The sequence below is a fragment of the Heptranchias perlo genome, chromosome 10, assembly GCF_035084215.1.
Source record: "Heptranchias perlo isolate sHepPer1 chromosome 10, sHepPer1.hap1, whole genome shotgun sequence".
In the NCBI taxonomy this organism is placed as follows: Eukaryota; Metazoa; Chordata; class Chondrichthyes; order Hexanchiformes; family Hexanchidae; genus Heptranchias; species Heptranchias perlo.
In genome coordinates this window covers 18,613,492-18,753,284 of record NC_090334.1, presented here as the reverse complement: position 1 = coordinate 18,753,284, position 139,793 = coordinate 18,613,492, and the positions used below count along the sequence as shown (strand labels likewise).

The window sequence follows — 139,793 nt, the reverse complement described above, 5'->3', positions numbered from 1 at the left end:
TCTGTGGAAATCCTTAGTGAATCAAATACCAGCAACCTTCCTGCAAGCTGATGGTTAGATAGCTTTTCAATAACCACACTACAGTTGGTGTGCAATACACCCTCTCTATTTCCAAGTGTCAGCTTGAAATCTCTCTTCTGTACTAAAGAAGTGTTGTATTGTCTGAGATGCTGTATTTCGGATGAGGCATCAAACCAAGGTCCTGACTGCCTGTTCCAAAATGGATGCCAAAGATTCCATGGCACAATTCAAAGAAAAGCAGGGAGTCATTTTGGTGTCCTGGCCAACATAGCTTCCTCGACCAACATAGTTTCCTCAACACCGCCAAAAACAGATTCGCTGGTCAATTATCTCGTTTGCTGTTTGTGAAATTTTGATGCTTGCAAATTGGTTTCTGCATTTACCCACATGGCAATAGTGCATATTCACCTGTAATCTGTACTGAGCCATGCACTAACAATTACTCGAGCATACCTGGCAAATTTTCCAGCAGGTTATGAATAACTACCCACAGAACTGTGCTCAATAAACTTACCTCAGTGTTATTCTTTAGAAATTGAGTAGAATCAATTTTCGCAGGCTGTAGTCAAGGAAGCAGAGTGATCATTTTTATAAGCTTTCTCACACTATGCTCTGTTTTGGAATGCTTCCATTAAATTAATGTTTCCATTATTATCTTAAGAGGTGTGACCCTTAGATAAATTACCCCTCCCATCAAAGCTTCACACATTACCCCACAATAATATGCTCCATTTAACTGTTCCTATTGTGCCCATCTTCCTCACTTTTGTTTGTGCTCCTGTGTATTTCACCCTTCTGCCCGGATACACTTATATAAAAATAACTATTTTAATACTTACATTTATATAGTGCTTTATCACACTGAAATATCTCAAAGCATTCAGACTATATTACTTTTTAAGTGGAGTGACAATAGTTATGTAAGGAAACATGGAAACCACTCTGAGACAACAACATCATACAAATAAAACAAAGGACCAGTTAATCTTTGTTGATATTGGTTGACGGAGGTATGTTGGTTAGGATGCCAGGAGAACTCCTTGCTCTTTTATGAATAGTGCCATGGGATTCTTAATGTCCACATGAACTACCAAAGAGTTTAAATTCGCCACGGCAGCTGGTGAATTTAAATTCAATTAATTAATTAAAAATTCAATTAATTAAATAAAAATCTGGAATTAAAATACTAGTATCAGTAATGATGGCCATGAAACTACCGGATTGTCGTAAAAACCCATCTGGTTCACTAATGTCCTTTAGGGAAGGAAGCCTGCTGCCCTTACCCGGTCTGGCCGAAATGTGACTCCAGACCCACAGCAATGTGGTTGATTCTTAATTGCCCTCTGAAATGGGCTAGCAAGCCACTCAGTTGTAAAATCTCGCTACGAAAAGTCATAATAAGAATAAAACCGGACGGACCACCCGGCATCGGACCACTAGGCACCGGAGACGACAACGGCAAAACACCAAGCCCAGTCGACCCTGCAAGGTCCTCCTTACTAACATCTGGGGACTTGTGCCAAAATTGGGAGAGCTGTCCCACAGACTAGTCAAGCAACAGCCTGACATAGCCATACTCACAGAATCATATCTTTCAGCCAACGTCCCAGACTCTTCCATCACCATCCCTGGGTATGTCCTGTCCCACCGGCAGGACAGACCCACCAGAGGTGGCGGTACAGTGATATACAGTCAGGAGGGAGTGGCCCTGGGAGTCCTCAACATTGACTCTGGACCCCATGAAATCTCATGGCATCAGGTCAAACATGGGCAAGGAAACCTCCTGCTGATTACCACCTACCGTCCTCCCTCAGCTGATGAATCAGTCCTCCTCCATGTTGAACACCACTTGGAGGAAGCACTGAGGGTAGCAAGGGCACAAAATGTACTCTGGGTGGGGGATTTCAATGTCCATCACCAAGAGTGGCTCGGTAGCACCACTACTGACCGAGCTGGCCGAGTCCTGAAGGGCATAGCTGCGAGACTGGGCCTGCGGCAGGTGGTGAGCGAACCAACACGAGGGAAAAACTTACTTGACCTTGTCCTCACCAATCTACCTGTCGCAAATGCATCTGTCCATGACAGTATTGGTAGGAGTGACCACCGCACAGTCCTCGTGGAGATGAAATCCCGTCTTCGCACTGAGGACACCATCCAACGTGTTGTGTGGCACTACCACCGTGCTAAATGGGATAGATTCAGAACAGATCTAGCAGCTCAAAACTGGGCATCCATGAGGCGCTGTGGGCCATCAGCAGCAGCAGAATTGTATTCCAGCACAATCTGTAACCTCATGGCCCGGCATATTCCTCACTCTACCATTACCAACAAGCCAGGGGATCAACCCTGGTACAATAAGGAGTGCAGAAGAGCATGCCATGAGCAGCACCAGGCGTACCTAAAAATGAGGTGCCAACCTGGTGAAGCTACAACTCAGGACTACATGCATGCTAAACAGCGGAAGCAACATGCTATAGACAGAGCTAAGCGATTCCACAACCAATGGATCAGATCAAAGCTCTGCAGTCCTGCCACATCCAGTCGTGAATGGTGGTGGACAATTAAACAACTAATGGGAGGAGGAGGCTCTGCAAACATCCCCATTCTCAATGATGGCGGAGTCCAGCACGTGAGTGCAAAAGACAAGGCTGAAGCGTTTGCAACCATCTTCAGCCAGAAGTGCCGAGTGGATAATCCATCTCAGCCTCCTCCCGATATCCCCACCATCACGGAAGCCAGTCTTCGGCCAATTCGATTCACTCCACGTGATATCAAGAAACGGCTGAGTGCACTGGATACAGCAAAGGCTATGGGCCCTGACAACATCCCAGCTGTAGTGCTGAAGACTTGTGCTCCAGAACTAGCTGCGCCTCTCGCCAAGCTGTTCCAGTACAGCTACAACACTGGCATCCACCCGACAATGTGGAAAATTGCCCAGGTATGTCCTGTCCACAAAAAGCAGGACAAATCCAATCCGGCCAATTACCGCCCCATCAGTCTACTCTCAATCATCAGCAAAGTGATGGAAGGTGTCGTTGACAGTGCTATCAAGCGGCACTTACTCACCAATAACCTGCTCACCGATGCTCAGTTTGGGTTCCGCCAGGACCACTCGGCTCCAGACCTCATTACAGCCTTGGTCCAAACATGGACAAAAGAGCTGAATTCCAGAGGTGAGGTGAGAGTGACTGCCCTTGACATCAAGGCAGCATTTGACCGAGTGTGGCACCAAGGAGCCCTAGTAAAATTGAAGTCAATGGGAATCAGGAGGAAAACTCTCCAGTGGCTGGAGTCATACCTAGCACAAAGGAAGATGGTAATGGTTGTTGGAGGCCAATCATCTCAGCCCCAGGGCATTGCTGCAGGAGTTCCTCAGGGCAGTGTCCTAGGCCCAACCATCTTCAGCTGCTTCATCAATGACCTTCCCTCCATCATAAGGTCAGAAATGGGGATGTTCGCTGATGACTGCACAGTGTTCAGTTCCATTCGCAACCCCTCAGATAATGAAGCAGTCCGAGCCTGTTTAGCATGCATGTAGTCCTGAGTTGTAGCTTCACCAGGTTGGCACCTCATTTTTCGGTACGCCTGGTGCTGCTCCTGGCATGCTCTTCTACACTCCTCATTGAACCAGGGTTGATCCCCTGGCTTGTTGGTAATGGTAGAGTGAGGAATATGCCGGGCCATGAGGTTACAGATTGTGCTGGAATACAATTCGTGCTGCTGATGGCCCACAGCGCCTCATGGATGCCCAGTTTTGAGCTGCTAGATCTGTTCTGAATCTATCCCATTTAGCACGGTGGTAGTGCCACACAACACGTTGGATGGTGTCCTCAGTGCGAAGACGGGATTTCATCTCCACGAGGACTGTGCGGTGGTCACTCCTACCAATACTGTCATGGACAGATGCATTTGCGACAGGTAGATTGGTGAGGACGAGGTCAAGTAAGTTTTTCCCTCGTGTTGGTTCGCTCACCACCTGCCGCAGGCCCAGTCTGGCAGCTATGTCCTTCAGGACTCGGCCAGCTCGGTCAGTAGTGGTGCTACCGAGCCACTCTTGGTGATGGACATTGAAGTCCCCAACCCAGAGTACATTTTGTGCCCTTGCTGCCCTCAGTGCTTCCTCCAAGTGGTGTTCAACATGGAGGAGGACTGATTCATCAGCTGAGGGAGGACGGTAGGTGGTAATCAGCAGGAGGTTTCCTTGCCCATGTTTGACCTGATGCCATGAGATTTCATGGGGTCCAGAGTCAATGTTGAGGACTCCCAGGGCCACTCCCTCCTGACTGTATATCACTGTACCGCCACCTCTGGTGGGTCTGTCCTGCCGGTGGGACAGGACATACCCAGGGATGGTGATGGAAGAGTCTGGGACGTTGGCTGAAAGATATGATTCTGTGAGTATGGCTATGTCAGGCTGTTGCTTGACTAGTCTGTGGGACAGCTCTCCCAATTTTGGCACAAGTCCCCAGATGTTAGTAAGGAGGACCTTGCAGGGTCGACTGGGCTTGGTGTTTTGCCGTTGTCGTCTCCGGTGCCTAGTGGTCCGATGCCGGGTGGTCCGTCCGGTTTTATTCTTATTATGACTTTTCGTAGCGAGATTTTACAACTCCTGCATGATCCCTTTAAAAAGCGCTGGTCGGGGGTCCTCCATGACATTTATGACCTGTTCAGCTGTGCGAGGTTAAGACAGTGCATTGGCTGGAGCATGGAGTTCCAAAATTACATCTGTCCCTTTAAATCTATGTTGAACACTGATCTACCGCATATTCTCCCTACTTTACATGCTGCTGGCGTTCATTAAGTGCGCATGCGCAAATGCCTTTACCAATATAGCGTCCTGCGCACGTCACACCAGAAGTGTGCGTGTTCAACACTGATTTCAAGGGACAGATGCAATTTTGGAACTCCACGCTCCAGCCAATGCACGGTCTTAACCTCACACAGCTGAACAGGTCATATAAACGTCATGGAGGACCCCACCCCCCCACCGGTGCTATTTAAAGGGATCATGCAGGAGTTGCAGGTTCGTTGCTGGATTATTATTGGGTCCTTGGGAGTCCACATAGCGCCTACACAATGGGTGCTATGCAGCCCAATTTAGACCCCTACAAGTTTAATGTTGACATGAAACTTATCTCACTAAAACTGTGTCAATCCAGACTGATTCTGAAGTGAAATGGAGCGAGATTTCCTCCTCCAGGGAATCATACTAAGCATCGTTCAGATGTCATATTGGGCCCAGACTCAGCATGAGTTGGAATTGGCCTATGTCATTACAGCAACAATTCTGTGGCCTGCATTTCCATCTAGTGTGACTCTTGGCAGTGCACGGGGCACTGCAAACATACCTCATTTAACTGTACAATCAGTGTGAAGTGAACTATTTTGCACCAACACTAGAGTTGTAGTGTATGTATCATAAGAGGACCAATGTGGCTGGTCAAGCATGAAAGACGTCCCAATAGAAAGTCCTGAAGGAATATAGTGACTTTCTTCCAAGAAAACATTATATGAGATAGATCGAAACACTTGTCTGGAATAAAGTTTGGCAGCACATGTACCTCCTAGCATTTCTAAAATGTAAATGGTCATTCAAACCAGTAAAGTTTCTGAGATGTTAGGTGAAATTCAAAGCCAACTCTTGAATTCTGCTTCTCTTCCTAATACAAAGACCACAGGGATATTCCTATACCTATGAGAGAAAATATCAAAGCATCAGTTAATGTCCATAACTGCCAAAAATAGGTTCTTGTGCTAAGCACATCTTTCTTACTTATTCATTGCCAGCTGGCAACAATAAACAACAATCCATCACCAGTCATGCACTGCACAGTTGGGGCCTTTGATGAGGTGCGTCTCCCTCAACAGACTAGAGAGGCAATGGCAGCATAAGCTTTCTGGTCAAGAAATCACCCCGAAAATGGGCACAGTCATCACAATTTAAAGAAGTGGTAGACCCATCCAAAGAATGACAGCCTGGTACAGTAGCATTGATAGGCTACTTGCAATTAATTCAATAAGAAATTTCTTCTAAATTACATATTTTGTTGGCAGTGGAATTGCAATATTCATGATTCTGCATCAAGCACGCCTGATAAAGCATACTGTCCTTTTAAACAAAACAATCACTTGTTATTTTTTTTTAAATGAGGACAAAGCCAATAATTTAGAAATAGAATGGTTTTAGATATGAATAATGAAACCCCACCACATGTTGTAATTTCATTTAATTGTATTCTGACTATTGATGGGTATAATACAATACAAGCCATCCTTAATGGCCTTTGTGTAAAATTCCCAAATATTGTTAATTAGCAGTCACTTGGACAAGTGTGGATTGATTAGGGAAAGCCGGCATGGATTTGTTAAAGGCAAATCGTGTTCAACTAACTTGATAGAGTTTTTTGATGAAGTAACTGAGAGGGTAGATGAGGGCAATGCAGTTGATGTGGTGTATATGGACTTTCAAAAGGCATTTGATAAAGTGCCGATAATAGGCTTGTCATCAAGATTGAAACCCATAGAATAAAGGGGGCAGTAGCAGCATGGATACAAGATTGGCTAAGTTAAAGGAAGCAGAGAGTAGTGGTGAACGGTTGTTTTTCGGACTGGAGGGAGGTGTACAGTGGTGTTCCCCAGGGGTCAGTACTAGGACCACTGCTTTTCTTGATATATATTAATGACTTGGACTTGGGTGTACAGGGCTCAATTTCCAACTTTGCAGATGACACAAAACTTGGAAGTGTAGTAAACAGTGAGGAGGATAGTAATAGACTTCAAGAGGATGTAGACAGGCTGATGAAATGGGCGGACATGTGGCAGATGAAATTTAACACAGAAAAATGCGAAGTGATACATTTCAATAGAAAGAATGAGGAGGGGCAATATAAACTAGAGGGCACAATTCTAAAAGGGGGACAGGAACAGAGAGATCTGGGGGATTTGTTCACAAGTCATTGAAGGTGGCAGGGCAGGTTGAGAAAGTGGTTAAGAAAGCATACGGGAACCTGGGCTTTATAAATAGAGGCATAGAGTACAAAAGCAAGGAAGTCATGATGAACTTTTATAAAACACTGCTTCGACCACAACTGAAGTATTGTGTCCAGTTCTGGGCACCGCACTTTAGGAAAGATGTGAAGGCCTTAGGGAGGGTGCAGAAAAGATTTACTAGAATGATTCCAAGAATGAGGGACTTTAGCTATGTGGATAGACTGGAGAAGCTGGGGTTGTTCTCCTTGGAACAGAGACAGTTGTGAGGAGATTTGATAGAGGTATTCAAAAATCATGAAGGGTCTAGACAGAGTGGATAGAGAGAAACTGTTCCCATTGGCAGAAGGGTCAAGAGCCAGAGGACATAGATTTAAGGCAAATCCCACAAGAAACCATGATTTATCCAAACTAAACTATTTTTCTTTTTGAATCATGAGTATAATTGCTCTCCTTCTACCTCACTGCTAATCCTCCCCCTTCAATAATGCTCTCTGTCGTCACCCCTCCCCCCGATCAGCCCAGCCCTCCCCTTTAGTTCCTTGCTGCGGGCCTGTGCTCTGTGAATGGCCTGTTGGATTTCCCAGCCCCACCTCCAAAACATCATAGCTGCCTATCAGTGCTTGGAACACACTGGCAGCGCGCCTGCTGAATGAGAATGAGGCTGCACCGTCAAAATGGTCCAGGGTCTCTATTAGTATGTAAAAAACCCTGCAATTTGTGGCAAGCAAGAAATACGCCATGAGTTGCGAGTCGCTGCAAATTGCTGGACGATTTGCTCTGCTCTGCCGTTAGCCTTGCAAAAACAAGAGCTCGTTGTCAACCTTCCCGTGAGTTTCAAGAAATTGCTGCATTTGCACTGTTGAAATGAATTAAACTCGCTGCAGAAAGTTAGGGCTGGTACTTAATGATGTAAGGACACTTTTAATAACGAGATTTATGTTCTTGCAATGCCACTCATCCTCTCCAACCCAGAAAGGGAATAATTGAAACCGTGGAGTCTCATTTCTGCAGGTAGTAAATTGTTCCTAGAAGTTTTTTCACAAAAATCAGTTTTAATGACAACAGGATAGATTTTCTAAAACTATGAAAAAAAGTGTAAAACTGGAGTTGTGGTTTGGCCGCCCGGTTTTCATTTCCATTGATTCCACCATGCTCAGGCAGCAAGGTCAAAATCTATCCCATAATAGTCCAAAAATGTAAGTCCACAGCACTGACCAGTTGATGAGTGTGGGCAGACTGTCTTGTAGGGTGATTTCCAAAGGAAATACTGTCCATATAACAGAGATTTAATACTGTTCATATGATGTGGCCACCCTTCCAGTGGTTTATATCTGATGGTGAAGACAGACTGTCCATCTTTCATAACAAAACAGCAAGATCTTTCATCTATATTGCACTTTTAATGTACAAAAACATCCCTCGGCGCTTCAGAGAAGAGTAATCAGAAACATTTAAAACCAAGCTATAGGGGAGATTTTAGGAGAGGGTAAGCAAAAGCTTGGTCAAAGAGGTGGGTTTTAAGGAGGGTCTTAAAGGAGGAGAGGGAGGTGGAGAGGTTTAGGGAGGGACTTCCAGATGGCATAACCACCAATGGTAGGGTAAAGGGAGAGGGTGATGCACAAGAGGCCAGTGTCAGAAGAATGGAGAGTGTGCTGGAGGGGTTTGTAGAGCTGGAGGAGGTTACAGAGATTAGGAGGGGTGAAGCCATTAAAGGGATTTAAACCGAAGGAGGAAGACCAGGAATCAGAAACAGATGCAGTCATTGAAAATCAGAAAATATGAAAAATGATTAAGAAAATATCTGTTCTGCTGCCACCCTGGTATCCACACTTTCCCCAATTGTGACCCTCTCCCCCCCCCTCCACCTTACCTTCCTGGCACCTGCCCAGGCACGATCTTGAGGCCTCAATTCAATGAGCTGCAATGAGACACCAGTTTGGCACACCGTAGCTGAGGCCAGAGCCTCAAAATTGCAGGGACCTCTTCACCACCAGAGTGGGTGGCCGACCAGTACGCTCCGCCACTCAGTCACCCAAAAGTCAAAATTGACGCCCATGTGTATGTTTATTCTGCAGGGAGTGTAGATTACATCAATGGAATGCCAATTCTAAAACTGAGGGGAAAAGTTTGCTCAAATATGGGTATGATCTAATTGCCATTACAGAAATGTGGCTGCAGGGTGACCAAGGCTGGGAACTGAATATTCAAGGATGTTTGACATTTAGGAAGGACAGGCAAAAAGAAAAAGGATGTGGGGTAGCGCTGTCAATAAAGGATGAGATCAGTACAATATGAGAAAGGCAGTTTGGGTGGAGCTAAGAAACAGCAAGGGGCAGAAAACATTGGTGGGAGTTGTTTATAGGCCACCAAACAGTAGTGGTAATGTAGGGCACAGTATAAAGCAGGAAATTAGAAGTGCATGTAACAAGAGTAATACAGTAATCATGGGGGACTTTAATCTTCATACAGATTGGGCAAACCAAATTAGCACGAATACTGTGGAGGACGAATTCCTGGAATGTATACAAGATGGTTTTCAAGATCAGTGTGTTGAGGAACCAACTAGGGAACAGGCCATTTTAGATCTAGTATTGTGCAATAAGAAAGTGTTAATTAATAATCTTGTTGTAAAGGAGCCCTCAGGGAAGAGTAACCATAATATGATAGAATTCTTCATTAAGTTTGAAAGTGATGTAGTTCAACCCGAAACTAGGGTCTTAAATCTAAACAAAGAAAACTATGAAAGTATGAGGTGCAAGTTGGCTGTGGTTGACTGCGGAACTACATTAAAAGGTATGACGGTAGACAGGCAATGGCTAGCATTTAAAGAATTAATACATAATTTGCAACAAATATATTCATTTAAGGCACAAAAACCCAACAGGAAAAGTGGTCCAACCGTGGCTAACAAGAGAAATTAAAGATAGTATTAAATCAAAGAAATAGGCATATAAAGTTGCCAGAAAAAGCAGTAAGCCTGAGGATTGGGAACATTTTAGAATTCAGCAAAAGAGGACCAAGAAATTGATAAAGAAAGGAAAAATAGAATATGAGAGTAAACTGGCGAGAAACATAGAAAATAGGAGCAGGAGTAGGCCATTCAGCCCTTCGAGCCTGCTCCGCCATTCAATATGATCATGGCTGATCCTTTATCTCAATACCATATTCCAGCTTTTCCCCCATACCTCTTGATGCCTTCTCTGTCTAGAAATCTATCGAGCTCCTTCTTAAATATATTCAATGACTTGGCCTCCACAGCCTTCTGTGGTAGAGAATTCCACAGGTTCACCACCCTCTGAGTGAAGAAATTTCACCTCACCTCAGTCCTAAATGTCCTACCCCGTATTCTGAGACTGTGACCCCTCGTTCTGGACTCCCCCAGCCAGGGGAAACATCCTCCCTGCATCCAGTCTGTCTAGCCCTGTCAGAATTTTATACGTTTCATTGAGATCCCGTCTCATTCTTCTAAACTCTAGTGAATACAGGCCTAATTGACCCAATCCCTCCTCATACGACAGTCCTGCCATCCCAGGATTCAGTCTGGTGAACCTTCGCTGCACTCCCTCTATGGCAAATATATCCTTTCGTAGGTGAGGAGACCAATATCCTTTCTCACTATTGCTCTGATTTCATCCTTTACTAACAGCACTACCCCACCTCCTTTTCCTTTTTGCCTGTCCTTCCTAAATATCGAATACCCTTGGATATTCAGCTCCCAACCTTGGTCACCCTGCAGCCATGTCTCCGTAATTGCAATTATATCGTATCCGTTTACATCTATTTGCGCTGTTAATTTGTCTACCTTATTGCGAATGCTTTGTGCATTCAGATACAGTCCCTTTGGATTTGTCTTTAACATTTTTAGACATCTTAACATTTTTTTGTACTATGGCCCTATTTGTCTTATTACCATTTTTTTTTTTACCCGGACCCTATTTGTTAGTGCACTCTTGTTTGTACGCTCTGTTCCTTCCTGACACAATCTGGTTATCCTTACCCCAATCACTTTCCTGCACTACTTCCTTGTCTTTTCTCTTTAGCATTCTGGATTTCTCTCTACCGGGACCCTCCCCCTCCCTTATTTAGTTTAAAGCCCCATCTACCTCCCTAGTTATTCGATTCGTTAGAAGTCTGGTCCCAGCATGGTTCAGGTGTAGTCCGTCCCAACAGAACAGCTCTCTCTTTCCCCAGTACTGGTACCAGTGCCCCACAAATGGAAACCCACTTCTCCCACACCAATCTTTGAGCCACACATTCATCTCCCTGATCCTATTGACCCTATGCCAATTTGCTTGTGGCTTAGGTAATAATCCAGAGATTATTACCTTTGTGGTTCTGCTTTTTAATTTAGATCCAAGCTGCTCAAACTCTCAGCAGAACCTTTTTCTTAGTCCTACCTATGTCGTTGGTACCTACATGGACCACAACAACTGGGTCCTCCCGCTCCCACTCCAAGTTCTTCTCCAGCCCAGAGGAGATGTCCTTAACCCTGGCACCGGGTAGGCAACATAGCCTTCAGGACTCATGCTCCTGGCTGCAGAGAACAGTGTCTATCCCCCTAACTATACTGTCACCTACTACAACCACCTTCCTTTTTACTCGCCCCACTTGAACGGCTTCCTGTACCACAGTGGTCAGTTTGCTCGTCCTTCCCGCAGACCCTGCACTTGTCCACAAGGGTTGCAAGAACCTCAAATTTATTGGACAAGCGCAGGGACTGAGGCTACTGCAATACTACCTCCTAGGTCCCTGTGCCTGCCTCACTCTTTCTCCCTCCCTGATGTCTCGCAACGTCCGCAGCTCGGACTCCAGCTCCTCAACTCGGAGCCGTAGACACTTACCGCAGATATAGTCACCCTGAACAAAAATGTCCATAAGCTCCCACATATTGCATCAGCAACACATCTCCTGTTCTCCCATTATTTTATTTATTTAATTAAGTATCAATCAAATTATTTACCTCGTTTAATTTTTTTTTCGTTCGTTCATGGGATATGGGCATCTCTGGCAAGGCCGGCATTTATTGCCCATCCCTAATTGCCCGTCAGAAGGTGGTGGTGAGCCGCCTTCTTGAACCGCTGCAGTCCATGTGGTGAAGGTTCTCCCACAGTGCTGCTAGGAAGGGAGTTGCAGGATTTTGACCCAGCGACGATGAAGGAACGGCGATATATTTCCAAGTCGAGATGGTGTGTGGCTTGGAGGGGAACGTGCAGGTGGTGTTGTTCCCATGTACCTGCTGCTCTTGTCCTTCTAGGTGGTAGAGGTTGCGGGTTTGGGAGGTGCTGTTGAAGAAGCCTTGGCGAGTTGCTGCAGTGCATCCTGTGGATGGTACACACTGCAGCCACCGTGCGCCGGTGGCGAAGGGAGTGAATGTTTAGGGTGGTGGATGGGGTGCCAATCAAGCAGGCTGCTTTATCTTGGATGGTGTCAAGCTTCTTGAGTGTTGTTGGAGCTGCACTCATCCAGGCAAGTGGAGATTATTCCATCTCACTCCTGACTTGTGCCTTGTAGATGGTGGAAAGTCTTTGGGGAGTCAGGAGGTGAGTCACTCGCTGCAGAATACCCAGCCTCTGACCTGCTCTTGTAGCCACAGTATTTATATGGCTGTTCCAGTTAAGTTTCTGGTCAATGGTGACCCCCAGGATGTTGATGGTGGGGGATTCGGCGATGGTAATGCTGTTGAATGTCAGGGGTGGGGGGGTTAGACTCTCTCTTGGATTAATTAAATTAAGTTTAGTTTTTAAAATGTAGTTACATGCTATATGTTAACTTAAAACTTAGCCCACAGTCACTATCAATCACTTACCTGCCTCACCTGTGACATCACACTGCAGTTTTCTCTTGTTGCAGGTCTACTGCTGCTTTTATCCCCACTCTCAGGCCTCGTTCTGCTGCTACTCAGATCCGCCGCTGCTCTGTGGAAAAAGTTAGGAAAAGCAAGGCAAAGGAAAGGAGCACCTCCTTCCCCCACTTCACCAAACTCCCACACTTACTAAACTCTCAAGTTGCTCACTCTGTGCTCACTGCACTCACAGGCCCCTGTATTTATACTGTTTGTGACTCAGATGAGTCAACCCTGCTCTGCTGCTGTTACAGGAACCAGTTTCATCTAGCTAACTAATTAACTAACTACAGCAGCTCTCCAGTAGGAGAGCTTGCTTGTTTATCTCTGCTTAAGCCTGAAAGAAACTTAAAATTTTAAAGTTTACAATTTAACTTAAACGGTTGATCTTACTTAAAAGCTAATAGCAATTACGACTAGATTTTAAAAGAGTTTAACCCTTACAAAAGAGATTAACCCTTAAAACTCCCACACTTACCAAACTCTCAAGTTGCTCATTCTGTGCCGCTGCACATAAATATAAAAACATACTGTAAAAGCTTCTATATGTATGTAAAAAGGAAAAGACTGGCGAAGACAAATGTGGGTCCTTTACAGACAGAGATGGGAGAATTTATAATGGGGAATAAGGAAATGGCAGAGAAATTAAACAAATACTTTATGTCTGTCTTCACGGAAGAAAACACAAAAAACTCCCAGAAATATTAGAGAATCAAGGGTCTGGTGAGAATGAGGAACTGAAGGAAATTAATATTAGTAAAAAAAAGTACTAGAGAAATTAATGGGACTGAAAGCCAATCCCCAGGACCTGATAATCTGCATCCCAGGGTTTTGAAAGAGGTGGCTATAGTGGATCCATTGGTTGTCATCTTCCAAAATTCTATAGATTCTGGGATAGTTCCTGCAGATTGGAGGGTAGCAAATGTAACCCCACTATTTAAGAAAGGAGGGAGAGAGAAAACAAGGAGCTACAGAGCTGTTAGCCTGACATCAGTAGTAGGGAAAATGCTAGAATCTATTGTAAAGGATGTGATAACAGAACACTTAGAAAATAATAATAGGATTTGGCAGAGTCAACATGGATTTATGAAAGGGAAATCATGTTTGACAAACCTAATGGAGTTCTTTGAGGATGTAACTAGTTGAATAGATAAGGGGGAACCAGTGGATGTGGTGTATTTGGATTTTCAGAAGGCTTTTGATAAGGTCCCACACTGGAGGTTGGTGAACAAAGTTAGAGCACATGGAATTGTGGATAAGATTCTGGCATGGATTGAAAATTGGTTAACAGACAGAAAACAGAGAGTAGGAATAAACGGGTCTTTTTCGGGGTGGCAGGCAGTGACTAGTGGGGTACCGCAGCGATTGGAGCTTGGGCCCCAGCTATTCACAATATATATCAATGATTTGGATGAGGGGACCAAATGTAATATTTCCAAGTTTGCTGATGACACAAAACTAGGTGGGAATGTCAATTGTGAGGAGGATGCAAAGAGGCTTCAAGGGAATACAGACAGGCAAAATGAGTGGGCAAGAACATGGCAGATGGAATATAATGTGGAAAAATGTGAAGTTATGCACTTTGGTAGGAAAAACAGAAATGCAGAGTATTTTTTAAATGGTAAGAGATTGGGAAATGTTGATGTTCAAAGGGACCTGGGTGTCCTTGTACATGAGTCACTGAAAGTTAACATGCAGGTGCAGCAAGCAATTAGGAAGGCAAATGGTATGTTGGCCTTTATTACAAGAGGATTTGAGTACAGGAATAAAGATGTCTTACTGCAATTATATAGGGCCTTGATGAGACCACACCTGGAGTATTGTGTACAATTCTGGTTTCCTTATCTAAGAAAGGATATACTTGCCATAGAGGGAGTGCAATGAAGGTTCACCAGACTGATTCTTGGGATGGCGGGATTGTCGTATGAGGAGACATTGAGTAGACTAGGCCTGTATTCTCTAGAGTTTAGAAGAATGAGAGGTGATCTCATTGAAACATGCAAAATTCTTACAGGGCTCGACAGGGTGGATGCAGGGAGGATGTTTCCCCTGGCTGGGGAGTCTAGAACCAGGGGTCACAGTCTCAGGATAAGGGGTAGGCCATTTAAGACTGAGATGAGGAGAAATTTCTTCACTCAGAGGGTGGTGAATCTTTGGAATTCTCTACCCCAGAGGGCAAATGGTGCTTTTTATTCATTTTCTTTGAACACTTTTATCAAATTATTGGAGATGGGGAAAATATGGCTGTTTGACTGACAGTCAAGAATCATCCAATCGGGCAACAAAGAGTCTGTTCTCTTTCAAGTTGGTGTGAGATGCACATGTTGGGAGGCTCAGTCATTGAGTACATTCAAAACAGAGATCGATAGATTTCTAGATATTAAAGGCATCAAGGTATATGGGGATGGTGCAGGAAAATGGTGTTGAGGTAGAAGATCAGCCATGATCTTGTTGAATGACAGAGCAGGCTCGAGGGGCCAGATGGCCTACTCCTGCTCCTATTTCTTATGTTCTTATGTTCTTAAAGAAGTACATATGCACTAGTGTGAATGTGTGTCATAACGTCACTGCATAGCAATCTAGGGTCCCATCCTCAAGTGATGCAGAGGGACACCATATGCAATTTCAACACCAACTTGCATTTATATAGTACATTTAAGGTAGTAAACATCCCAAGGTACTTCACAGAACGTAATCAGACAAAAAATGACACTGAGCCAAAGGAGGAGCTATTAGGACGAGTGAATAAAAGTGGGTTTTAAGGAGGGTCTTAACGGAGAAGAGAGGTCGAGAGGCAGAGAGGTTTAGGGAGGGAATTTCAGAGCTTAGGGCCTAGACAGCGGAAGGCACGGTGGCCATTGGTGGAGCGAAGGGACTGGGGGATGCGTAAGAGGCCAGTTGGAGGAATGCAGAGTTCTTGGAGAGTTGTAAGGTTGGAGGAGGTTACAAGGAGAGGGAGGGGCGAGGCCATGGAGGGATTTGAACCCATGATGTGAATTTTAAATTTGAGGCATTGGGAGCCAATGTAGATCAGCAAGAACAAGGATGATAGGTTAACGGCAGAGTTTTGGATGAGCTCAAGTTTATGGAGAGTGGAAGCTGGGAGGCCAGCCAGGAGTGCAATAGAATAGTCGAGTCTGAAGGTAACAATGGCATACTAGAGGGTTTCAGCAGCAGATGGGCTGAGGCAGAGGCAGAGATAGGTGATGTGACTTTCATTAGGGCCGTTTCAATGCTGTAGCATGGGCGGAAACTTGATTGGAGAGGTACAAACATGGAGTTGGGGGAAAGAATGGAATTGGGAGGGGTTAACACATTCAAAGATTTTGGAGAGGAAAGTGGGTTTGGAGATGGGTGGTAGTTTACAAGGACAGATGGGTCAAGGGTGGTTTTTTTAAGGAAGGGAGTGATGATGACAGATTTGAAAGAGAGGTGAACAGTCCCTGAGGAGAGGGAACCATTTACAATGGCAGCTAGCATGGTGGCCAAGAAGGGACGTTGGGTGGTCAGCAGTTTGGTGGGACTAGGATCGAGAGAGCAGGAGGTAGGTATAGACCAGATGAGCTTGGAGACGATGTGAGGGAAGATAGAAGAGAAACTAGAGAAAGATGCAGGTTCAGGGTTAGGGCGGGGGAACCCTGCGGAAGCTTGGTTTGGTGGGACAGGGGAAAGGAGGGATGCGGCAGGGGCTGCTGAATGGATGGTCTCAATCTTAGTGACAAAGAGGTCCATTAGCTCCTAGCACTTGTTGTTAGAGGTGAGGGTGGAGGGGAGAGGGGTTTAAGGAGATGGTTGGAAGTGGAGAAAAGAAGCCGGAGGTTATCTTTGCATTCCAGGATGATGCTGGAGTAGTGAGCAGTTTTGGCAGAGGAGAGCAGTCCCAATAGTGCTTGATGTAGTCCAGCCAGATGTGGTGATGGATGTTCAAATCAGTTGTGCACCATAGACACTCAAGTCTGCACCCTTTGGATTTAAGGGAGCCCTACCAGGAGGAATGACCTGGGTGGGAGAGAGTAAGGCTTTTACTGGGGACAAGGGCATCAAAGGCAGAGGTGATGGATTGATTGAGCAGGTAGACAGCCGCAGAATTATCGTGGCGAACAGAGGGCCAATGGCTAAACAGTTGAGAGTTTTAAATCACTCTCATGCTTCTTTACTATTTCCTTATGTTTTACTGGAGCAAGAATCTGTACTTGGGGGAGACTCTGTACTGGGATGGATTTACTGGGGGACACTGTACTGGGATGGATTTACTGGGGGAGACTCTGTACTGGGATGGATTTACTGGGGGAGACTCTGTACTGGGATGGATTTACTGGGGGAGACTCTGTACCGGGATGGATTTACTGAGGGAGACTCTGTACTGGGATGGATTTACTGGGGGAGACTCTGTACTGGGATGGATTTACTGGGGGAGACTCTGTACTGGGATGGATTTACTGGGGGAGACTCTGTACTGGGATGGATTTACTGAGGGAGACTCTGTACTGGGATGGATTTACTGGGGGAGACTCTGTACTGGGATGGATTTACTGGGGGAGACTCTGTACCGGGATGGATTTACTGGGGGAGACTCTGTACTGGGATGGATTTACTGGGGGAGACTCTGTACTGGGATGGATTTACTGGGGGAGACTCTGTACTGGGATGGATTTACTGGGGGAGACTTTGTACTGGGATGGATTTACTGGGGGAGACTCTGTACTGGGATGGATTTACTGGGGGAGACTCTGTACTGGGATGGATTTACTGGTGGTTCGCCTGTTAAAAAGGGTAATTGCGTTGAATGACACCAGCTGTCAACGCATGCAGCTGTCATGACTCAGATTTGCACTCATGCACTGCACAGTTTTCGGTGCAAGGACATTTTAAAGGAGTGGGGAGCAGCTTCTAGAAGAGGAAAGAATTTACATTAATTTGCTGACTTTACTTGTTTCAAATTATAAGGAGTGAATTTTTATGTGTTGGGGGATGTAACAAATGCACCACACAAGTATGAATATTGAGGATTTCACGGTCAAATATTGATGGAACTGTTACAAATTATTCTAAAAATGGATGGAATTCAAAAGTGATGAACTCACACGGTAAAAAGTGATAACCGCTGTCCTTATAACGCTGCATGTTGGATTGACTGAAGTGACGAATCTCATGGAACCTGACAGAAAAGCTGCACTCCCCACACTGAAAATTTATCACATATGAAGTTTTAAAAAAGGTGTTCTACAATTAACCGGAATAAACCATTATAATAAAATATAAAACTCAAAATATATTCTGGGGAGCACGTCCCAGACTTATTCTCACACCTCCCTGGTAGTGGGGGAGGATGTGGGCAGGAGGGAGTGCTCTTTGAAAGGAATGCATACAGATTTATGTTTATCTTTTTATGCCTCTGGCTCATGTGAATAAAACCTATTGCTAAAGCAGGCAAATATTTTGAAGTTCAGTACATGCCTCAGTATTTACGTAAAGGTTATTGAATAACAGAAGAGTTCAGCCAAAGAGGGAGATGTTTGCAGAAGATTACCTCTACAGAAACTCTCCTCACTCTCACCTTCAGACAAAGAAAACTCGAGATACATCTGGGCAGCCTCCTAAAGTATCTTCAGCACCCGTTGCTTTTTTCACATTAACACTGAGCAATGGGGAGTGTAATCATCGTCAGTTTTTGCAGTGCCTTAGTGCTGACAGTGCTGATCCTGGGAGAGTATTCTATAGCAGTGCCGTAAGTGTGTCTTTCTTGTGGATTGACATCCTTAAATTTATTTTTTCCTTCCTTGTTTACTTTTGGAAAGTCAAATATGTGTACTATCTGTGTTAAGTGTGTAAGCAAAGCAAAAGCGTCTGTGTGAAAACCATTACGCTGCGAATTTCCTTGAGGGTTCTCCCGACCAGGCACCGAAACTTCGGTGGAAACTCCTTTTACGTGGTTTATGCGAGGTTTACGCCGAAGCCAGGGCAGCCGAACGGGAGACCCCCGCCTTCCCCTGGAATTCCCAGTGTTAGTGTCTGGTGCAGGTTACAAAGGTACATGCAAGGGAATAAATTCAGGAACAGATTCAGCTCTTTTCTCTGAAGCTCTAGATCTCCATTCACTATTTAACTGGAATCGATTCTGTCCATTGCGGATGATGCCTATTGTCACTTTATTTTGTACAAGCTTTTCAGTCACACATTCAATTTTATCAGTTTCTTGATATGTGTTAATACACTCCCTTCTGAACAATGCAAACGAATGCTTCCAGAGAACAACAGAAATGTTAACTGTGTATTTGAAAACGATTTTAATTAGGTTGGCAACAGCGGGTATGTGAACTATTTGATAGTTTTGTCCAAAAGAAAACACCGAAATATTTGAAATTGTATTCTTATGGAGCTGCTTAGACCTGTGGTAAATCCTTACTATTGCCAATCTTTGATCATCGATAAATCTATACAGAGAGATGCACAGTCCGAGAGACCAATTACTATGAACTTCTCCTAAGAGTGGAAGTAAAAAATTAAGGCTTTTCATTAGAACAGTGCAGATTGTGGGTTGATATGGAAGAAGTTTTTTTTTACTCAGCGAGTTATGATCTGGAATGCACTGCCTGAAAGGGTGGTGGAAGCAGATTCAATCGTAACTTTCAAAAAAGAATTGGATAAATACTTAAAAAGGAAAAATTTGCAAGGGCTATGGGGAAAGAGCAGGGGAGTAGGACTAATTAGCAGCTCTTTCAGAGTGCCAGCACAGGCACTATGGGCCGAATGCCCTCATTCTCTACTGTATGATTCAATGAGTCTTAAGTGTTTAAAAATATGAAAGGATTGGACAGGGTAGATAGATGCAGACTGTTCCCAGTAGTTATGGGGTCCAGAATGAGGGGCCATTGATACAAGATCAAATGTAAAAGATTTGATCTTGTATCAATGGCCCCTCATTCTGGACCCCATAACTACTGGGAACAGTCTGAGAAGCTTCTTCATAGAGTTGTGAGGCTGTGGAATTCACTTCCAGGGTTAATGGTGGAGGCAGAAAGTATATCAACATTCAAGATTAAATTGAAGAGGTGGAGGAAGGAAAGGGGGATAAAGGGATATGGGAATAGGATGGGTAAATGTGATTAGGACTATTTGCTCGCATGGAGAGTAAATGAGGACACAGACTGGTTGAGATGAATGTCCTGTTTTTGTGATGTAACTTCTAATGATACCTATGACAGGGCTGAGAAACTTTTACCAAAAGGATAATGAAGGTAATTTGGAAAAGGAGAAAAAGGTGACGAGATGGTACGATTTTTTTCAAAAATGGCTGTAAGCATCTATTCATTCCACCTATTTACAGAAAAACAAAGGGAGGAACCTGTGCTGTGGGATGATACATTGGCACAAGGCCTTGGTGCAGATTCAGTTTCGAATTCAGTGCCACTGAGACGTATCCCAGTACATGATCAGCTTTGTTAATTAAGTGGCTGGATATTTATGGGTTGCTTTGGTATTGCACACATTTCAATGTAACTTCCATGCACACTTCAGATCAGTTAGGTCAGGGATTTGGGTCAATAGATGTTACATATTTTGCTGGACCACCCACCACCACATCAAAGAGGTAGGTTTTAAGGAGCCTCTTAAAGGAGAAGAGAGAGGTGGAGGGGCAGAGAGGTTTGGGGAGATTATTTCAGAGCATGGGGCCTAGGCAGCTGAAGGCACGGCCGCCAATGGCCAAACAAAATCCACTCAGAATAATGCACACTGCACAGAATCCTTTAAGTTATGTTGGGGATTCAGGTCAAACTGTGTCATGTCTTTTGTTGGGCTTTTATTGAAATTTCTGGGCTTGTTTAAACTGTTCGGTAGCCACTTCAGATCAAGTCAGGGATTCGGGTCAGTACTTTTATCAGTGCTGCGATATAACTTGTTATTCCACTAATTACAATTATGCACCAGTGGCTCCTTTCATTATGGCAGAATATCAAGGTTCTGTTATGCCTTTATTAACATCTGCCCATCATTTCTTAGCCCATTCACTTAAACAGATCTTTTTGAATGCTGCCAATCTCTCTCTTATACATGTACTTCTCACCAAGAACATTCTATATTGGTGACTAACGAGCATTTCACAGCGACTTGTTCTGGGACACTATCCGTAAATGATTGGAAGAGGGAGCTTCTTGTAATAATACTATAACATTTGCTGTTGATACCAAACTACTTGGCCAGGTAGCTGGTGTAAAGGAGAATGACTGCACTCAAAAAAAAAATCTGGTCAAATGATGTGAATCGGTCCAGGAATGGAAGATACCGTGTATTTTAGTGTGAATAAAATAGAGGTAATGTGTATAGGAACAGGAAGAATGAAACATACAGACATGGACAAGAAATCTGTTAGTAAAGGTGGAAAAAGGAAAAAGATTTGTTGCGACTGACTCCTCAACAGTCAACAATGTACTAGGATGTATCTAAAGGCCATTTCATTATATGTCTAAACACTAACATTTATGAGAATTGGAATGTAGCTATCACGGTGAAGAGACCTTGGAAACTATATAGAATCATAGCATGGTTATGGCACAGAAGGAGGCCATTCGGCCCATCGAGCCTGTGCCTGCTCTCTGTAAGAGCAATCCAGCTAGTCTCATTCCCCCGCCCTTTCATCGTAGCCCTGCAAATTTTTCTCCTACAGGTACCTATCTAATTCCTTTTTGAAAGCCATGATTGACTCGGCTTCCACCACCCTTTCAGGCAGTGCATTCCAGATCCTAACCACTCGCTGCATAAAACAGTGTTTCCTCATGTCACCTTTGGTTCTTTTGCCAATCACCTTAAACCTATGTCCCCTAGTTCGCTACCCGTCTGCCAGTGGGAACAGTTTCTCTTTACTTACTTTGTCTAGACCCTTCATGATTTTGAATACCTCTATCAAATCTCCTCTCAACCTTCGCTGCTCTAAGGAGAACAATCCCAGCTTTTTCACTCTATCCACGGAACTGAGGTCCTGCATCCCTGGAACCATTCTAGTAAATCTTTTCTGCACCCTCTCCAAGGCCTTCACATTTTTCCTAATGATGTTAAGTTTAATATCTTTTGTAGGGAAAGTCTTTGAAGTGATCTTGCAATATCTAAGAGAGGGAGGTTCTTGACAAGCTAACCTGATAAAGTGTTTCAAAGACATTACTAACCAGGTGAACAGTTAATATTCTATTATGGACTTTCAGAAAGCATTTGATAAGGTTCCACATCAGTAAGTAATGACTTAGTCGTGGAATAGGGATAAAGTGTAACACTGGATTAAAAACAAGGAAAAGGAGGAACTTTTAAGACTTGGATACCCCAGGAATCAGTCTCTGGAAAATGTACTGTTGGTCACAAAAATACACCGATGTGCTGGAAAAAGTGCAGCAGTGTGGGCACCAGTGACCTCTAGCTCTAACTCTGCTGGAGCATACAGCAGCCATGGTGGATTCACTTGATTTCAATACTGCCACCAGGCACTCCACACCACTATGGATGCATCTTGGGCAGGAAATAAGTCAACAGATGGTGTTCCCTGGTCCCACCAGAATTCCCACTCCTGTTGGACCTCCTGCACCTGATTCCCAGCCCAGGACCACTGCTGAGGCTGTTGATTTTTGGTCCCATTGACTGCATGTTATGTTATTCTTTTCATCTGAAAGTGTCTGACTTCGCCACATACAATTGTTAATTCCTCATCTGTTTGAAATTAACATCAAAAATGATCTTTCTGACGTGTTTTCTGATCACTAACCACTGCTCTGTGACTGATAGCCACTCATAAGCCAGATTGTAACGGAAAGTGTTACTCACCATGTGATCTACTTGTTCCAAAGTTTGGATTTTAACCAATCCACGAATAAAACTCCAAAGATTGTCATTGTCGGAGCTGGGATAGCTGGAGTGGGAGCTGCTGTCAAACTGCTGAAGTACGGATTCACTGACATACAGATTATTGAGGCATCAAGTCAGCCTGGAGGACGCATCAGAGGTTCTCCGTTTGGTAAGTACATTGTGATGGAAAAGCTTTGGAAACGTAGAAAGCAACTTGCATCTACCTCAGAGACCTTGTAAGATGAATAGTATTTTGCAAGAAAGGTGATTAATGTGTGTGATTTAATTTGAATCTCTCAACAAAGATTAAAAAACCCCAAATATTTCTTAATCCTGGTTGTCTGATATTTAAGCCACTGTTCGTTGCCTGCAACACACTCTCTCCATTGGTAATGGAAGGGTACTTCAAGAATTTCATTGCCAGTCAAGTAGAGTAGAGATGCCAAAGATATTTAGTGCAATCTCAATTCAGGTTGGGCTGGAATGCTGCTGGTAAGAGAACACACTACATAAAGAGGCACACTCCTACATAAAGACAGCTCGGTAAATCACTGATATACGATGAGGTAATCAGCAATGACAAATGTCCTGTTCAGCCAGCAAAAAAATGAAAGTGAATAAAATATGTGTTTATGCAATACTAAGCATATTTCTGTTTTGACTCAATGTGTAAGAAGCCTGTGCAGTAAGGTGCGAGTAAGTAAATTAACTTAATTATCAGCTGAAATTAAACTAAAGTAGAATTAGATCGCTATGTACACACTCCACATTCCACTTGTGATTTGCCACCTCCTAATAGAGAAAATTATTAATTGCTCAAATGGCAGTGGATCCAATTCCCTCCAGTTTCAGATGAATACAATACCAGGGCCAGAGAATGATTTGCTAGGCTAGGATCAGTAAAGTCAAGACAAAGGTATGTTTGCAGAGAAACATCAGACCGGCGATATGGGCGTCACTTGCAAGCTAACATTTATTGCCCATCCCTAATTGCTCTTGTGAAGGTGGTGGTGAGCCGCCTTCTTGAACTGCTGCAGTCTGTGTGCTAAAGGTGCTCCCACAGTGCTGTTAGGTAGGGAATTCCAGGATTTTGACCAAGCGACATTGAAGCAACAGTGATATAAGTCCAAGTCAGAATGCGTGACTTGAAGGGAAACTTGAAGGTGATGGTGTTCCCATGCACCCGCTGCCCTTGTCCTTCTAGGTGGTGGAGTTCGTGGGTTTGGGGAGTTCTGGCGAAGAATCTTTCTTGAGTTGCTGCAATGCATCCTGTAGATCTTTCCAATATGTCTATTTTTAATATTACAAAATAAGCCTTGGGAAATCCACTTTGATATTTCCTTCTGTGATTTTTTTGAAAGGTATCACTTGATGCAGTATGTCAATTGAAGTTTTTCTCTCAATACATTCAGGCAAATCAGTCGTTGATGATGGGGTCCAGTATATACATGTGGCGAGCATGGAACCCAACAGCAGTTGGCGATAGGCGAAAAATCCAGAAAAAACTTAGCCCCTGGTCACACTGAATATCCCATTAGGAAAAGAATATCACTAGTGATTGGCAGTTACCTATAAAGTAGGTATTTTCTTTTTTGTTTTTAGGCAAATCAGTCATTGATGAAGGAGCCCAGTACATTCACGGGGCGAGCATGAAGAACCCCATTTTTCAACTGGCCAAAGAACATGGCCTTCTGCAGCAAGCACACAATAGCTCAGACCCTGAATGGTCAGTGTTCACCAACACACAGAAACAGCTAGATCCTGACTTTGCAATCCAAACGTGGAATCTAGGTAGAAGCATATTGAGGCGTACTTATCTTCGTTCTCAAGAAAAGGGATACACACAAGCTAAAAGCCTTGTTGATGTCTTCTTGGAGGAAATAAAGAAGCTCGCCACAAACTGGAGTGGTGACTCTACTAACCTCAGGAGCCAAAAGCTCGGAATGCTTAATATGATGATGAAGTCACAGTGTGTAGATAATGCAGCACATGACCTCAGTGATGTGTCACTGCAGGAATACAATGAATATGAAGATATTGAAGGTGGTGATCGCAATTCTCCACGGTTAGTAATAAATCTGTAAACTGTCTGTGGTTTGTTATGCATCTGTGTACTTGTACAAGATTGAATTGAGCTATTCCACAGGCTATTCATAGATGATAACTTTGAGCAAGAAGTAAATTTTACATTAAAAGTACAAATTTGGCAAAAACAACTGTAGTTGTATACTATAGCATCAGGTTAAAAAATCAATTACAACAAAGAATGCATAGACTTGTTTACTCCTCAGGACCTTCAAAACAAAAACTGTAACTGTACAGTATGAAACCATCTTTTAACAAGCTCATGAATATTGTGAGGGCTATTGGGATATTAAAGGGATACAACCACTTAAAGATAAGTGGCTGCAAATGTTGTTACCTTTATAAAGGCTTAAAACGTAGTTAAAACATAAAGCGGCCTTGGCCAAAGCTGTATGGGGAGGAGAGAGAGAGAGAGAGTAGCGATAATGGTAATGTACTCAAAATGGCAGGATGTGACTAGTGGTGTCCCCCAGGGATCCCTACTGGGATATCCAAGTTTGCTGATTACACCAAGTTAGGTGGCACAGTGAATAATGTAGAGGGGAGCAGAAAGTTGCAAAGGGACATTGATAGATTAAGGGAATGGGCAAAACTGTGGCAGATGGAGTCAATGTGAGGTCACCCACTTTGGACCTAAGAAAGATAGATCAGAGTATTTTCTAAATGATGTGAAGCTAGGAACTGTGGATGAGCAGAGAGATTTAGAGAACCAAGTGCAGAAATTGCTAAAAGCTACTGGACAGATACAAAAAATAATTTAAAAAGCTAATGGAATGTTGGCCTTTATGTCACGAGGGCTAGAACAAAAAGGGGTGAAAGTTATATGTTATATAAAGCTCTGGTTAGAACCCATCTGGGGTATTGCATTCAGTTCTGGGCACGCACCTCAGGAAGGATATATTGGCCTTGAAGAGAGTGCAGCCCATATTCACCAGGATGATACTGGGGCTAAAAGGGTTAAATTATGAGGACACATTGCATAGACTAGGCTTGTAATCCCTTAAAAATAGAAGATTAAGCTGTGATCTAATTGAGGTATTTAAGATGATTAAAGGGCTTCATAGAGAGAAACTATTTCCTCTGATGGGGGAGTCCAGAACAAGGGGGTATAATCTTAAAATTAGAGCTAGGCCATTTGGGGGTGATGTCAGAAAGCACTTCTTCACACAAAGGGTTGTGGAAATCTGGAACGCTCTCCCCCAAAAAGCTGTTGAGGCTGGGGGTCAATTGAAAATTCCAAAACTAAGACTGATAGATTTTTGTTAGGCAATGGTATTAAGGGTTACAGAACCAAAGCGGGTAGATGGTGTTAAGGTACAGATCATCCATGATCTAATTGAATGGTACAGCAACCAAAGAAGAAAGAGTCAAACTGGACTCCTCCGGAGGGTCGCTGCCCTAAGCTTGACATGTATGCTCAAGCTGTCAGGAGATACGTCAATGCCAGATTCATCAGCCGCACTCACAAGACAGTCCAGAATGTCACCCGAGCACAACGCAACGCCATCAACGCTCTCAAGACCAACCGCAACATCGTCATCAAACCAGCGGACAAAGGAGGAGCCATTGTCATACAGAACAGAACGGACTATTGCAAAGAAGCATACCGACAACTGGACAACCAGGAACACTACAGACGGTTACCCGCAGATCCGACCAAAGAACACACCCACCAGCTCAACAAACTGATCGAGACCTTCGATCCAGACCTTCAAAGCATCCTACGTGCTCTCATCCCACGTACTCCCCGCGTGGGAGATGTCTACTGCCTCCCAAAGATACACAAAGCCAACACACCCGGACATCCTATCGTATCAGGCAACGGAACCCTGTGTGAGAACCTCTCTGGATACGTCGAGGGCATCCTGAAACCCATCGTACAGGGAACCCCCAGCTTCTGTCGTGACACTACAGACTTCCTACAAAAACTCAGTACCCACGGACCAGTTGAACCAGGAACACTTCTCACCACGATGGACGTCTCGGCACTCTACACCAGTATCCCCCACGACGACGGCATCGCTGCAACAGCCTCAGTACTCAACACCAACAACAGCCAATCTCCAGACGCCATCCTACAACTCATCCGCTTCATCCTGGATCACAATGTCTTCACCTTCGATAACCAGTTCTTTACCCAAACACACGGAACAGCCATGGGCACCAAATTCGCACCCCAATACGCCAACATTTTCATGCACAAGTTCGAGCACGACTTCTTCACTGCACAGGACCTCCAACCAACACTATACACCAGATACATCGACAACATTTTCTTCCTATGGACCCACGGTGAAGAATCACTGAAGAGACTACACGATAACATCAACAAGTTCCATCCCACCATCAAACTCACCATGGACTACTCCTCAGAATCGGTTTCTTTCTTGGACACACAAATCTCCATCAAAGACGGGCACCTCAGCACCTCGCTCTACCGCAAGCCCACGGACAACCTTACGATGCTCCACTTTTCCAGCTTCCACCCTAACCACGTCAAAGAGGCCATCCCCTATGGACAGGCCCTACGAATACACAGGATCTGCTCAGACGAGGAGGAAGGCGATGGACACCTACAGACGCTGAAAGACGCCCTCGTAAGAACGGGATATGATGCTCGACTTGACGATCGACAGTTCCGACGGGCCACAGCGAAGAATCGCATAGACCTCCTCAGAAGACAAACACGGGACGCAACCAACAGAGTACCCTTCGTCGTCCAGTACTTCCCCGGAGCGGAGAAACTACGCCATGTTCTCCGCAGCCTTCAACATGTCATCGATGACGACGAACACCTCGCTAAGGCCATCCCCACACCTCCACTACTTGCCTTCAAACAGCCACCAACCTCAAACAGACCATCGTTCGCAGCAAATTACCCAGCTTTCAGGAGAACAGCGTCCACGACACCACACAACCCTGCCAGGGCAACCTCTGCAAGACATGCCAGATCATCGACACAAATACCACCATCACACGAGAGGACACCACCCACCAGGTACATGGTTCATACTCCTGTGACTCAGCCAACGTTGTCTACCTGATACGTTGCAGGAAAGGATGCCCCGGAGCATGGTACATTGGCGAGACCATGCAGACACTGCGACAACGGATGAACGGACACCGCACAACAATCGCCAGACAGGAGGGTTCCCTCCCAGTCGGGGAACACTTTAGCAGTCAAGGACATTCAGCCACCGATCTTCGGGTAAGCGTTCTCCAAGGCGGCCTTCGAGACACACGACAACGCAAAATCGTCGAGCAGAAATTGATAGCCAAGTTCCGCACCCATGAGGACGGCCTCATCCGGGATCTTGGGTTCATGTCACGCTACACGTAACCCCACCAGCAGGGAAAAAAAAGTTATCTGTTTTTAATACAACTGGAAATTCTCTCTCTCTCTCTCTCTCTGCCTTTCGGGTCTCTTTCTCTCTGTCTATGTAATTTGACACATTGTGTATTCAGTATACTGGGACCTACTGTTTTCCGTGGCTAACCTGTCTGAACACCAACGACACCTTTGATTGGTGTGATGTTGTCCCAGCCTAATATAAGATATGCGATTTGAGAACCTTTCATTCACTACTCACCTGACGAAGGAGATAATCTCCGAAAGCTTGTGATTTTAAAATAAAATTGTTGGACTATAACCTGGTGTTGTAAGATTCCTTACATTTGTCCACCCCAGTCCATCACCGGCATCTCCACATCATAATTGAATGATGGAACAGGCTTGAGTAACTGATCAGAACCCAGATGTTTGATGTAGAAGGATAACAAAGTGCAGTCAGATATTTTATTATTGTATTAAATATATAATGTTCATCATATACCATTATATTCAATTGGTACCACAATGTGGAGTCGATGATGTTTAATGGGTTCTTCCATAGTCAATACGTTCCATCATATTTACTGGTTCCTATCAACGATCACCTATTGCGATAATATTTCAATGGGTGATACATGCAACTGGAACCATTACAAGCAAGGTCATAATTGTGTGTTTTTTAATATATGTGTCAGTTGTTTGGTTGTGAAATGTGTACCACTTGGGTACAGATTGATTATACTAATTATACAAGAAAATGATTCAAAATGTCTTGGGTAATGGACATATATGTGATAGAGCTGAGTTTTCAATAATAAATGAATGCCATGAGAAATGGCAGCACCTTAGATATGTAATTATTTTTTAAATAATGCTCATCGGGAGGTACTCATTCTTATGGTACATTCCCAGTGGAGATCTTGGGGCGAGAAATTGGGCCGTCTTGCGCCAGTTGTTTCAGTGGTATGCGGCCTTCCGAACATCCAAGATGTTGTCTCGGATGCGCACGGACGCTTCTAGCGTGACATGCGCCTGACGCCATCTTGGTAAAGGGTTTAGCGCACGCACAAATAACGAACGCCGGCAGCATTAAAGTAGGGAGAATATGCGTTTGATCAGTGTGCAACCCTGATTTAAAGTGATAGACACCATTTTGGGAATTAACGCTCCATTCAACGCACAGTCTTAACCGCGACTATCTGAACATGTCTTAGAGTGCCTGGAGGAACCCCTCACCAGTGCTGTTTAAAGGGACCATGCAGGATTTACAGGCTAGTTGCTGGATTATTGCTTCTGGCTGCTGATGCATTTGTACCTGTTTTTGGAGGTCTCCTATACTTGAAGACTAGGACGATGGGACATAGCCTAATATTTACAGCCAGGACGTGCAGGAATGAAGTTAGGAAGTGCTTCTACACGCAAAGGGTGGGAGTGGTTTGGAAATGCTCTTCTGCAGTCGGCAGTTGATGCTAGCTCAATTGTGAATTTTAAATCTGAGATTGATAGATTTCTATGAACTAAGGGTATTAAGGGATATGGGGCTAAGGCAGATATATCGAGTTAGGTTACAGATCAGCCATGGTCTTATTGAATGGCTGAACAGACTTGAGGGGCTAAATGCCACTGCCGCTTGCTGCCTCTTGATATGTGCCACCTTCTCCTGCAAGAAAGCGGGACATGTGTCGGGGTGATATGCCTGTCATGGTTGAATAGCTGCCAGTGTGCGTAGCCTGTGAATTGTGGGTGTGCGGCATGCAATAGTGGTAATGTGTAAGGGCGAGAGAAAGCATCTGATTGGAAGAGTAGAGCACTGATTGAAAGAGTTTGTTGGTATGTGGGTGACGGGGGTGTAGTGCATAGAGCAGTGGATGTGGTTAGCCGTGTAGTTGGTAGGAGATGCCACTTGGCAGTTGATCTCACTCACCTTGACCACTCGTGTCAAAGCATTGAACTTCTTCCTGCGCTGCATCCATGTTCGTGGTGCTATGCGCCTGGCATTCATTGCGTCTCCTACTGCCTCCCACTGCCTTTTGAGCATAAGTCTGGAGGGCCTCCAGATACCAGTACCCGGTTTCCGGCCCTATTCAATTTACCCCCCCCATTGTATCACACTGGTGACAAATCCACTCTCATCGGATAATCTAGGTGCTATCACAGTTGGTATGTCCCATTGTAATCAGTAGATAATATTCTATTAATTAGATAGCATTCAGTTTTTTCCAGGTTAGGTAATGCATAGTGTCGAATGGATTTTATGATATTCAAGAAGTTGTCTTCAATGGATAACATCATAGTCATTGGGTGATATTTAAATAGACCTATCATACTTGATGGATTGCATGCAATGAGTTGAGTCACATTCAACTGATTTAGAATCTTCTGCATGGCCTGATTTTTGTTAACAAGAAAACCTTGTGCTATTCCAGATTATTCCTCAAATTAATCTCAAACCTGGTGGAGATTATCCCGAGGGAGAAGCTGCTCCTGGAGAAGCCTGTTAAACAGATCCTGTGGAATGGCAGTTTTGAATCGGAGGACGGCTCACTGTATCCAGTCAGAGTGGTGTGTGAAGATGGAGATCACATTCTCGCTGATCACGTCATTGTGACAGTTTCACTCGGTAAAAGCAGTAACACCTCATTTAAATGCCTGCTTTAAATGAGCACTCAGTGATCAAAGTATTCTAAATGTTGAAAAGGTTATACAATAACAATGTCATAACATTATTCAAATTAATCAGATGCATGGAAAGAATCATAGAATCATAGAAAGGTTACAGCGCATAAGCAGGCCATTCGGCCCATCGAGTCCGGGCCGGCTCTATGCAAGAGCAATCCAGCTAGTCCCACTCCCCCACCCTATCCCCATAGCCCTGCAAATTTTTTCCTTTCAAGTATTTATCCAGTTCCCTTTTGTAGGCCATGATTGAATCTGCCTTCACCACCCCCTCAGGCAGTGCATTCCAGATCATAACCACTCGCTGTGAAAAAAATTTTTTCCTCATGTCACTTTTGTTTCTTTTGCCAATCACCTTAAATCTATGTCCTCTGGTTCTTGACCCTTCTGCCAATGGGAACAGTTTTTCTCTATCTGCTCTGACTAGACCCTTCATGATTTTGAATACTTCTATCAAATCTCCTCGCAACCATCTCTGTGCCAAGGAGAGCAACCCCAGCTTCTCCAGACTATCCACATAACTGACGTCCCTCATCCCTAGAATCAGTCTAGTAAATCTCTTCTGCACCCTCTCTAAGGCCTTCACATCTTTCCTAAAGTGCAGTGCCCAGAACTGGATATGATACTCCAGTCGTGGCTGAACCAGTGTTTTATAAAGGTTCATCATGACTTCCATACTCTTGTACTCTGCCTCTATTTATAAAGCCCAAGATCCCGTATGCTTTTTCAACCACTTTCTCAACCTGCCCTGCCACCTTCAACGATTGGTGCACATAAACCCCCAGATTTCTCTGTTCCTGTACCCTTTTTAGAGTTGTGCCCTCTAGTTTATATTGCCTCTCCTCATTCTTCCTACCGAAATGTATCACTTCGCATTTCTCTACGTTAAATTTCATCTGCCACGTGTCCGCCCATGCCAGCAGCCTGTCTATATCCTCTTGAAGTCTATCACCATCCTCCTCACTGTTTACTACCATTCCAAGTTTTGTGTCATCTGCAAATTTTGAAATAGTGACCTGTACACCCAAGTCCAAGTCATTAATATGTATCAAGAAAAGCAGTGGTCCCAGCACTGACCCCTGGGGAACACCACTGTACACATCCCTCCAGTCCGAAAAACAACCATTCACCACTGCTGTCTGCCTCCTGTCACTCAGCCAGTTCTGTATCTATGTTACTACTGACCCCTTTATTCCATGCGCTGCAATCTTGATGATAAGCCTTTCATGTGGCATTTCATCAAACGTCTTTTGAAAGTCCATATATATCACATCAACTGCATTGCCCTCATCTACCCTCTCTGTTACCTCAGCAAAAAACTCTATCAGGTTAGTCAAACGCGATTTGCCTTTAACAAATCCGTGCTGGCTTTCTCTAATAAATCCACACTCATCCAAGGGACTGTTAATTCTGTCCCGGATTATCTTTTCTTAAATTTTGCCCGCCATTGTGGTTAAGCTGACTGGCCTATAGTTGCTGGGTTTATCCTTACACCCTTTTTTGAACAAGGGTGTAACATTTGCAATTCTCCAGTCCTCTGGCACCACCCCCTTATCTAAGGAGGATTGGAAGATAATGGCCAGTACCTCTGCAATTTCCACCCTTATTTCCCTCAGCAACCTAGGATGCATTCCATCCGGACCGGGTGACTTATCTACTTTAAGTACAGCTAGCCTTTCTAGTGCCTCTTCTTTATCAATTTTTAGCATATCCATTATCCCAACCATATCTTCCTTTACTGAGACTTTGGCAGCATCTTCTTCCTTGGTAAAGACAGATGCAAAGTACTCATTTAGTACCTCAGACATCCCCTCTGCTTCCATGAGTAGATCTCCTTTATGGTCCCTAATTGGCCCCACCCCCCCTCTTACTACCTGTTTACTGTTTACATGCCTGTAGAAGACTTTTGGATTCCCTTTTATGTTGGCCGCCAGTCTATTCTCATACTCTCTTTGCCCCTCTTATTTCTGTTTTCACTTCCCTTCTGAACTTTCTATATTCTGCCTGGTTCTCACTTGTGTTATCAACCTGACATCTGTCATACGCCCCTTTTTTCCGTTTCATCTTACTCACTATCTGTTTTGTCATCCAGGGAGCTCTGGCTTTAGTTGCCCTACCTTTCTGCCTCGAGGGAATGTGCCTAGACTGTACCCGAACCATCTCCTCTTTAAAGGCCGCCCACTGTTCAATTATAGTTTTGCCTGCCAATCTTTGATTCCAATTTACCCGGGCCAGATCTGTTCTCATCCCATTGAAACTGGCCCTCCTCCAATTGAGTATTTTTACTTTAGAGAGACAGATGCAATAACAGAAATGAGTGCCATTTTCTCTAAAGACAAACATAACAAACTTTGCATTTGGAGGGGTTTGAAAACTGATCATTTTTGAGTTAGGAAATTTTGAATGCTTTAGAATAAAAATCACTTGGGCACAACAGTTTTATTGGAAACTCATAGTGAAGGAGTGGTGATTCAGTATATTGAAGGACTTCACAGATGTCCCCACAGGCTGAATCATAATGATTGCTTTGAGCAATATGTGTGGTTTGCAGAGCTGTAGGATGTAGGTTTGATGGCCGCCTCTCTGCTGATTTACAGATCTCAGTTGTGCTGCTACAGGAAGGCACTGAGATGAGGAAATGGGTGGGGGTTTATATGGAAGGTGTTGTACTAACAGTGAGTAGTATAATCTCAAAGAAGATATACAAAAGAAAAGTATAATATCAGTGTTATATCAGTATCCCAGTTAAACATTGGGAAGGCCAAAGCAATCGTCTTCAGCCCCCACCACAAACTCTGTACCCTTGCCACTGACTTTACCTCCCTCCCACCCCCCTCCCATGCTACTGTCTCAGGTTCAACCAGACTTATAAGAAATAAGAAATAGGAGCAGGAGTAGGCCAATCGGCCCCTCGAGCCTGCTCCGCCATTCAATAAGATCATGGCTGATCTAATCCTAATCTCAAATCTAAATTCATGTCCAATTTCCTGCCCGCTCCCCGTAACCCCTAATTCCCTTTACTTCTAGGAAACTGTCTATTTCTGTTTTAAATTTATTTAATGATGTAGCTTCCACAGCTTCCTGGGGCAGCAAATTCCACAGACCTACTACCCTCTGAGTGAAGAAGTTTCTCCTCATCTCAGTTTTGAAAGAGCAGCCCCTTATTCTAAGATTATGCCCCCTAGTTCTAGTTTCACCCATCCTTGGGAACATCCTTACCGCATCCACCCGATCAAGCCCCTTCACAATCTTATATGTTTCAATAAGATCGCCTCTCATTCTTCTGAACTCCAATGAGTAGAGTCCCAATCTACTCAACCTCTCCTCATATGTCCACCCCCTCATCCCCAGGATTAACCGAGTGAACCTTCTTTGTACTGCCTCGAGAGCAAGTATGTCTTTTCTTAAGTATGGACACCAAAACTGTATGCAGTATTCCAGGTGCGGTCTCACCAATACCTTATATAACTGCAGCAATACCTCCCTGTTTTTATATTCTATCCCCCGAGCAATAAAAGCCAACATTCCGTTGGCCTTCTTGATCACCTGCTGCACCTGCATACTAACTTTTTGATTTTCTTGCACTAGGACCCCCAGATCCCTTTGTACTGCAGTACTTTCCAGTTTCTCGCCATTAAGATAATAACTTGCTCTCTGATTTTTCCTGCCAAAGTGCATAACCTCACATTTTCCAATATTGTATTGCATCTGCCAAATCTCCGCCCACTCACCCAGCCTGTCTATATCCCCCTGTAGGTTTTTTATATCCTCCTCACTCTCCACTTTCCCTCCCACCTTTGTATCATCTGCAAACTTTGATATGTTACACTCGGTCCCCTCCTCCAAATCGTTAATATAGATTGTAAAGAGTTGGGGACCCAGCACCGACCCCTGCAGAACACCACTGGCTACTGGTTGCCAGTCCGAGAATGAATCATTTATCCCAACTCTCTGCTTCCTGTTAGATAACCAATCCTCCACCCATGCCAGAATATTACCCCCAATCCAGTGATTCTTTATCTTGAGCAATAATCTTTTATGTGGCACCTTGTCGAATGCCTTCTGGAAGTCTAAATACACTACGTCCACTGGTTCCCCTTTATCCACCCTGTACGTTATGTCCTCATAGAACTCAAGCAAATTTGTCAGACATGACTTCCCCTTCATAAAGCCATGCTGACTTTGTCCTATTAAATTATGTTTATCCAAATGTTCCGCTACTGTCTCCTTAATAATAATTCCAAAATTTTACCCACCACAGATGTTAGGCTAACTGGTCTATAATTTCCAGCCTTCTGCCTACTACCCTTTTTAAATAAGGGTGTTACATTAGCAGTTTTCCAATCTGCCGGGACCTTTGCCGAGTCCAGAGAATTTGCACCTTTCCTATTTGACTTTGAGTTGAACTTCTGACCCCATATCCGCTCGATCACAAAGACAGCCTACTTCCCCCTCCATAACATCAGCCGATCTGCTGCTGGAACCCTCATCCGTGCCTTTGTCACATCCAGACTCAACTATTCCAATGCTCTCCTGGCCAGCCTCCCATCCTTCACCCTCCATAACTTCAGCTCCTGCAAACCTCTGCTGCCTAGAAATTATCCCGCACCAAATCCTACTCACCCATTACCCCTCTGCTCACTGCCCTACATTGACTCTCGGTCCCCAATCCATCAAATTTTAAATTCTCATCCACATGTTTAAACCTCTTCATGGCCTCACCCCTCCCCTCTCTGTAACCTCCTCCAGCCCTCTCCTCCTTTAAGATCCAAGCTTTTAGTCACTCCTCCTAATATCTCCTTCTGGTTGGCATCCAGTTTTGTCTGATTGCGCTTCTGTGAAGTACCTTGGAACATTTTTCTATGTTTAAGGCGCTATATAAAGTTAAGTTTCTTAAGAACTCTCAACAAAATGTTAAATAAACTTTTTAATTTTAGCTCACTGCATAATGATGAAGAGTCAAAACATATTTATGCAGGAACTGTTTGAGACAAAGTATAGAATGTGGCTGTCTGAAACGCAGGCTATAAATAAATGAAAACTTGAAGAAACTGTTCACTTAATAATTAGCAAATCTAATTTTTCCATTTAGCAGGTGTGAAGGATTATTGATAGAAAATCTAAAATAACTGTAAAACACTGTCGTCTTAAATTACGATCAATACATTAAGATGTGTGTTTGCTCACTAGGCTATCTGAAAGCAAAAGCCAAGGCATTGTTCCATCCAAGTCTTCCAGAAGAGAAGTTGCACGCAATCAAAAACATGGGCTTTGGTACAACAGATAAGGTTTACCTGGAGTATGAGGTTCCATTCTGGGACAAAGATATTGGTCCGGAATATGGGATTGGATTAGTTTGGGAGGACGAAACTCCATTTTATGGCCTGAAACCAAACCCAGCTGAGTGGTGGAGACGCTTATTTTATTTTAATGTGCTCCAACCAGCAGAAAGGTATTGAACAGTAAGGTAACAACTGAAGACTCGATAAACAGCTATATAAATACGAGTTCTCTCTCTTTCTCGCTCTATGATGCTTTTGACATAGAAAACATCCCAAGGAGGAGGAGGCTGAGGCAGCTGAATGGATTGTCTCAATTATCGAGATGATAAAACTTCATGTGGTTCTCACATTTGATAGGAGGAGCAGAGGAGGGGGTTTGTCATTGAGGAGTTTGGGATTATCCTTACCATCCCGGAAGATTTGGCCATGGAAAGGGATGTATTGCTTAATGTGATCTGGTCAGAGCTGATGGAGAATAACCAGTCCAATCATATGCCAGATCATGTGATTTTAAGAATGGATTGGTAGGAATTGTATCAGTGCAAATGGTACCAGTGGAAACTGAGGGGCTTGGATGGGATGAGTGTTGAATTTGGAAGCAAGGGAGCTGTTGAACAGGTCAACAGCAGCAATGTCGTAACAGTGGAGGGCCAAAGGACAGGAAGATGGAAGCTTGAAGGCATTTTAAATAGGGAGCCGAGGAGGTAATTTTTTCTAGGAATGGAGAATGATGGTAGATGGATTGGAGGTGTGCAGATAGATGTGAATGTTGAGGAAAACAAGGATGGATTATGCTGACAGGATAGAATGGGACTCCACGTTGGAACAAGATTTTAACTTCACCTTTTCTGGAAAATCAGACTGAATCATAATAGAAACTCTGAGGATTCGTGTCTGTTAGTCGTGATGTGCAATGAAGGGCTACTGAGGAGATAGAAATGGTCCAATAGCACTTTCTCAATTGGATGTCTAATCCTTAAATATTATCAAAAAAATTTTGGCAAATATGGAGATTGCTTATTTATTTGCTGGATAAGGGCAATGGCTGAGGTTTGGTGATCTGTTTGGTAGATATGGGCACATCCTTTTGGGCTGGACCTCAGGGAGAGAAGCAGAGTTTATGGAAACACTCAGTGAGGAGGAACTAGCATCAAACATCACCAGGATTCTAAGGCAATTTACTGGTAAGAACTCTTAGGACAAGTCCACTGATTGTGTGTTCCCAATAGGAAGCTGTGCACGAAGACAATGTGGGTCAAAAATAAGGTTACAACAATGTAGTATTGATTCTCCGTCTGTGTTCCCTTCGACCGCAGCTCCCTACCAGGGCATGAGATTGATGAATTTCTCTTCGTAAGGCTTGTAGTGATATTATGGGATGTATACGTTGTATTGGACACAACGTATACCACACACACATCCACCCTCTCGATCTCAATATTAAACATGGTCTTGAGACTGCCAAAGTCTCAATTACTGACAGGGCTCCCTCCTCCAACCACTTCCTTACATGTCCCCTGTCTGCCCCGAATCTCTGCACTGTCATTTTCCACCTTGGACAAAAATATCCTCAACTGCCTCTCAAGCAGCCTCTCAAACTTTGACTTCCCTCTGCCAGCCGTGACTACATCGACACCTCAGTTGATCTGCTCCAGATCAGTCATGCGTCTACTGTCAACGCCCTTGTTTTCCCTCCACCCGACCACCTCCACAACTTCCACTCCTTGGCTGTAAGCTTAACATGGTGATCAACTGACCTAACTGTCCACTATCAGACCAGCTTGGCCACCTCAAGCTTGACCATCAATCCCCTTCCATTGCCAAATCTTACTAGTCCAGTAACATCCTGGAGAGCAGAAACAACTCCAAACTCCTCTTCTGTCCTCATTCCTTCACACTGGCCTCATTCCATAGACAAAATGTGAGAAAATCATAATCTTTTTCACGTCCAAAATTGTGGCCATCCACACATTGCTTCTATTCCTCTTTTGTCTCACCCCAAATTCCAGCCGCATATCCTGTCCTTCTAACTTAGCCCTCAGCTATTTCACACTCATCAGCTTCTTCCCTACCTCCTCCTGTCCTCACTACACACATTTCATCCATTAAAGCCTCCACTTGCTCCTGCGATCCTCTCCCATCCCAGCTCCTGATCATCTTCACCTCCTTAGTCACAAGCTCATCAACATTATCAACTTGTCTCTATTTCTGGCGCTATCCCAACCTTCTTCAAAATCACCATGATCGTACCTCCTAAAATCTCTCAGACCCTCCATTCTCTAACTATCACCCTATCTCCAACATTTCCTTCCTTCTACAAGTACTGGAATATGTTGTTACCTTTCAACTCTGCTCCCATCTTTCCCACCACACCCTTTTAGAAAGTCTCCAACCCAGCTTCCACCAATCCCCCAGTCCCCAACCTAGTTACCATCTCTGCCTTTTCCTTTCCCTTTTCTTCTCCCGCTCAGCAGCACTTATTTTGCTCCTCAGCCTAAAGTGTTTTGAGAAATCATCTATACTTGGAATATTGTAGAACTATAGCAGATGAAATTCTTTGTGTGTTGTATGGTATAATCTTCCTGCCATTATAATGGAGAAAATCCTCCAAATTACCATTAACCTCTCCACAGGAGATAGGCTGCTATTGAAAAACAACCAACAGGACAAAACCATTTTTATATTGGACCTGGAAATAAAGGTGCTTTGAACATAAAATACTTCCCTTCCTTTTAATATTGTTTTAGTGTTGGGGAGGTCTCTTTATAGATTGTCTACACATTGTAAACTTTCACAATTGTGGATATCTCTAACAGATTTTTAAAAATTGCTATTAAAAAAACAGCCTCAGCTAATGAGGTTGAGCTTGATGAAGAAATTACCAAATGATTTTTTTTGGAGGTGGAGATTGCTTCATGTAATAAGATATGAGCTCTTTTGTTAAATTTCCTTTCTTATCAGGTGTAATTGAAAACATCCCATTCTATACTTCCATCAACTTTACTGTTTTAAAAAAAATAGCAACTGAAGGAATCTTCCCTCCCCATTGTTAGTTTGTAACAACCACTGATTTTATCTCTAGGGAAACCCGTGCCACAACCTAAAAATGTTTTTATAACAAAATGGTTCAGTAACTCTTACACTCGGGGCTCCTACTCCCATATATCCATCAATTCAACGGGAGACATGATTGATACGCTGGCTGAACCTTTACCACAGGAAGAAGGGGATGAATATCCTAGCAAGGTAAGTGGTGGCAACCAGTGCTGTAACATTCTGTGTCCAAGGGCAGGCTTCATGCCACAAGGAGGAGACATTTCCATTTTGTAAAGGGGGCAAGCTGAATTTAGTCATAAGAATGAATATTTTTATACCATAAGGACAGGAACTGTACTTGAGGTCAATTTTGATAAGATAAATGGTTCTAATTATTATGATTGACTGATGCATTTAACCGGACCAACCAAGTACGCACTCTGTTTAAGTTGCAAAGTTTAAACAACAGGGAGGCTGGGAGGGGGCTGAGTGGACACTTTTCGAACAGTTTGACCTGCACCTTCGTACAGTTTGAAAACAGAACAGCAGCAAGGATTTCCTGTGGAAATACATTTATCCCTGGAGATACTGTTACAACTTGTGGCTTGACCATCTTAAAACTTACTGGTGTTTAATTTCCTCTATACAGTGTACTTAATGCACTGGTTAATATATACACCTTAAATTGCAGTCTGCACTATTTAATACAGTTGTTAACCCATTTAAAATAAACAGCATAATGACTCATGAAAATAACTTTAACCAGAATTTAATGAACAGGTTGTGGCAAAATCAGAATTTTTGTTGTGTATCAAATAAGGAAAATGTTGGTATTATATTTTACATGGTTTTTAGATAGGGTAAATGTGATTCAAAAATTGGCTTCAGCAAGGTGTAGCTGATAAAAAGTTCTTCTCAGTGGGACTTTCCTCGGGGATTCTCCCAATCAGCTGCATAACTTCGGCAGAAGATCGGCAGAACTCTGGATAGACGCGTAATTCTTCCTTTTGCAGGTCAGAAATGGGGAGAAATAATTTTTGACCCGTCTATCAACCTGGAAAAATCTGACAATTTATCAGTGGAATTTGGGTAAAACCTGATTTTTAAAGGTCTCTAAGTATATCCACCTCCTAAAATTGCCATTTACAGTTTTGAACACATGGGCAAAGTAAATAAGATTTTTTTCCAGTGTTGTGATAGTGCTACATGCCTAAGACATTGCAGAGAGGTTCTGTATTGCATTTGGCCTGTTCCCACCTAACTTGAGGTTGTTTGTTTTGGTGCAAAGTAAAAGCAGAAGAATCTCCCAGCACAGCCTTCCCTTCACCTTGGGTGTCAGCCTTGGCTCAGTCGTAACACTCTCACTCCTGTTCAAGACCCACTCTAGAGACTTGCACACAAAACCTAGGCTATCACTCCAGTGCAGTACTGAGGGAGTGCTGCACTGTTGGAAGTGCCATCTTTCAGATGAGACTTAGGGCACTGAATGTACTGTGGGTGGGGCACTTCAATGTCCATCACCAAGAGTGGCTCGGTTGCACCACTATTGGACAAGTCCTGAAGGACATAACTGCCAGACCGGGCCTGTGGCAAGTGGTGAGCGAACCAACAGGAGGGAAAAACCTACTTGACCTCGTCCTCACCAATCTACATGTCGCAGATGCATCTGTCCATGACAGTATTGGCAGGAGTGACCACCCCACAGTCCTTGTGGAGACGAAGTCCCATCTTTACACTGAGGACACCATCCAACGTGTTGTGTGGCACCGTGCCGAATGGGATAGATACAGAACAGATCTAGTATCTCAAAACTGGGCATCCATGAGGCGCTGTGGGCCATCAGCAGCAGCAGAATTGTATTCCAGCACAATCTGTAACATCATGGCCCGGCATATTCCTCACTTTATCACTACCAACAAGCCAGGGGATCAACCCTGGTTCAATGAGGAGAGCAGAAGAGTATACCATGAGCAGCACCAGGCATACCTAGAAATGAGGTGCCAACCTGGTGAAGCTACAACACAGGACTACAAGCATGCAAAACAGCGGAAGCAACATGCTATAGACAGAGCTAAGCGATTCCACAACCAACGGATCAGATCAAAGGTCTGCAGTCCTGCCACATCCAGTCGTGAATGGTGGTGGACAGTTAAACAACTAACGGGAGGAGGAGGATCTGTAAACATCCCCATCCTCAATGATAGCAGAGTCCAGTAGGTGAGTGCAAAAGACAAGGCTGAAGCGTTTGCAACCATCTTCAGCCAGAAGGGCTGAGTAGACGATCCATCTCGGCCTCCTCCCGATATCCCCACCATCACAGAAGCCAGTCTTCAGCCAATTCGATTCACTCCACGTGATATCAAGAAACGGCTGAGTGCACTGGATATAACAAAGGCTATGGGCCCCAACAACATCCCGGCTGTAGTGCTGAAGACTTGTACTCCAGAACTAGCCATGCCTCTAGCCAAACTGTTCCACTACAGCTACAACACTGGCATCGACCTGGCAATGTGGAAAATTGCCCAGGTATGTCCTGTCCACAAAAAGCAGGACAAATCCAATCCATCCAGTTACCGCCCCATCAGTCTACTCTTAATCATCAGCAAAGTGATGGAAGGTGTTGTCGACAGTGCTATCAAGTGGCACTTACTCACCAATAACCTGCTGACTGATGTTCAGTTTGGGTTCCGCCAGGACCACTTGGCTCCAGACCTCATTACAGCCTTGGTTCAAACATGGACAAAAGAGCTGAATTCCAGAGGTGAGGTGAGAGTGACTGCCCTTGACATCAAGGCAGCATTTGACTGAGTGTGGCACCAAGGAGCCCTAATAAAATTGAAGTCAATGGGAATCAGGGGGAAAACTCTCCAGTGGCTGGAGTCATACCTAGCACAAAGGAAGATGGTAGTGGTTGTTGGAGGCCAATCATCTCAGCCCCAGGACATTGCTGCAGGAGTTCCTCAGGGCAGTGTCCTAGGCCCAACCATCTTCAGCTGCTTCATCAATGTCCTTCCCTCCATTTTAAGGTCAGAAATGAGGATGTTAGTTGATGATTGCACATTGTTCAGTTCCATTAGCAATCCCTCAGATAACGAAGCAGTCCGTGCCCGCATGCAGCAAGACCTGGACAATGTCCAGGTTTGGGCTGATAAGTGGCAAGTAACATTAGCTCCAAACAAGTGCCAGGCAATGACCATCTCCAACAAGAGAGAGTCTAACCACCTCCCCTTGACATTCAACGGCATTACAATTGCCGAATCTCCACCATCAACATCCTGGGGATCACCATTGACCAGAAACTTAACTGGACCAGCCACATAAATACTGTGGCTACAAGAGCAGGTCAGAGGCTGGGTATTCTGCGGTGACTGACTTATCTCCTGACTCCCCAAAGCCTTTCCGCCATCTACAAGGCACAAGTCAGGAGTGTGATGGAATACGCTCTACATGCCTGGATGAGTGCAGCTCTAATAACACTCAAGAAGCTCGACACCATCCAGGACAAAGCAGCCCGCTTGATTGGCACCCCATCCACCACCCTAAACATTCACTCCCTTCATCGCCGGCGCACCGTGGTTGCAGTGTGTACCATCCACAGGATGCACTGCAGCAACTCGCCAAGGCTTCTTCAACAGCACCTCCGAAACCCGCGACCTCTACCACCTAGAAGGACAAGGGCAGCAGGCAAATGGGAACATCACCACCTGCACGTTCCCCTCCAAGTCACACACCATCCCGACTTGGAAACATATCGCCATTCCTTCATCGTCGCTGGGTCAAAATCCTGGAACTCCCTACCCATCAGCACTGTGGGAGAACCTTCACCACACGGACTGCAGCGGTTCAAGAAGGCGGCTCACCACCAATTCTCAAGGGCAATTAGGGATGGGTAATAAATGCTGGCCTCGCCAGCGACGCCCACATCCCATGAACAAATAAAAGAAACTTTCATTCCAGCTCTGTCACCCCTCATATTGATGAGCATAAACTATGTAATCTTAAAAACTGTTTGCCCCGCGCACTCTTCAGCAGGTTACTGAAATCATTTGGTTCTGATTCCAGATGTTGCAGATTTTATTTGCTGGTGAAGCAACACATCGGAGTTATCACAGCACCACCCATGGAGCACTGCTGTCTGGGCGGAGGGAGGCAGATCGACTGATTGATCATTACTCCACCAGTGAGGAATAACGTCCTCAGACCAAAGGAATGTTTTAAATGCAACCATGTCGTAATAAGTCAGAGAATTGGCTATTTCATTTATTAATATGGCAAATTAAGTTAGTGTTCTCCCCTTCCATTTTAAGTTTGTCGGGTAATCGTGATATTCCTATGATTCATGACCTGGACATAGTCAGTAAAAGAATGTCACACTTACTGTAGTTTCACTAATCAAAAGTGATTATTTAATGATAAGCAAATCAAGCAATGCATACAACCTTACCCTACCCATTCTACTCTTCGCAACATGATCATTTAATGATTTAAACAATTCATACAAGCGTCAGGCAAAACAAGCAATACATACAACCTTAAAAACCAAGGGTTTCAGCATCAAGGCAATTAGAGTGAACAGCTCCTCTTGGCACTTGAGGTTTTCTTCTAATTGGATATATTCCTGTAGGCAAAGCTTTCTTTCATGCTCCTCCGACTGCAGTGCAGTTTTTGATGCGATGTCTTTTTATGTTGTTCATGACCAATTAGTGAAAGTGTAATTTTTGTCCAATCACTCCCCTGTTGCTAGGCTTCGTTCATCACCAGGTCTCTATGATTTAACCTCAGTTAAAACCAGGTGCAATTATCTCAGACCAGGCCCTTCTTACCTGTGGGCAGACTTTTTCCTGCAGAGATTGGAATGTGTGGACCCCTTCTTATCTGTGCGCAGACTCTCTCATGGCCTTGGGGTATGATTTAATCGTGGTGGGGGGGGGGAGTTGGAATTCCTGATGGGAAACCTGGAAGTACGGGTTTCCTGGATGACCGTATGATTTTGATGTCTTTTTTACCTTTTTCTGCCCGACATGCCGGCCTGATTGACAGGTTGGTCTCAGTCGGATGGGAGAAGTGGAAGGAAGAGGACATGAACATGGTTAGTGTTATATGGGGGGGGGTCATAGTGGGGAGGCGGAGGAGTTCATCTGGAGGGGGTCAGTCATCAGGCAGAACTCAGTCATTGGACGGGCTCAATCTCCCGGGGGTCAGTCATTGGGGGTCGTGGTCATCAGGGGGTCGGAGATTGTGGTGGGGGGGGTCACTGCAGGTAGGTTTATTGGGCCTGCAGGAAGCACTCCTGCTCCTCCGGGCCCACAAGCTCTGCTATAAAGGCACTTACCTGCAGTTTCAGGCGTTCTCGCCTCCTCTCACGTGGTGTGAAGGAGAAGGCCTGGGAATCCCGGCCCCCAGGGGTTAAAAACAAAAAATCTGTCAATATGGAGGCCCGCAGCCTCCAAGAAAGCTTTTACTGACCGACCTGCCTCCTAAGAGCAGGTTGGTTACCCACCCCTCATGCCGCCTCCATGAAAACCGGAAGTGGGTGGGTTTGGGGCGGGTTTTAGATTTAAAAAATTTTTACTGCCCCCCCTCCCCCCCCCCGCACCCTCAACCTGCCTGTTTTTCCCATTTAAAATCATGCCTTTGGTGTCTCCAATTCTAGCTGCCTCTATGGTTTCTTAACTATTTTGTGTGGTACTCCTTCCCTTTCTTCTCATTTGTTTTTTTTCAAGCCAAAGTCTTGTTAGGAACTTCTGGAAGCTTTTCCAAATTCTGCAGTTGCTGTGTTTGCAGTTTTCAGATGTAATGTTTAAAAGGGGCACAGTTAACCCTTTCCTTCAAATGTAACAATTTTTAAGGGGTTTTAACCCACTGTCCCTTCTCAAGTGAGTCCGTCTGATCTTGAGACTGATTTACTTTGTACCTTGAGCATTGTCTTTGGTTGTTAGGTTTTCATCATTGGCTCCCGTTTAGGACGGGTTTGCTGTGATATACGCAAAAAGAATATTTCCTTTCCATGCTTTCTAATTAAATGTCACATTGCACATAAGTAAATCATATTAAACACTAGTATACATTGCATATATATTAAAGCCATGCTAATTATTCTGACCCAAGGTGTTGTCCCACATTATACATTGTTTCACACCATTCATGGTCTCTATTCCATCAGATTAATTTATCTTTTTTCCCCTAAACCAATTTTCAATTACTGATGTTGGTAAAATGCTGGAATCTATTAGTAAGGACGTGGAACGGGGCATTTAGAAAATCATAAGATGATTAGTAGAGTCAACATGGTTTAATGAAAGGGGAATTGTGTTTGACAAATCTACTGGAGGATTTTGAGGATAATGAACTGTTCCAAAGCAATAATCAAAAGACCTTGAGAGTAGGAGGTTTAGGGGCGATCTTATAGAAGTCTATAAAATAATGAGGGGCATAGATAAGGTAGATAGTCAAAATCTTTTCCCAAAGGTAGGGGAGTCTATAACGAGGGGACATAGATTTAAGGTGAGAGGGGAGAGATACAAAAGGGTCCAGAGGGGCAATTTTTTCACTCAAAGGGTGGTGAGTGTCTGGAACGAGCTGCCAGAGGCAGTAGTAGAGGCGGGTACAATTTTGTCTTTTAAAAAGCATTTGGACAGTTACATGGGTAAGATGGGTATAGAGGGATATGGGCCAAGTGCAGGCAATTGGGACTAGCTTAGTGGTATAAACTGGGCGACATGGACATGTTGGGCCGAAGGGCCTGTTTCCATGTTGTAAACTTCTATGATTCTATGATTCTAGGTTGGTTAGAAACAAGATGCGAAAGACTTTGAGACTGCTAAAAAAAATGACATGGAAAGGGTTAAATACCATGCCAATTTTAAAAAGTGTATGTGCCTGCAAAGGAAGAATGTGGGTCACAGCTGTAATAGCTTCAATGAGACTGAAAATAATGAACTGTTCAAAAGCAATAATCAAAAGACCTTGAGGCTGATTAAAAACAAGATAAGAAAGACTTTGAGACTGCTAAAAATATGATAAAGAAAACTGGTCATAAACAGGTGGGTTATAAAAGTTCAAAGAAAATTGGTGAAATTGCTATGATTGGACACGAAGAGCCAGATACAGACCAGGAACAGCAAGGATACATTAAACTGGGTGAGAGATAGAAGAGCCGACCAACCGTTTGGGCCTAAGGGGCCAAGACCTCTCGGAGGGAAGCGAGCAGAAAGTTGTATATAATGTTATGCTGATTATAAATAAACTTAGAAGTAAAAGAAACTAGAGTCTCTGGCCTAGAAGTTTTGTGCCCGACTTCAACCACGAACCTATCAGCAATCACGAACCGCCAAAACTGATGAGCAAGAGAACCATGCAAATTTGATCCTCTCGCACCATCAGGATGCGACGGGCGTGCTGGGAATGCCAATCACACCCCAAGAGGCAGTGTGTTGGTCACAAAGGAGAGGACGATCAGTCATGGGGAACACCAGCAACGAACCTGCCATGAGTCCGGGGGGGGTGGGGGGGAGGAGATCAGGAGGAGGAGGGGATGGAGGGGAGGGGAGGAGGAGGGAAGGTGGGGGGGGGGCAGTTGTAATGTTGAGTCAGGAGGAGCACTCCTGCTCCTACTTGCTCCACATTCAATTAAATAAAGCATTTTTTTTACCTTTTCGGTGGCAGCCTCCAGCAGTCCCTTTAATAAACCGCTGGTTTGCCTGATGGTCGCATGTGGATGCCACGGTCAGTCGCGATCCATTATCAGAAAGTGACTTGAAATAGGCATGAGGCCCCCGATTTGAATAGGCAAAGGGCTCAAACACCTGTTTCAGGCGGTCTCCCTGGATGACTACAGGAGTCCCTAACCCAATATAGCGTGCATTGTATAACCAGCGCGGAAGGAGTGTGCACATGTCACACGCCATATTGGACACTTCAGCATCCATTTTTTTACCAGAAAAACTGGTGCTGCACGAAGAGGTTTCTGGCCCCTAATCGCCTTCTGTTCCTAAGTCACATCAAAACCAAATAAACACACCAGACAAGTCTGTTACAGACTTGGGTGAGGTACTATATGTAAACTGTCCCACTCGGGTTAGTTGTACCTAGACGGTGTTCTCGGGACAGCAGTGGATACCAGGCATCCAGCCTATCCCCTCAGAACACCACTCAAATGGCACATAGGAGGTAAGACCAAGCTGTCCAGGCAGAAGCTCCAGAGATACTGCAAGCAGCGAGTTCTTCTTAGGACCAAACTGTCATGAGCCTTTTGTGACACAAAAGCGGCCAGTTGCCTCTCGCACTACTGGAGTAATGGTAGTGGTGACAAAGGGAGATTCCTAAATGAAAGAGAATGTTTCATTGTAATCATTGCTGAGAGTCCTCCGAATGCACCACTCCACACTCTGCTGCATCTGAAGGAGCATGAGCCGCCTCCCAGAAATCTCCATGTCCAGGTCTTTTAGGAGTGCATAGTTAATCAAGGCACAGCAAGTATATCTCTAAATGGGATATATGCTTGGGAATGTCGCTCCAGATCTATCCAGGAAGTGAAAGCACGCTATAGTCCTCTCTTTGACAACTCTATGCATTGTTCCAGTGCTCCTCAGAGTCTGTTCTTGCAGTTTACCGAGGGGATATGATCCTTGGCAGCAGGGGCTGCACTTTGTGGTTCACAATGGAAGAGCTTGGAGGGATGCAATAGTCCCTAAGCTTATGAGCTCCAACTCTTGGTATGGGGCCTGAAAACTACATCGTTCTGACCCAGAGGCAAGTGTGACCAACTGAGCAATGCTGACACACTAAGAACTGCTATAAGCTGAGAAAGCACTTTGTGTAAAGGACAAAGTTGTAAAGAAATAAACCAACATAAAGTTGCTTGGCAATCGAATGTGAAAAGGTTTGTACAAGAAGTGCACTGCTGTCACTTGGTGATGGTTGCAAAAGACTGATGTTAAGCCTGATCATTTTTTACCTCAACTGGGGTTTGGAAATATAAACATTTTGTTATTCATTAGCTTCTCAATGACATGTGACTTCCAGTGTTTCATTACTTTATACAGAAAAGCACATGAGTTGGACACCACCTTTGGTCTGTAATCAATTTATGGACGCTCGCGGTAAAGGTACTTTAAGAGAAGGTAAGGAGATGGGTGCTAAGATTTCCTGAGGAGAGTCCTGAAGGAGGATACAACTGGTCTGAGAAGATCTGCCTTCTGATGCAAGCCATTATTTTGAATCAACGAGTACAATTAAAAGGTATGTGAGAAATTCCAAAATGGACAGATCTTGCTGCTGCTGAATCGTTAATTGTGAATACCAACAGATGGGTGGAATTTGGCAGCAAACAGGTTATTATATAATGACTGCCATATAGGCACAAGCTCCATGAGCAATGGGAGAATAAATTTAAATACTAACTACCGAATGCAGCTGAACAATTTGCCAGGTATGGGTCAAGCATATGTTACTATTGGAGGTATCACTGGGTGTTTGAGTGATTGCACATCAGGAAATTTTCAATATCAAACAAATTACGCTATATTTTTGCGTTTACATTTACTACTTCATTTACTGCAAAGGTTTTTCAGCAAAATTAATTTTGTAAAAAAATAGTAACTATGTTGATATTTCCCAACTTCACAGAATTCTATGCCTGGTCTTTGGGGCTGATCTAGGAGAGGTTTTATCTGTATCTTTGTGGTGGTCAAATTTGCATTTTTCACTGGACAATTGTATGTAAATTTCAAACATGGAACATCTGTTTGTCCAAGATGAATCCAATACGTGAAACCCAGCCCAGCAATAGTGTTTTGTTTTGTAGAAATAAATGAGTCTTGATACAGATTGTTAAAGTGTGACGTTTAAAGCATGCCTCTCCTGAGCCAGTTACTTCTCTAACTGCAGATAAAGAAGAAAAACAACTGCAAATGCTAGAAATCTGAAAATGTTGGAAATACACAACAGATCCATGAGCATCGGATAACCAAAACAGGCTACTGCTTTGGAAGGAGATTGTGATGATGCATTTGGTTCTGACAAATGAGCCAAGATTTCCCAATTCAGTGCTCCTGAATCACAAAAAGTTAGTATGCAGGTACAGCAAGTGATTAGGAAGGCAAATGGAAAGTTGTCATTTATTGTAAGGGGAAATGGAATATGAAAGTAGAGATGTTGGTGAGACCACATCTAGAATACAGTGTGCTGTTTTGGTCTCCTTATTTAAGAAAGGACATAATTGCTTTGGAGGCGGTTCATAGAAGGTTCACTCGACTGATTCCTGGGATGAAGGGGTTATCTTATGAGGAAAAGTTGGACAAGTTGGGCTTGTATACACTGGAGTTTAGAAGAATGAGAGGTGATCTTATTGAAACATATAAGATCCTGAGGGGGCTAGAAGGGGTAGATGCTGAGGGGATGTTTCCCCTTGTGGGAGAGACTAGAACTAGGGGCCACAGTTTAAAAATAAGGGGTCTCCCATTTAAGAAGGAGATGAGGAGAAATTTTTTCTCTGAGGGCCGTGAGTCTGTGAAACTCCCTTCCCCAGAGAGCGTTGGAGGCAGGGTCATTGAATATTTTTAAGGCTGAGTTAGATAGATTCCTGATTAACAAGGGAGTCAAAGGTTATAGTAGGTAGACGGGAAAGTAGGGTTGAGGTCACAATCAGATCAGACATGATCTTATCAAATGGCAGAGCAGGCTCGAGGGGCCGAATGGCCTACTCCTGCTCTTAGTTCATATGCTGCATGCTGGGAGTGCATATAGGAAACATCTGCACCCCAAGCCCATGATTGCCTGACCACCAGGTGCACTGTAGTAAAAAATCCGGGTTAGGGTCTCGGAAAAGTTAACCTGCCTTATCTTCTTTTCAGATGTTGATGGACTTTTTCTAAATCTATTTTTGCTTTTTACATTCCGTGGAATGTTTGGATGACTGCTGGCAACTAATCATAAGATGCTCTTATCTTTTCATTTGGTTCAGGTCCGGATCTTGGGAAAGTGGCCGAACACAAGCTGCTCCTACACATTTACGCAACAAATTAGAACCAGCTCCCACAGTGAAAACTCACTGTCCAACACCTGTGGGCACTGTGAGCTTTTCAGCACTGCACCTGCATGAATGAGTGGGTCTGGCTGAAAATATAGCCCTATACTGTTAACGGATGGCAGCAGGCTTGTGTCATGATGTAAAAATGCTGATTCGCTGAATGCTACAATGTGTTTCCAAGGCAGCTCCCAGTACTGGCGGATGATCAGGACACCCAGGAAAAACTAAGTCTTTACTGCAATCAACTGATTTATAGATTTATATTTCAAAATTCTGTTGACTGTGCAAGACTTTTTGTTATTCGTTCATGGGTTGTGGGTGTCACTGGTGAGGCCAGCTTTTATTGCCCATCCCTAATTGCCCTTGAGAAGGTGGTGGTGAGCCGCCTTCGTGAAACGCTGCAGTCCGTGTGGTGAAGGTTCTCCCACAGTGCTGTTAGGTAGGGAGTTCCAGGATTTTGACCCAGCGACGATGAAGGAACGGTGATATATTTCCAACTTGGGATGGTGTGTGACTTGGAGGGGAATGTGCAGGTGGTGGTGTTCCCATGTGTCTGCTGCTCTTGTCCTTCGAGGTGATAGAGGTGGCGGGTTTGGGAGGTGCTGCCGAAGAGGCCTTGGCGATTCGCTGCAGTGTATCCTGTGGATGGTACACACTGCAGCCACAGTGCGCCAGTGGTGAAGGGAGTGAATGTTTAGGGTGGTGGATGGGGTGCCAATCAAGCGGGCTGCTTTGACCCGGATGGTGTCGAGCTTCTTGAGTGTTGTTGGAGCTGCACTCATCCAGGCAAGTGGAGAGTATTCCATCACACTCCTGTCTTGTGCCTTGTAGATGGTGGAAAGGCTTTGTGGAGTCAGGAGGTGAGTCACTCGCCACAGAATACCCAGCCTCTGACCTGCTCTTGTAGCCACAGTATTTATATGGCTGGTCCAGTTAAGTTTCTGGTCAATGGTGACCCCCAGGATGTTGATGGTGGGGTATGGTAATGCCGTTGATTGTCAAGGGGAGGTGGTTAGACTCTTTTTTGTTGGAGATGGTCATTGCCAGGCAATTGTCTGGCACGAATGTTACTTGCCACTTATCAGTCCAAGCCTGGATGTTGTCCAGGCCTTGCTGCATGCGGGCTCGGACTGCTTTGTTATTTGATGGGTTGCGAATGGAACTGAACACTGTGCAATCATCAGTGAACATCCCTATTTCTGACCTTATGATGGAGGGAATGTCATTGATGAAGCAGCTGAAGATGGTTGGGCCTAGGACACTGTCCTGAGGAACTCCTGCAGCAATGTCCTGGGGCTGAGATGATTGGCCTCCAACAACCACTACCATCTTCCTTTGTGCTCGGTATGACTCCAGCCACTGGAGAGTTTTCCCCCGATTTCCATTGACTTCAATTTTACTTGGGCTCCTTGGTGCCACACTCGGTCAAATGCTGCCTTGATGTCAAGGGCAGTCACTCTCACCTCACCTCTGGAATTCAGCTCTTTTGTCCATGTTTGGACCAAGGCTGTAATGAGGTCTGGAGCCGAGTGGTCCTGGCGGAACCCAAACTGAGCATCGGTGAGCAGGTTATTGGTGAGTAAGTGCCGCTTGATAGCACTGTCGACAACACCTTCCATCACTTTGCTGATGTTTGAGAGTAGACTGATGGGGCGGTAATTGGCCGGATTGGATTTGTCCTGCTTTTTAGGGACAGGACATACCTGGGCAATTTTCCACATTGTCAGTTAGATGCCAGTGTTGTAGCTGTACTGAAACAGCTTGGCTAGAGGCGCAGCTAGTTCTGGAGCACAAGTCTTCAGCACTACAGCCGGGATGTTGTCAGGGCCCATAGCCTTTGCTGTGTCCAGTGCACTCAGCCGTTTCTTGATATCACGTGGAGTGAATCGAATTGGCTGAAGACTGGCTTCTGTGATGGTGGGGATATCGGGAGGAGGCCGAGATGGATCATCAACTCAGCACTTCTGGCTGAAGATGGTTGCAAACGCTTCAGCCTTGTCTTTTGCACTTACGTGCTGGACTCTGTCATCATTGAGGATGGGGATGTTTACAGACCCTCCTCCTCCCATTAATTGTTTAATTTTCCACCACCATTCACGACTGGATGTGGCAGGACTGCAGAGCTTTGATCTGATCCGTTGATTGTGGAATCGCTTAGCTCTGTCTATAGCATGTTGCTTCCGCTGTTTTGCATGCTTGTAGTCCTGAGTTGTAGCTTCACCAGGTTGGCACCTCATTTTTAGGTACGTCTGGTGTTGCTCCTAGCATGCTCTTCTACACTCCTCATTGAACCAGGGTTGATCCCCTGGCTTGTTGGTAATGGTAGAGTGAGGAATATGCCGGGCCATGGGGTTACAGATTGTGCTGGAATACAATTCTGCTGCTGCTGATGGCCCACAGCTCCTTATGGATGCCCAGTTTTGAGCTGCTAGATCTGTTCTGAATCTATCCCATTTAGCACGGTGGTAGTGCCACACAACACGTTGGATGGTATCCTCAGTGCGAAGATGGGACTTCGTCTTCAAGAGGACTGTGCGGTGGTCACTCCTATCAATACTATCATGGACAGATGCATTTGCGACAGGTAGATTGGTGAGGACGAGGTCCAGTAAGTTTTTCCCTCGTGTCGGTTCGCTCACCACCTGCCGCAGGCCCAGTCTGGCGGTTATGTCCTTCAGGACTCGGCCAGCTCGGTCAGTAGTGGTGCTACCGAGCCACTCTTGGTGATGGACATTGAAGTCCCCCTCCCAGAGTACATTCTGTGCCCTTGCTACCCTCAGTGCTTCCTCCAAGTGGTGTTCAACATGGAGGAGGACTGATTCATCAGCTGATGGAGGGCGGTAGGTGGTAATCAGCAGGAGGTTTCCTTGCCCATGTTTGACCTGATGCCATGAGATTTCATGGGGTCCAGAGTCAATGTTGAGGACTCCCAGGGCCACTCCCTCCTGACTGTATATCACTGTACCGCCACCTCTGGTGGGTCTGTCCTGCCGGTGGGACAGGACATACCCAGGGATAGTGATGGAAGAGTCTGGGATGTTGGCTGAAAGGTATGATTCTGTGAGTATGGCTATGTCAGGCTGTTGCTTGACTGGTCTGTGGGACAGCTCTCCCAATTTTGGCACAAGCCCCCAGATGTTAGTGAGGAGGTCTTTGCAGGGCCGACTGGGCTTGGTTTGCCTTTGTCATGTCCGGTGCCTGGTGGTCCGTCCGGTTTTATTCTTATTATGACTTTTTTTAGCGAAATTTGCACATTACACATTGCACGTTGGGAGATGAAGACATCAGAATAATGATGATTAGCGGGAAGGAAAGAAAGAAAGAGAGAAAGAAAGAAAGAAAAGAACTTGCATTTATATAGCGTCTTTCACAACCTCAGACTGTCCCAAAGCGCTTTACAGCCAATGAAGTACCTTTCGAAGTGTAGTCACTGTTGGAATGAAGGGCAACGTGGCAGCCAATTTGCACGCATGTCCCGCAATCTTTATCACTACCTTCCAATTGCCTTCATTCAGTCAAGCCTTGTGGGTCTTTCCCTCACTTCACAACTATAAACACCAAACACCATATCCAAAATAAAAAAAAAATTTATCCAACTCAATTCCATCTGTATCTACTCGTTAGCAGAAATAATGCTGAAGCACAGAGCACATTGCGAACAGAGTGGATTGCGAACTGAGTGGGAACTTGAGAATTTGATGAAGGGGGACTCTGATAAAGTAATGGAGGAATTGAAATTAAAATTTAACGTAGAACTTTAAAACTTTAAAAGAAACTGCAAGTTAGATAAGTTAACAGAAACTGCTAGTCGGTGGCAGTTAGCAGTCAATCAACTGTAAATGATTGCCTGAATAGAGGGTAATTACTGTGAGCTGGAAGCTAATTGAGCAGTTGTAACTGCTGTTCTCAAAAGGTGCATAAAGCAGAAGGTTATCTGCTGAAGCACTGAGTGGATTGTGAACTTGAAAATTTAGCAGGTCAGCTCTGGTCTGAGAGAACTGGAATAAAAGGGTAGGTTAATTGGAGTAAGTAAGTAAGTAAGTAAGTACAATGGATGGGCAGCTGAGATTCATTGCCTGCAATTCCTGTGCATTGTGTGAACATCAGGATGGTTCATGTGTCCTGGAGGGCCATGTGTGCAGGCAATGTCTCCGGTTGCTTGAGCTCAAGCTGGGGGTTTCCGAGCTTGAGGGGCAGTTGGGGTCACTGGAGAGCATAAGGGAGGCTGAAGATTTCCTGGATTGTACGTTCCAGGAGGTGGTCACCCTGCAACCACAGAGAGTTCAGGATAGGAAATTGGGGGCCAAGTGAAAGGGTAGGAAGAGGCAGGCAGTGCAGGAATCTTCTGGGTGTGTGCCACTCAAACTGGTATGCAGCATTGAATACCAATGAGGGTTGTGATACCTTGAAGTAGTGCAGTAATGAGCATGGCACCATGGAACAAAGGACTACACAGTTAGCACAGGTAGCACTATTGCCATGCTAAATGGGATAGATTCATAATAGATCTAGCAGCTCAAAACTGGGCATCCATGAGGCGCTGTGGGCCATCAGCAGCAGCAGAATTGTATTCCAGCACAATCTGTAACCTCATGGCCTGGCATATTCCTCACTCTACCATTACCAACGAGCCAGGGGATCAACCCTGGCTCAATGAGGAGTGTAGCAGAGCATGCCAGGAGCAGCATCGCAACATGCTATTGATCGAATTAAGCGATTCCACAACAAATGGTTCAGATCAAAGCTCTGCAGTCCTGTCACATCCAGTCATGAATGGTGGTGGACAATTAAACAACTAATGGGAGGAGGAGGCTCCATGAAGATCACCATCCTCAATGATGGCAGAGTCCAGCAGGTGAGTGCAAAAGACAAGGCTGAAGCGTTTGCAACCATCTTCAGCCAGAAGTGCTGAGTAGATGATCCATCTCTGCCTCTTCCCGATATCCCCACCATCACAGAAGCCAGTCTTCAGCCACTTCGATTCACTCCACGTGATATCAAGAAATGGCTGAGTGCACTGGATACAGCAAAGGCTATGGGCCCCAACAACATCCCAGCTGTAGTGCTGAAGGCTTGTGCTCCAGAACTAGTCGCACCTCTAGCCAAGCTGTTCCAGTACAGCTACAACACTGGCGTCTACCCGACAATGTGGAAAATTGCCCAGGTATGTCCTGTCCACAAAAAGCAGGACAAATCCAATCTGGCCAATAACCGCCCCATCAGTCTGCTCTCAATCATCAGCAAAGCGATGGCAGGCGCTATCAAGCGGCACTTACTCACCAATAACCTGCCCGCCGATGCTCCGTTTGGGTTCTGCCAGGATAACTCAGCTCGAGACCGCATTACAGCCTTGGTCCAAACATGGACAAAAGAGCTGAATTCCAGAGGTGAGGTGAGAGTGACTGCCCTTGACATCAAGGCAGCATTTGCCCGAGTGTGGCGTCAAGGAGCCCTAGTAAAATTGAAGTCAATTGGAATCAGGGGAGAAAACTCTCCAGTGGCTGGAGTCATACCTAGGACAAAGGAAGATGGTAGTGGTTGTTGGAGGCCAATCATCTCAGCCCCAGGACATTGCTGCAGGAGTTCCTCAGGGCAGTGTCCTAGGCCCAACCATCTTCAGCTGCTTCATCAATGACCTTCCCTCCATCATAAGGTCAGAAATAGGGATGTTCACTGATGATTGCACAGTGTTCAGTTCCATTCGCAACCCCTCAGATAATGAAGCAGTCTGAGCCCGCATGCAGCAAGACCTGGACAACATCCAGGTTTGGGCTGATAAGTGGCAAGTAACATTCGTGCCAGACAAGGGCCAGGCAATGACCATCTCCAACAATAGAGAGTCTAACCACCTCCCCTTGACATTCAACGGCATTACCATCACCGAATCCCTCACCATCAACATCCTGGGGGTCACCATTGACCATTCGAGGTTAGTGTGCAAAATTAAAGCACATGGGATTGGGGGGAATATACTGGCATGGATTGAGAATTGGTTGACAGACAGAAAACAGTAGGAATAAACAGGTCTTTTTCTGGGTGGCAGGCAGGGGTACTGCAGGGATCAGTGCTTGGGCCCCAGCTATTCACAACATATATCAATGATTTGGATGAGGGAACTAAATGTAACATTTCCAAGTTTGCAGATGACACAAAGCTGGGGTGGAATGTGAGCTGTGAGGAGGATGCAAAGAGGCTCCAATGTGATTTAGACAAGTTGGGTGAGTGGGCAAGAACATGGCTGATGCAGTATAATGTGGATGAATGTGAGGTTATCCACTTTGGTTGTAAAAACAGCAAGGCAGATTATTATCTGAATGGTGATAGGTTGGGAAAAGGGGAGGTGCAACAAGACCTGGGTGTCCTTGTACACCAGTCGCTGAAAGCAAGCATTCAGGTGCAGCAAGCAGTTAGGAAGGCGAATGGTATGTTGGCCTTCATTGCAAGAGGATTTGAGTACAGGAGCAGGGATGTCTTATTGCAGTTATACAGGACCTTGGTAAGACCACATCTGGAGTATTGTGTGCAGTTTTTCTGAGGAAGGATGTCCTTGCCATGGAGGGAGTGCAATGAAGGTTTACCAGACTGATTCCTGGGATGGCAGGACTGACGTAAGAGGAGAGATTGGGTCGACTAGGTGATCTCATTGAAACATATAAAATTCTGACAGGGCGAGATAGACTAGATGCAGGGAGGATGTTCCCGATTGCTGGGGAGTCCAGAACCAGGGGTCACAGTCTCAGGATACGGGGTATGCCATTTAGAACTAAGATGAGGAGAAACTTCTTCACTCAGAAGGTGGTGAACCTGTGGAATTCTCTACCACAGAAGGCAGTGGAGGCCAAGTCATTAGATGTATTCAAGAAGGAGATAGATATATTTCTTAATGGCAAAGGGATCAAGGGATATGGGGAAAAAGCGGGAACAGGGTACTGAGTTAGACGATCAGCCATGATCATTTTGAATGGCAGAGTAGGCCCGAAGGGCTGAATGCCCTACTCTTGCTCCTATTTTCTATGTTTCTATGACCAGAAACTTATCTGGACCAGCCAAATAAATACTGTGGCTACAAGAGCAGGTCAGAGGCTGGGTATTCTGTGGCGAGTGACTCACCTCCTGACTCCCCAAAGCCTTTCTACCATCTACAAGGCACAAGTCAGGAGTGTGATGGAATACTCTCCACTTGCCTGGATGAGTGCAGCTCCAGCAACACTGAAGAAGCTCGACACCATCCAGGACAAAGCAGCCCGCTTGATTGACACCCCATCCACCACCCTAAACTTTCACTCCCTTCACCACCGGTGCACTGTGGCTACAGAATACACTGCAGCAACTCGACAAGGCTTCTTAGACAGCACCTCCCAAACCCGTGACCTCTACCACCTAGAAGGACAAGGACAAGGACAAGGACAAGGGCAAGGGCAGCAGGCACGTGGGAACAAGACCGGTACGTTCTCCAAGTCACACACCATCCCGACTTGGAAATATATCGCTGTTCCTTCATCGTCGCTGGATTAAAATCCTGGAACTCCCTACCTAACTGCATTGTGGGAGAACCTTCACCACACGGACGGCAGCGGTTCAAGAAGATGGCTTACCACCAGCTTCTCAAGGGCAATTAGGGATGGGCAAAAAATGCTGGCCTTGCCAGCGACGCCCACATCCCATGAATGAGTTTTTTAAAAAAAACAAGTGGGCACAGTGAAGTGTAGAAATGCAGTAGTCATAGGCAACTCGATAGTTAGGGGGACAGACAGGTGTTTCTGTGACAGTCAACGTGAGTCCCGCATGGTGTGTTACTTCCCTTGTGCCAGGGTAAAGCATATCATGGAGAGGGTGCAGAACATTCTGCAGGAGGAAGGAGAACAGCCAGATGTTGTGGTCCATGTGGGTACCAACGACATAGGAGAGAAAATGGATGAGGTCCTGCAGCTAGAGGTTCAGGAGCTAGGGAGGAAGTTTTAAAAAGCCGGACCTCAAAGATAGTAATCTCTGGATTACTCCCAGTGCCACGCGCTAGTGAGTACAGAAATAGGAAGATAAGGCAGGCTAATGCGTAGCTAGAGACATGATGCAGGAGGGAGGGCTTCATATTCTTGGGGCATTGGGACCAGTTCTGGGACAGGAGGGACCTGTTCAAGACAGATGGGTTGCACCTCAACAGAGCTGGGACCAATGTCCTCGCAGGGAGGTTTACTAGTGCTGTGGGGGAGGGTTTAAACTAACTTGGTAGGGAGCTGGGCACCAGGATGTAGCATTAGAAAGGGGCAACAAGTTGCACAAAGGATTGGGAGAGATGGATAGCACTAGAGTAAGAAACAGTACAGTATTAGGTGGGATCAGACTAAGAGAGAATACGAGAAGGTTTAAGATAGGTTTAGAATGCATGTATATAAATGCACGCAGCGAGGTGAATAAGGTTGGTGAGCTGCAGGTGCAAATAGCCACATGGGAATATGATGTAGTGGTGATAACGGAGACCTGGCTCGAGAAAGGGCAGGATTGGGTATTAAATATTCCTGGATACAAGGTGTTCAGGAAAGATAGGCAAGGAAAAAAGGGAGGGGAGGGGAGGGGAGGGGGGTGGTGGCAGTATTGATTAAGGAGAATATTGCAGTGCTGGAGAGAGAGAATGTCTTTGAGGGGTCAAGGACAGAATCTATTTGGTTAGAGTTAAGAAACAATAGTTGTGCCATTAAACTATTGGGTGTATTCTATAGGCCACCAATTAGTAGGAAGGATATAAAGGAGCAAATTTGCAGGGTCTTCATCTATCCTAATATAGACTGGGATAGTAATAGTATAAAGGGCAAAGAGGGGAGGAATTTCTGAAGTGTGTTCTTGATCAGTATGTTTCTGGCCCAACAAGGAAGGAGGCATTACTGGACCTGGGGAATGAGGTGGGTCAAGTGGAGCAAGTGTCAGTGGGGGAACATTTAGGGAACAGTGATCATAGTATCATCAGATTTTCAATAATTATGGAAAAGGACAAGGAACAATCTAGAGTAAAAATACTTAATTGGAGGAGCGCCAATTCAATGGGTTGAGAACAGATCTGGCCTGGGTAAATTGGAATCAAAGATTGGCAGGCGAAACTGTAATCGAACAATTGCTAGCCGTTAAAGAGGAGGTGGTTTGGGTATAGTCTCGATACATTCCCACAAGGGGGATAGGTAGGGCAACCAAAGCCAGAGCTCCCTGGATGACAAAAGAGATAGAGAGTAAGATGAAGTAGAAAAAGGGGGCATATGACAGATGTCAGATTGATAATACAAGTGAGAACCAGGCTGAATATAGAAAGTGCAGAGGAGAAGTGAAAAAGGAAATGAGGGGCAACGAGAGATTATGAGAATAGACTGGTGGCCAACATAAAAGTGAAACCAAAAGTCTTCTACAGGCATATAAATAGTAAATGGGTAGTAACAGGAGGGGTGGGGCAGATTAGGGACCAAAAAGGAGATCTACACATGGAGGCAGAGGGCATGGCTGAGGTACTGAATGAGTACTTTGTATCTGCCTTTACCAAGGAAGAAGCTGCCAAGGTCACAGTAAAAGGGGAGGTAGCTGAGATACTGGATGGGCTAAAAATTGATAAAGAGGAGGTACTAGAAAAGCTGGATGTACTTAAAATAGATAAGTCACCCGGTCCAGATGGGATGCATCCTGGTTGCTGAGGGAAATAAGGGTGGAAATTGCAGAGGTGCTGGCCATAATCTTCCAATCCTCCTTAGATATGAGGTGGTGCCAGAGGACTGGAGAATTGCAAATGTTACACCCTTATTCAAAAAAGGTGTAAGGATAAACCCAGCAACTATAGGCCAGTCAGTTTAACCTCGGTGGCGGGGAAGCTTTTAGAAACGAAAATGAATACTCACTTGAACAAGTGTGGAATAATAAAAGAAAGCGAGCATGGATTTGTTAAAGGCAAATCGTGTTTAACTAACTTGATTGAGTTTTTTGGTGAGGTCGCAGAGGGTTGATGGGGGCAATGCGGTTGATGATGTGTATATGGACTTTCAAAAGGCGTTTGCTCACGTGCCATATAATAGGCTTCTGAGCAAAATTGAAGCCCATGGAATAAAAGGGGCAGTGGCAGCATGGATATGAAATTGGCTAAGTGACAGGAAATAGAGAGTCGTGGTGAACAGTTGCTTTTTGGACTGGAGGAAGGTATACAGTGGTGTTCCCCAGGGACTGGTACTAGGACCACTGCTTTTTTTGATATATATTAATGACTTGGACTTGGGTGTACAGGGCACAATTTCAAAATTTGTAGATGACACAAAACTTGGAAGTGTAGTAAACAGTGAGGAGGATAGTAATAGACTTCAAGAGGACATAGACAGGCTGGTGGAATGGGCGGACAATGGCAGATGAAATTTAACGCAGAGAAGTGTGAAGTGATACATTTTGGCAGGAAGAATGAGGAGAGGCAATATAAACTGAATGATACAATTCTACCGGGGGTGCAGGAATAGAGACCTGGGGGTATATGTGCAGAAATCTTTGAAGGTGGCAGGACAGGTTGAGAAAGTGGTTAGAAAAGCATAAGGAATCCTGGGCTTTATAATTAGTGGCATAGAGTACAAAAGCAAGGAAGTTATGGTGAACCTTTTATAAAACACTGGTTCGGCCACAACTGGCGTATTGTGTCCAATTCTGGGCACCGCACTTTTGAAAGAATGTGAAGGACTTCGAGACGGTGCAGAGAAGATTTACTAGAATGGTTCCAGGGATGAGGGACTTCAATTATATGGATAAACTGGAGAAGCTGGGGTTGTTCTCCTTAGAGCAGAGCAGAGAAGGTTGAGAAGAGATTTAATTGAAGTGTTCAAAATCACGACTGGTTTAGATAAAGTAAATAAAGAGAAACTGTTCCCATTGGTGGAAGGGTCAAGAACCAGAGGGCACAGATTTAAGGTGATTGTTAACAAAACCAAAGACGACGTGAGGAAAAACTTTTTTTACGCAGCGAGTAGTTATGATCTGGAATGCGCTGTCTGAAAGGATGATGGAAGCAGATTCAATCGTGGCTTTCAAAAAGGAATTGGATAAATACTTGAAAGGGATAAATTTGCAGGGCCATGGGGAAATAGCAGGGGGATGGGACTAACTGGATTGCTCTTACAAAGAGCCAGCATGGGCTCAATGGGCTGAATGGCCTCCTGTGCTGTAACGATTCTATGATGATTGATTAAGAATCACCCTTGTGCAGGCCCTTAGTAACCAGACCGTTCGCAACCTTGGCATTCTCTTTGAGCCTGAGATGAGCTTCCGACCACATCCGCTCCATTATAAAGACTGCCTACTGTCACCTCCGTAACATCACCCGTCTCCGTCCCTGCCTCAGCCCATCTGCTGCTGAAACCCTCATCTATGCCTTTGTTACCTCTAGACTTAACTATTCCAATGCTCTCCTGGCTGGCCTCCTATCTTCCACCCTCCATAAACTTGAGCTCATCCAAAACTCTGCACCAAGTCCCATTCACCCATCACCCCTGTGCTCGCTGACCAACATTGGCTCCCAGTTCAGGAATGCCTCAATTTTTAAAATTCTCATCCTTGTTTTCAAATCCCTCCATGGCCTCGCCCCTCCCTATCTCTGTAACCTCCTCCAGCCCTACAACTCTCTGAGATCTCTGCGCTCCTCCAATTCTTGCCTCTTGCGCAACCCCGATTTTAATCACCACCATTGGTGGTAGTGTCATCAGCTGCCTAGGCCTTAAGCTCTGGAATTCCCTCCTTAAACCTCTCTGCCTCTCCAGCTCTCTCTCCTTCTCTAAGACGCTCTTTAAACCCTACCTCTTTTTGACCAAGCTTTTGGTCACCTGTCCTTCATATCTGCTTATGTGGCACGGTGTCAAATTTTGTTTGATAATCGCTCCTGTGAAGTGCCTTGGGACATTTTACTACATTAAAGGCGCTATATAAATGCAAGTAGTTGTTTTGTCATCTGTGCTTGTTTACCTTTCCTAGTGCTTCGATGAAGTGATTTCCCCAGTGGTTACAGCTTGGGAGGTGGGAGGCTGCTGAGCTTCAATTGAGAACACTTCAGATGGCTGTGGTGGTAATCTGGAGGAGCTCTGGGCCCTCAAACTGCAGTGTGTTAGTGTGGGCCGGGTAGCCTGGCCCAGCTGCCTGTGTGACTCTAACAAAGGCTCTGGCAGAGTGGTTGGCGAGGGAGGACAGATGGTGCCTTGTCCCGGAGCCACGGCCACACTCTTTGGCCTCAGCACTCCTACAGCTCTGTGCGAGACCAGAGACCAAGTGTGACATGACACTCTGGATGCCCCTGTCAACACTGCCCCCAAAGCCAAGATGTCAGCCATCTGAGCTTCCCTGGCAGGAGATATTTCATATTAATTGTGCCAATATAATGAGGCTTGCACTTGCACAACATCCAAAACTCGAGGCACTTGTGTTCTCTGCAAACTGTGTCCACCTGCGATTATCGATCTGAGCTTGCCCCTCCCTCAAACTGAGACTCTGCATTATCAGCCAAGCATTGCAAAATTAAAGTTTCCATTTTTACCAAACACCAAACCAAAAATAAGGTTTTTCTTGCTGAATTTAGACTTCGTGAGTAATCTAAGGCCTTTTCTCTTTGCCTTTTCATCAAGGTTCTCAATCAAGTATTACATTCCACTTCGGGGCATATATCAAGGTATATCCTAACAGCACTGTGGGAGAACCTTCACCACACGGACTGCAGCTGTTCAAGAAGACGGCTCAGCACCACCTTCTCAAGGGCAATTAGGGATAGGCAATAAATGCTGGCCTTGCCAGCGGCACCCACATCCCATGAACAAATTTAAAAAAAATATTGTCTGAATCTTTCAGAGCCCGAGGGTGCCTCCTATTACTTGTTAGATAACATTCTGTAATACCTTGGCTTCACAAGAGGGCCTAAAGTTCAATGTCAGTGGGGAATTTCATGGTATAAAGACTTTCTGAGCTGACTTCAATATGGTGATATGGATTTCAAATCTAGAACTCATAATCCATTTGGCTCAGTAGCAATTTCATCTAGTATCAGCATGTCACCACATCAAATTTATTTGCTTTGTTTGTAGTATGCATGTCCTCATATAATCAGACACCAGCAGCATTTCCAGGTTCCAGGCCAGGCTCCATTGGTGGTACCCAAGCAGAAGACCATATGCACCTTCAATTACACAAATTTTCCATTAGCTCATTCAGCTTCCTTTATCAGCTTATATTGTTATGACGGACAATATCCATTAATTTTACTTGCACATCCTTTAGTTTACTAATGCAGATAAAGAGGTTTGGAATTCATTGTGTATTGATCAACAATGCTACTTTCTTTAACTTACACAGTAACTGCAACTCTCACGCTTAGGGAAAGAAAACAGCATTTTCCCCTCAGAATGTATACTTCAACTGTTCTGACTATTTCCTGCAATTTACTGTTCCTATAAACTTAACAAGCAATAATTATGGGTGTCAGAACCATATGGAAAAAGCTTCATTGAGCTGTTCTGTAGTCTCAGCTTTGAAGAGCATTCCACTCAATTTCCTTGAAGTTGCACTAATGAAAGATGTTCTTGGGCACCCAGAATCAACCAGTACTGTCACTAGTACACCATCAGTGTGTAACGGTTGTCACACTCTTACAGACGAGCCGGATTTTTTTTTGACGAATTTAGTCTGTATCTCTGAGGTAAGTACCAGAACTTCACGCCATCGACTCCCCATTCAATACAACTTCTGGATTTCCACGTTTAACTGCACATGTGCGGTTGCTGAAAGTTACTGTTAACCTTATCGTTATTTTTACAGCAAAATCCGGCCCATAGAGTTTTACCCTTTTATTCACTGCTTTGTTTCTGCACTTTCATTTCAACTCTGATTCCTCATCGTCCCCTTAACTTGCAAGCAGCAAAACGTGGTTCATTTTCCCTTCAGGAGCAGCATCATTTCCCATTTGATAGACATTCACCCACATATGGTCGAGCGCCACTACAGAAATAACAAATCTTGCCTTGAGCTTTATGTATTCTTTTGTTTTGGTTTGATGTCCTTAATATTTAGCTTCTTGACAGTCCCCTGCATCAATAATGGTAAGCGACTGGAGCAGTGGATTTTGAAATCAGTTGGAGGTCTAAAGATCCAGTCACTTTAACCATGCAAAAGCAGTTAAATAAAGTATCGTTAGTAATGCTCTGCGGTGACATCTGGACACATCTGTGGTGAGCCGTTGTCATCTTTTTGCTTAATTTAGCTGAAGTAGCACATACCATAACGCTCTGACCATTATACAGTACTTTCTCAGTGCTTATGCTACTAATACTATACATTCTTAAGTTTTCTCTCAGCTTCCTAAGATTTTTGACCTGAAAGCCATTACAAATCTTTTGCTAACCTTCCTTCAACTTTCAAAAATGATGTTCTTCAGTGAAAGGAGTCTGACCTCGAATACTTTAGGCAACTATAAGGAAATTCCCACTTCAGATGACTTACCAACCACTTACTAAGGTGTCACAAGTTACATGTCAAAGTTGTAACTGTCAATTTGTGGGGACTTTAGCAAGATAGTCTCCTGTTCTGATATCAGAATCATTAAGATTCATTATGCAATGCCCTCAATCATAAGGCTGTCTGATTCCTAGTCTTTATCCAAAGTCCAAGGCTGCTTAACCCAAAGATGGTTTAGTTGACACCACCTGCTTCCAGATGTAGTTACCCACATTTTGTCTGAACTCTAAAACACATAAAGGAATAAACCCCTTGGGCTGGAATACAGCTCTCTGACAATAGTGGAATATTTGAAGTTATACAATGGCCTCAGAAGCAGTGTAATATTAGCCTGGCCACTTTCTTTTTGCAGGGCCGTTTTCAGTTGACTCAAGGTTTACCAATTATCATACTGTTGCTGTCACTCCTTTCTGTTCAAATTTCAGGAAAATAAATAATGGCCCAGAAATTGTTCACAAAATAACGACGATGCTAAGAGTGCTCGCCGTTATTTCAGGGGAAATGGAAGAGCAAGTTCCGGGGAGCGCACGTGCGCAGTCAAACGCGGAAATCCGGAAATTGCTCTACCATTTGCCCTACTCGTTTGAAAGTTGCACGGGAAGGACAGCTCGCCGGCTGAATGAATGGACCAGCATGATCTTACTCTCCTGGAGATGAACTAATCTCTCCATAAATAAGGTACGCTGGGTTTTTAGGTCTAAACTAACTTTAAACGTGTGGTAAGTATTAATGACTGCCAAACAACCTCTCTGGCACTGAAAATTAACATTTAAAAATGTGGCGTCTCATTACTTCCGATATTAATTGTTGGACATTTATATAAAAAAAATTAAATTTACTTTTTCTTTCTGTCTCTTTTATCTCTGTCTTTTAGTTTGATATTTCTTACCCTCTCTTTATTTCACTTTCTCTAACTGATTTTAAAATTGAATTCATTGTTGTAGCTTCAACTTCCTGGTTCTGACTCTGTGTGGCTTGTCAAGGATGCTTCACGCTGATCGGTTGAGGGGAAGAGAGCTCCTTTCCCCGCTCTCACAGCTCACAGAAGCTTGGGTAAGGACGTTGCACTTTGTGCAGCTCACCGTTAAAGCAAGTTGCCGCCCAAAAGCCCGCCAATAGTTTGTGGGTGAGTTTATAACTAAGCTCCCTGAAGTCCAAAGAGCACAGGTTTGACTGTATCTGGCACACAACTTGCTTAGTCATCCATCATTAGATCTGGCTGGACCACATCAGGCACTACTAGTCCTCACTTCTCTCTGGAAAGCAAAGGATAACCCCTGGTTTCTTTTCTCCAGTACCAACCATGTCCTTAAACCCCTGCTGTGCCCCTGTCTTCACTTCCAATAACAAGTGCAAGGAGTTCATAGACTTCTTTGTCACTGAGATTGAGACCATCCGTTCAGCTGCGTCTGTTGCTTCCTCCCCTTCTCGACATCCACCAAGCCAAACCTCCACCCAGACTTCTCTGTGCCCTGGCCCTCTAAATGGTTTCCTCTCCCTTTCAAAATCACCTCCTCAAACTATCTACCCTTGACCCCTCTGTCCTTGCAAACTACCACTCCATCTCCAACCTCCCTTTCCTCTCCAACATCCTTGAACATGTTGTCACCTTCCAAATCCGTGCCCATATTTCCCACAACTCAGGTTTGAATCTCTCCGATCAGGTTTCTGCCCTGTCAAAATAGCCATAATCAAAGTCACAAATGACATTCTCCGTGACTTTGACCATGGAGCATTATCCCTCCTCATCGACCTCTCTGCAGCCATGTATCTCCAGTAATGACTTCTCTTCCCAACCCTCACTGTTACCACCAGAGTCCAAAGATCTATCAGTGGCCCTCTCCTTTCCCTAATGTACATGCTGCTCCTTAGGGTCACCTGAAGACATTGGGAACGCAGACAACAACCAGCTCTATCTCTCCACCGTCTCTCTCTACCCCTCCACTGCCTTGTTGTTGTCAGACTCCTAGTATGACATTTGGTCTTAGATGAGTCACAATGTCCTCCAGCTAAACATCAGGAAGAGCGAAGCAATCATCTTCAGCACCCACCACAAATTCCGGACCTTTGCCATCAATTCCATCCCCCTCCCCGGCCGCCATCACAGGCTGAACCAGACTGTTTGCAATCTCAGCGTCTTATTCGACCCTGAGCTGAGTTTCTGATTCCATATCCTCTCCATCACAATGACTGCCTACTTGCACCTCCATAACATCGCCTGTTTCCACCCCTACCCCAGCCCATGCATTGCTGAAACTCTCATCTAAATCCTTGTTACTTCCAGACTCAACTATTCCAAAGCTCTCCCGGCTGGCATCTCATCCTCCACACTCCATAAACTTCAGGTTAAACCAAAACTCTACTGCCCATATTCTAACTGACACCATTTGTCCATTACCCATGTCCTTGCTGACCTACATTGACTTCTGGTCCCCCCAACGCCTCAAATTTAAAATTTAAATCCCTTCACTATCTCTGTAATCCTCTCCAGCCCTACAACACCCGACCACGAACTCTACCTTCCTCTGGCTCTAACCTTTTATGCATCACTGTCCTCCCTTCACCCAGCCACTTGTGGCTGTGTCTTCAGCTGCCTAGGCCCCACACTCCCTAAACCCCTTTGCTTCTTGCCCTTTCTCCCTCCTATAAGACCCACTTAAAGCCCACCTCTTTGAGCAAGCTTTAGGTCACCCCTGCTAATATCTCCTTCTTTGGCTCAGAGTCCATTTTTTGATGATGCCTCAGTGAAGCTCTTTGTCTATGTTAAAGGCACCATATAAATGCAAGTAGATGTGTGGAAAACAGTTATGTTCACGAGGTAAAGTGCGTTGTCACATCATAACCTATGTGGTGTCCTCTATGTACATGTTGTGTTGATTAAATCTGTGGTTTGTTCCAACATAAAGTACAAGGTCAAACTAAATAGCCTTACCGATTGTAAATAATTTCGGGAATGAAGCAATGATTGACACCATGACATCTAATTACAACAGCCTGAGTCCTGTGTCAAGTTAACACAGATAAAGGGCATCAGAAGATCACCTAGGCTATAAGTATTCAAGGACCTCAACAGCAGAGGATATTGTTACAGATAGCATATGCAGAAGAAAATGTTGAACATATATATAAGCTCTATATCTAGTATTTGTATTTACATTTTATTTCTCCTGGGATAAGAAAACTAGGAATCAGAATTTTACATAAAACATGGTACACTATAAGGAATGTCTATCAAATTAGCTTCATATTATTGCCAGCTTGAAATTAATTCAGACACAAAGCAATTTTACTTTGTGCCAAACATAGAATGGTTACAGCACAGAAGGAGGCCATTCGGCCCATCGAACCCATGCCAGCTCTTTGTAAGGACAATCTAGTTAGTTCTATTCCCCTGCTCTTTCCCTGTAGCCCTGCAAATTTTTTCCCTTCAAGTATTTATCCGATTCCTTTTTTGAAAACCACAATTGAATCTGCTTCTACCACCCTGTCAGGCAGCGCATTCCAGATCATAACTACCCTCTGTGTAAAAACGTTTTTCCTCATGTCACCTTTGGTTCTTTTGCCAATCACCTTAAGTCTGTGTCCTCTGGTTCTCGACCCTTCCGCCAATGGGAACAATTTCTCTTTATTTACTTTATCTAAACCCTTCATGATTTTGAACACTTCTATCAAATTTCCTCTTAACCTTCTTTGCTCTAAGGAGAACAACCCCAGCTTCTCCAGTCTATCCACGTAATTGAAGTCCTTCATCCCTGGAACCATTCTAGTAAATCTTTTCTGCACCCTCTCTAAGGCCTTCACATCCTTCCTAAAGTGTGGTGCCTAGAATTGGACTCCAGTTGTGGCTGAACCAGTGTTTTATAAAGGTTCAACATAACTTCCTTGCTTTTGTATTTTATACCTCTATTTATAAAGCCCAGGACCTCATTTGCTTTTTTAACCACTTTCTCAACCTGTCCTGCCACCTTCAAAGATGTTTGCACAAAACTCCCCAGATCTCCCTGTTCCTGCACCCCCGGTAGAATTGTACCATTTAGCTTATATTGCCTCTCCTCATTCTTCCTGCCAAAATGTATCACTTCGCACTTCTCTGCATTAAATCTAATCTGCCATTCGCCCATTCCACCGGCCTGTCTATGCCCTCTTGAAGTCTATTACTATCCTCCTCACTGTTTACTACACTTCCAAGTTTTGTGTCATCTACAAATTTTGAAATTGTGCCCTGTACACCCAAGTCCAAGTCATTAATATATATCAAAAAAAGCAGTGGTCCTAGTACCAGTCCCTGGGGAACACCACTGGATACCTTCCTCCAGTCCAAAAAGCAACTGTTCACCACGACTCTCTATTTCCTGTCACTTAGCCAATTTCATATCCATGCTGCCACTGCCCCTTTTATTCCATGGGCTTCAATTTTGCTCAGAAGCCTATTATATGGCACGTTAGCAAACGCCTTTTGAAAGTCCATATACACATCATCAACCGCATTGCCCCCATCAACCCTCTGTGACCTCACCAAAAAACTCAATCAAGTTAGTTAAACACGATTTGCCTTTAACAAATCCATGCTCGCTTTCTTTTATTATTCCACACTTGTTCAAGTGACTATTAATTTTCGTTTCTAAAAGCTTCCCCGCCACCGAAGTTAAACTGACTGGCCTATAGTTGCTGGGTTTATCCTTACACCTTTTTTGAACAATGGTGTAACATTTGCAATTCTCCAGTCCTCTGGCACCACCTCATATCTAAGGAGGATTGGAAGATTATGGCCAGCACCTCTGCAATTTCCACCCTTATTTCCCTCAGCAACCAGGATGCATCCCATCTGGACCGGGTGACTTATCTATTTTAAGTACATCCAGCTTTTCTAGTACCTCCTCTTTATAAATTTTTAGCCCATCTAGTATCTCAACTACCTCCCCTTTTACTGTGACTTTGGCAGCATCTTCTTCCTTGGTAAAGACAGAGACAAAGTACTCATTTGGTACCTCAGCCATGCCCTCTGCCTCCATGCGTAAATCTCATTTTTGGTCCCTAATCTGCCCCACCCCTCCTCTTACTACTCGTTTACTATTTATATGCCTACAGAAGACTTTTGGATTCCCTTTTATGTGTTCCCTTCTATAACATGGGGATTATAGAAACCAGTAAGTGCTAAGGATGTAATGAAAGGATTGGGACGCTTGTAAACTTACTCTGGGACTGTCCGAGGATACATTCCTCTTAGTCAGCAGTATTTGATTAAATCCAGAATGCACTTAGGATGCATTTACACATGAAGCAACTGTGGCTAGTCTGGAGACTCATCTGTAATTTGTGGTCTTGAAGATTAGGCAGTATGACTTCTACTAGCACAAAGGGTTCTACTTAATTACTGGAGAGAGAGATTTAAAAAAAAACACGTCTGGCAACTTTGGAAACTGAAGGATCATTAGAAATTAAGTGGATTTGACTACTTACTGCCTCAAGAGTCATTGAAAGGAAAAGAAAGTCAGCGTTGTAATGTTGGGAAACGTGGCAGCCAATTTGCACACAGCAAGGTCCCACAAACAGCAATGAGATAAATGACCTGATAATCTGTGTTAGTGATGTTGGTTGAGGAATAATTGCTGGCCAATGGTGAACTCCCTTGCACTTTGAGAGTCAGTCTTTTGAACAAGGAATGCTGGTTGAAAATAAATCTGATTATCAGATCTGTGACTGAGCTCACTGTGAGTTCTGACTGAACATAGCAGTTGTATATAATTGAAGTCTTGTATCAGCTGAACTCTAAACACTTAAATGAGGTTGTGGTATAGGGTGGACTGTTCTAATGTCATTTCCTTTCTCTTGTGTGAGGACTACTCAAGCATGAACAGTCAAAACGTCAGCTGTTTTGTTCTAAAATAATAATGTTTTTGGAGAGCCAACATCCTTTTTTTTTCTCCACTGAATCGGCAATGTTTATATAATAACTTCCTAAAATCACAGGACTCAGTTCATAAAGTGTGACCAAATGGAAAGAAATATGCTTGTCAATCTAAAATGAATACTTTTCACGAAGCCAATAGTGAATAACAGCATAACATCTGGGGTACACCTGTTGGAGCAGATGTTCCGCACTCTCGATGGTAGCTTTAATATCTACTGGAGAAAGTAACAGGTTAGAGAATTGAAGATTGATGGTGAAATTGTTTGAGATGCAAATTACTTCCCCAATGTTAGTGGGGAGGGTGCGCAGGATCCTGGAAGTGTAGGAACAACCCAGCAAGGCCAGGGACATGGAGGCCCTGCTGATCTTAATGCAGGCCCTCATTATAATAATGCTCTGCAGACTCCCGCCCACCAGCCAGCCAAATTAACAGACTGGCCAGCAGGCAGGAGCACAATCGAGCAGCTGGCGGCCCGCAGCCAGGGACCGATGGGGACGTTCCAGAGCAGTCGGTAGGGAGGGAAGCAGAAGGTCTGGGCTGCGATTGGGGCTGAGGTGGGGGAGGCTGCAAGATCAGGGCAATTATCAGGGCTGGGGGAGGCCGGAGGCTTCCTTGTGAGGCCTTTGTCGGGGGAGCACTCCTACTTCTCCTGGCCTACAAGGCGTGCTAAAAGGAGAGATCTTCAACACTTACCTTCCCCTTGCGGCACCTCCCGCCACACATCTGCTGCTGGGCAGCCGACAGCTCCGGCCTCCCCCTCACTTATAGTTAAATTTAAGTCACGGTGCCGATTATGTCATCAGGCCGCGGCTTTTGAATGTTAATTAGGCCCCCGTCTGTCTTTAGTGGGAACCTCGTCGATGGCCCGATTTGTGTTTGTTAAAGTTTAAACAGCCAGGAATGGGGTCGGGTTGCTCGATCCTGATATTTTAACCCTTCCTGGCCCATCGGCAGGGATTAAAGTCAAGACCAATGATACTCAGGAGATTCCTTAATGAACTGACTTTACCAGCTTGTTTGATGGTGACCATTTGGCGACTTGGTGACACAGTATTTTTTTAATGCACTAGTTACATTTTTTCTAACCTACTTACCCTAAATTATTTTGGCTCTCATATCTTAGATCCCAACTCCCTAAACCTTTGAGAGTGTCTATCCTTGTCTTGAGATCGATGTAAGCTTTCGGTAACGTGACCAGGATAAGAAGCAGCAAACCCTGTTTGATAATTGATAATTGATCATTTGATAATTCTCTCTCGGAAAATAAAAAACGTCTAACATCCAGTCTATTCCTAGTCTTATATAATTTAAACACGTGTCCCCTGGTCCTCCCCAACCTGTTAAATTGGAATAATCTATCAATAGAGACGCTATCCAGCCCTTTAATTATTTTATAGACCTCTATCAGGTCATTTCTAAGTCTACACTGCTCTAAAGTAAATAGACCAAAGTCCTTGAGCCTATCTGAGTAGCTGAGGTTCTTTAAGCTAGGAATTATTCTTGTAGCTCTCTCCCGGACCTTTTCCAAGGCCACTATATCACCCACCATGTGGGGGATCAAAACTGGATCCAGTACTGAACGGTTCTATTAATACAACCCAACACCTTTGTTAGCTTTAGCTACAATTTCTCTACATTGGTCATGAACCTTTAGCGATCTGTGCACAATAATAACAAGGGGCTCAATTTTAGGGGGCAATTGCAGGTGCATTGGAGGTGGGGGGCTCCAAAAATTGGGGAAATCCCATTCGGGTTCGGAAGCCGGCTCCAACCTGCTGACTTCCGAGCTTCCCAGGGACCCACCTGTGTGCGCACAGGCGACCCGAAAACGGAAGTCCCACCAGCAATTAAAGCTGGTGGGATGACAGTTAAAGAGTCAAATGTACCTAAGGCACTTTACCTGTGACAGATGAAATAATTGTAACGATTTTTAACTTACCTGGGCGGCTTGCCCACCGCTTCTGATTCACGCCCGGTGAAACCAGGTGTGCAGGGCCAGATCAGGGAAAAAGAAACTAAATAAATCACATAAAACACCAAAGAAGGAAGTTAAAACACAAAATGAACCTACCTTTGCACTCTGCTCTGATGCCCGATGTCTGCCTCTCCGATGTCCCCCTCTTCACCCCCCCCCCGATATCCTCCCGAAGTCCACCTCTCCCCCCCCCACCCCCCCGATCTTCCCCTCTCCCCGCCACCCCCCCTTCTCCCAGTCCAGCACCGGATGACATCTCACTCTCTCTCTTTCTCTCCCCCCCCCACCTCGCGTTGCAGCTGCTGACGGCAGCCAGATTGTCAATCAGGCTGGCTGCTGGGCGCGAAACCCAGAGAGGATGTTAATGATCAGTAATCAACATGCGATCGCGTCAGGAACGTTAAGTTTTGTTCAAGCGGTTTGCCACGCGCACATTCACCCCTCCGCTGCCAACACGCCACCATTGCAAAATCAACCCCAAGATCTTTTTCTCACTTAACCTCTTTCAGAATTGTTCCCTGCAAATGATATGTGTGTCCTGTGTTGGCCCTACCAACACTACATTTATCTAAATTAAATGCCATTTGCTAATTAATGGCCCATTCCCCTAGCATATCTAAATCTTTTTGGATTTGATTGCATTCCCCTACCGTCTTAATCCTTGCACAGATTTTGGTGTCATCTGCAAACTTACTGACCATACTCCCAACACCACTGTCTAGTTCATTAATAAGGACTGTGAAGAGTAGTAGGTCTAGGACCGATTCCTGGGGGTCACCACTAGTAACATGTCTCCAGGCTGAACCACATCCGTTAACTACAACTTTTTGACTGTGGGATTGGAGCCAATTCCTAAACCAGTATTTCAAATTTTTACTGATACCACAAGATTCTATCATGTGAAGTAACCTAGTGTGAGGTACCTTATCAAACACTTTCTGAAAGTCCAGGTAGACAATGTCTACCGGATTAACCTCATCCACTACCCTAGTGGCTTCCTCAAAGAGCTCTATAAAATTTGTTAGGCACGACCTATTTTTTCGGAAGCCTTGTTGTGAATTTCTAATGGTCCCGTCCCTTTCCCAGTGATCATAAAGGGCATCTCTTATGATCCCTTCTAGTATCTTCCCAATAATTGATGTCGGGTTGATAGGCCAGTAGTTCCCTAGTTCTGATTTGTCCTCTTTTTTGAAAATAGGAACTATATGAGCTAACTTCCAGTCTAAGGGCACTATCCCTGACTCTATTGAACTATTGAAGATACGAACAAGGGCTCACAAAGCACCTATCCCATCTCTTTAATCACCCTTGGATGGATATTATCCGGACCTGGAGCCCTATCATTTTTGAGCTTTCCTAATCTATAAAAGATGACATTACTATCTGTTTTAATATTAATAATGCTATTTAATACTGGAACATAGGTATCATTTGCAGGAGTATAGACAGATGCAAAATAGTCATTTAGTATTCTGCCATTACTTGAGAATCTGTTTAAATCTGCCCTATACGATCCTTAGTGTTCTTCTGACTTCTGACATAGCTAAGAAAGCTTTTGTTATTACTCCCACAATTATGCATCATCTTTTTCCCAGAGATCTCTTGGCTAATCTTATGTCTCTTTTGTCTCCCTTAATTGCATGCGATACTTTTCTCTGTTCTTCTGTGAGTTAAATGCCTTAAAAGTGTAGAATGCCTTCTGTTTCAATCGTATTTGCCTCTGAACATTCTTCATCAACCATAATGGGTTTTTTTTTACCATGTGCCCTTCTTTTAACCATTGGAACATACATGGCTTCATTCTGTTTGAGAAAGGTTCTATTTCAAATCAATTTATCCTTTGCAACAAATGCACCTCTCAAATATGGTCAAATATTGATGGAACTGTTACAAATTATTCTAAAAATAGATGGAATTCAAAAGTAATGAACTTGCCCAGTAAAAAGTGATAACCGCTGTCCTTATAACACTGCTTGTTGGATTGACTGAAGTGATCAATCTCATAGAACCTGACAGAAAAGCTGCACTCCCCACACTGAAAATTTATCACATATGAAGTTTAAAAATGTGTTCTACAATTAACCAGAATAAACCATTTTTGATATAAAATATCAAACTCAAAATATATTCTGAGGAGCATGTCCCAGACTTATTCTCACACCTCCCTGGTTTGGGGGGGGGGGGGGATGTGGGCAGGAGGGAGTGCTCTTTGAAAGGAGTGCATACAGATTTATGTTTATCTGTTTATGCCTCTGGTTCATGTGAATAAAACCTATTGCTAAAGCAGGCAAATATTTTAAAGTTCAGTACATGCCTCAGTATTTACATAAAGGTTATTGAATAACAGACAGAGTTCAGCCAAAGGGGGAAATGTTTGCAGAAGATTACCTCTACAGAAACTCTCCTCACTCTCATCTTTACACATAGAAAATTCAGGATACATCTGGGCAGCCTCCTAAAGTATCTTCAGCACCCGTTTATTTCACATTAATACTGAGCTATGGGGAGTGTAACCATCATCAGCTTTTGCAGTGCCTTATTGCTGACAGCACTGATCCTTGTAGAGTATTCAATAGCAGTGCCATAAGTGTGTCTTTGTTATGGGTTAACATCCTCAAATTTAGTTTTCTTTTTCTTTCCTTGTTTAACCATGTGTACTATGTGCTCAGTGTATAAGCAAAGCAAGAATGTTTGATGATTGCTTTTAGCTGCTGGATTATCGTCTGCCTCCAAAAGATTCCACTTCCAGTCTACCAAAGGGGAAGAACATTTCATGAGACTTCTTTTAAAGGTTAAAATATGAAATAAATAATAAACAAGCAAATTGTGTAATAGTTAGAGAGTTAAAGTGGAACATCTTTCATCTAAGGTGAGGTAGCCAATTGGATACAAAATTGGCTTGACGACAGAAGACAGAGGGTGGTTGTAGAGGGTTGTTTATCAAACTGGAGGCCTGTGTCCAGCGGTGTGCCTCAGGGATCGGTGCTGGGTCCGCTGTTATTTGTTATTTATATTAATGATTTGGATGAGAATTTAGGAGGCATGGTTAGTAAGTTTGCAGATGACACCAAGATTGGTGGCATTGTGGACAGTGAGGAAGGTTATCTAGGATTGCAACGGGACCTTGATAAATTGGGCCAGTGGGCCGATGAATGGCAGATGGAGTTTAATTTGGATAAATGTGAGGTGATGCATTTTGGTAGATCGAATCGGGCCAGGACCTACTCCGTTAATGGTAGGGCGTTGGGGAGAGTTATAGAACAAAGAGATCTAGGAGTACAGGTTCATAGCTCCTTGAAAGTGGAGTCACAGGTGGATAGGGTGGTGAAGAAGGCATTCGGCATGCTTGGTTTCATTGGTCAGAACATTGAATACAGAAGTTGGGATGTCTTTTTGAAGTTGTACAGGACATTAGTAAGGCCACACTTGGAATACTGTGTACAGTTCTGGTCACCCTATTATAGAAAGGATATTATTAAACTAGAAAGAGTGCAGAAAAGATTTACTAGGATGCTATCGGGACTTGATGGTTTGACTTATAGGGAGAGGTTAGATAGACTGGGACTTTTTTCCCTGGAGAGTAGGAGGTTAAGGGGTGATCTTATAGAAGTCTATAAAATAATGAGGGGCATAGATAAGGTCGATAGTCAAAATCTTTTCCCAAAGGTAGGGGAGTCTATAACGAGGGGACATAGATTTAAGGTGAGAGGGGAGAGATACAAAAGGGTCCAGAGGGGCAATTTTTTCACTCAAAGGGTGGTGAGTGTCTGGAACGAGCTGCCAGAGGCAGTAGTAGAGGCGGGTACAATTTTGTCTTTTAAAAAGCATTTGGACAGTTACATGGGTAAGATGGGTATAGAGGGATATGGGCCAAGTGCAGGCAATTGGGACTAGCTTAGTGGTATAAACTGGGCGACATGGACATGTTGGGCCGAAGGGCCTTTTTCCATGTTGTAACTTCTATGATTCTATGATTCTATGATCTATCTCTTCAAGCAGATAAAATAAGATTGCAACTCAAAGAACTAATCTAATCTTTTACAACTGGGTTTTAAGTACACTTAGTATTTATCCATCTTTAAGGAACATCAATCTTGTCAGTTCTTTTCAAACTGTCTCCTGCCTGTCCTTTTTGGAGATTTTGGAGCTGTCTTTTCTTATGAGATTCTCTAACTAGTAACTCACCAGGTTTAAAGAAAATTGTCTCTTTCATATCCTGTAAAACAGTAATTGGGACATCCTGGATTATGAATATCTGCCCATTCCAATTCAGAAGAGAACAATCAGTCAAATACTAATTGAACCAGTCATGAAGTCTGTATATATTTGGAAATTGAGCATTAGATTCCCTTTCAGGTCTGTTACCAGGGAGACCTCACTAAAAATCTTACAACATTGTACTGGAATGGGCTTGTTACAAGCCATTGGCTTTGCTTGACTGTTAAAACATCCTCTTGTACAATGACTGCACAGTAATGTTGCAGAAAATTTGTATTATGTTTGTGTGGATTGGGGGTAATATTCTGGCATGGGTGGAGGATTGGTTATCTAACAGGAAGCAGAGAGTTGGGATAAATGGTTCATTCTCGGACTGGCAACCAGTAGCCAGTGGTGTTCTGCAGGGGTCGGTGCTGGGTCCCCAACTCTTTACAATCTATATTAACGATTTGGAGGAGGGGACCGAGTGTAACATATCAAAGTTTGCAGATGATACAAAGATGGGAGGGAAAGTAGAGAGTGAGGAGGACATAAAAAACCTACAAGGGGATATAGACAGGCTGGGTGAGTGGGCGGAGATTTGGCAAATGCAATACAATATTGGAAAATGTGAGGTTATGCACTTTGGCAGGAAAAATCAGAGAGCAAGTTATTATCTTAATGGCGAGAAACTGGAAAGTACTGCAGTACAAAGGGATCTGGGGGTCCTAGTGCAAGAAAATCAAAAAGTTAGTATGCAGGTGCAGCAGGTGATCAAGAAGGCCAACGGAATGTTGGCTTTTATTGCTAGGGGGATAGAATATAAAAACAGGGAGGTATTGCTGCAGTTATATAAGGTATTGGTGAGACCGCACCTGGAATACTGCATACAGTTTTGGTGTCCATACTTAAGAAAAGACATACTTGCTCTCAAGGCAGTACAAAGAAGGTTCACTCGGTTAATCCCGGGGATGAGGGGGTGGACATATGAGGAGAGGTTGAGTAGATTGGGACTCTACTCATTGGAGTTCAGAAGAATGAGAGGCGATCTTATTGAAACATATAAGATTGTGAAGGGGCTTGATCGGGTGGATGCGGTAAGGATGTTCCCAAGGATGGGTGAAACTAGAACTAGGGGGCATAATCTTAGAATAAGGGGCTGCTCTTTCAAAACTGAGATGAGGAGAAACTTCTTCACTCAGAGGGTAGTAGGTCTGTGGAATTTGCTGCCCCAGGAAGCTGTGGAAGCTACATCATTAAATAAATTTAAAACAGAAATAGACAGTTTCCTAGAAGTAAAGGAATTAGGGGTTACGGGGAGTGGGCAGGAAATTGGACATGAATTTAGATTTGAGGTTAGGATCAGATCAGCCATGATCTTATTGAATGGCGGAGCAGGCTTGAGGGGCCGATTGGCCTACTCCTGCTCCTATTTCTTATGTTCTTATGTGTGACTTTTCTTTTGTTTCAAAGTATGAACTCCAAGAACGCAATGAAGAAAAGCCCAAAGGTGGTCATTATTGGAGCTGGGATAGCTGGAGTAGGAGCTGCGGGAAAACTAGTGAAACAGGGATTCACAGACATCCAGATTATTGAGGCATCAAGTCAACCTGGAGGACGCATCAGAGGTTCTCCGTTTGGTACGGTTAATGAGATGGGAAACATATGGGAATGTGGAAATTAAATAACATAGGACCAAGGTTTTTTTTAAATCACTGCTAAAATGGGATTAATTTATAAAAGACATTAAAAATGATTAGTAATAAATATGTTCACTTAACACTTTCTGCTGCTAAATGTGACTTGTAGGTTTTTCTTAAAGATTTGAAAAGTATACTATTCACAAGGCAATGTGGAGTAAGGACTTTAGAAGCTCCAGACATCTAAGGATATAATACTTTAATTTTAAATGTAGAACAGTGCCACAGCAGATGAATTCCACCTAACTTCCTCAAGGCTATGCTCTCACATGCAACATGTTACATGTGGTCACACTTGCCAATGTTCAGTTGATATCTTTCCTAATGTCATTACCTCTAGAGAACCGTGAATGCTGTTCACAGTTTTCCAAATATGATACTGGGCACTTTGTCCAACAAAGGGCACTTCAAACCACTAAACAGATTCCTGCCTGATACCTTACTGTTTTCAAGAGGAATGTCCATTGAGGAGAATTATGAGTTCATCCAATCTAAAGCACACCTTCCTTGGCCCCATAAAGACTTGGGAAGGGAGTGATTGTGTTTCTCCTGCCTTCTACAAAAGAAGAATTATTTCTACTGGGTTGAAAACAGTAGGCTCCACAATGCTGGGTCTCAAACAAAAAAGGAGGTAAATGGGAATTAACATCCTTGTATACCTGGATGCCAATTCTGACACTTGAACCCAAAGGGTATCAATTCTTTATGTTTTCCAGTAAATTGAAAGTAGTTCTCCCCTCAGCAAAACAGTATACATCACATTCAAAATTTAACAAAGAATTTTACACAGTCAAACGTTAAGATTCTCTCTTGAATATAAAAATGTCTTACTCATTGGAGGAGTACGGAGCATATGAATGCAGGATCAGTTACATGGAACATTAATGAGAAGGTCTAAGTTTGTAGCATGTGCAAAAATTCCAGTTTCCACAGGCTGAAAACAGTGAAACCAAAGGCCATTAAAATGGCCTGATCTTTTAAAATTATAAATGGAAGAATAGAAAACCAAAATCATATGGTTGACACTGTGAAAATCTTATCTCTGGTGTTGTGATCATTTGTAGGAAGTAAATACAGCTATAGAGTATAGATTTATGATCTTTCTAATATGTCTATTTTTAATATTACAAAATAAGCCGTGGGAAATCCAAATCGATGATTGATATTTCCTTCAGTGATTTTCTTTTAAGGAATCATTTGGTGCAGTAATTACATCTGAATTAAAATTCATCTCTCGATACATTTAGGCAAATCAGTCGTTGATGAAGGAGCCCAGTACATTCACGGGGCGAGCATGAAGAACCCCATTTTTCAACTGGCCAAAGAACATGGCCTTCTGCAGCAAGAACACAATAGCTCAGACCCTGAATGGTCAGTGTTCACCAACACACAGAAACAGCTAGATCCTGACTTCACTGAACAAATGAAGAATCTCGCGAGCAGCATACTGAGGCGTGCTCATCTTCTTGCTCAAGAAAAGGGATATACGCAAGCTAAAAGCCTTGCTGATGTCTATTTAGAGGAAGTAAAAAAGTTACTCCTACAATGGAGTGGCGAAAATGTTGACCTGAGGAGACAAAAGTTGGGTGTGCTGAGCATGTCAATGAAATGGCAATGTATCCATCTTGCAACAAATGGGCTGGGTGAGGTGTCTGTACATGAATATGAAGAATATAAAAGCATCGAAGGCGATGATCGAAATTTTCAAGGGTTAGTAAAGCAACAGCATACCTGAAACTGTTTGCAGATCACCCTGACACTTTACACAATGTTTACTGGTTACTGATATTTTTTGCCATTTGCTTAGGTATGGTGATTATGATACTGGATCAGCAACCCAGAGGTCACATTCATTTTGCATCGTGACCAGTTGTGAAATAGAATTTTTAAAAATGTTGTAATTTGTAGGCTACCAGAAAATAACCCAGATTCTATAAACCCAACTGGTTCATGATTGTCCTTCAAGGAAGGGAACTTGCCATTCTTACCTGGTCAGATCTACATGTGGCTCCAATTCCAGGCTAGATGGTTGACTCTTAATGCCCTTAGGGCATCTGGGGATGGACAATAAATACCGCCCACATCCTAAGTTAATCTTTCATTTCTTTAAGTTTTTATTGAATTTAGCAAAGTTATCACACTTTCTTGAGTTATATGGTATATTGCAGTTTATATCTCACAGTGCTTACAGGTAAATATAATGAGGATTCTTGCAGAATTTTGCACACTTTATTAGCACAGATATTAAGCAGGGTCAGGGTTTTATATTTGATTGAGCAAGAGGAGAATGGTTCATGTGGTTTGTAGTCACTGCTGTAACGTAGAGAAACGCGGCAGCCAATTTGCACACAGCAAGGTCCGACAAACAGCAATGAGATAAATGACCAGATAATCTGTTTTTGTGATGTTGGTTGAATGATAAATATTGGTTAGAACCTCCTTGTTCTTCAAAAAGTGCCATGGGTTCTTTCACGTCTACCTGAGAGGGCAGACAGGACCTTGGATTAAAGTCTCATCTGAAAGACTGCACCTTCGACATTGCAGCACTCCCTCAGTACTGCACTGAAGTGTCAGGCTAGATTACATGCTCGTGTCTCTGGAGTGGGACTTGAACCCATGATCTGACTAAAGGCAAGAGTGCTACCGCTGAGTCAAGGCTGACACCTTATATAGACTGGCTATCTAATATTGTTAGCTTGTCAGCTATCCAAGGAATCAATCCTAAATTTATATCACTCAGACACTGATCTCAACTGTAAATTTATAATCAGCAAGCTGTTATTGCTGAATTATTGTGACATAGCTGAACTGCTTTAATAACCTCGAAGTTATTTTGTCAATTAACCCTATCTACTAATTATTTGCATATTCAATGGTTAAATGCTGCTATATGATTCTTAAGTTAATGAACAATTGTTGGTTCATGACTTTGTCGTCTGACTTCTTTCCTAATTGTCAAGAAAGGGTTAATTCCTTCACTCAGTAGTATGTGAGGATCCTGATGGGAAGTTAGTAGTGTAAATGCTAATAGAATCTGAACTGGTTGACAGAAAACAGTTCAGCAAACCAAATTTGGGCATCATTCACTCCTAGGCATAGACTGCTGGGCAAACCCAGGCGGTTCCTTGACGAGGGGTTAAGGTGAAGGGTTAAGGATTCATCTGGTGCTTTTGATAAATATTCTTCTCGGGGCATATGTTCCATTGTTCTTCCATTCTCCATGGTGAAAGATGCCAAAAATCTGGAGAAGGTGTGCTACCAGCCTTAGGACTCTTAGTTATGAGGATAGGCTCCAGGAGCCTAGTACTGTTTACTTTAGAGAAACACAGGCTTGTGACGTTTTTAAAGTAATGAAGTCTGGTGGGATTGGCTATTTGAGATGGATAGGATGGTAGGACTAGCGTGCCAAAGCATGTGGTGGGTACGGATTCACTGCAAACCTTTTTAAAGGGAACTTCACAGCTTTCTGAGTGGAGAATATTTTCAATTAGAGAAAGTAGGTTGTCAGTAGCTGAGATAATGATGAGTAATAAGCTATCACTCTCTCAGAGCCTGCCATGATTGCCTTGGGCGGGTGGGGGGGGAGGGACTTGGAAAAAAAAATTCCCAGACTTTTTCCTAAATTGGCCATTTTTTAAATTTAAACCTCTCCTGGGTGGTTATGCAGTGGATAAAGGGTGTATATGTATTCATTGTGTCTGGGTGGAATGGGCTTGAGAGTCTTTTCCCACCCCACTTTTCATATGTTTGTATTATGTTCCTAACTCCTCTTCAGTGACAAAATACTGTATCATTCCAGGTTATTCCCCAGCTTATTGCAGAAATTGCTGGAGATTATCCCGAGGGAGAAGCTGCTGCTGGAGAAGCCTGTTAAACAGATCCTGTGGAATGGCAGTTTTGAATCGGAGGACGGTTCACTGTATCCAGTCAGAGTGGTGTGTGAAGATGGAGATCACATTCTCGCTGATCACGTCATTGTGACGGTTTCACTGGGTAACTATTATAACAGTACATCTAGGTGTCCACTTCTAGTGAGTAGTTATTATTTCACAAAAGCACATTCACTGTGATAATGTCAGGAAACAGTGCAATGGTGGATTATTAACCAGTGTTAAACCACAGTAACTTCTACAGAACACATGTGTGTCAATGCCAATCTTGTGATTGGACCATGAGCCAATCTGATGGGATCCTGCTGGCTGGTCTCGCACATGTAGTAGAATAATGACCGTAATGCTGCCATTTTCGAGTTGATGCAAAATATCTCGGAACTGGCCGTGGAACTGGCAGCATAGCTTCAGGGCCAGATCCTATTCTGACTCCTGTGCACTCTGAAGCGAAGGGATACGAGATTCCTGCCAGGAGGCCATCTCAGCCTGTACCCTAGTGGAGTCAGCTTTAAAAACTGCTGAACCAATCTTAGGTCTACTGGTCTCTGTATTATAATAATACCTGCAGTTCAATAGCACCCTTTACACAATGAATTTATTTTTGAAGAGGATATGATAGCCTAGTGGTTAGGGCACTGGAGTAGCAACCCAAAGGTCATGACTTCTAAAACCCACCATGACAACTTGTGAAATTGAATTCAATAAATCTGGTAATTTATGGACTGGTATCAGGGGGAAAAAATAATCTTGGTTGTTGTAAAAACCCAACTAGTTCACCAATATCCCTTCAGGGACAATTCTTCCTAATATAATGAGAAGGTGGATGCTGCTGTTGGAAAATGGAACATGCATGCAAGGTAGGAAGAATGAACTTACATTTAAAAATGGTCTGATCAGCTGAGGTATTGGTCTCAGACAGATGATGCAGCATAATTGCAGCCTAAAATTACAAAAATACAAATCTCTTACGGAGATGGTGCACACCGCGTTCTGATATGTCACTTGCTTACACTACACACTGATTAAAAAAAAATATATATATAGCTGATCTCCTGTGGCATTGCACGGGCAGAATCGAGACCAAGTGTAGTCTTCAGGAGAAGCATGGTTGGAGGGCAAGTGATCATTGAGCCATGGAGCGCAAGTGTAATTCAGTCTCCATTTTAAGGTCCTACATTGTGTCCATTTTTTGTTGTTCTATTATAAATTCCTGTGTCTACATTTAAATTGGCAGCTGCCTATACTGTAGTGTCTCCACTGCTGGGATGGCTTAATTACAGGATTAAATTCTAGCTTACCTAGGCAGTTTCCATTACAAATGGGGAGTTAGGAATTTATAATGGAAAAAGTTGACAGGAGCTGTGAACAGAAAGGTGGGCCAAAGTGGAAAAGCTCTTACCAAGAAACGTAGGTGAAGGTCCATAGTTACGGACACCGACAAAGTTGAAAAGAAGATAGGGCCTATTTTATGAATGCACGCTACATATCGGAAGCCTTATTGGCTGGTCGCACTTAAATAGGGCAACGTGTGGCTAGCCAATGAGGCTCTGCATCAGTAGTGCACATTTGTAAAATTAGCCTTTCGAAGTGAAGACCAGGTAAATCATGAACACTGGGTGAGGTATTCTACACTTGGGTCTTAAAAGCATCAGCCTGTAAGAGAAAGGAATGACCATTCTTCAGCAAGGACACCCCTGACCACCCTCAAAGATACTGGAGGGCAAGAGTACCTGACCAAGCTATCTAAGGTGCAGGATCAAAGCTCTGGCTTGTTAATCGAATCTGACAACTGCCAGACATGCAATGATTGGTGTAAACTTAGTTGTAGCTCCCAGAAGGAAAGAAAAAGTAATCTTTATTACTTCCTCCTCATGTTGGCAGGGATTGATCGGCTTCTGAGATGTGTAGGCCAAGAAGGTGCCAGATTCAATGACAGTTGTTGATGGTGATCATAGCAGAGGGGCAACGGGGGTGGGGGGCGTCTAGTCCTTCCTTTCCTCTCACATCAGTTTGCCAAAAAAGCCCTTGGGCTACAAGATATGTTTCCTCATCCAATTGTATTCTTCTGGGGCCACTGATGTCTTTAGTCATCCATTGACGGATTTTCCTGTTTGAAAAAGGGCGAGAATCAAAGATTGACAGATACTAACATGTCAGTCTTTGGTTCTTTCTCACCTAATTGGCTGCAAAACTTTAGAAGCACTTTTTAGCAAATCAGTTTGTAGTTTTTCCAAAGCTGCTCTCACAAATGAACTGTGGGAGTCGGAAGACATAAAGTAAAAGGCAAGTTTAAAGATTCTAAACTTTATTTTCTATATTTTTAAAGGTTAAAACAGGCAGAATAAAGTGTGTTGGTTAGAAAAATAAAATTAAAGTTAAAATAAATGAGAATAAGGAAGCGGAGACAATTCAGGTAAAAATAAGAGGATGAACTCACACTGGTCAATGTCTTAATGGTTTAGGTTTAATATTATAGTACTAAACCTATTCCTGATCGTCAAGTAGCTTTACTACAAACCGTAATATTAGTCACTTTGTTTTCAGCAACACAGTGTGTGAGCAGAAAACTAACAATACCCATCAGCCCAGAGAGATAAACATTCCCTGGAACGGCCATTAATTTATAACCACAGTAGAGTAAAATAAATACAACATTTTTTTGAAAAACATGTTTGAAATATAATTTACCTTTACTTTAATTCGCAGGGTGTCTAAAGGCAAATTGTCAGTCGCTGTTCCGGCCAAGTCTTCCTGAGCAGAAATTACATGCTATTCAAAACATGGGCTTTGGTACAATGAATAAGATTTACTTGGAGTATGAGGACCCATTTTGGGATGAAAATGTGGACATAATAGGATTGGTTTGGGAGGATGAGACCCCATTGTCTGGTCAGAAACCCAACCTCATTGAGTGGTGGAGGCGTGTTCCTGTTATCTATGTCTTCAGACCAACAGAAAGGTACTAAAAAAAAGTCTTACATCCATATAGCACCATGTTGTGTCTCTCAGAAACATCTTTACATATGACTTGAAATTTAAATGTATACATAACACCCACATCAGGCAGGATTACTGTGAACATGTCAATGAAGTGCTGTGTATTATATCTATAACAGTGAATGGGTACAGGATTAAACTATGTATTGAAGTACAATTGTCAAATTTTCTAAATTTTGGGCTCTCTATGATTCTTCTTTCAGTCACTATCCTGCTACCTACAGTATTAATGATCCTTTGAGGACCTGGTAACACAAGCATTTATGAAATCATAGATAAGCGAAATTTCAGCAGAATCATTTTTAAAACAAAAATGAGTACAATAATGTCAACTTTGTTCCATTTAGTTTTTTGACAAGTACCATTGCTTTAGGAAGTTTCAGTGAGATAAAACAATACTTTTAAAAGGTTAAGTTTGGATGTACAGGTTAAGAATATGCAGCCAACATGTGCCTGGAGCCTTTTTAATTCCTGTTCCTATTCAGCAGTGTATTCAGAGCAATATTGACACAAGTGCACATGTGCAAGATTGCAAATGTGCATTTAACCAAAAGTTGCAATTGTGACAAAGTTTCTGGGCCACAACGTGGCATAAAATGTAAAAACTATCTGCCTTTGCCCAGAATAAAATGATGGCATGTGGCATCCAGCACTCGAGGTGACACCCATCTACATTTGCTGCCACCAGTACTTTTGTCACATGAGGTCCCTTGAAAATCCATCTTATGAAGTGGGTCTTCAGAGGTACCAGTGCCATCTTGTTTATGTTGCAGCATTAAAGAATTGCTGGGTGCATTAAAAAAAACAAATGAGGTACACAGTCCTTGGAGTTCATTTATGTTGCTGGGTAAAGACAGGATAAGACTTGCCTGTGATGCCTGCCATAAGATAGTCTGCCAACCCTCTTTGTCTGGGCTTACACATCATGAATGACATATGAAGGGGATTAAATTGTGTCAGCAAGTCAGAGCTTTCGGGAGGGACAGAAGGGTGAAAATGGTTTAAAAAATGTAAGACTCTTATATCATGCTTTGTAATTTAGCAAGCATGTCATCTCACCAAAAGTTCTCGTCCACAACTGTTAGCAGTTTGAGTTTACTGGTGTGGAAAGTAAAAGGAGTTTCTTTTCTCAACACAGGTGATGCTGCATACTATTGTATGTTGCAATGAAAGTGTATAATTATTCTAAGATTATGCCCCCTAGTTCTAGTTTCACCCATCCTTGGGAACATCCTTACCGCATCCACCCGATCAAGCCCCTTCACAATCTTATATGTTTCAATAAGATCGCCTCTCATTCTTCTGAACTCCAATGAGTAGAGTCCCAATCTACTCAACCTCTCCTCATTGTTATTTTTAATGCACCCAGCAATTCTTTAATGCTGCAACATAAACAAGATGGCACTGGTACCTCTGAAGACCCACTTCATGGTGGTATAGATAAATAGATTGTTCTTGCTCATCACAAGAAGTTTTTTTTTGCTGGAAATGGCCATTGACCAAAGTTTGGCTTTTTGTTTTAAAGGTATGGGCACGTCCTTGTGGGAACAATCTCCGGAAAAGAGGCAGAGTTCATAGAATCTCTGAGTCCTGAGGAAGTAGCTTCAAATTTCACGAAGCTTCTCAGACAATTTACTGGTACGAATTGGAACTTTCAGGAATAAATACTATTGATCAATGTATTAGGATAAACGGACTGGATGGGCTAACTCATTCAAACTTTTTTTTTACAAACCAACTTAATGTTTTTCTCAGTAGAAACTTCATCGAAGTCCAACCTTGATATCAAAACACCAACAAGAAAATGACAATTAGTCCCAGACACTTATAATTAGATTTCTGTACTGGTCCTATTATTACCTCCTTGCCTTGGATCATCATCCCTTTTGTCATTTAATCACTCTTGCCCTCCACTCTATCACAGACCTTCCCTTTTGTTCCCCCCGCCCTCGCCTTTTCCCTGGCTTTGTACTTGCTTAAAAACTGTTCATCTCTGACATCTTCCAGTTCTGATGAAAGTTCATCCACCTGAAATGTTAACTCTGTTTCTCTCTCTACAGAGGCTGCCTGATCTGCTCAGTGTTTCAGCATTTTCTGTTTTTATTTCAGATTTTCAGCATTCGCAGTATTTTACTTTTGTTTATAATTACATTAATCCCTATTATTGGGTAAAAGTCATCTTGAAATGTTGTTGGATTTTCTGACTCTCATTTAAAAATGACAAGAGTGGGATCAAACCTACAGTCTCTAGAGTGGGACTTGAACCCACGACCTTCTGACACAGAAGTGGGTGGACATATGAGGAGAGGTTGAGTAGATTGGGACTCTACTCATTGGAGTTCAGAAGAATGAGAGGCGATCTTATTGAAACATATAAGATTGTGAAGGGGCTTGATCGGGTGGATGCGGTAAGGATGTTCCCAAGGATGGGTGAAACTAGAACGAGGGGGCATAATCTTAGAATAAGGGGCTGCTCTTTCAAAACTGAGATGAGGAGAAACTTCTTCACTCAGAGGGTAGTAGGTCTGTGGAATTTGCTGCCCCAGGAAGTTGTGGGAGCTACATCATTAAATAAATTTGAAACAGAAATAGACAGTTTCCTAGAAGTAAAGGGAATTAGGGGTTACGGGGAGCGGGCAGGAAATTGGACATGAATTTAGATTTGAGGTTAGGATCAGATCAGCCATGATCTTATTGAATGGCGGAGCAGGCTCGAGAGGCCGATTGGCCTACTCCTGCTCGTATTTCTTATGTTCTTATGTTCTTTCCACTCAGAAAGCTGTGACTCATCAGATTGAAATGCTGGTAGCTCAGACCAACTTCTTTAAAAAAAACAGAACAACATGTAAAAACTTTAGCAATGCAGAAGTAAAGGCTAATTACTTCTTGCTTGTCAAAACCTTAGGGGATGGGGGAGGAGTCAATCACAATAGCAGGTCTCAGACTTGCAGTCACCAAATTAAGAAAAAGTAATTTATAAACATTTGAATTGATTTAAAACGAGACCACAGGTCTTTAATTTGAAATATATAAAGCAATAGCTGTTTTTAGCTGTAATCCAATCAAAACAGAATGCTTTGTGCTTTTAACAGTGGCATAATATAAATTTCAGTCAAAATAAATCCACACCAGCATCTTTAATTTAAAATGTAAAGCACAAAAATTTTCCTCAAATCTCCCTATTCTGGGGCACAATCTTAATTTGAAATGAAGAACTCAACAACCATATTCCCTCTTTCATGCACCTTTAAAAATATTGATCCTTGTAATGGGTTATGAACTCAGAGTGCCAAATTTTATGTGATAATCTCAGGTCTCGAGCCCAAGAATATTCACATAGTTTAAATAATTTGATAATTGAATCAAACACTCAATCTGTCAATTATTCCAATTCAGTGCAAAACCAAAAACAGCAGGACTCAATATCTCAAAAATAATATGCTCATAGATATTACATTGATTAAAATGCTTAAAGTACTCCCATCGTCAAAGAAAAGGCTATAGAGGGTTAAACTGCTTTTAGCTCTGTGAAAAGAAAGAAGAGTGGAGTTGACACCAAAAACAAACATCACGGAGACACTTTCAAGAAAGAGTTTCAAACAAAAGACCTGCTGTAGCTTGTTAAACGTTCGTAGCATTCTTAATGTTAAGCCACCAGCAAATTTCCAACCGTCAAACATACTTTCACACAATTTTAATTCTTGCTGTGAGCAAGAATGTGAACTTCTTTCTCTTTTGTTAGACCTCAAGGGCTCGATTTTCGGACGTCCGAGCAGGTGCATTCGTGGCGGAGGGGCTCCGAAAATTGGGGATTCCCGGGGTGGGTCCGGAGCCCTGCTCCAACCCGCCCACTTCCGGGTTCCCCACTGATGTGCTTAGATGCGCGCGCAGCCCCCGCATGCGGGTCTCCCACCGGCAATTAAAGCCAGCGGGATCCCACTTAAGGCAATTAATGTGATACTTCAGGTCGTTAGCAGACCTGATTTGTAGGATATTTTAGGAGGGGTGGGATTTTCATCTAAACTGAGAGTGTTTCCCGTACTGGGGGAAACACTCCCAGTTGAAATGGACGTGTTGCAGCCACCAGCCTGTGGCAGCTGCAAAGGTCCATTTGACAGGTGGTGGGGGGAGACCCTCACTCATTGCAGGAGGCCACTCTGTCATTTTGGACAAAGTTTGGCCTCCACCCCCCTCCTCCTAACACTAAAATTCAACAACTTGCAACCACAACCCCGGTGTGCAGATACATTTATCTACCTTGCGGACCCCCTCAAACGTACATCTTCCGAATAGGGGCCGCCATAGCTGCAGTCGTGACCTCCTCGGAGGACGAACAGCATCACCAGCCTCACCGGCCACGCCGTCCACCTCTGACACGTGGAGCTCCACAACACAGTGCTGTGACACATCCACCTGCACAGCAGGAGGGAGGGCAACCGCAGAGAGAGATACGTTGCAGAGGGCACTACCCTCGCCACAGGGTCCACAGACCGAGGCTCAGCTTCCTGGACCTCTCTGAGCAGCAGTGCACACGGAGGCTCAGAGTCACTTGACATGTAGTCGTAGACATCTGCAGCCTCCTTCATGCTGAGCTGCTCCCAGCTGACCCGAGTATCATCTTCTTACCTGTCATTGTCAAAGTCACCACTGCCCTCAACAACTTCTCCTTCGCATCCTTCCAGGGTGCCACCGGGGACATCGCCGGCGTCTCTCAGTCGTCCGCACAAAACAGCCCTGCAAATTCATCTATACCCACTCTGCAGTGACACAATGGGTGGCATCAGGTGTGGGTCTTCATGGTGATCATCAGAAAAGGCATTATTGCACAAACCAGACAAGATTCGCAAAGATGTGGCAGTAGTGGTCATAACAATCTTTTATGATTTTTTGCAAAACAAACTAAAGTTGTTTTGCAAGTGAGGAGTCAGAGAACCTTGGAGCAGCCTTGCCTCTGGCCTGTTCCATGATCCAAAATTGTTTCTTTGCTGCAAGAGGAGCATTGGAGGACTGCCCCTTTAAATAGGGCTCGTCCTGCTGACAGCCTGTGATGCGGGTGCGCAGTGCGCCCGCTGCGCAGGTCTAGAACGGGAAACCCAGAAGCCAAGGTAAGTGCCTTCAATTAGGCTGCGATCGCGTGTGGAGCACCCCGAGTTCACTGGGCACGAGCCTCAAGTGTCCAACCCAGAGTTTTTTATGCAACTCTTTCACAACCTTTGTCTGCTGTGAAAGGACTGATGTTAACCTTTCCTCCTCCTTCTGTGCTTTATCTTTCAGCATCTTTTCCTCCTTACAGTTTTTAAACTAATAAAGCACAAGTTCCTAATTTCTCCTGGATATATTTCTGTTTTATCTACTGAAGCTTTTACTGGCGCTTCTCCCACCTTCTCGAATCTATCAACCTCCTCTGCCATGGCTAAACACACTCCTGGTTTCTTTTTTTTAAAAAAAACTTTTGTTTTTGCAAATGCATGAGTTCGGGCGAGGATATAATCTCTCGCCATGTTAAACGACCCACCACCAAAATCGTGAGTAAACAAATCATCCCGGTGCTGCCCCTGGACTCTTACATAGGTTTCTCACGACCAAGAACACCTTTGCCCATTAACAGTATAATTATAACCCTAATACTTACACTTTGTACAAAACACCTCGCAGCCACATGTTGGAGCGACAAATGTAAGTTGTTACTTTACTGTTCAGTCTTTAATCAAAAAGGCTTGCAGGTGGTTTGTTCAAAGTATAAAAGTTTTATTAAGAGCTACAATACAAGATAAGTAGTAAAGATGTTAAAATACAATATAATACAATTATAACACACTAAGAAAGAAGTTAAACAATACAACCTGGCAAAAGAACAAGGATCCCGGGGTGATCGAACCCAAATGACCCTGCGATAAGATATATCAAACTGTCCAGCTTCCCAGAACATATTCTAACAAATACATTGTTACACTCCTACCCATAATCAGGTAATAAAATCCGCTGTATTCCTTTGTGTTCACATGTCAATCAATTACTCTGTAAGCCAAACACCATCTACTGATTCCCTATTTCTACAACAAGATGGCCACGTTTCTGATCCCATCATGTTTATAAACATCGAAAGCACTCAGAGACTGGGTAAGTTTTAAACCCACGATCGGGTGGGTTAGGGGCGGTTGGAAAGGTAAAAATCGTTAAAAACTAAAACCTGCCTCCAACCCGCCCACTTCTGGTTTTAACGGAGCCGGGTCGAGGGGCGACGACCAATCCGCCCTCAGGAGGCGGGTCGGTCACTAAAATCTTTTAAGCAGGCTGTGAGCCTCCATCTTGACAGGTTTTTTTATTTTTAACCCCAGAGGGCTGGGATTCCCGGGCCTTCTGATTCACACCCATGTGAGAGGAGGAGAGAAGGCCTGGATCAACAGGTAAGTGCCTTTATTGCACTGCTTGTGGGCCAGGAGCAGGAGTGTTTCCTCCAGGCCCAACAAGCATAGTCCTGTGATCTTCGACCTTCCGCCCCCACCGTCCCACGATCTTAGACCTTCTCCCCTCAAAACTTCAACCTCCCCCCTCCCCTCCGTTGGCCAGGGGCTGCAGAAACTACTGAGTTTATTCCGAACCGTTACTTCAGTTCAAAAGTTGCTTTTGCCTTTGTGTCAGCAGTTCGGAATCTCAGGTTACTTCAGTTCAAAAGTTGCTTTTGCCTGTGTGTCAGCAGTTTTGAATAAACTCAATAGTTTCTGCAGCCCCTGGCCAACACCTCCCAACAAGATCTCCAATGCTCACCCCCACGATCTTGCCCCCCCACCCCCCCTACCACCTGTTTCACTCTCTGGCTGCTCTCCTTTCCAACTGACAGCCAGACTGTCAATCTGACTGGCTGTCAGGCGAGAAACACGCTGAAAAAAAACTGAAAGATGTCCTTACATCAAAATCGCAAGGACGTCCAGGAAACCCATAGGTCCAGTTTCTTCCACTTGTTCTTAGCCCAGAGTACTGAAACTGATTGTAGCAAAACTGGACTCGAGCTTCTTTGTTAGCAATGGATGAGAAAGGCCATTAGTTCATCCATATAGCAAAACCTATAGTAACCCCTCCCCATCAGAGCAATAAGATGTCATTTAGATGATTCCAGGGTTTTTGCCTTCACTGTCCAACACGGAAGTCTGTTGCAAATTCTGATCACTCTGTGTGAAGAACTTCCTGTCATCAGTACTAAACTTTCCTTTGACTGGTTTGTACCCCCTTATCCGACTGTCATGGTTTAACTTTTACCTTTTCTATACTGTTTACTTTGTTGGGACAGTGTAGAGAGAGTTTACCTTCCATGTGGTATAACTGTCCTGAACATCTCTCACATGGATGAGCACCAAAAAAATATTTAAAATTGGAAAAACTGCAGCCCTCCTCTTAATTTTGGCACTCTTGTGGGATCTATACTAAATTTAAATTTTAATTACCATTGGGTTATTTTCTAGGGAGACCTTCACTGCCAGCACCAAAAAATGTTTTTGTAACAAAATGGTTCAGTAACTCTTACACTCGGGGCTCTTACTCCCATATATCCATCAATTCAACGGGAGACATGATTGACACACTGGCTGAACCTTTACCACAGACGGCAGAGGGAACTTCTTCACCGGTAAGTCACGGCGTATGACAGTCTAACTCACAGATTGAGGTTACTTTTAAAGTGTGAAAACTGAATTTTAAATATGGTACAAATTATTTAGATATAAAATATATTTTTCTCCATCCAGCCTTCTTCCCTCCTCTCATAAGAAAAGTGGTTTCTCACACCACTTACCCTCCAATACCTCAACTCAAGTGGCCATTCTTAATATCCGAGTCTTGACAGCAAGTTGCTGTAGGCTATTCAACTGTGTGAGGCTCAGCCCAATCTCGTTCTTACTCAATGTTCTCACATGTGCATATTACAGCAGGAGTTGCTGGTTAGAAAGCAGAAGTGAAAACCCAGGCTGATGTTTTTTCCACTTGTTCCTAGCCCAGAGTGCTGAAACTGATTGAAGCAAAACTGGACTCGAGCTTTTTTTAAATTTGTTCATGGGATGTGGGCGTCGCTGGCAAGGCCAGGAATTAGGCCCATCCCTAATTGCCCTTGAGAAGGTGGTGGTGAGCCGCCTTCTTGAACCGCTGCAGTCAGTGTGGTGAAGGTTCTCCCACGGTGCTGTTAGGAAGGGAATTCCAGGATTTTGACCCAGTGATGATGAAGGAACGGCGATATATTTCCAAGTCGGGATGGTGTGTGACTTGGAGGGGAACGTGCAGATGGTGTTGTTCCCATGTGCCTGTTGCCCTTGTCCTTCTAGGTGGTAGAGGTCGCGGGTTTGGGAGGTGCTGTCGAAGAAGCCTTGGCTTCTTTCTTTATATATTATTTGTTCTTGGGATGTGGGCAAGGCTGCACTTATTACCCATCCCTAGTTTCTTGGAGAAGGTTGTGGTCAGCCGCAGCGGTCTTTGTAGTGATGGTGCTCCCACAATGATATTAGGCAGGAAATTCCATCGCGTTGACCCAGTGACGATGAAGGAATGTGTCCAAGTCAGGGTGGAGTGTGATTTGAATGGGATCTTGCAGGTGATGGTGTTCAATTAATTCAGGGCAAAGTAAGGATTGAACCTGGTACTTTCCTGATTTTAATGGCTCAGTTCCACACTTGCAGTGTGACTCCCAACTGAACATCCAACGAATATTTTTATTTCATTAAGTTCGAAGCTTCTATACAAGGCTGCGTGTACAAAAGGGAGATAAAGTGTTACCAACACCCATAACCTGTTACCAATGTTCATGTTTGGTTGTGACTGATGTAACTGCTTAACTCTATATAAACCTAACTTTGTTATGAATGTGATTTTCTCGACTGCCCTTCAGAGGGCATTGGCTCCTTGTTGGGGTATCGTTCTACAGTGTCTTGCTCAAGCAGCTGTTAATCATGTGTCAGCCTTGACAGTGACTGTTGGCAACCTATTCGATCATGAAGGCAACGCAGTCAAGCCCAATCTGGTCCTCATCTGACTCCACACACATGCATTCCCACCAGGGATTACTGGGGGGGCAATCAGCAATGGGAACCCAAGTCAAGTTTCCTCTCTTCAATTCTGGGATGCTGAAGCCCTTTTCATTGCCTAGGGTGAGCTCAGCTAACTCGTCATTGGATCAAACTTGACATCTTCCTGTTCTGAATTGCTCTGCACTTTTTCATGAAGACACTAACCATTTCATAATCAAGGGTGCTGTGGTTTTGGGAGATCTTGATCCAAGGCTGAGAACGAGACTCACTGTGGAAATGCTGTACTGTAGCCTCGATTAAATGAGGCCTACAAGACAACCAGCAAAATTTGTTGTGGGGTAAATGGAAGATATTACATTCATTCCCACACTGTCGTTCCTCATATTGATGAGCATAAACTATGTAATCTTAAAAACTGTTTGCCCCGGGCACTCTTCAGCAGGTTACTGAAATCATTTGGCTCTGATTCCAGATGTTGCAGGTTTTATTTGCTGGTGAAGCAACACATCGGAGTTATCACAGCACCACCCATGGAGCACTGCTGTCTGGGCAGAGGGAGGCAGATCGACTGATTGATCATTACTCCACCAAATGAATCTCTAGAATTGAAGGAGAACAGAAATTCGGAATACATGTTCTTTTTCCAATTCTCTGATTTGCTACGCCAAATCATAAGCATTTTTCTAAAAAAAAACCTTCAATAACAACAGGATAGTTAATTCCAAGGATGATAATAGATTCTTTATCGGGTCTGTTTTACAACAATATTTTAAATTAAATCAAATCAAAATGTATAGGTCTCCTTATATGTAATTGTTACTGTGCTTTTAAAACTAATAAAACTAAGTAGAACATTGACATCAATTGCTCAGACTGATTTTGACATTAAAAAGAACTGCTTTACTCAAAGGGTGAATAATATTTGGAAGAATCTGCCAAAGGAGGTTGTAGAAGGCAAAACAACAGTTCAACTGCAGCTAAGGTCTTCTTATAGAAGAGTAAGTGCACTCGAGAAATCAGCTCCCATGAGCCTAGTGATCTTTTGTTGTCCTTGAGTTTTAAAGCTCACGTGTTTGTGTCTTTTGCCATACAGAATATAGAGATTCCTTTATCGTTAGCGAGAGAAATTCTATGAGGACCATAATGTTAGATACTCTGAACCATTCAACCTTTGGTCAATTTTAGTCCTGCAAATTTTTATTGTGCGTGATAATGTTGTGCCTTTAGCCATTGTAAATGAACACTTTTGCAACTTTAATGTGCTTTGTATGTTGATTGACGTTTCTGCTCAGTGATATTCAGAACGTGTCTGCAGCTCACAGCCCCAAATTACACTCTCTCCAAGGACACGACTGGACCCCTCTTCTCACTTACTCAAGTTTACGTGAAGAGTTGACTCCCCAAGATTTCAGGCAGGATCGCTGAGGAAAATCTTATCCATGGTCCTTGATCTTTTTAAAGATAAAGGAAATAGTTGCTTCATGCACACATCTCCAGGACTAAGGAGGTGTGGTGTCTAGGAGGACTGGGCAAGTCCTGCAATCTGTGGGCGGTCAGGGTGGGGGTTGGCACAATGTGCAGGGCTTGGAGCACAGAGCACTGGGGAAACCAGTGGGATTGACAGCTGCTTGGGAGAAGTGGGGTGGCCTGGGTTATGGAACTACTATGGGTAGGTGCACTAGAAGGGGACGGCATTGTGGAAGGACTGATGGGCAAACAGGGACGACTGAAGGAGAGATGCAGCCTGCGAGCACTGAGGGGGGTGGGTCTAGGTTTACTGAGAGGGAAAGCAAAATTCTGGGAGTACTCAGGATGGAGATGGATTTCCCTGTGTTAAAGGTGCTTTATAAATGTAAGTTATTGTTGGAGGTTGTAATCACTAGAGGGGCTAGAAGCATTCCAAAAGACAAAGTTAGACCCTGAACATAGGTGAAAGTCTGGCGTGGAGCACAGTACAAGTACCACAGGAGAATTAGCAGCAGTGGTAAGATGCAAAGCATAGCAGCAGGCCATGAGAATGAGCCATCATAGCAAATTGACATCAGGGCAGGTGGTGAATTGTTTAATTTTTTATTAATGGATTTCTTATATGTTACATTACTTTTACCCATAAATTCTCAAGTAGGTGAAGAGTTCAAGGTGCAGTTCAAACCAGCTTCCCAAAATTAGATGAGCAATTTGATCAGCCATTTCCACTTGCTTACCAGTTCAGAGCTGCTTTTAAAAAGGAGTAACTTGATTGATCCTTCCTCATTGGCAATTACGAACCAAGGGCACCCCTAGAAATATACTTTATAATCTGCTGGGGGCAGGGAACACGAGCGTCCCGCCTTGCTGCATCCGGCCATTCTTGACATTGAAGGGGTGTCTGACACCTGGGCTCACGATCTATGGAGGGCGCAGAGGCCCAGAGTGCACAGCAACAAAGAAAGGTCCCTACCTGCGGAACAGTTTCGCCCAGCGACTCACTGGACTTTGTTCCATGTACTCCCGCATATGGAATCCTGCCTAACAGGGGGAGATGTAGCCACATAAAGAGCACTCAGGCACTAAGGTGGCTGATGTTACATACGAACGTACAAAATTAATGTACAGGAAAAGACCAACTGGTTCATCAAGCCTGCCCCACACCATGATGGCTGGTCCATCATGGCTAAACACTTCTTCCCACCCTCGCAGTCATGTAATCTCCTTGGAGAGGCGAAAAATCCCAAGGCCAATAAGGGAAAGAAATACTCTGGAAAATTCCTCTCCGACCCCCGCCCCTCCCCCCCACCGCGCCCCCGCCCCCCGCCCCTCCCCCCCCACCGCGCCCCCGCCCCCGCCCTCCCTGCCCCCCCCCCCCCCTCAGGTGATCGAAACCAATCCAGGAGATCACACGGACCAAGTATTATCTATAAAGACACTTACCTTCTATATGATGTGATGTCTGCCCCAGTCAGGAAGCGGTCCAGCTCCCTCTTGAAGGCAGAGTGTCAGCACCCACCACACCAGCTGGCAATGTATTCCAGAGGCTCACAATTCTCTGGGAAAAGAAGAACCGCCTAAACATCCAGTCTGTTCCTACTCTAATATGTCCCCTGGTCCTCCCCAATCTGTTAAACTGGAATAATCTATCAAAAGAGACGCTGTCCAGCCCTTTATATAATTATTTTACAGTCCTCTATCAGGTTGCCTGTAAGTCTACGCTGCTCTAAAATAAATAGCTTTTCTGAGTAGCTGAGATTTGTTTAGCGAGAAATCATTTTTGTAGGTCTCCTCTGAACCTTATCCAAGGCCATTATATCACACACCATGTTGGGGGAGCAAAACTGGACACAGTATACTAAATGCAGTCTGACCAGCGACCTGTATAGTGTCAAACCAATGTCCTTTGATTTATACTGAGTGGTTCTATTAATACAACATAATACCTTATTAGCTTTAGCTACAGTTTCTCTACATTGGTCATTGATCTGTGCACAATAACACCAAGATCTTTTTGTCGCTCAACTTCTTTCAGTATTGTTCCCTGCAAATGAAATGTGTATTCTGTGTTGGCCCTACCAACTCTACATTTATCTAAATTAAATGCCATTTGCCAATGTGTGGCCCATTCCCCTAGCACATCTAAATCTTTTTGGATTTGACTGCACTCCCCTACTGTCTGAACCCTTGCACAGATTTTTGGTGTCATCTGCAAATTTACTTACCATACGCCCAACACCACTGTCCAGGTCATTAATAAAGACCGTGAAGAATAGCGGGCCCAGGACTGATCCCTGGGGGACAGCTCTAGTAACATGTCTCCAGGCTGAACCACATCCATTAACTACAACTTTTTGGCTGCAGGATTGGAGCCAATTCCTAATCCAGCATTTCAAATTTTTACTGATACCACAAGATTCTATCTTGTGAAGTAACCTAGTGTGAGGTACCTTATCAAAGACTTTCTGAAAGTCCAGGTAGACAATGTCTACCGGATTACCCTCATCCACTTCCCTAGTGACTTCCTCAAAGAGCTCTATAAAATTTGTTAGGCACGACCTATTTTTTTGGAAGCCTTGTTGTGAATTTCTAATGGTCCCGTCCCTCTCCCAGTGATCATAAAGGGCATCTCTTACAATCCCTTCTAGCATCTTCCCAATAATTGATGTCAGGCTGACAGGCCTGTAGTTCCCTGGTTCTGATTTATCTCCTTTTTTGAAAATAGGAACTATATGAGCTAACTTCCAGTCTAAGGGAACTATCCCTGACTCTATTGAACTATTGAAGATATGAACAAGGGCTCACAAAGCACCTATCCCATCTCTTTAATCACCCTTGGATGGATATTATCCGGACCTGGAGCCCTATCATTTTTGAACTTTCCTAATCTATAAAAGATGACATTACTATCTATTTTAATATTAATAATGCTGTTCAATACTGGAACATAAGCATCATCTACAGGAGTATAGACAGATGCAAAATAGTCATTTAGCATTCTGCCATTACTTGAGAATCTGTTTGAATCTGCCCTACAGTATCCTTAAGTGGCCCTGTATGATCCTTAGTGTTCTTCTGACTTCTGACATAGCTAAAAAAGCTTTTATTATTACTGCCTCAATTATGCACCATCTTTTTTTCCCCAGAGATCTCTTGGCTAATCTTATGGCTGTTTTTGTCTCCCTTAATTGCATGCAATACTTTTCCCTGTTCTCCTGTGAGTTAAATGCCTTAAGTGTGTAGAATGCCTTCTGTTTCAATTGAATTTGCCTCTGAACATTCTTCATCAACCATATTCATTTTGTTTTACCATGTTCTCTCCTTTTAACCATTGGAACATATCCGACTTCATTCTGTTTGAGAATGGTTTTAATTAGAATCCATTTGTCCTCAGTACTTGATTAGCTATCGAATAGCCCAGTCAACTTTTGCCAGATCTTCAGCCATTTTTGTAAAGTTAGCTCTCTTATAATCTGGGTTCAGCATTAGCTTGGCAGCAGCCTTGGATTGACCAATTAAACCTAATTGTATTATGATCAGAGCTGGCCAGGTGTTCCCCCACATGGAGGTTTGATACAGCAATAGGGTCACTGCTAAAAATTAGATCTAGAATTAGTTTATCCCTAGTTGCCTCACCAACAAGCTGTGTAAGGAAACAATCATTGATGGTGTCCACAAATCTCGGCTACTCTCCCCGCTACACTCGATGGTTCACCATCGGTCCATTTAATACAAGTAAAGTTGAAGTCTCCCGTAATGCGAATTGGGCCCAAGCTACAAGCCTTAGCAATTTGTGAACAAACTTCCTCATTAGTTAGGGATGCCTGTCCTGGAGGTCGACAAAAAGTGCCAATCATAAACCTGGGGCCATTGGCTTGAATTAATTGAATCAAAATTGTTGAGGGAAACTCTGATCTTTGTTGGATTCGCTTGGGGGAGAGTCCGTACAGGGACAGAGTCTCTGGGGGAGACTCTGTACTGGGATGGATTTACTGGGGGAGACTCTGTACTGGGATGGATTTACTGGGGGAGACTCTGTACTGGGATGGATTTACTGGGGGGAGACTCTGTACTGGGATGGATTTACTGAGGGAGACTCTGTACTGGGATGGATTTACTGGGGGAGACTCTGTACTGGGATGGATTTACTGGGGGAGACTCTGTACTGGGATGGATTTACTGGGGGAGACTCTGTACTGGGATGGATTTATTGGTAGTTTGCCTGTTAAAAAGGGTAATTGCATTGAATGACACCAGCTGTCAACGCATGCAGCTGTCATGACTCAGATTTGCACTCATGCACTGCACAGTTTTCGGTGTAAGGACATTTTAAAGGAGTGGGGAGCAGCTTCTAGAAGAGGTAAGAATTTACATTAATTTGCTGACTTTACTTGTTTCAAATTTTAAGGAGTGAGTTGGCGGATGCAACAAATGCACCACTCAAATATGAATATTGAGGATTTCACGGTCAAATATTCTTGGAACTAATTACAAATTATTCTAAAAATGGATGGAATTCAAAAGTGATGAACTCACACGGTAAAAAGTGATAACCGCTGTCCTTATAACGCTGCATGTTGGATTGCTTGAAGTGACGAATCTCATAAAACCTGAGAGATTTTCAGTGGGGGGAGTGCAGCTTTTCTATCATATATGAAGTTAATGTGTTCCAGAATAAACCATTTTTAATATAAAACTCAGTAAATTCTGGGGACCGTGTCCCAGACTTATTTTCACACCTCCCTGGTAGAGGGGGAGGATGTGGGCAGGAGGGAGTGCTCTTTGAAAGGAGTGCATACAGATTTATATTTATGTTTATGCCTCTGGCTCATGTGAATAAAACCAATTGTTAAAGCAGGCAAATATTTTAAAGTTCAGTACATGCCTCAGTATTTACATAAAGGTTATTGAATAACAGACAGAGTTCAGCCAAAGGGGGAAATGTTTGCAGAAGATTACCTCTACAGAAACTCTCCTCACTCTCATCTTCAGACAAAGAAAACTCAGGATACATCTGGGCAGCCAGCTAAAGTTGCTTTTTTCACATATTAACACTGAGCTATGGGGAGTGTAGTTATCGTCAGTTTTTGCAGTGCTGACAGTGCTGATCCTTGGAGAGTATTCTACTGCAGTGCCGTAAGTGTGTCTTTGTTGTGGATTGACATCCTTAAATTTAATTTTCTTTATCTTGTTTACTTTTGGAAAGTCAAATACATGTACTACCTGTGTTAAGTGTGTAAGCAAAGCAAAAGCGTCTGTGTGAAAGCCATTATGCTGCGAATTTCCTCGAGGTTTCTCCCGATCAGGTGCCGAAACTTTGGTGGAAATACTCTTTTCATGGTTTATTCGAGGTTTCTGCCGAAGTCAGGGCAGCCGAACGGGAGACCCCCACCTTGGAACTCCCAGTGTTAGTGCGCTAAATTGGGCCGTGTAGCACCCGTTGTTTCGGCGCTACACGGCCTCTCTGACATCCAAGATGGCGTTTTGGATGCACACGCATGTTTCCAGTGTGACGTGCGCCAGATGCCATCTTGGTATAGGAGTTAGCGCAGGCGCAAATACCAAATACTGGAAGCATATAAAGTAGGGAGAAAATGCATTCAATCAGTGTGCAATGCTGATTTAAAGTGATAGACATAATTTTCGACCTTAACGCTCAACTCAACAAACAGTCTTAACCCCGACCATCTGAACGTGTCTTACAGTGCCTGAAGGACCCCCCACCAGCCCTATTTAAAGGGGCCATGCAAGTGTTGCAGGTTAGTTGCTGGATTATTACTTCTGACTGCTGGAGGAATAGGAAGTGTTTTTTGAAGCTCCCTATTTTTACTGAGAGCTCCTAGACTACCTTTGAGAGTGCCTTGGCAGGTACTGCCCTACGGGTTGGAAACTTACAATCGTGGTTGAACAACATTCTTGCCAACCATGGGCGGTCTGCTAGGGCTCCCGCTGGGCATTGAGCACGACTGGGACCATGCAGAGAGGCCACGCATAGCTGTGAGGAGAGGGAGGAGGAGGAGGCACAGGGCACTGAGCAGGAGGCCCTACCCAATAAGGGCTTTCCAGAACCAATTCTCTTACCTCAACATGACCGAGGATGATTGCATCCGACGCCTGAGGTTCACCAACGAAACCATCATTGAGATCTGTCAATTGGTGCGGCCACAACTACGGCCTCAGCAGGGTGAGGACAGCATTGCCTGTGGCTGTGAAGGTCACCGTGGTGCTGAATTTCTATGGCTTAGGAGCATTTCAGGCCTCTGCTGGCGACATGTGCAACATCTCGCAGTATGCAGTGCACTGCTGCATAAGGGAGGTCACAGACACACCATGCCACATGAGGAACAGGTTCATCACCTTTCCTTTCCACAGAGACAATCAGAACGAGCGAGCACGGGGGTTCGCCCACATTGCTGGCTTCCCCATGGTGCAGGGTGCCATTGACTGTATGCATATTGCCCTGCATGCCCCGGACATCAACTCAGCCGCCTTTATCAACTGAAAGGGCTTCCACTCCCTCAACGTGCAGCTGGTGTGTGACCACACACATCGAATCATGGAGGTTGATGACCGCTACCCCGGGAGCAGCCACAACACCTTTGTAATGCGGCAATCCAACGTGCCAGCTATCTTTTCATCCGACTAGGCAAGTCAAAGGCCGGCTACTGTGCGACAAGGGCTACCCTCACGCCGTGGCTCATGACACCGGTTAGGAACCCACGTGCACAGCAGGCCTATAATGAGAGCCATGCTGCACATGCAACATCGTGGAGCACACCATAGGCCTCCTGAAACAACGCTTCCGCTGCCTAGACCGGTCTGAAGGAGCCCTGCAGTACTCCCCTGAGCAGGTGGGCAGATTTGTGGTGGTCTGCTGCATGCTGCACAACATCGCCATCATGAGGGACCAGCCTTTGCCACCAATAATTGGAGAAGACCCTGAGGTGGAGCAGCAGGAGGAGGAAGAGGAGGAAAAGGCTGAGGAGGAGGAGGGGATGGAGCTGGAAGAGGAAGTGGAGGAAGATGCAAGGTTGCAACAGGAACCACAAGCCACGTCTGCAAGGGCTCTGTGTGCCCGCCTGATCCGTGCCCACTATCAATAATTTGAACTACACCTCCAACTCACCAACAGTCCTACACTCCCCACCTTTCCGCTCCCACAAGACAATCAAGTTGCCCTCCATCTGATTACACATTGGTGTCCCTCTCAGCTCATTACATGAATAAAAATCACCACCAAATGCAAAATCAAACTCTCATTTATCAATGAATAAATAAAATTATGCAAACATAACAGAACTATTCACCCTTGTGCATTCCCTTAGTGCCTGTTGTTCGTGTGCCTTTACCTATCCTAGTGCTCCTACGAGATGCTTCCCCAGTGGTTGGAGTTTGGGTGGTGGGAGGCTACTGGCCTTTGATGGAGGAGCGTGCAGATGGTCTTGGAGGACGATCTTGAGCAGCTCTGGGCCGGGAGGGCCCGGCTTCAGACTGCACCATCGCAGCATCAGCTGCAGCAGTCTGGCCTGGCTGGCTGATAGGCAACAACAGGGGCACTGTTGGAGTGGCAGGGGTGGGACCAGGAAGGCTGTCATCCTGAGAGAGGACAACAGGTCCGACTGCCATGGCGCCACTGCCACTCTTCTGGGGCGGCGCCTCAGCAATCCTGGTGATCAGCTGGAGAACGGATCGCTGGAGTGCTATGACATCCTGGAAGCCCCGTTCCACAGTGGTCCCCAAACCCACGATAGCAGCAGTCTGAGCTTCCAAGGCAGCAGTCTGAGCTGCAAATGCAGCAGTCAGACCTTGGATGACAGATGTTTGTGCTGTAATGGAAGCTGTGACATCAGTCATCAGACGCTGCATCATGGTGGGTTCGGCTGATGGAGGTGGCCGCCCGTTCCACGTTGGAAAGGATGGGCTCTAAGTTCTGCGCAAAGCCCTGCGCCAAGTTGGAGCTGGACTCCTCCATGCCCCTTCTCATTGCGCGCAGCCTTTCTGGCAGGTTTTCCAGTGCCCCAAGCATTTTTGGTGTACGCCCATCAGCCGTCTTCTGTAGCCTGGCCCATCAAAGTCCTCATCTGACTCCTCTGCAGCAGAACTAGTGAGCGACCTCTCCCTCCAGTGAGCTGGCACCTGTGGTATCCGTTCCCGGCGCACTTGTGCTCGGTGTCTCACCATGTGCAGATCCGTCCTCTATCCTAACCTCTAAAGGACACGCAGTGTCAGTCTCTGAGCTGGTGGAAGCAAGTGTCAGATTGAGTGACGGTGTGGCCCCCCCACCCCCTGCCCTCGGAGGGTGCCGTCACATGTTCTTGGGTATCTGCAATGACAAAGGGAAACAGGTTGAGTTGTGGAGTGGGGAGAGGAGCAAGTAAGAGGTGTGTGCTGACAGCATCTGCAGCACGTGAGTCAGAAAAGATTATGGGAGGAGGGAGATGTGGAAAAGGAGAAGGCGCATTAGATATGCGGAGACCCCCCTTCACCGGGACCTCCAGTGTGGCATGTTGCGACGGCTGCAGTGACGGCCCACCCAGTGATCCTAAGCACTGTCTTCTCCTGGGGGGGGTGAGGACGTGTAAATCTGCTCATTCGCGCTCGGGTCCCTCCTGCTGCCGGCTGTTATGCGCCACCTTCTCGTGCAAGACAGAGGACAGTGTGTCAGTGAGTGTCCTGTAAGGTGTGTGGCTGATATGCTTGTCATGGTCGAATAGCTGCCAGTTTGTGTGACTTGTGAGTGATGGTTGTGTGGCCTGTAAGTGTGGTACTATGTGCGGGTGAGATGCAGCATGCCGAGTGCAGCACTGTGTTTGTTGGTGGGTGGGTGGGTGACGGGAGGTGTCAGTTGGTAGGATGTGCCACTTGACACTTGCATTCACTCACCTTGACCACTCGTGTCAAATCATTGAATTCCTTTCGGCACTGCACCCAAGTGCGTGGTGCAATGCTCCTGGCGTTTACTTCCTGCGCCACAGCCTGCCAATGCCCATGGAGCTGCAGTCTGGAGTGTCTCCGGCCGCACTATGGGTACTTGTTGGCCCTCCTTTTCGTCCACGCCTTCCTCCAGAGCATCATCAGAGAAGCGTGGAGCCCTCTCTCGTGCCAGTCCAGCTATTCTCGTGGCCATCTTTCCCTCCTGCAAGTAAGCTGTGTACCTGCCATTTGTAATGTGCACCTGCACCTTTAAGAGGTGCAGGCTGTTGATGACGTGCGCTGTACACACTCCATTTCCAATCTCCTCATAAGTAGCAGGCAGCATGAAGTTCACGTGCTGCCTGCGCAGGGTCTATCGGGTGCAGGGTACAAGCGCATCACGGTCCCCTGGCCGCAACAAACCGTTATCCAATTTTTCCTCATTAGTGTCTGGTGCAGGTTACAAAGGTACATGCAAGGGAATGAATCCAGGAACAGATTCAGCTCTTCTCTCTGAAGCTCTAGATCTCCATTCACTATTTAACTAGAATCAATTCTGTTTATTGTGGATCCTGCCTATTGTGTACAAGCTTTTCAGTCACACATTCAATTTTATCAGTTTTTGAATATGTGTTAATACACTCCCCTCTGGACAATGCAAACGAATGCTTCCAGAGAACAACAGAACTTTTAATTATGTATTTCAAAATGATCAAAAGCAAAATTCTTGGGATGTTGGAAATACTCAACAAGTCAGGCAGCATCTGTGGAGAAAGAAACAGGGTTAACATTTCAGGTCGATGACCTTTCGATATAGGATGATAGAAAGATTACAGCACGGAATGAGGCCATTCAGCCCATCAAGTCTGTGCTGGCTCTATACAAGATTAATCCAGCTAATCCCACTCCCCCGCCCTATCCCCTTGGCCCTGCAAGTTTTTTCCTTTTATCCAGTTCCCTTTTGAAAGCCATGATTCAATCTGCCTCCACCACCACATCTTTTTTTTTATTTGTTCATCGGCGAGGCCAGCATTTATTGCCCATCCCTAATTGCCCTTGAGAAGGTGGTGGTGAGCCGCCTTCTTCAACCGCTGCAGTCTGTGTGGTGAAGGTTCCCCCGCATTGCTGTTAGGAAGGGAGTTCCAGGATTTTGACCCAGCGACGATGAAGCAACGGCGATATATTTCCAAGTCGGGATGGTGTGTGACATGGAGGGGAACGTGCAGGTGGTGTTGTTCCCATGTGCCTGCTGCCCTTGTCCTTCTGGGTGGTAGAGGTCGCGAGTTTGGGAGGTGCTGTCGAAGAAGCCTTGGCGAGTTGCTGCAGTGCATCCTGTGGATGGTACACACTGCAGCCACAGTGCGCCGGTGGTGAAGGGAGTGAATGTTTAGGGTGGTGGATGGGGTGCCAATCAAGCCGGCTGCTTTGTCCTGGATGGTGTCGAGTTTCTTGAATGTTGTTGGAGCTGCACTTGTCCAGGCAAGTGGAGAGTATTCCATCACACTCCTGTCTTGTGCCTTGTAGATGGTGGAAAGGCTTTGGGGAGTCAGGAGGTGAGTCACTCGCCGCAGAATACCCAGCCTCTGACCTGCTCTTGTAGCCACATTATTTATGTGGCTGGTCCAGTTATGTTTCTGGTCAATGGTGACCCCCAGGATGTTGATGGTGGGGAATTCAGCAATGGTAATGCCATTGAATGTCATGGGGAGGTGGTTAGATTCTCTCTTGTTGGAGATGGTCATTGCCTGGCACTTGTTTGGCGCGAATGTTACTTGCCACTTATCAGCCCAAGCCTGGATGTTATCCAGGTCTTGATGCATGCGGGCACTGACTGCTTCATTATCTGAGGGGTTGCAAATGGAACTGAACAATGTGCAATCATCAGCGAACATCCCCATTTCTGACCTTATGATGGAGGGAAGGTCATTGATGAAGCAGCTGAAGATGGTTGGGCCTAGGACACTGCCCTGAGGAACTCCTGCAGCGATGTCCTGGGGCTGAGATGATTGGCCTCCAACAACCACTACCATCTTCCTTTGTGCCAGGTATGACTCCAGCCACTAGAAAGTTTTCCCCCTGATTCCCATTGACTTCAAATTTACTAGGGCTCCTTGGTGCCACACTCGGTCAAATGCTGCCTTGATGTCAAGGGCAGATAGTCTCACCTCACCTCTGGAATTCAGCTCATTTGTCCATGCTTGGACCAAGGCTGTAATGAGGTCTGGAGCCAAGTGGTCCTGGCTGAACCCAAACGGAGCATCGGTGAGCAGGTTATTGGTGAGTAAGTGCTGCTTGATAGCACGGTCGACGACACTTTCCATCACTTTGCTGATGATTGAGAGTAGACTGATGGGGCGGTAATTGGCCGGATTGGATTTGTCCTGCTTTTTGTGGACAGGACATACCTGGGCAAATTTCTACATTGTCGGGTAATTGGCATTCCAGATCCTAATCACTCGCTGTGTGGAAAAAGTTTTTCCTCATGTCACCATTGGTTCTTTTGCCAATCACCTTAAATCGATGTCCTCTGGTTCTTGACCCTTCTGCCAATGGGAACAGTTTCTCTCTATCTACTCTGTCTAGACCCTTCATGATTTTAAATACCTCTATCAAATCTCCTCTCAACATTCTCTGTTCCAAGGAGAACAACCCCAACTTCTCCAGTCTATCCACATAACTGAAGTCCCTCCTTCCTGGAATCATTCTAGTAAATCTCTTCTGCACCCTCTCTAAGGCCTTCACATCTTTCCTAAAGTGTGGTGCCCAGAACTGGACACAATACTCCAGTTGTGGTCAAACCAGTGTTTTATAAAGATTCATCGTAATTTCCTTGCTTTTGTACTCTGCCTCTATTTATAAAGCCCAGGATCCCATATGCTTTTTGAACCGCTTTCTCAACCTGCCCTCTGTCTTCCTTTTTCCTCAATGGAAGATTCCAGTCCGCTGTAGTTGACAGGGCCCTCGACCATGTCTCCCATTTCCTGCACTTCTGCCCTGACCCCTTCCCCTCCCTCCCAGGACTATGATACACCCACCACCCTCCACATTCAACGTATCATTTTCCGCCACCTCCAGTGCGATCCCACCACTGAACACATCTTCCCCTCCCCTCCCCTTTCAGCATTTCGAAGAGACCGCTCCCTCCACAACACCCTGGTCCACTCTTCCAACACCCGCTCTCCTCCCCACGTCACCTTCCCCGGCGAGTGCAGGAGATGTAACACTTGCCCTTTCACCTCCTCCCTTCCCACCGTCCAGGGCCCCAAACATTCCCTCCAGGTGAAACAGCGGTTTTCTTGTACTTCTTTCAGTTTCGTATACTGTATTCGCTGCTCACGATGCGGTCTCCTCTACACTGGGGGGGACCCAACGCAGATTGGGTGATCGCTCTGCTGAACACCTCCGTTCTGTCCGCAAGTGTGACCCTGACCTGCCGGTCGCTTGCCATTTTAATTCCCCGTCCCACTCCCACTCTGACCCCTCTGTCATCGGCCTCTTACGCTGTTCCAATGAAGCTCAACGGAAGCTCGAGGAACTGCACCTCATCTTTCGATTAGATACTTTACAACCTTCCGGACTCAACACTGATTTCAATAACTTCAGATCATAACCACTGCTCCCATTTTTTTCGGACAGCAGGTGCTGGTAATGGTTCTGATGTTGCCATTTACAGCTCCTCTGGACCCATCTTTTGTTTCTTGTCCCATTACCACCCTCCTTGCCTTGCACCATCATTGCTTTTGTCATTTAATCACTCATGCCCTCCACCCTATCAGAGACCTTCCCTTTTGTTCTTTCCTCCCCTCCTTTTCCCTGGCTCTGTACTTGCTTAAAAACTGTTTAATCTTCAGCTTCTTCCAGTTCTGACAAAGGGTCATCGACCTGAAACGTTAACTTTGTTTCTTTCTCCACAGATGCTGCCTGTCTTGCTGAGTATTTCCAGCATTTTCTGTTTTTATTTCAGTTGAAAACGATTCTAATTAGGTTGGCAACAGAGGGTATGTGAACTATTGGATAGTTTTGACCAACGTAAATCATCAAAATATTTAAAATTGTATTTTTGTGGAGCTTAGACCTGTGGTAAATTCTCACCATTGCCAATCTTTGATCATCGATAAATCTATACAGAGAGATGCACAGTCCGAGGGACCAATAACTATGAACAAGAGTGGAAGTAAAAAATTAAGGCTTTTCATTGGAACAACACAGATTGTGGGTTGATATGGGAAGTTCTTTTACTCAGCAAATTGTTATGATCTGAAATGCACTGCCTGAAATAGTAACTTTCAAAAAAGAATTGAATATATACTTAAAAAGGAAACATTTTCAGGGCTATGGGGAAAGAGCAGGGGAGTGGAACTAATTGGTAGCCCTTTCAGAGAGTCGGCACAGGCATGATGGGCCAACTGGTTTCCTTCTGTGCTGTTTGATTCTATGATTCCAAGGGCACTAAATTGGGCCGTGTAGCGCCCATTGTTCCGGCGCTACACGGCCTCTCGAAATCCAAGATGGCGTCTTGATGCACACGCACGTTTCCAGCATGACTTGCGCCAGACGCCATCTTGGTATAGGAGTTAGCGCAGGCGCAGATAACGAATGCTGGAATCATGTAAAGTAGGGAGAAAACGGCTTCAATCAGTGTGCAACGCTGATTTAAAGTGATAGACACCATTTTGGCACTTAATGCTCAACTCAACACACAGTTTTAACCCCGACCATCTGAACATGTCTTAGAGTGCCTGGAGGACCCCCACCAGCATTATTTAAAGGGGCCATGCAGGATTTACAGGATAGTGGCTGGATTATTGCTTCTGGCTTCTGACATTTGTAACTGTTTTTGGAGGTCTCCTAGACTTGAATACTAGGACGCGGGGACATAGCCTAACATTTAGAGCCAGGACGTGCAGGAGTGAAGTTAGGAAATGCTTCTACACGTAAAGGGTGGGAGACATTTGGAACGCTTTTCTGCAGATGGCAGTTGATGCTAGCTCACTTGTGAAAGTTAAATCTGAGATTGTTAGATTTCTGTGAACCAAGGGTATTAAGGGATATGGGGCTAAGACGGGTATATGGAGTTAGGTCACAGGTCCACTGTGATCTTATTGAATGGCGGAACAGGATTGAGGGGCTAAATGTCACTGCCACTTGCTGCCTCTTGATATACACCACCTCCTCCTGCAAGAAAGCGGGACGTGTGTCTGGTTGAAGTGCCTGTCATGATTGAATAGCTAGTGTGTGTGGCCTGTGAGTTGTGGGTGGGCGGCTTGCAGCAGTGGTAATGTGTAAGGGTGAGAGGAGGCATTTGGTTGGAAGAGTTGAGTACTGATGGAAAGAGTTTGTTGGTATGTGGGTGATGGGGGGGTGTAGTGTGTGGTGCAGTTGGTAGGAGACACCACTTGACAGTTGACCTCACTCACCTTGACCAATTATGTCAAAGCATTGAACTTCTTCCTGCACTGCATCCATGTTCATGATGCTGTGTGCCTGGCATTGACTTCGTCCCCCGCTGCCTCCCACTGCCTTTTGAGTATATGTCTGGAGGGCCTCTTGCCCTCCCCACTACCCCCCCCCCCCCCCGCCACCCTCCTTCTGTCCACCTCTTGCACCCATGGTCTCTAGTGCATCAGCAAAGAACCTTGGTGCATGCACTCTCGCAGGCCTGGTACCAACTCAGATTGGCAGATTGGTGAGGTCTGGCGCCCAAAAACGGCCCCTATCGAATTTTTCCCCCTAAGTGTTTAAAATGATGAAAGGATTGGACAGGGTAGATAGATGCAGACTGTTCCCAGTAGTTATGGGGTCCAGAATGAGGGGCCATTGATATAAGATCAAATGTAAAAGATTTGGAAGGGCAGGAGAAGCTTCTTCATACAGAGTGTTGTGAGGCTGTGGAATTCACTTCAGGGTTAATGGTGGAGGCAGAAAGTATATCAACATTCAAGATTAGATTGAAGAGGTGGAGGAAGGGAAGGGGGATAAAGGGCTATGGGAATAGGTTGGGTAAATGTGATTAGGACTATTTGCTCACATGGAGAGTAAATGAGGACACAGACTGGTTGAGATGAATGTCCTGTTTTTGTGATGTAACTTCTAATGATACCTATGACAGGGCTGAGAAACTTTTACCAAAAGGATAATGAAGGTAATTTGGAAAAGGAGAAAAAGGTGACGAGATGGTACGATTTTTTTCAAAAATGGCTGAAAGCATCTATTCATTCCACCTATTTACAGAAAAACAAATAAAGGGAAGGAACCCATGATGTGGAATCTAACTCAAAGTGGGAATGGTGCATTGGCACAAGGCCTTTTGTGTAGATTTAGTTTCTAATTCAGTGTCAAGGAGAGGTATCCCAGTACATGATTAGCATTCTTAATAACTGACCGGATAATTTCAGTAATGATCAGTAATCCCATTGGAATCCTATTAATTTTCCACCGTGGCTAATGGACATCCCTTCATCGTACACAATTTTCTCCACATCCTACATTTACAATAGAGCTCCAATTAGCCAACCTATTATTCACATTCAAGATTCTCTGGCTCGAGGGGCCGATTGGCCTACTCCTGCTCCTATTTCTTATGTTCTTATGTAGATGGGCACCACAGGAGTTGGGGTTGGATCATGTCTTTCAATTCTGGGCTGCTTTGGTATTATACACATTTCACTGACATTTCCATGCACACTTCAGATCAGACAGGTCAGGGATTTGGGTCAATTCACGTTGCATGTTTTGCTGGGCCATACAAACTCCACTCAGAATAATGTACACTGCATCGAATCCTTCAAGTTATGCTGGGGATTCAGGTCAAACCACGTCATGTCTTTTGATGGGCTTTTTATTGAAATTTCTGGGCTTGTTTTAACTGTCGGATAGCCATTTCAGATCAAGTCAGGGATTCGGGACAGTTCTTTTATCAGCGCTGATAAAATCCAGTTTATGCACCAATTTCAATTATGCATCAGCGGCTCTATTCATTATGGCAGAATATCAAAGTCTCTAGTGCCTGCATTAACATCTGCCCATCATTTCTTAGCCCATTCACTTAAACAGATCTCTGTGGATGTTGCCAATCTCTCTCTTGTACTTCTCACCAAGAACACTCTATATTGGTGACTAACGAGCATTTCACAGCGACTTGTTCTGGGACACTATCTGTAAATGAATGGAAGAGGGAGCTTCTTGTAATAATACTATAACATTTGCTGTTGATACCAAACTACATGGCCAGGTAGCTGGTGTAAAGGAGAACGACTGCACACAAAAAAAAAATCTGGTCAAATGATGTGTCTAGGTCCAGGAATGGCAGATACCGTTTATTTTAGTGTGAATAAAATAGAGGTAATGTGTATAGGAACAGGAGGAATGAAACATACAGACATGGACAAGAAGTCTGTCAGTAAAGGTGGAAAAAGGAAAGAAAGATTTGTTGACTACTGAGGAGTCAATGTGAAGCCATTACAAACGTGTACGAGGATGTATCTAAAGGCCATTTCATTATGTGTCTAAAGACTAACATTTATGAGAAATTTTGGAGATTTGGAATGTAGCTGTCAGGGTGAAGAGACTTGGAAACTATATAGACTGCTAAGGGATAGTCTTTGAAGTGAGCTTGCGACATCTAAGAGAGGGAGGTTCATGACAAACTAACCCGATAAAGTGTTTCAAAGACATTACTGATATGGTGAACAGTTAATATTCTATTTTGGACTTTCAGAAAGCATTTGATAAGCTTCCACGGCAGCAACAAATGACTAGGTAAGGCATAGAGTGTGATACTGGATTAAAAACAGGAGGAATTTTCAAGGCCTGGATACCCCAGGAGACAGTCACAAGACGCTTGCTATTTTAATATTGGAAAAATGTACTATTGATGACACAAATACACCGATGTGCTGGGAAAAGTGCAGCAGTGTGGGCACCAGTGACCTCTAGCTCTAACTCTGCTGGAGCATACAGCAGCCATGGTGGATTCACTTGATTTCAATACTGCCACCAGGCACTCCACACCACTATGGATGCATCTTGGGCAGGAAATAAGTCAACAGATGGTGTTCCCTGGTCCCACCAGAATTCCCACTCCTGTTGGGCCTCCTGCACCTGATTCCCAGCCCAGGACCACTGCTGAGGCTGTTGATTTTTGGTCCCATTGACTGCATGTTATGTTATTCTTTTCATCTGAAAGTGTCTGACTTCGCCACATACAATTGTTAATTCCTCATCTGTTTGAAATTAACATCAAAAATGATCTTTCTGACGTGTTTTCTGATCACTAACCACTGCTCTGTGACTGATAGCCACTCATAAGCCAGATTGTAACGGAAAGTGTTACTCACCATGTGATCTACTTGTTCCAAAGTTTGGATTTTAACCAATCCACGAATAAAACTCCAAAGATTGTCATTGTCGGAGCTGGGATAGCTGGAGTGGGAGCTGCTGTCAAACTGCTGAAGTACGGATTCACTGACATACAGATTATTGAGGCATCAAGTCAGCCTGGAGGACGCATCAGAGGTTCTCCGTTTGGTAAGTGCATTGCGATGGAAAAGCTTTGGAAACGTAGAAAGCAACTTGCATCTACCCCAGAGACCTTGTAAAATAGGAAAAAGAGTAGGCCATTAAGTCCCTTGAATCTGTTTCGCGATTCAATAAGATCATGGCTGATCTGTATCCTAATTCCATCCAGCCGCCTTGATGAATAATAATTTGCAAGAAAAGTGATTAATGTGTGTGATTTAATCTGAATCACTGAATAAGACCATAAGAGATAGGAGTAGGCCATTCGGCCCCCTCAAGCCTGCTCCGCCATTTAATAAGATCATGGCTGATCTGATTTTTACCTCAACTCCACTTTCCCGCTTTTTCCCCATATCCTTTGACTCCCTTGCTGATCAAAAATTTGTCGAACTCAGCCTTGAATGTATTCAATGACTCAGCCTCCACAGCTTTTTGGGGTAAAGAATTCCAAAGATTCACGACCCTCTGGGAGAACAAGTTCTCCTCATTTCCGTCTTAAACGGGCGACCCCTTATTCTGAGACTATGCCCCCTAGTTTTAGATTCCCCCATGAGGGGTGTCGATAACTTAATTTCTGCGCTTATTTCCTTTAAGGCTTCTGCCGTATCATTAGCAACTATATCCCAGATTTTGGCTAATTTAATAATTTCTCTGGTGGCCATGCTCACTCCCCACCTAGGGAAAGCAATGGCCCAGAATCGGTCAGCCTCAGTAATTACCCTCTTTACTCGTTGCTCAGCAGGATATTGAGGCAGGGATGATGAGTGTCGGACATATGGGATCACATATCCCAAGTAACATGATCCTGTCCATTTTTGAGGCAACCATGGGTATGCCTTGTGGCCACAAATAAAGTAGGTTTCATTATACGCAGTAATTGCAGGGGAATTCTTTATGTTTATTCTATCTATGTAAATTTGGCCACCTGTGCAAGGCTTCCATCTGATGATAATACTGATGCTGGTTTCTGTCATATTTATATACTGAGTGCAATTACTCCATCCCATTACATCACCCCCTACTGAATTCTTACTCAAACATATTGCTCCATTAGTTCTTGGTGTATTTGTAAGGATTAGAAAAGGAGGTTTATGGGTCTGATCGTAATTAGGTTGGTACCACCCCCGAAATCTGGTTTCACATTTTGTTATGATTGTGTACTCCTTCCATTGCTTTCTCACAAACATTGTCTTACTTGTTCTCGCACTCATCCAGCCACTATCTTGCATTCTGTTCCCATTAATTTCAATTTGATTTATTACCCACTCCGCTATTTCTTGGGAAGTTAGGGGGACTGGTCTGAGTGGAATGCCTCCCTTGGATTGAATTGGGATATGTGAGCACACCCAGCAACTAGAGATACCTTGACGCTTTGCATACATATATGACATGTATAAAAAAGTATTGACATGCAGTTCCCTTGAAACACGATTGAGTCTGCTTGCAGCAGGGGTTGTAGCAGGTTTTATGCCAGTTCCCACCCACACGATCAGGCACGCCGAGCCAATTATTCTCATATGAGTTAAAAGTTTAGGGCATGCCATGCTGCAACAGTCTCTTATAACAGTTTAATTAATCAGTCAGTTTTGTTTTTCTGGTACGCCACCGCCGGGGTCCTTGTATGGGGATTTATGGGTTAATTAATCAACTACTAGGCCTGACCTTTGAACTCGAGATTGGGACCCACCCCTTTTTTTCCTTAATCCAAATTTTTATCCCTATAATATCCTCTTAGATGCTGTACCTCATCTTAACCAGGTTCCCTTCGTGTTGGCCATCAGTCCGGGTGGAAGAGAGGCAGAGCATCTGATAATCCTATCAAACTATGATTGTCTTCCCTTTTACATGCACCTTACCCCAGCGGGTGCTACTCCCGGTACCATTAAGATGTGTTCTTAGTTGAAATCACAGAGACAATGGGGACATTCTCACCCAGGCTCTGTTTTACTATCTTTGCCAAACCCTTCATCCTCTGCTTACATTTATTACATGCCATGAAAACCAAGAATCATATTGCAACAAACTGCACTACGACTAATACATGTGAAATTAATCTAATCTGAGGATGGATCTGTATATTCAGTCCCCAATTCCAGAGGTCATCTCACCAAGTGGTGACTTTAACTTGGTCAATGTCATGCTTAATATTTTTATTGTCCTGTTGTAGGTTATAATAAACCTTCTGGGAGAGGCCTATCTCCATTCGCAATGCTTTCAAGTATTTAGGCAACAGGGGTGTCAGATACCCAAATTATATTCTTTTAAGTCCTTTTTGTCATCCTCAGAAACTTGTAAGGTGGTGAGGTTATGCCGGTGTATCTCTACCAGTTCCTCGGGTCCAATTCGAACCGGGACTTCAGGAATGAAGCAGAACTCTGGACTTAAAATATCACAAGTTAGATTGGCATATTTAAACGTTTTCAAATTAGTTGTAACACAGTATTCGCCCTCTCCGGCATATGCCACTTGTGTGGGTTTTAGATCCGCCCCTAGGGCCTCCATGGTACAGTGACAGCATGTCTAGTAACACATCCCTTTAATTTTGTTCCAGCCAAATTCCCTTTAATTTTTTTTTTCAGCATATGGTAACATATTGTGATGGGATATGTGCATTCGGTCCTTCACTACCCCAATATTCTGTACTTGTTACACCTCTCCTCCCTGGGTTTCGGGTGCCATCACCAGTATTACTAGTACCAACCTTAGGAGCCCTCCTCCGTCAGGTTTACACTCCACTTGAGTGGGATACACCCGCACCATTGCCCTGAATTGGCAAGGGGTGATGTTCTTGTTTGCTAACAGCCACTTGGAGGTACCACCTCCATCATGCCCACAGGTCAGGTTCACCCTCAGTTTGTTGATTCGTTATTCATAAGGGTACTTCCCCCGCCTGTATCTGGGCTAGGTTCTCTCGTATCTGTTCCACAATCCAGTTACCGAATGTACTGCAGATGTCATTAGCAGCCGCCTGATAAGATACGTTATACTCTTTTATTAATTTATTGATGGTTTGGGCATGTGTTTCTAGCACTGTAACTATCTTTTGCAAATGTATGGTCAGCATTTGATCCTCAGACAATTCTTTATCTGTATTTTCATTTATTTTTTAAATATATCTTTAATGTGAGACCCTAAATCTCTGACCTTTTGATCTAATGTTGCCAAACCAATGTTACTGTCCGATACAATATTTACAGTCAGCTCCAATATCCCAAAATTTGTTTATTTTACGTAATTTCTTCTTGAACCACTTTTCATTTCCCAAAATATCCCACTACATTGTGCCCGAGTCCCTTCTATCATTTCACAATTATCCCAACTTGAGAGCAGTATTGTTGGACTGACAGGACTTGTCAACGTAACATTTTCTTCCCTCCCAAAAAGAATTCTTCCTTGATACACAGCATTCAATAGGAACCATTTAGACTGGACTTCTTTTATTTTAAAATATAATTTGATTATCCCCTTAAATTACAAGTAAATTTTTCTTTCTCGAGTGCTTGAATAGCAACTCATATAAATTTTTCTTATCAATTCCAATTTCAGAAACAAATTATGTCCAGGCTTTGTGGTTTTATAGTAGAGATGAAGTGCTCGTAATTACTTTTGGATGTAACTCCCATATCTCCCCACCTCGAGCACTCTGTCTCGGAAGACAATAAATGGGTTAAAACAAAACAAATCAAAATGTTTTCAAAAGAAGAGAATTAGGTTGATATCACCACGCTGTGACATTTGGTATCTGCCGATGCCTGCAGCTGAAGTCTTAAATTTTTAACACCACTGGATCGTTTCCTGCACCACATTTCTCCAGCAAAGGTTGCACCGTAACTTTGTAAAGACATTTTATGTCAAAGAACTACTCTTGGTAATCCTGCACCATCAACACTCACGTGGTCCCAAAAACCAGGGTCACCTGTTTTAAAAGAAACAGAGAAAATCCATTGCGGCTCTTCTTGAGAGCCCAAGGGGTTAATTTGTCAAATCATCATTTATTATTTATTTTGTCCAAAGGAATAATCCCTTTACCCGAAACAAATCCAGAAAACAAAACAGGAGAGAGAAATTGCCTAGTTCCTCTCTCTCTCTCTCTCTCTCTGGAGCTCGCAACCTGTCTGAAATAAACCCTGTCTCTCCCACATACAGATGTACGTAGGACTGCAGACTGGAATTTCCAACTCCAAGTCCTAATCGCTGTGTTTTCAAGATGTCCAAATCAATGGTGTTAACAACTGAGGCACCCGTATTAAAGGGAGTTGCTATATCACTTATCACAGATCTTTACTTCTCCATATTTGTCTATCTCTTTTACGATGTCCACCTCCATTCCATGTCGCGCTTTGTTTTAACACTTGAGTTGAGATAATTGTTGAGTTTTCTTAGCATTCTCAATGCGAGTTATATAATTTGTCAGGGAAGATCTCCCGCTTTGGTCAGATCTTGTATTGGAGCTACTATTCGTGAATAGTTTCAAATAAAATTGAATAGCCCCAGAACTTATCGAACTTCCTTATCATACTGTGGCGGGGTAAAACTGATAGGCGTTTAGTACCCTGTGTCAGTACATAGCTCAAGTAATGGACTTACAATTGTCTAACCTATGCTTTCTCTTCATACGATTTGTTTTACATTCCTTTCTTATCAATTTTTTTCTTTTTTCTCACTGTAGCATTGTCTGTGTGGAAACTTATATCTCAGTCAATTGTAGCCTTTGGCATTTCCGAGCAATTGGGTCAATTTTAATAATATAACCTATACCAATTGTTACCTCATGTTCACCTGTGTTCTGGGCAAGCCTCAGACAGTTCTCAACTGACTGGGTCATTTCTATCTGTTTGAACTGCTCTTGGCATGACAGTCTGGCTTCTTGGGATGGAAGGGGTTAATATTAACTTGCTCTCGTGGTAGCAGTAATTTGATACTTCTCCCTTTGAGATTAAGTTTCCACATTCCACCTTCAAAATTTCTCTTCACACAGGTTTGACTGATTTTTTTTTTACTTCTCACATTTGTGGATTGCTTTACACTATATATTTTGCACACTATTTTTGAGATTTATTTTAATCATAGTGTTTAATCAATCACAATAGCACAAAATGCTTCGAAGATCAGTTTAATTTATAACCAGAGATCATCCTGCACTTTATCTTTTCTTTTACAATTAAACCTCATTTTGTCTTGGTGAATTGAAAACAGATGTCGGTGTCCTTGGAAGGGGTTAACTTTTTTTTCAGTAACAAAACGACGGAGCCAGATATCAGATTCACGCAGCGTTCTCAGCATACGCAACGTAATTTTCACATAAATTATTTTTTAAAAAAAAATTCATACCGGGAAACAACATCTCCCATCGTACACTTCAGCCCACAGCCAGTCCAGCACCTCCAGACTGCTGCGACCAACTCCTGTCCAGGCTCCCCCCAACCCTCACACCGCTCCGCAAGCTCCACAACTTACTGTCCAATTCACTTTTTTTTAACATACTTTTAGTGGGTATGATTATAACCAACTCTCCGAGCTGTTCCTATCAGATAGCTTTTTTTCGTTATCTGTCCCGTTAATTTTTTTTTTAACCGTTTTTTAACCACAGCCAATCACAAGATAAAAATTCAAAATGCCAATTTTTTTTTTGAAGATCCCATGTTTGGAATTTAACATGCTCACATTTTATAAGAACCAGAATTTAATAGGTCACTTAACCTCAATAACTCCAATTTTAATTCAGCAATATCAGAATTAAACACAAGACAAAACAGATATATTACACAAAAGAAGAAAACACGTAAGATGCAGTAAGAAGGGGGCGTGGCCCACAACACCGACAGAAAACACTCACAATAAGGACAGGCTTTTTAAAGAGACAGTACACTGAAACAAAAGAACCTTTCTTTTCCGGGTCTCTGTCTTTTAAACATTTTTCTAGTCACTTAATTCTATCCATATTAAATGTACCGTCTTCGGGAAAGGGATATTTCTTAGTTTTGGTCCATTTTGACCAAACTATCAACTCGTCAGTTGTTTCTTTCCCAAAGTTTCTGTACATGTAAGCAGCAGGTGTTCCCTTTGGAGGGATTTTGCTAGCGTTGGCGTCCATGGCTTATAGTTTATACAATCCTCCACACTGTAATCACACAACAATCAAGACCTATCTTAACTATCACAATTCTATACTTGATAATTCAGCTGATTGGACAAGACGTCATATGTTCTCTACACCCACTCCAGGGTCCTGGCCCCAATAACCAGACCAGGCTAGGTGCGTGATAGAAACGTCTGCACTTAGTTGAATCAGCTGACTTACGCAAGATTTTTTTCAAAGTGCTTCTCCCCTTGAGCAGGGGGAACACTATTAGTGTTTCTATCCAAACACTTAATTTAGGTAAACCAGAATTTCACACTTTTCCGAATCCGCGACATCCACACCAGTCTGCGTTTGTCGCCACTACAGACTTGTAATTTCACACTTTTCCGAATTACACAACATCTAGTCTGTGCTTGTCCAAATTACAACTTCACACTAAGAATTTTTTAAACAAGTCTGTAACCTGGTTACCTCTTTTTCTGGCACCTTTTCCACTAGCAGCTCACCGTCTGTTGGTCCTTACAGCAACCTCAACGTCACTCTAGTATCACCGGTATCACAGATCTACTCCGTTATTGCTCTCTCAGCCCGTTACTACAACACCGCAGCTGACAATATCGAGTAATCTGTCGCGCGTCTCTTTTTTTTTTCTTGTCTATACGAAACACATTTCCTATGATCGCCTTCCAATTCCTAAAGGCAAACAGAAGAATTAGTCACGTCAGTTAATGCATATGCTTAACAATCGCTGTGTGTCTGGGTTCGTACAGACAACTTGTGTCCGTACTTACCGGGGATCACAAGCGACCTCCAAGAAACTGTCGAAAACTTAATTACCTATTATACACAATGCATTAACTCCAAACACTTATTTTCAGACAAGTAAGAATTTATTAAAAGAAACTTGAGCTCAAGTGGAAGGGTGTCTAATACAATGGTTAGAACCACCTCTTCGCTGTACATAGGAATACAGTTCATATTTATACAGTTAAATTAGTAATGTCTGTCTATCATAGAATATGGGCGTACATGTACATTCTTATTGGTTCAAGTGGTTAGTCAATCAAAAATAGGGAACCCACCCTCTAGTTTCTCATGACTGTTTCGTGGTTCTTAAACAGAGTCTGGGAAAACACGTTGCCTTAGCAACACTGTTTCTTATCAGTGGTTCTGTACCTAGTCTCAAGGCTATATGGTCATTAATTTCTGTTAGTTAGACAGTTATCTCTTCTATGTGTCTTTGCTGGGAACTTAAAACATAAGCTTTCTATTATATTCAGCTGGTCAGCTAACATGGCCAACTTATCCATCATGCTTTGCAGCTTTATGGTTTAGGTGTATTAGAAAGTTAATTTGGTCAGGCATTTCTTTATGGTTTTCCACAGGGGTAACATCCTCTCAGCATCTACCCTATCGAGTCCCTTTAGAATCTTGTATGTTTCAATAAGATCTCCTCTCATTCTTCTAAACTCCAATGAGTATAGACCCAACCTGTTCAATCTTTCCTCATAAGACAACCCTTCCATACCCGGAATCAACCTAGTGAACCTTCTCTGAACTGCCTCCAATGCAAGTATGCCCTTCCTTAAATAAGGGCACCAGAACTGTACACAGTACTCCAGGTGTGGTCTCACCAGCACCCTGTACAGTTGTAGCATGACTTCCCTGCTTTTATACTCCAACCCCCTAGAAACAAAGCCCAATATTCCATTTGCCTTCCGGATTACCTGCTGCTCCTGTATGCTGACATTTTGTGTTTCACCCAGATCCCTCTGTACCGCAACATTTTGTAGTATTTCTCCATTCAAATAATATTTTGCTTTTTTATTTTTCCTCCCAAAGTGGATGACTTCACATTTTCCCACATTATATTCCATCTGCCAAATTTTTGCCCATTCGCTTAACCTGTCAATATCCCTTTGCAGACACTTTGTGTCCTCATCGCAACTTGCTTTTCCACCTATCTTTGTATCATCAGCAAATTTGGCCACAAGACACTCTGTTCCTTCATCCAAGTCATTGATATAGATTGTAAATAGTTGAGGCCCAAGCACTGATCCCTGTGGCAACCCACTAATTACAGATTGCCATTTTGAAAATTACCCTTTTATCCCGACTCTTTGTTTTCTGTTAGTTAGCCAATCCTCTATCCATGCCAGTATATTACCCCGAACACTATGAGCTCTTATCTTGTGCAGTAATCTTTAATGTGGCACCTTATCGAATGCAAGGTTTTACAAGAACAGAAATATTTATTGATTCTAGTTCTCTGGTATTAAAGGCACTGTTCGTTGCCTACAACACACTCCCTCCATTGGTAATGGAAGGGTACGTCATGAATTTCATTGCTAGTCAAGTAGAGTGGTGATGCCAAAGACATTTAGTGCAATCTCAATTCAGGTTGGGCTAGAATGCTGCTGGTGAGAGAACACACTACATAAAGAGGCACACTCCTACATAAAGACAGCTCGGTAAATCACTGATATACGATGCAGTAATCAGCAATGACATGTCCTATTCAGCCAGTGATAAATGCAAGTGAATAAAATGTGTGTTTATGTAGTTCCAAGCATCTTTGTTTCGACTGTGTAAGAAGCCAGTGCGCAGTAAGGTGCAAGTAAGTGAATTAACTTAATTGTACGCTGAAATTAAACTGAAGAAAGATTGGATCATTATGTACACACTCCACATTCCACTTGTAATTTGCCACCTCCTAATAGAGAAAATGATTAATTGCTCAAATGGCAGTGGATCCAATTCCCTCCAGTCTCAGATGACTACAATACCAGGGCCAGAGAATGATTTACTAGGCTAGGATCAGTAAAGTCAAGACAAAGGTATGTTCGCAGAGAAACATCAGACATTCTAGACTTTTTAAAAATTCATTCTCGGGATGTGAGTGTCGCTGGCAAGGCCGGTATTTATTGCCCATCCCTAATTGCCCTTGAGAAGGTGGTGGTGAGCCGCCTTCTTGAACCGCTGCAGTCCGTGTGGTGAAGGTTCTCCCACAGTGCTGTTAGGAAGGGAGTTCCAGAATTTTGACCCAGCAACCATGAAGGAATGGCGATATATTTCCAAGTCAGGATGGTGTGTGACTTGGAGGAGAACTTCGAGGTGGTGGTGTTCCCATCTACCTGCTACCCTTGTCCTTCTAGGTGGTGGAGTTTGTAGGTTTCGGAGGTGCTGCCAAAGAAGCCTTGGCGAGTTGCTGCAGTGCATTCTATAGCCAGTACACACTAAAGCCACAGTACGCCCATGATGGAGGGATGGATGTTTAAGGTGGTGGATAGCTGGCCAAACAAGAGGACTGCTTTGTCCTGGGTAATGTTGAGCTTCTTCAGTGTTTTTGCAGCTGCAACCATCCAGGCAAGTGGAGAGTATTCCATCACTGACGTATGCCTTGTAGGTGGTGGAGAGGCTTTAAGGTGTCAGGAGGTGAGCCACTCGCCACAGAATACCCAACCTCTGACCTGTTCTAGTAACCACGGCCAGATGATAATGTCATTATATGTCATGGGGAGGTGGTTAGACTCTCTCTTGTTGGGGTTGGTCATTGCCTGGCACTTGTGTGGCGTGACTGTTACTTGCCACTCATCAGCCCAAGCCTGGATGTTGTCAACTTCTTCCATCACTTTGAGAGTAGGCTGTTAGGACGGTAATTGGCCAGGTTGGGTTTGTCCTGCTTTTTGTGGCTAGGACATACCTGGGCAATTTTCCATGTTGTAGGGTAGATGTGAGTATTGAAGCTGTACTGATTGACTTGGCTTGAACAGCTTGGCTAGAGGCACGGCAAGTTCTGGTGCACAGGCCTTCAGCCAGGATATTGTCAGGACCCGTAGCCTTTGCCGCGTCTAGTGCACTCAGCTGTTCCTTGATATCTCGTGGAGTGAATTGAAATGGCTGAAGACTAGCATCTGCGATGGTGGGGACCTCAGGAGGAGGCCGAGAAGGATCATTCAGTCAGCACTTCTGGCTGAAGATGCTGGCGAACGCTTCAGCTTTGTCATTTGCACTCATGTTCTGGGCTCCGCCATCATCGAGGATGGGGATATTCATGGAGCCTGTTCCTCCTGTTAGTTGCTTAATTTTCCATCACCTTTCGTGACTGGGTGTGGCGGGACTGCAGAGCTTTCATCTGATCCGCTGTTGGTGGGATTGCTCAGCTCTCTCTATAGCAAACTGCTTCTGCTGTTTAGCTCTCCTCTGAAGGGGTTCAATTACCTTTTTGTCTAGAGGCATAAGGACTCCCATTGGAGCTCAAAACTTGTGAAACCGTCATTAATTCAACCTGGAAGGGCCTCAGGACACCCTAGGTGGCCTGACTGTGGATCACATCGCCTTACAATGGTGGATCTGGGTAGGCACTACTGAAGCATCCTTGCAGGTGCCGGTGGCCCTCCCCAACCATGTAAAAGGACCGCATCTCTGTAATTTGGGATGGGATCTATGGCCTACAGCATAGGCAGAAGGAGTCCAGCTCTACCACACTTGTACTGGTGGGGTACTCCAGGACACTGAGGGCCAAAGATTTCAGCTCCATCAGAGGTCTGGCAGCACCATTTACCATTGATTACGCCATTGACCCTAACTGTAGTTTTAATATTACAAAATAAGGCTTGGGAAATCCACTTTAATATTCCCTTTAGTGATTTTTTTTTTGAAAGGTATCACTTGATGCAGTAATTACATGTCAATTAAAGTTTTTCTCTCAATACATTCAGGCAAATCAGTCGTTGATGATGGGGTCCAGTATATACATGTGGCGAGCATGGAACTCAACAGCAGTTGGCGATAGGCGAAAAATCCAGATAAAACTTAGCCCCTGGTCACACTGAATATCCCATTAGGAAAAGAATATCACTAGTGATTGGCAGTTACCTATAAAGTAAAATAAGCCCTTGCAGATTATTTTCTTTTTTGTTTTTAGGCAAATCAGTCGTTGATGAAGGAGCCCAGTACATTCATGGGGCGAGCATGAAGAACCCCATTTTTCAACTGGCCAAAGAACATGGCCTTCTGCAGCAAGCACACAATAGCTCAGACCCTGAATGGTCAGTGTTCACCAACACACAGAAACAGCTAGATCCTGACTTTGCATTACAAACGTGGAATCTAGGTAGAAGCATATTGAGGCGTACTTGTCTTTGTTCTCAAGAAAAGGGATACACACAAGCTAAAAGCCTTGTTGATGTCTTCTTGGAGGAAATAAAGAAGCTCGCCACAAACTGGAGTGGTGACTCTACTAACCTCAGGAGCCAAAAGCTCGGAATGCTTAATATGATGATGAAGTCGCAGTGTGTAGATAATGCAGCACATGACCTCAGTGATGTGTCACTGCAGGAATACAATGAATATGAAGATATTGAAGGTGGTGATCGCAATTCTCCACGGTTAGTAATAAATCTGTAAACTGTCTGTGGTTTGTCATGCATCTGTGTACTTGTACAAGATTGAATTGAGCTATTCCACAGGCTATTCATAGATGATAACTTTGAGCAAGAAGTAAATTTTGCATTGAAAATACAAATTCGGCAAAGATAACTGTAGTTGTATACTATAGCATCAGGTCAAAAAATCAATTACAGCAAAGAATGCATAGACTTGCTTATTCAGCATCTTCAAAACAAAAACCAACTATAACTGTACAGTATGAAACTAGGGCACATATTTTGGTCTCAGAACAAAGTTGGCAGGATCAGATCAAATCGTGCACTGGCAGCACACTTTTTAAAAAGCTCGTTGGATATTGTGAGGGCATTTGGGATATTAAAGGGATACAACCACTTAAAGATAAGTGGCCACAAATGTTGTCACCTTCATAAAGGCTTAAAGTGTACTTACAACATTTAGCAGCCTTGGCCAAAGCTGAATGAAACTAGATATAAAATAGTCGCTAATAAATCTAATAGGGAATTCAGGAGAAACTTCTTTACCCAGAGAGTGGTAAAAATGTGGAACTTGCTACCACAAGGAGTAGTCGAAGCAAATAGCATAGATGCATTTAAGAGGAAGCTAGATAAACTCATGGGGGAGAAAGGAATGGAGGAGTATCCTGATAGGTTTAGATGAAGTAGGGAGGGAGGAATCTCGTGTGGAGCATAAACGCAGGCATAGACCAGTTGGGCCGAATGGCCTGTTTCTGTGTTGTAGTTTCGATGTAACTCGATTATATGGGTAGAAGAGGGAGCAGATGAAGAAATATCCGGCAAAAACTAAGAGAAGGCAAACCCAATGTGCAAGAATGAAACAAAATCTGTGGGCAAGTGATGGAACAAAGCAACATGCAAGCCCCTGTTGGCTGGATGAGAGAAGAATTGCCCAGTTTTGTACTCGAAGGATTTTCCCAGAGAGCACAGGAGTGCACCATCCCTGGCAGGAGGTGGGGGTCAGGGTCAATGTTGTGTACTCTGCCTGAGAACAAATATAGGAGAAAAAGATCTAAGGAATTTAACCAAGTAAGACTACCCAACAGTGCCGTGTACCATGTAAATTGCCCAAGACTACATGCCACAAAATGTTGCCTATCAGCCTGTCCCATATTTACTCCTCACCCATACCAAACCACCACATAACCTTTCTGCGCTCATGCATACCTGCACTTCAACAGGGCACAAATTCAAGCTGCAACTTACAATTGAATACCTTGCCATGCTCACACCTTCCAGGAGCTTCACCCATCAAATTGTTGTAACACAGCCCAGCTGCATGAAGCATAGTCACTTACTGATACCTAGAATGGCCTACAGGATGGGCACATGTTTATCATCGTGTAAATGCTCGTTCAACTTACAACTTGTGAAGATTTGTGCCATATTGTCATGCAAACATAGAATATCACACGAGGACAGATTCAAACTGGTTCAAAAGTAACAAGCTCTAGATTCCCTTGGAGGAGGCCACTCTGAACATCCTATCATAAAAATATAGAAGATTAAAGTTTGCACCGGGATATTACACAGGATATAAAGTATGAGAGTATCGTGATAATAGAGTGTAACTGATCAGAACCTGGATGTTTGGCACATAAGTAGAAGGATAACAAACTGCAGTCAGGTGTTTTATTATAATATTCAATGTATAATGTTCTTCATATTCCATTATATTCAGTTGGCACCACTGTGTGGAGTTGATGTCAGGTTCCATCATAATTACTGGTTCCGATCACCTATTGTGATAATATTTCAATGGGTGATACATGCAACTGGAACCATTACAAGCAAGGTCATAATTGTGTGTATTTTTTCATGCATATGTGTCAGTTATTTGGTTGTGAAATGTGTACCACTTGGGTACAGATTGATTATACTGATTATACAAGAAAATGATTCAAAATGTCTTGGGTAATGGACAATTATGTGAGAGCTGAGTTTTCAATAATAAATGAATGCCATGAGAAGTGGCAGCACCTTAGATATGTCATTATTTTTAAAATAATGGTCATTGGAGGTATTCATTTTGGTAGAGCCGATTATGGCCAGACAAATGCCGTTCTTATGGTATGTTCCAAAATGTCCAGAGGAGATATTGTATCACACTGGTGACAAATCCATTCTCATCGGATAATCTAGATGCTATCACAGTTGGTATGTCCCATTGTAATCAGTAGATAATATTCTATTAATTAGATAGCATTCAGTTTTTTCCAGGTTAGGTAATGCATAGTGTCGAATGGATTTTATGATATTCAAGAAGTTGTCTTCAATGGATAACATCATAGTCATTGGGTGATATTTAAATAGACCTATCATACTTGATGGATTGCATGCAATGAGTTGAGTCACATTCAACTGATTTAGAATCTTCTGCATGGCCTGATTTTTGTTAACAAGAAAACCTTGTGCTATTCCAGATTATTCCTCAAATTAATCTCAAACCTGGTGGAGATTATCCCGAGGGAGAAGCTGCTCCTGGAGAAGCCTGTTAAACAGATCCTGTGGAATGGCAGTTTTGAATCGGAGGACGGTTCACTGTATCCAGTCAGAGTGGTGTGTGAAGATGGAGATCACATTCTCGCTGATCACGTCATTGTGACAATTTCACTGGGTAAAAGCAGTAACACCTCATTTAAATGCCTGCTTTAAATGAGCACTCAGTGATCAAAGTATTCTAAATGTTGAAAAGGTTATACAATGACATAACATTAATCAGATGCGATTAAAGAATTGGGTTCAATTTCTCTGAAGACAAACATAACAAACTTTGCATGTGAAGGGGTCTGAAAGCTGATCATTTTTGAGTTAGGAAATTTTGAATGCTTTAGAATAAAAATCACTTGGGCACAACAGTTTTATTGGACACTCACGGTGAAGGAATGGTGCTAATATATTGAAGGACTTCACAGATGTCCCCACAGGCTGAATCATAATGATTGCTTGAGCAATAAGTGTGGTGTTGCAGAGCTGTAGGATGTAGGTTTGATGGCCGCCTCTCTGCCGATTTACAGATCTCAGTTGTGCTGCTACAGGAAGGCACTGAGATGAGGAAATGGGTTGGGGTTTATATGGAAGGTGTTGTACTAACATTGAGTAGTATAATCTCAAAGAAGATGTACAAAAGAAAAGTATAATATCAGTGTTATATTAGTATCCTAGTTAAAAATTGGGAAGACCGAAGCAATCATCTTCAGCCCCTGCCACAAACTCTGCACCCTTGCCATAGGCTTCACCACCCCACCCCCCTCCCGGCTACTGTCTCAGGTTCAACCAGACTGTTCGCATCTCAGTGTCCTTATTAGACCTCAAATTGAGCTTCTGACCCCATATCCTCTCCATCATAAAGACCACCTACTTCCACCTCCATAACATTGTCCGCCACTGCCCCTATCTCAGCCCATCTGCTGCTGAAACCCTCATCCGTGCCTTTGTCACCTTCAGACTCAACTATTCCAATGAGCTCCTGGCCAGCCTCCCATCCTCCACCCTCCATTAACTTCAGCTCATCCAAACCTCTACTGCCTGTTTCTCAACTCGCACCAAGTCCTGTTCACCCATCACCCCTGTGCTCGCTGACCTACATTGGCTCCTGGTCCAGCAGTGCCTCAAATTTAAAATTCTCATCCTAGTTTTCAAGTCCCTCCATGGCCTCACCCCTCCCTGTCTCTGTAACTTCCTCCAGCACTACAACCCACCTTATCCCGCAAGATGTCCTACTCATCCATTACATCAGCCCATCTGCTTGCTGACCTACATGGACTCCCGGTCCCCTAATGCATCAAATTTTAAATTCTCATCCTCCTGTTTAAATTTCTTCATGGCCTCGTCCCTTCCCCCTCTGTAACCTTCTGCAGCACTCACCTCCTTCAAGATCCTCCTTAAAACCCATATCTTTGACACCGCTCCTAAAATCTCCTTCTTTGGTGTCCATTTTTGCCTGATTGCGCTTCTGTGAAGTACCTTGGAACATTTTTGATGTTAAAGGTGCTATATAAATGCAAGTTGTTGTTAATTTTCTTATATACAATTAACAAAATGTTCAAATAAGCTTGAAAATTTTAGTTCACTACATAATGATAAATTCAAAACATATAAGCAGCAACTATTTAAGACAAAGTATAGAATGTGGCTGTCTGAAACACAGGCTGTAAATAAATGAAAACTTGAAGAAACTGTTCACTTAATAATTAGCAAATCTAATTTTTCCATTTAGCAGGTGTGAAGGATTATCGGCAGAAAATCTAAAGTAACTGTATAACACTGTCTTCTTAAATTACGATCAATACATTAAGATGTGTGTTTGCTCACTAGGCTATCTGAAAGCAGAAGCCAAGGCATTGTTCCATCCAAGTCTTCCAGAAGAGAAGTTGCACGCAATCAAAAACATGGGCTTTGGTACAACAGATAAGGTTTACCTGGAGTATGAGGTTCCATTCTGGGACAAAGATATTGGTCCGGAATATGCGATTGTATTAGTTTGGGAGGATGAAACTCCATTTTCTGGCCTGAAACCAAACCCAGCTGAGTGGTGGAGACGCTTATATTATTTTAATGTGCTTCAACCAGCAGAAAGGTATTGAACAGTAAGGTAACAACTGAAGACTCGATAAACAGCTATATAAATACGAGTTCTCTCTCTTTCTCGCTCTATGATGCTTTTGACATAGAAAACATCCCAAGGAGGAGGAGGCTGAGGCAGCTGAATGGATTGTCTCAATTATCGAGATGATAAAACTTCATGTGGTTCTCGCATTTGATACCGGAAATAAGAATGAGGAGCAGGGGAAGGGGGGTAAGAGGAGTGGGTTTATTATTGAGGAGTTTGGGATTATCCTCACCCTCATGGACGATTTGGCCATGGAAAGGGAGGTATTGTTTAATGTGATCTGGTCAGAGCTGATGGAGAATAACCAGTCCAATCATATGCCAGATCATGTGATTTTAAGAATGGCTTGGTAGGAATTGTACCAGTGCAAACCCAGTGGAGACTGAAGGGCTTGGATGGGATGAGTGTTGAATTTGGAAGCAAGGGAGCTGTTGAACAGGTCAACAGCAGCAATGTCGTAACAGTGGAGGACCAAAGGACAAGATGATGGAAGTTTGAAGGCATTTTAAATAGGGAGCCGAGGAGGTAATTTTTTCTAGGAATAGAGAAGGTGGTAGATGGATTGGAGTTGTGCAGATAGATGTGAATGTTGAGGAAAACAAGGATGGATCATGCTGACAGGATAGAATGGGACTCCACGTTGGAACAAGATTTCAAATTCACCTTTTCTGGAAAATCAGACTGAATCATAATAGAAACTCTGAGAATTCGTGTCTGTTAGTTGTGATGTGCAATGAAGGGCTACTGAGGAGATAGAAATGGTCCAATAGCACTTTCTCAATTGGATGTATAATCCTTAAATATTATAAATTTATTTTTGGCAAATATGGAGGAGATTGCCTGACATTGTTATTTATTTGCTAGATGAGGGCAATGGCTGAGGTTTGATGATCTGTTTGGTAGATATGGGCACATCCTTTTGGGCTGGACCTCAGGGAGAGAAGCAGAGTTTATGGAAACACTCAGTGAGGAGGAACTAGCATCAAACATCACCAGGATTCTAAGGCAATTTACTGGTAAGAACTCTTAGGACAAGTCCACTGATTGTGTGTTCCCAATAGGAAGCTGTGCATGAAGACAATATGGGTCAAAAATAAGGTTACAACAATGTAGTATTGATTCTCCGTCTGTGTTCCCTTCGACCGCGTTCCCTTCGACTGCAGCTCCCTACCAGGGCATGGGATTGATGAATTTCTCTTCATAAGGCTTGTTAGTGATATTATGGGATGTAAATGTTGTACCCTCTCGATCTCAATATCAAACATGGTCTTGAGACTGCCAAAGTCTCAATTACTGACAGGGCTCCCTCCTCCAACCACTTCCTTACATGTCCCCTGTCTGCCCCAAATCTCTGCACTGTCATTTTCCACCTTGGACAAAAATATCCTCAACTGCCTCTCAAGCAGCCTCTCAAACTTTGACTTCCCTCTGCCAGCCGTGACTACATCGACACCTCAGTTGATCTGCTCCAGATCAGTCTTGTGTCTACTGTCAATGCCCTTGTTTCCCCTCCACCCGACCACCTCCACAACCTCAGCTCTTTGGCTGTAAGATTAAACATAGTAGACAGTCAGGACAGTTGATCACCATGAGATCAGCTTGGCCACCTCAAGCTTGACCATCAATCCCCTTCCATTGTCAAATCTTCTTACTAGTTCAGTAACATGCTGAACACCAGAAACAACTCCAAACTCCTCTTCTGTCCTCATTCCTTCACACCGTCCTCATTCCAAAGACAAAACGCGAGAAAATCATAATCTTTTTCACATCCAAAATTGTGGCCATCCAGACAGTTGCTTCTATTTCTCTTTTGTCTCACCCCAAATTCCAGCCACATATTCTTTCCTTCTAACTGAGCCCTCGACTATTTCACACTCATCAGCTTCTTCCCTACCTCCTCCTGTCCTCACTACACACATTTCATCCATTAAAGCCTCCACTTGCTCCTGCGATCCTCTCCCATCCCAGCTCCTGATCACCTTCACCTCCTTAGTCACAAGCTCACCAACATTATCAACTTGTCTCTATTTCTGGCGCTATCCCAACCTTCTTCAAAATCACCATGATCGTACCTCCTAAAATCTCTCAGACCCTCCATTCTCTAACTATCACCCTATCTCCAACATTTCCTTCCTTCTACAAGTACTGGAATATGTTGTTACCTTTCAACTCTGCTCCCATCTTTCCCACCACACCCTTTTAGAAAGTCTCCAACCCAGCTTCCACCAATCCCCCAGTCCCCAACCTAGTACCATCTCTGCCTTTTCCTTTCCCTTTCCTTCTCCCGCTCAGCAGCACTTATTTTGCTCCTCAGCCTAAAGTGTTTTGAGAAATCATCTATACTTGGAATATTGTAGAACTATAGCAGATGAAATTCTTTGTGTGTTGTATGGTATAATCTTCCTGCCATTATAATGGAGAAAATCCTTCAAATTACCATTAACCTCTCCACAGGAGATAGGCTGCTATTGAAAAACAACCAACAGGACAAAAACATTTTTATATTGGACCTGGAAATAAAGGTGCTTTGAACATAAATACTTCCCTTCCTTTTAATATTGTTTTAGTGTTGGGGAGGTCTCTTTATAGATTGTCTACACATTGTAAACTTTCACAATTGTGGATATCTCTAACAGATTTTTTAAAATTGCTATTAAAAAAAACAGCCTCATCTAATGAGGTTGAGGTTGATGAAGAAATGACCAAATTTTTTTTTGGAGGTGGAGATTGTTTCACCTCATAATAAAATGAGCTTTTTTGTTAAATTTCCTTTCTTATCAGTCACTGCAGGTGTAATTGAAAACATCCCATTCTATACTTATATCAACTTTACTGTTTTAAAAAAAATAGTAACTGAAGGAATCTTCCCTCCCCATTGTTAGTTTGTAACAACCACTGATTTTATCTCTAGGGAAACCCGTGCCACAGCCTAAAAATGTTTTTATAACAAAATGGTTCAGTAACTCTTACACTCGGGGCTCCTACTCCCATATATCCATCAATTCAACGGGAGACATGATTGATACGCTGGCTGAACCTTTACCACAGGAAGAAGGGGATGAATATCCTAGCAAGGTAAGTGGTGGCAACCAGTGCTGTAACATTCTGTGTCCAAGGGCAGGCTTCATGCCACAAGGAGGAGACATTCCCATTTTGTAAAGGGGGCAAGCTGAATTTAGTCATAAGAATGAATATTTTTATACCATAAGGACAGGAACTCTACTTGAGGTCAATTTTGATAAGATAAATGGTTCTAATTATTATGATTGACTGATGCATTTAACCGGACCAACCAAGTACACACTCTGTTTAAGCGCGAAGTTTAAACAACAGGGAGGCTGGGAGGGGGCTGAGTGGACACTTTGATGTTCAGCCTCTGCTCTGCCTTCGTGCAATTTGAAAACAAAAGAACAGCAGCAAGGATTTCCTGTGGCAATACATTTATCCCTGGAGATACTGTTACAACTTGTGACTTGGCCATCTTAAAACTTACTGGTGTTTAATTTCCTCTATACAGTGTATAATATACTGGTTAATGTATTCACATTAAATTCTAGTCTGTGCTATTTAATAGTGTTGATAACCCATTTAAAATAAACAGCTTAATGACTCACTAAAATACTTTAGACGGGAAATTAATGAACCAGTTGTGACAAAATCAGAATATTTGTTGTATACTAAATGAGAAATTTTGGTATTTTATATAGTTTTAGATAGACGGGGTAAATATGATTCAAAAATTGGCTTCAGCAAGATGTAACTAAAAAAAATCCTCTCACTGGGACTTTCCTTGGGGATTCTCCGAATCAGCTACATAACTTCGGCGGAAGATCGGCAGAACTCTGGATAGACGTATAATCCTTCCTTTTGCAGGTCAGAAATCGTTTTTGACCCGTCTACCAACCTGGAAAAATCTGTCAATTTATCAGTGGAATTTGGGTAAAACTTGATTTTTAAAGGTCTCTAAGCATATCCACTTCTAAAATTGCCATTTACAGTATTGAACACATGGGCAAAGTAAATAAGATTTTTTTTCCCAGTGTTGGGACAATGCAACATGCCCAAGACATTGCAGAGAAGTTCTGTATCACATTTGGCCTGTTCCCACCTAACTTGAGGTTCTTTGCTTTTGTGCAAAGTACATCGAGTTACATCGAAACTACAGCACAGAATCGGGCCATTCGGCCCAACTGGTCTATACCGGCATTTATGCTCCACACAAGCCTCCTCTCTCCCAACTTCATCTAACCCTATCAGAATATCCTTCTATCCCTTTCTCTCTCGTGCTTATCTAGCTTTCCCTTAAATGTATCTATGCTATTTGCCTCAACTACTCCTTGTGGTAGCGTGTTCCATATTCTTGCCACTCTTTGGGTAAAGAAGTTTCTCCTGAATTCCCTATTGGATTTATTAGCGATTATTTTATATTTATGAGACTTTGTTTTATATTTATGACCTCTAGTTTTGGATTCCCCCACAAGTGGAAACATTTTCTCCACGTCAACCCTATCAAACCCTTTCATTATCTTAAAGGCCTCTATCAGGTCACCCCTCAGCCTTTTTTCTAGAGAAAAGAGCCTCAACCTGTTCATCTTTTCCTGATAAGGATATTCTCTCAGTTCTGGTATCATCCTTGTGAATCTTGTTTGCACCCTCTCCAATGCCTCTATATCCTTTCTATAATATGGAGACTAGAACTGTGCACAGTACTCCAAGTGTGGTCCAACCAAGGTTCTATACAAGTTTAACATAACTTCTTTGCTTTTCAATTCTATCCCTCTAGAAATGAATCACAGTGCTTGGTTTGCCTTTTTTAAAAATGGCCTTATTAATCTGCGTCGCTACTTTGTGATTTGTGTATCTGTACCCCTATATCCCTTTGCTCCTCTATCCCGTTTAGACTCTTATTATCCAAGCAGTATGTGGCCTCCTTATTCTTCCTACCTAAATGCACCACCTCACAGTTATCTATGTTGAAATTCATTTGCCAATTGCACACCCATTCTGAGTTTATTAATGTCCTCTTGCATTTTGACGCACTCTTCTTTTGTATTAACTACATCCCCCAATTTGGTGTCGTCCGCAAATTTTGAAATTGTGCTTCCAATTCCCAAATCCAAAGCGTTAATATAAATTGTGAACAACAATGGTCCTAGCACTGATCCCTGTGGAACACCACTTCCCACCTTTTCTCTTTGTCTATCCTATCATTAGATTGATTCCTGGGATGAGAGGGTTGTCCTATGAGGAGAGATTGAGTAGAATGGTCCTATTCTTTCTGGAGTTTAGAAGGATGAGAGGTGATCTCATTGAAACATACAAGATTCTGAGGGGGCTTGACAGGGTAAATGCTGAGAGGTTGTTTCCCTTGGCTGGAGAGTCTAGAATCAGGAGTCATCGTCTCAGGATAAGGGGTCGGCCATTTTAAGACTGAGATGAAGAAGAATTTCTTTGCTCGGAGGGTCGTGAATATTTGGAATTCTCTACCCAGAGGGCTGTGGATGCTGAGTCATTGAGTATATTCAAGGCTGAGGTAGATAGATTGTTGGAATCAAGGGATATGGGGACTGGGCGGGAAAGTGGAGTTGAGGTCGAAGAACAGCCAAAATCTTACTAAATGGTGGAGCAGGCTCGAGGGGCTATATGGCCTACTCCTATTCCTTATATGTCAGAAGACTCTCCCAGCACTGCCTTTCCTTCACCTTGGGTGTCAGCCTTGACTCAGTAGTAGTACTCCTGCCTCTGAGTCAGAAGGTTGTGTGTTCAAGTCCCCGTTCCAGAGACCTCAACACAATATTTAGGCTGACACTCCAGTGCCATGCTGAGGGAGTGCTGCACTGTTGGAAGTGCTGTCTTTCGGATGAGACATTAAACCGAGGTCCCATCTGCCACCTCAGGTGGACGTAAAAGGTTCCATGGCACCCAAGGAGAGCAGGGAAGTTCTCACTGCTGTCCTGGCAAACATCTGATCCTGAAACAACACCTAAAACAGATAATCTGATCATGTATCTCATTGGTGTTTGGGGGACTTTACTGTGTGCAAATTTGCTGCTACATTTCGTACAACAGTGGCAGCACTTCAAAAGTACTTCATTGGCTGTAAAGCACTTTGGGAAATCCTGAGGTTGTGAAAGGCACTATATAAATACAAGTCTTTTTTTTCTTTGATCATTTCCCAGACTTAAAACTGTTTGTCCCATGCACTGTAATCGTTTCCCTCTTGATTCCAGATGTTGCAGGTTTTATTTGCTGGTGAAGCAACACATTGGAGATATCACAGCACCACCCATGGAGCACTGCTGTCTGGGTGGAGGGAGGCAGAGCGACTGATTGATCATTACTCCACCAGTGAGGAATAATGTCCTCGGACCGAAGGAGTGTTTTAAATGCAATCATGTGGTAATAAGTCAGAGCATTGGTAATTTGCCATATTTATTTCATTCATTAAGTTACTTTTCTCCCCTTCCATTTTAAGTTCTAACTGAAGATCAGGGTCATTTGACCCAAGAATCTCTCCACAGCTTTTATCAGTGCAGCTGAAGAACTAAACTGAAGCTGGTTGAAAGTATCAGCCATTTACATGAGATTGTCATTGTGCTCAAAACAAATTTAAAAGCAAAACCATTCAGATAGATTTTTCTTCTCAATCTTTCTTCCATGGATCATGTACTCTATCCAAACAGAAATGCAGTTTGTGGTCTGCAGAGGTTGAGAACAGTGGAAGCTGCAGAGTGGACTGTGTATAACTTCAACAGTAACATGCCAACAAACAAACCTTTGGTTGTGTGAACTTTTCTGTGTAACTCAAGCAGTCTGTAACTTGTTTAGGGTGTACTCAAAGTTACATCAGTCCAGATGAACTACAATCAGTTTAAGTGAAGAAAAGTTCAGACAATCCCTGTCTGGAAGAACATCCATTACTGTTTGTTCATTTTGTTTTTGTCCAGACAAAATCACATCTGCTTTAAATGGAGTGCATTCTAATTCAAAATATTTTATAATCATGTTCAGTAAATAAAATGCTCATCAATCAATATCTGATATAGTTAGAAAAATCAAACATCTAGTATTTTGGTGTTGTATTTTAAGTGGGGAATACTGTGTAAACTATGGAGTCGTTTGGTAATGTAACTTTATAATGACCATGTTTCAAAGATGCTGTATCAAAAGTATTGTGGGTGGCATGTCCAAGACTGCACTGAATATCATTGATCAGTTCTGTGTTCCTTGCTCTTGACATTATTTTCTAAGATAATACAGTTCCTATAACCACAGTGCTTTAATACTCTGACATCTCATTAATCTGCCACATCTTTGATGCCTTATTCCTCCCCTTTCCTGATCTTTAACTACTGTATGTCTTGGTGCTTTCATTCACGGTCACTGATCAAGTTTAAACTGAAACACAGCCCTTGACTCAAACTTGATGCTGTGTCCATTAACCTGTGCTCTGAAGGGTCACCTACTCCAATGATAGCTTATACTTTACATAGCTTCTTTAACTTTCAGAACCTCTAAAAAAATAATCTCCAGCTAAACATTGAGAAGACTGAAGCCATTGTCTTCGTCCCTTGCCACAAGCTCTGCTCCCTCACCCCCGACTCCATCTCCTCTCTCCCCGATCGCTGTCTCAGGTTGAACCTGATTGTTCAAAACCTCAGCATCCTATTCAAACCCAGGCTGAGTTTCCTACCCTGCGACCTCACCATCGCAATGGCCACCTAAATTCACCTTCGTAACATCTCCTACCTCCGCTGCGACCTCAGCTCATCCACTGCTGAAGCCCTCGTGTGTCTTCATCACCTCCAGACTTAATTACTCCAATGCTTTCCTGGCCAGGGTCCCATCCTTCACCCCCCCCATAAACTCGCAACTCATCCAAAACTCTGCTACTCATATTCTAGTTCACACCTAGTGCATCACTATTGATGATGTCAAGATGTTGGCTGTTGCTGGCTGAAATAAATGGAGAAATAGAAAAGTCAACATAGCAAAGGGTTTTGTGATTTCATCCAAAACTCTGCTGCCTATCCTGCACCAAGTCCCGCTTGCCCAAAACCCTCGTCCTTACTGGCCTACGTTGCCTCATGGTCTCCCAATGTCCCACATTTAAAATTCTTGGCCTTTCTCTTTAAATCCCTTGATGACTTTCCTTTCCCCAACTCTATAATCTTCTTCCACGCTACAGTCCCTAAAAAGCTCAGTTCCTCTGACTACTTGAGGCTGCTTGCTTCAAAAAAAATTTTGAGAAACAATTAAATTACAATGAGGAAAGATGTTGTCTCTCTCTCTCTCTGAGATTATTGCACTTTATGAAGTTTCTAAAACACAAACAAAAGCTATAATTGGTGTGTAATCAGTAGTCTGTATTTTTTCCTCATACACACCGCCTCTCTGCTTAAAATAACACTCAATACAAATTTTACCCGAGTAAAGGTTTTGAAATTTGTCCTCTAGCTGTTCTTGAAATAATTTTGAAAAACTTCTGAGTGGAAACTGCTAGAAACTAGGGAAATCTATTCCATTAGTACAGCTGACTGAACAGTGCTGATGAATCCTGAGAAACTAGGTAACAGTGCACGTGCTCAGACTACATTATCCAAATTCAGCCCAGTCACAGATCTGGTCAAAAAATATCACGTCTGAGCACAGGCTTTTAGGAGAAAGTGAGGCCTTCAAATAAAAAAGTTAATAAAAGCATTAAAAAAGTGGAAGCATTAAGAAGACACACAAAAACAATTCAGTAGATAAGTTTAATTGTGTAATTGTAAAATATGCAATTTTCTAAAGTGTTTTATTTTGTTTAAACACTTTATTTTGGACACCGGAAATTCCAGCTACTGAGGAAAAAATGGCAGATGAAAAAAATGTCAGATTGCATTTTGAGTGATTTAAGGAAACCCGTTGGCCAGATTTATGGGCAAAACCCATTTTAAATATTGACAAAGGAATTTAGAATGAAAAAAAGTTGACATAAGAAGTAACTAGAGGAAACCAGGTTATGCGGATAGGAAGTGAGTGCAGGTGTAAAATTACTAACTAAAAGCTGGTTCCAATTCACAGCAGTAATCAGCTTTTGTCACTGTAGGGACGGAATTCCCAAGAGGCATTTCCCAAGAAGCCCCATTGGTACCTGTACTCCACCAAGTCCTCAAGCCCTCACCAGCCCCGGGATCCTGCACGTAGTATCCCAAACTCCATTGGTCACTGCAACCCGCACCTTTCCCCATCAGGACCCCAGAGCCACCGTCCCTCTTCCCCCCCCCCCCCCCATCCTCCCTCCCCCCCCCCTCCCCACCTTTGGGCCCCATGCCCCTATACCCCTCTCTATCAAAAGCCTGTTTCCATTGTGAGAGGAATGCAGCTTTCAAATTTCTTAAGGAGTCTGAGCACAATACATTTTCCATTATATTATATAATCCTTATCAAACGACAAATTATGTACAAATATGCCCACAATTGTGAAATTTGCACTGAAAATCCCACAATCTTCTGTAATAAAAATGCAATTTGACTTTTTCATTTGTTAGAATTCAGTGTGACCTTCATATGTCGTACACTACATGGATAAAACTGAATATCCTTCAACTTACCTTTGAGAAACATCACTGAGGATTCTCTATTATCTTCATAAAAGATTTGAGAGCTCAATATATTAAAATTGCAAAAACACAAGGGAAAGAAAGCAATCATTTTAGGCTGTTTTTTTCTGCCCTCCCAATCTTCAAACTTCTCTCAACAAACTCTTGATTAATCTCGATGTGGAGATGCCGGTGATGGACTGGGGTTGACAATTGTAAACAATTTTACAACACCAAGTTATAGTCCAGCAATTTTATTTTAACTTCACAAGCTTTCGGAGGCTTCCTCCTTCCTCAGGTGAACGTTTGTTGGAAATGAAATCGTCGAAATGAAATCGCATTTATAAATCACAGAACAATGCTTGGTGATTACAGACAGTTTTTTCAACTGCCCGTTGCCAAGGCAATCAGTGTGTAGACAGACAGGTGTTACCTGCAAGGTCTCCGAATATACAAATCACCAAAAAAAACAACAAACAAAAAAAAAAGAGATAGAGAGGTAGAAACATAGAAAAGACAGCAACTGACCCGTTATATTAAAAACAGATAACATTTGTTCGCTGGTGGGGTAACGTGTAGCGTGACATGAACCCAAGATCCCAGTTGAGGCCGTCCTCATGGGTGCGGAACTTGGCTATCAATATCTGCTCGACGATTTTGCGTTGTCGTGTGTCTCGAAGGCCGCCTTGGAGTACGCTTACCCGAAGGTCGGTGGCTGAATGTCCTTGACTGCTGAAGTGTTCCCCGACTGGGAGGGAACCCTCCTATCTGGCGATTGTTGCGCGGTGTCCGTTCATCCATTGTCTGCATGGTCTCGCCAATGTACCATGCTCTGGAGCATCCTTTCCTGCAATGTATGAGGTAGACAACGTTGGCCGAGTCACAGGAGTATGAACC

At 43.7% G+C, this 139,793-nt stretch overlaps 3 protein-coding genes and 1 long non-coding RNA gene across 5 annotated transcripts; all 4 read left to right on the top strand.

The window, feature by feature from the left end:
• Window positions 1-18,357: 18,357 nt before the first annotated feature.
• On the top strand, window positions 18,358-43,429 carry LOC137326104 (peroxisomal N(1)-acetyl-spermine/spermidine oxidase-like). The gene is made up of 8 exons (XM_067990980.1): window positions 18,358-18,581; window positions 22,684-22,850; window positions 24,284-24,746; window positions 30,524-30,717; window positions 35,964-36,225; window positions 37,127-37,239; window positions 39,138-39,301; window positions 43,154-43,429. Exons 1-8 carry the CDS (start codon window positions 18,499-18,501, stop codon window positions 43,280-43,282), a joined length of 1,575 nt encoding a protein of 524 aa, XP_067847081.1. The 5' UTR covers window positions 18,358-18,498; the 3' UTR covers window positions 43,283-43,429.
• A 4,772-nt stretch (window positions 43,430-48,201) lies between these two features.
• Window positions 48,202-95,146, top strand: LOC137326309 (peroxisomal N(1)-acetyl-spermine/spermidine oxidase-like). 2 transcript variants are annotated; one of them, XM_067991276.1, is made up of 8 exons: window positions 48,202-48,331; window positions 78,174-78,340; window positions 79,648-80,110; window positions 82,200-82,393; window positions 84,997-85,249; window positions 86,813-86,925; window positions 92,748-92,911; window positions 94,771-95,146. In XM_067991276.1, the coding sequence occupies exons 2-8, from the start codon at window positions 78,175-78,177 to the stop codon at window positions 94,891-94,893; spliced, it is 1,476 nt and encodes a 491-aa protein (XP_067847377.1). In that variant the 5' UTR covers window positions 48,202-48,331; window position 78,174; the 3' UTR covers window positions 94,894-95,146. The 2 variants fall into 2 exon arrangements, with proteins under 2 accessions (XP_067847377.1, XP_067847375.1); XM_067991274.1 differs by lacking the exon at window positions 48,202-48,331 and adding an exon at window positions 65,607-65,669.
• A 4,959-nt stretch (window positions 95,147-100,105) lies between these two features.
• LOC137326313 (uncharacterized) lies at window positions 100,106-124,555 on the top strand. Its single transcript, XR_010964166.1, has 3 exons — window positions 100,106-100,125; window positions 113,038-113,204; window positions 124,205-124,555. It is a non-coding gene; the product is annotated as an uncharacterized lncRNA (long non-coding RNA).
• On the top strand, window positions 124,555-135,829 carry LOC137326770 (peroxisomal N(1)-acetyl-spermine/spermidine oxidase-like). The gene is made up of 6 exons (XM_067992165.1): window positions 124,555-124,667; window positions 127,127-127,320; window positions 129,021-129,282; window positions 130,219-130,331; window positions 132,227-132,390; window positions 135,546-135,829. The coding sequence occupies exons 1-6, from the start codon at window positions 124,555-124,557 to the stop codon at window positions 135,672-135,674; spliced, it is 975 nt and encodes a 324-aa protein (XP_067848266.1). The 3' UTR covers window positions 135,675-135,829.
• The last annotated feature ends 3,964 nt before the right edge of the window (window positions 135,830-139,793 follow it).

Bases quoted from the DNA above. Each gene is read 5' to 3' on its own strand.
- LOC137326309 (XM_067991276.1), top strand. From the start codon at position 78,175: ATGAACTCCAAGAACGCAATGAAGAAAAGCCCAAAGGTGGTCATTATT. The intron at 78,341-79,647 runs GTACGGTTAATG...CGATACATTTAG, and splicing joins CATCAGAGGTTCTCCGTTTG to GCAAATCAGTCGTTGATGAA. The intron at 85,250-86,812 runs GTACTAAAAAAA...TTTGTTTTAAAG, and splicing joins GTCTTCAGACCAACAGAAAG to GTATGGGCACGTCCTTGTGG.
- LOC137326770 (XM_067992165.1), top strand. From the start codon at position 124,555: ATGATGATGAAGTCGCAGTGTGTAGATAATGCAGCACATGACCTCAGT. The intron at 129,283-130,218 runs GTATTGAACAGT...TCTGTTTGGTAG, and splicing joins GTGCTTCAACCAGCAGAAAG to ATATGGGCACATCCTTTTGG. The intron at 132,391-135,545 runs GTAAGTGGTGGC...TCTTGATTCCAG, and splicing joins GGGATGAATATCCTAGCAAG to ATGTTGCAGGTTTTATTTGC.
- LOC137326104 (XM_067990980.1), top strand. From the start codon at position 18,499: ATGGGGAGTGTAATCATCGTCAGTTTTTGCAGTGCCTTAGTGCTGACA. The intron at 18,582-22,683 runs GTAAGTGTGTCT...CTTGTTCCAAAG, and splicing joins GAGTATTCTATAGCAGTGCC to TTTGGATTTTAACCAATCCA. The intron at 30,718-35,963 runs GTAAAAGCAGTA...TTTGCTCACTAG, and splicing joins CATTGTGACAGTTTCACTCG to GCTATCTGAAAGCAAAAGCC.